The sequence below is a fragment of the Hyalella azteca genome, unplaced genomic scaffold, assembly GCF_000764305.2.
Source record: "Hyalella azteca isolate HAZT.00-mixed unplaced genomic scaffold, Hazt_2.0.2 contig16876, whole genome shotgun sequence".
Classification (NCBI taxonomy): Eukaryota; Metazoa; Arthropoda; class Malacostraca; order Amphipoda; family Hyalellidae; genus Hyalella; species Hyalella azteca.
This window is the reverse complement of record NW_025946683.1, coordinates 36,093-159,499: the sequence shown is the minus strand read 5'-3', so window position 1 is coordinate 159,499 and position 123,407 is coordinate 36,093. Positions and strand designations below refer to the sequence as shown.

At 39.0% G+C, this 123,407-nt stretch overlaps 3 protein-coding genes across 4 annotated transcripts; 2 read left to right on the top strand and 1 right to left on the bottom strand.

The window, feature by feature from the left end:
• Nucleotides 1-6,768: 6,768 nt before the first annotated feature.
• Nucleotides 6,769-46,858, top strand: LOC108681986 (the record flags this gene model as incomplete). The annotated part of the gene is made up of 34 exons (XM_018171073.1): nucleotides 6,769-6,954; nucleotides 18,787-18,930; nucleotides 21,420-21,749; nucleotides 25,999-26,211; nucleotides 28,064-28,258; nucleotides 28,522-28,830; nucleotides 29,202-29,408; nucleotides 29,675-29,834; nucleotides 30,932-31,079; nucleotides 31,291-31,555; nucleotides 31,825-31,983; nucleotides 32,253-32,461; nucleotides 32,952-33,174; nucleotides 33,389-33,511; nucleotides 34,527-34,753; nucleotides 34,901-35,111; nucleotides 35,223-35,450; nucleotides 35,827-36,173; nucleotides 36,448-36,559; nucleotides 37,103-37,261; nucleotides 37,674-37,841; nucleotides 38,112-38,274; nucleotides 38,586-38,782; nucleotides 39,501-39,665; nucleotides 40,486-40,550; nucleotides 40,625-40,783; nucleotides 41,163-41,364; nucleotides 41,909-41,975; nucleotides 42,525-42,592; nucleotides 43,042-43,145; nucleotides 43,359-43,499; nucleotides 44,099-44,278; nucleotides 44,557-44,688; nucleotides 45,010-46,858. Coding segments are annotated over 34 exons (6,134 nt in total), but the record flags the coding sequence as incomplete, so codon positions are not given.
• Nucleotides 46,859-47,912: 1,054 nt separating this feature from the next.
• On the bottom strand, nucleotides 47,913-64,123 carry LOC108681988 (probable ATP-dependent RNA helicase vasa-like). Of its 2 annotated transcripts, XM_018171075.2 has the most exons (19): nucleotides 64,009-64,123; nucleotides 58,865-58,949; nucleotides 58,586-58,616; nucleotides 58,035-58,135; nucleotides 57,128-57,188; nucleotides 56,530-56,607; nucleotides 55,427-55,519; nucleotides 54,532-54,612; nucleotides 53,393-53,476; nucleotides 52,313-52,512; nucleotides 51,746-51,934; nucleotides 51,324-51,545; nucleotides 50,648-50,869; nucleotides 50,247-50,412; nucleotides 49,920-50,022; nucleotides 49,574-49,665; nucleotides 49,035-49,207; nucleotides 48,749-48,856; nucleotides 47,913-48,535 (listed from the first exon to the last, which is right to left on the bottom strand). In XM_018171075.2, the coding sequence occupies exons 2-19, from the start codon at nucleotides 58,895-58,897 to the stop codon at nucleotides 48,467-48,469; spliced, it is 2,106 nt and encodes a 701-aa protein (XP_018026564.1). In that variant the 5' UTR covers nucleotides 58,898-58,949; nucleotides 64,009-64,123; the 3' UTR covers nucleotides 47,913-48,466. The 2 variants fall into 2 exon arrangements, with proteins under 2 accessions (XP_018026564.1, XP_018026565.1); XM_018171076.2 differs by lacking the exon at nucleotides 54,532-54,612.
• A 12,945-nt stretch (nucleotides 64,124-77,068) lies between these two features.
• Nucleotides 77,069-90,109, top strand: LOC108681987 (transmembrane 9 superfamily member 1-like). Its single transcript, XM_018171074.2, has 12 exons — nucleotides 77,069-77,572; nucleotides 77,781-77,870; nucleotides 79,184-79,265; nucleotides 79,947-80,170; nucleotides 80,476-80,582; nucleotides 81,207-81,342; nucleotides 81,709-81,882; nucleotides 83,158-83,353; nucleotides 83,993-84,103; nucleotides 84,597-84,759; nucleotides 87,233-87,424; nucleotides 88,612-90,109. Exons 1-12 carry the CDS (start codon nucleotides 77,495-77,497, stop codon nucleotides 88,811-88,813), a joined length of 1,755 nt encoding a protein of 584 aa, XP_018026563.1. The 5' UTR covers nucleotides 77,069-77,494; the 3' UTR covers nucleotides 88,814-90,109.
• Nucleotides 90,110-123,407: the final 33,298 nt, after the last annotated feature.

Here is a 123,407-nt window from a genome sequence, read left to right as displayed (position 1 = left end):
ATCGAAAGTGGGGAAGGGGCTAGGCTGCATGGAATAGAAATATTTTGGGGTTTAGCGTGTGGGTTACGACCATTGTTTTGGCGGCCTGCAGCTCACTGGCTTGCTGGTTTACATCCATGAAGGGGTTTGGTCCCTGTGGCTTTCAGCAAGTAATCATGTTGGCTAATTTGCTCTGCAGCATGCTTGCGCACGGGGAGAAGTATGAAAATTATGCTGGTATTGGGCAATGCTGGTCTATTTCAGTCGTCCCCCACCTGAAACCTGCCGATGGCCACCCTACCCGAAAAACTCTTAAACTCTTCTCCTACCATGCAATAACTACCGATTGACAAAGGTGGCGCATAGATGAGCCACCGATGGTCGGAATGAAGTCGATCAAAATTTTTCCTTTAGTTTCACATCTGATGCATTTAAATTTACTGCTATTGCGTCATACGATCCCACATTCTGAGTACTACGTATGCAAATCCACCATGGCAGTACAAGTAACAATGTCAGACACGTAGCATGAACAAATTATCAGTGTACCATAAACAGACCTCATGATAAATCGACTTGAAGAAAAGCCCATGCCTGCAGGATTCAAACTCCGATCTTTCTCACGCGAAGCCAAGCTTCTACCGGTGAGCCATCGTAAAGGACTTGTCACTCGAGCCATTTTAAAAGATTCAATCGAGGTATTGCAAGTGTTGATTTCATCGAATGACAGAAGTTGTGATACCACCGTAATGATTAGATGGTTCCATCAACAATTTTATTTGAACATGCTGCTATATTCTAGTAAACAGCCGCTGAAATGAACTTTGTTTTATTCATAAAGAACAATGGTTCAGCCCAGAGTAAAGGCTACGGGAAAAAGCTTGATAAGTATCGAAGTTACAAAATGTGAACATTACACCAATTTGACAGCGGTTCGTTTGGAAATAATTTCACTAAGAATATTCTTGCGCGAAAGAATTAATTCACTATAGATGATATAGAAATGTTTGGCGTGAACTACCTTCATTTCTTCGTGGTGCTATTTTTCTCTAGCCTAATCTTTAATCTTTTGCGTAGAAAAGAAAACGATACCCCTTTATTATAGAAACGCAGACTTAAACTCAAAATAATTATCTGACGGTATAAGAAAATTTTCCATAAATAAATAAATTTCACTATCAAAGTCAGCGATAGAAAACCAAATTTTTACTCGTATCCCTTTGCGTAAAGAGGATACTTTTTGACATATAAATACAAGGAAAGTACATATTTGATGCAGGACATTAGTAGGAAAGAAGCTCAACGCCGACGCGCGCCAACCCAACATGAATGTGTACTTACTCGACTCGCTCGCTGTGCTTTAGAGACGTCAAGCCCCTATAGAATACGTCAACGTGGCTTTAGATAGATATATACTTAGATACTTTAGATAAATGAGGCAACTTAAGAATATTATCAATGTTTTTAAACACACTTAATCGATCCCTACCATTTATACCTAATGATACAATACATTAGTCTCAATTGATGGCAATATTTCCAACGCAGCAAGTTGGCGCGTACGCAAAATTCGTAAGGAATTTACGCAATATATCAGGTGAACTTGAGAAATTCAATTTGCCATCATATTTTGAAAAACTAATTTTTTGCAACAAAATTTTTCACTGTTATTCGGACAATTCATATCAAGAGCAGTCTGATACATGCAAAGTGGCTTCACTTTGGCTTGAAAGATTTGTGAACACCTTGCTTCTGTCTTTCAGTATTTTTCGTACCTACCGAATTCACGCTAAATTTACTTGACTTAAAATCCTACAAGCCAAGCACACAGAACGAAGCCACGATTTCGTCTTCATCTCGAATGAACCGCAACCCCATAACTCCTTTCTACGTTATAGAAATTACAGTGGCAAATTCCATCGCGCACTGCGCAGTTTGGGCAAACTGTTATTATCGGTGGCTTAGAAGAGATTTGTCTGCAATGCGCCTTCGACGATTCAGACCCTATAAATCATCGATGATTCATCGATGACTGCCACCTATACTCGCCACTCTTTTATTGCCGATTTTTGGCAGATCTGGCCACCTATAATATACCGTAAAGCCACCTATAATCTACCATCGCCACCTATAATCATCGAAGCGCCAGCCGTAATTTTTATTTCGGTTAGCTGCCTTGATTTAGTTTTTCGGAGTGTTTCCTATGCGCCTAGTAGCTGCCACAATTTCTCGATATCTGCGCCTCTCATCTTTGATTAATGCGCTATTCTTTTATGGATGATGCCTGCCCCCAGCCTTCCATTGGTCGATCGATCGGTTTCCTTTTGAAGTTACCTGCTTCGTATCGCACCGAGCCTTTTCAAAAATGCTTCCATTTTGTTGGAAAACATTATTGGTTTTTCTGCGTTTACGGAGTTTATGCTGATTTTATTCAATCTGATCCCGGTTGATACCCAAAAAGTAAATCATGATTTTGAAAATTTCATTTTATAGCTGTGTGTTTTGGCTTTTCGGTATTTTACGGCTTGTTATGTAAATTTTACTTGATGTCTCAATTTTCAACTATCAACTGTGACTGAAGTTAACCATCTTATTCAACTTTTCTATCGAGTTGATAGCTGCTTAATTGCCTAATTAAACATCTGACTAGAAGTTCTCGTAATTGAAATACCTAACTGCTCTTCAGGTGCGTTACTTTCAAAACTCGCTAAGTGAACGTAAGTACTTACGCTCTATTTTCTTGTCTATGATTGGTGGATTTTGCTTGAAAGGCCGTCAATAATTGGCTGATGAACTTTCGATCTCTTAACTTTTTTTGAAAATACAGGCCCAGCTGGGCGCTATGCTCTTCGCGGGAGGCGTGCGAGCGCGCATGTGCGATAGGTTCCCGTGTCTTGTAAATCTCGAGGCTCCCTGCGCTGACCTTCTACACGCGCCCTTTTTGCTTTGAACGTCCAAAATTGCTCTATAATTTGCTCCGACGTGTCTTATCAATCATTCAGTAAATTGTCATTCCAGGCAAAAAAATTTTAGTTTCCCTGAAGGTTATGTTTAATGCCTTTTTCTCTATCATTTACATGCTCCGTATTTTCGATTATTTAAATACATTAATCTAAAATAAATTATTTTTCGCATGTCGATACTCCCGGCGAAAAATAAATTATTTTTTCGCATATTGATACTCCCGGCGAATTCTATTCAATGCTTTCGAACCTTATTTTATTGTCACCTGAAAAATCACATTCTCTCCCTGCGTGTCGTTCTTGGGTAGTAATAAAGCGTGGGTTTGATGCTTGGCGCAATCTGTACTTCCGCTCGGACGCGTACACGATCAGCCCTTTAGAGGGGCCGGGCAAGAAAAATAGCGGTTATCACTTTTAGCCGTCACGCGCCCGCGGTTGTCGCTGTCTCGAAAAATTCCGTGCACATTTCGGGCAGCGGTGCTCGAACATCAGTTAAAGTGTCGCAAAAATGCCTTGTAGTTCTTCCGTCGCTGTATTTTTTTAATAAAAAATCGCTGCGTTATGAGAAATGGGCCAGCATCATTATTGGCTTAAATATTTCTCCGTTATCCTGAATTATTCTGTAATTTGAAAATATAAATAATATAGAGTGTTTCGTAGTACAAAATTAAAATAATAATAATAAAGATGATTATTACGATCACAAGTTTATTCGAATATTTTCAGTAAGCATTTACATAAAAAGATTATACCACTAAAATTCACTCTATCTTAATGGAATACATTGCAGAGTTTTGTTTTATCATCAATTCGAAAAACCTAGAATACAAGTACAATCAATTTTCGCATCCAAAGTAAAAAAAACATGTATTCAGGCTCAAATTTTGAAGTGGAAACAACAACAACAGAATCAGAAAAACAGGAATTGATCGCAAGCAGACCTAACTAAATATTTATAATTTCGTGAGAATGAGAACTAATTAATGCCATCCACTCATTATTAGGGGGTATATGGATCGGGTAGGAGGATGAGGAAGAATGAATGCGAGGGCTGCGCTCTAAAATAAAACTTGACTGAATTCGCACTGTGCACAAATCTATTTATGAACTAAAGCCAGTCTTTTTAGACAGGAAGAAAATCTTTTTACATGAAGAAGGAACAGATTTTACAATTGTTCAATAAAAAGAAAGGTAATCAAAAAGTAATAAAACTTTCAATTTAAGCGTAGTTGTTTCAGATAAAGGGACGAATTATGAAAGTGAGACATAGACATTACCTACTATTATCGTACGGTAGCGATCTTCTTTGCCAAGGTATAATCTATTAATACTTACCCTTTTAATACAAATATAATCAAGAATGTTAAACAACTAGAATGTTTATCAACATTAATCTGAAACTATTAAATAAAACAAATCTGAACAGAGGTAAAACGGAACACAGCATCGGTAAACCGGTACTAATCCGACACACTCAGGAACACCTGGTGTGATGGAAACCCATGTAAATGAGAAATTATTGCGCAAAAATTAAAATGCAGCTAGAGAGCATAGCGTAGAAAGTGAAGCACATACATAAGAAACCTCTTGACTGTTTCACTTCTTTCATGGCATATTGTAGCTGCCATAAAACAAATTTCTCTACGCATTGTAAATACGAATTATTATTATAGTTATTTAAATTGTTATTAATATTTACAAAGTTGTTTAACTACGCTGGTTAAATCGTTATTTTTGAACGGTTTGACCCTGCAACATCAAGTTTTGATACAAGTTCTTTCACCTTCTGCTTTTTTGAGAATAAAGTGGCATTTTCTGGAATTTTGCGCTATTATTCGCCTGTTGGCACATTCTTAATTAACGCTTTTCATTGCCCAGTGTAACGGTAGCATCGAATTTTGATGCTCATTCTTAAATTTTGGTCTCGGGAGCATCAAGTGGTCTAAAATCTGGCGCTTAATGCTGGTAATTCACGCTAATGGACGTCTGTGGGAACATTATTCTCCTGAACTAATTACATGGCCGCTGCGTTACCACTCTGCTCGCCCCAAACGGCGGCCAAATTTCCTACACTTTTTACCGACGTCGAAGCTCATTTTGCCCAAATATATTTCTTCTGAAGCCCAATATTTATGGTCATGCTACAAAAGCTGCCAAGAACACTTGAAATATTGTGGGAAATTTTAAAGTATCTGTTTTGTATTGTTTCAAACGACAGTTTGGTCGATGAGGAAAACTCAAAATATTTTTTTATGCGTTGTTAAATTTTACTTGTTGAAAACCAAATTACTAACTCGTTCTACAATCGAAATTGCTGTGAAGAATAACATTGGCTACGGAAATTTACGATCACCACGTTCAAGAAACATTTCTTTGATACGTCTAAATTAAATTTAATGTTCGGAGTAGAATCCGTGGCTTTACTTGAGTTACTCTTCCAGTCTAATTAGCTTCAATCCGAACAATATCTATAAATGTTTGGTATACACCAGGGCGATTATAATGATTAGAAAATGTATTCTTGTTTATTTAAATGTATTTAATATTTAAATGTATTAATATTTTTAATATTTAATATTGAAATGTATTTAAATATTCTTGTAGCCGATCATTTCTTCAGATGATCAAAATGTTTGTTGATCAAAGGGCAGGTTTAAGGAAGTAATTTTAGTTTATTACCCCGCATCGTAGAATAGTAGTCGTCAATTAATTACATTCGTAAACCTGCCTTTCGATCAACAAACGTCATCTGAAGAATTCTTCTGCTACCGTAAAATTTAAAACAATACATTCTCTTGTTTTTAAACGCACATATGCGAACAAGCATATTCTACTATCTAATGCCAAATGATTTGCAATGTACTTTCATTTGCTTCCCAATAACTAAGTAATTATTCAAATATTTTTTCGCGTTTAATGATATCATAGATTTTATTTAATGCATATTGCATCCTAAGAAGCAATACTTATTTAGCGCATTTTCTCATTTGTGGAAAAATGCACTATTGTGCTTGCCACGTCCGTCCGTCCGTCCGTCTGTCTGTCCGTCCGTGACTTGACGTTTTCGTCGACGAGAAAATGCGCTCTCTGTCACTCACTGCAGTGAGAACTGAGTTATATATTTTTCTTGACTGTAATGACGTGTAGGAACACCTTGAAAATTATTATTATTGGTTTTCATAGTAAATTTGGCTTGAAATTTATGATGCACACAGAAATAAGCGTAGTGGTTGGAAATGGAAGAATTTTTACGTTTAACTAAGCTTCATTTATATATGTAATCTTTGTGGGGTATTTTTTAGTTGTATGCTTATGGAAACTATTATGTATGCAAAACTTGTTTTATGGAAGGATGGCTTCTTTCCATTGTTTAAGAGAAATTTCATATATTAGTTAAATTATTACTCATGTGTATATATTTGTTTTCGAAATTATCAACACCTTGGTTTGATTAAATTCATTTCGATTCTGCTCTTATGTTGATTTGATATATAATTCTTTGTGCTTAATGTCAGGGCTTGCTTCTAACCTTAAAATGTTAATCATAAATTTGACCCTAAAGTAAACAGACTCTCTACACAACGAAAGCTTCGTTTCGACCTGATTATATGGTTTCTCATTTCTTCTTGTTCTCCATTCCTAAGTTTAAATTCATCCACATCTCTATTTGTTGAATATTGCTCCCAACAGACCTGCTGCGATGCCAGTATTACTCTCCAGCTTCATGACCGCTTCGTTGCACAGTCTAGGCTATATTCTCAACGCTTTCTATCAATTAAAACAATATAATTTAATATATTTATCCTAAATTTTCTTTACTCATCAGATCCTCTGCCGTGCGCTGGCTACCAGTGCCGTATGCTGTGTCCCTACCAGTTCGCTCTAGACGACCAGGGATGCCCGCTGTGCAAGTGTAGGGATCCTTGCGAGGACTTGACGTGTCCTGAGGGACTGTCCTGCGTCCTGCAGGACACGACCTGCTCCGCTGCACCTTGCCCGCCCCTTCCTACCTGTGAGTCAGCATTTTAATCTTGTATTTTGTATTTCGTGACCGCTATTTGAGTATTTCTTTCAGTACTTTACATCTTCTACATGCTCTCGCTCCATTTTTAATTCGTTCACACAAATTGAACTGGTCTATCAAACATTGAATCCACGAATATATTCTAACGCTTTTGGTTTCTTGTGCCAAGATAGCACTGTGAAATTAAAATTTCGAAATTTGTCAAGATGTTTCGAACTTCATTCTTGAAACTTATCATCAATGCGTATATTATCTCAGAAATTTTTTACTGTGATGGTAAGTTCTACGAAGTTCCCTTGAGTCTGGGCAACAAAACAGTGTTCATCTGTTCACTGTGTCTTACAGCATTTATTTTCACCTTAATTTTGAAAAAATAAGCTCTCTCATACTGTTCACAGAGTCCTCCAAATGCAAAAGGAAATTTACTGAGCTCTGAGACCGACAGATCCATGTAAAATTGGAGCACACTTGTTAGTTCGGCCTGCATTGGCCCCTGCTATCATTATCACTTCAATGCTAAATTATCACTTTAAAAATATTTCTCTGCGGTAATTATTGTAAAAAATTCAATTGTAAGCAGTGCATTCTTCCGCTGGTCCGTCTCAATTCGAATGAACGCGTTACCGTATCAATATAAATTTTGTCACCCTCAACAGAAACTACATTTTCTGACATATCTCAGGTTTTATCATATGAAATTTGCACTATTGAATGAGCTCTCTTTTACTATTCTTAGAGGCCTCCAATTGAATGAGCTCTCTTTTACTATTCTTAGAGGCCTCCAATTGAATGAGCTCTCTTCTACTATTCTTAGAGGCCTGCAAATGAATGAGCTCTCTTCTACTATTCTTAGAGGCCTGCAAATGAATAAGCTCTCTCTTACTGGTCTTATAGAGGCTTTCAAATGCAAAGGGAAATTCACTGAGCTCAGGAAGGAAGTTCACCGACACCGACAGATCCATGTAAAATTAGAGCACACTCGTTAGTTCGGCCTGCATTGGCCCCTGCTATCATTATCACTTCAACGCTATACTCATATCTCTGACTACGTTGTTCTTTATTAAGGTGACGGGTGGTTTCCAGATCAACAGGCCGATGAACAGCCAGCGGTCGGCCGGAGCCAATGAGCTTTGGCCGACAGCTGGCCATCTCTTTTCCCTCACGCTTAGGCCAAGTCGGGAGACACTTGAAAGCTGACGAATTCACGATCTGTGGCTTCCTTAATTAATTACTTTGAGCACATGAAAGTGTGAAAAAATGCCAAGGGACTAGCCCTCCTCGTTGAGGATTATTATTTGTTTATCTTTCTTTACTTTTTCTTCGACAAGAAGGCTGATTATTAAAAAAACCTGATGCACCGACCATTTTGATAAAATCAATGCAACAAGTAGACTTGATCGACAATCGATGATTAGTCGATCGTTGCTTCAACAACAATTTCAAAAACTTTCCCCTGCGGTAATTATTGTAAAAATTAAATTGTAAACAGTGCATTCTGGCGCTGGTCCAACTCAATTCTAATGAACGCGTTACCGTATCAATATAAATTTTGTCATCTTCAACAGAAACTAAATTTTCTGCCACTCCACAAGTTTTATTACATGAAATTTGCACTGCATTCAATCGTGCACATAAGTAGCTAAGACTTATTTTTGTCAGCTTTTTCAAATGATATACATTACCATCGTCGACGATGCCATTAATTTTGAACAGCTTCTCGCAATCCCTGCAAACTTTATCATGAACAACATAATCAATTCCAGTTCATTGCAGAAGAAAATAAAGCCTCATAATAAAATCAATGCATATGAAGGAGCTAATATTTGTATTTCTCTAATCACGACAAATCCTTTCAGCGTTCCGAGCCAAATAATTGATTAGAGCTTATGAGCCCTCCGACCTTCTTGNTTTGGTGATGCGCCGTGGCTGAGACCAGATGTGCTGCTGTGGTGATGCGCCGTGGCTGAGACCAGATGTGCTGGTTTAGTGATGCGCCGTAGCTGAGACCAGATGTGCTGCTGTGGTGATGCGCCGTGGCTGAGACCAGATGTGCTGCTGTGGTGATGCGCCGTGGCTGAGACCAGATGTGCTGCTGTGGTGATGCGCCGTGGCTGAGACCAGATGTGCTGCTATGGTGATGCGCCGTGGCTGAGACCTGTCTCTTATACACATCTAGATGTGTATAAGAGAGCGACTGCATGTAGCTACAATATCAGGATACAAGTGTTAAATGATTATCACACGACTGCATGTAGCTACAATATCAGGATACAAGTGTTAAATGATTATCACATCAATGCTGTTGCTTGTAACTAGATGAGGACTGCCACCGAAATGTACAGCAGCCTCTACGGTGACGCGTCAGCTTTAGACGAATTTGCCCGAATAATCGAGCGTTTGCCTGAGCATTATTCCGCCCAATGTCACACATGAAGAGCAGTACTGACTAATGCGATGCCCGCGGGTTCGTAATTTGATTTACGCACCTTTGGGTGCTTTTGTCTCCTAGCGTCTAATTGTTTCATTTAATCTCAGTAAATGAGTTTTAAAATTGTGACTTTTTCTATGATTCAGTTACACAAATTCTTATTTTCAACATAATATCCATTTACACTTTTTTGCATTAATTTCTAAATTGTATGCCTGCAAGTTAGCCCTGCATGCCTGACCTCGATAATTCCTGTTATATTATAATCCTGTAGATATATGTAAAACTAACGTATTCCCAGTAAAGAAACATCTGTTCAAACCCACTTGTTAAATAGAACATATTTAACTTCATTTAACTCCCATTGCTCATTTAACTTCCATTATAAAAAGCGGAAAAAATATAACGCAGTACTCACTGCAGTAAGTGACAGAGAGCGCATTTTCTCGTCGACGAAAACTTGAGGTCACTGACGGACGGACAGACAGACAGACAGACAGACAGGCATGCATAGGCGAGCACAATAGTGCATTTTTTCCATAAATGAGAAAATGCGCTAAAAATATTTAAATTCTAAATAACGTTTATCTGTACTAATTTACATATGTAATTTGTATCCTTGTAATTTGTATCCAAATTACATATGTAATTTGTATCCAATCGATTTATGCTCTTTTTGCAAAGCTTTTCTATTTTGCAATGCCTACCGATAAGGTATCAATTTTCCGGTCCAGGTAATATTCCGACACTATATAGGTATCTTGGCTACGCGACCAAATATCCCCTCTGTGTACTTACGGTACCAGGCTTCAAAAAAATATAACTCAGTACTCACTGCAGTGAGTGAGAGAGAGCGCATTTTCTCGTCGACGAAAACTTGAGGTCACGGACAGACGGACGGACAGACAGACAGACAGACGGACGGACGGACATGGCGAGCACAATAGTGCATTTTTTCCATAAATGAGAAAATGCGCTAAAAATATAACTCACTGCAATGAGTGACAGAGAGCGCATTTTCTTGTCGACGAAACTTGAAGTCACGGACAGACTGACGGACATTACGAGCACAATTAATAGCGCCTTTTTTCCATAAGTGAGAAAATGCGCTATAAACATAAAACTTTCACACGTTTTCATAAGATAACACTAAATTTTTTTGCTACTTTCAAACATTCAATACAACAAATTTTATTTGCAACTGATATAGGAGACAGCCTTCAAAAGATCGAACTTCAATTGGCTGATTTTCATTTTCTGGCACCCGTGCAAAAACCGTTTAGCAGCTTTTAGAGCAATCAAGAAAATTAAAGTTCGTTTGTGTAATTGCCTCGCTTTCATCCCCACGCCAAACAGTCTTTGTAGGCCTTTCCCTGACTGGACAAACGGTCCGTTCTTGTGTCAATCAAGGCTGTATTCAATATTTCTTCCTAATTCTCAATTGTTTGGTCGTTTATTTACTGTTATTAAACTCTTACTTGTGATAACTTCCATTATAACCTCACTCAGGTCACAATGTTAATTCACGGATTTTTTTTACTTTTGTTGTGCTCTGTTTGAATTTCCTTTTAATTTGTAGAGGCGTTTACTGCATGACTGCGCCATTTATTCAGGTGTAAGGGCCATCCATATTCACATGCTCGGTCATTTTGACTGTTATCGCAACGAACAATTTTGTAGTTATTTACACATTTATTATTCTATATTTCTTTCTGATTTCATTTTAACGCGCCGTTGAGTGCTCCAGTCCCTGGCTGCTATACTCCCTCAAGTCGATATCTAGCTACGTTCCAAGGCTTATTGTTAGAGAGGCGCAATGTAAATTTCAGTTACACAGTTACCTACTACCGCAAGCCCGAGGGAAATATACCAGTGTAGCTCCTGCTGCTCTCACTCCTTAACTTAACTGCTGCTCTCTTAACTCCTGCACCTAAAACTGCATCTCGTGGGAAATTCTTATTCGACTCGTTCATCTTCTTGGCGCTTATTATTGCATTCACTGCATCTATGAATCAGCTGGCTATTCTGGATCGCCTAAGACAAGATAGACTGCCTGGATTAGAAAGACTGCTTACTTACGTCTGGGATAGAACTGCTTACTTACGTCGGAAAAATATAGCAAACTCCCGTCTTCCGTGGTCACACTTACTTCAGACGTTCGGTTGTGTGCCATATACACATGCTCGGTATAATAGTATTTCAAAGTAGAGCACTTTTCACCTCGCACTTTTCTATTATTTATGAAGAGAACTTCATCGCCGAAGGGTTTGTGTGGCCCCAAATGAGAGGCACGCTCCTGTGCGCTTCCCCTTTCACAAGTCACTAAAGTTCGGCCCGAGTTTTGGGAAGCGGTTCCAACTTTGTGCTGGTTTGGTGATGCGCTGTGGCTGAGACCAGGTGTGCTGGCTGTGGTGATGCGCTGTGGCTGAGACCAGATGTGCTGGCTGTGGTGATGCGCCGTGGCTGAGACCAGATGTGCTGGCTGTGGTGATGCGCCGTGGCTGAGACCAGATGTGGTGACTTTGCTGATACACTAAGTGGCTGAAAATATTTGAAAACAGAATAATATAAATAGACAAGGTAGTTCAGTTAAAACCAAAGAAGGCGTTTCATATTAGATTAAAATATTTGTATGAAAATTTGAATAATCGTCTAATTTTTCTCCGTACAACCATAATATACGTGCAGGTAAACAACTTCGTGTCGCATTTTGTATTCAATATTTTACTCTCCAAATAAGGTCTAACTAAACCTCAGGCCAAGAACTTTATAAAATAAAACAAAATATTTCACAGGTGCGCTCGTGTTTTTTTCGAAACATCAAAAAATATTTTGAATTTCTCCTCTGTCACTTTTTGAAGCCTGGAACTCGGAATGAAAAGAATCAGTAAAGTTGGCCCAAATTCCTTGCATGCCGAACTGCGTTACAAACAACGGCACAGCGAATGTGCGTCCTTCAAAATATGTCGGCTCGGTGATTGTCTTCCACTGAAGAATTCGTTTCCAAAATGAAACTTTTCATCGAGCCTGAGGCGAAACACAATTGATTTTCGAAACGCATTTTTACATCTTGGACGCATTTTTCCATCTTGCCATGAATTCTTATTTAAATCTCAGTAATAATATTTCTCCAATAATTTTGAGGTGCATGTTTTGACGCTAAAACCAGTGAACTTTCTAGCTCCTCTCGCTATTATTTTAAATTTAGGAGAATTAATCAACTTTAAACGAATACAGAATCAAATTGATCAATTATTGATCATATTGAGAGAGCATTTCCGAGATGATATTTTATTTATTTTTCTTACATTTTTCCCCCGAAATATTATATTTTATCTGCAAACTTTTTATCATCGAAGAGAGCATAAGCAACCTTGTGAATGCTCGCCACGATGTTAATGCAGAGAAAGGCAACCAACGACGGTTATTTGCTAATCTATACGCTAAAGATTGTATTTTATCAGCAAACTTTTCATCATCGAAGAGAGCATAAGCAACCTTGTGTATGCTCGCCACGATGTTAATGCAGAGAAAGGCAACCAACGACGGTTATTTGCTAATCTATACGCTAATTTTTAGCTATCTTTCTTTAAGTTTTCTAGCTGTTTATAATTATGATTGGTGACCCATCGCCGCAGAAACAAATCACTGAAATTCGAGTCGCTCGCCTCTATTTATTAATTTCATTAGTTAAGTTTCTAGAAGTACTCGTATCTTGCGACTAGCAAGTCTTCAAGCTCTAAGCTTCAGGCTCTAATGCCTCTTCCATACGATTGAACATGTAAGAATTACGATGATATAAAGCACCTTTAGTTTACGGAAAATTGTCTTTCGAACGAAGGAGTTTAAATCAAAATAATCGTTCTACCTGAAGTTCAACTGCAAACTATTTATATTTCAAGATAGAGTTCCGATGGAGTACTGCTATCTGATTTCAATAGAAAACTGCTCGACAGTCTTCTTCATGGATCAAATCATGTTGAGTTTTAGAAACGTACTGCAAAATTTATCATAGTATTAGTATTTTACCACGCATTCTGTGAAATTCGTATCAAATATTTCAATTCCTATTAACGCCGCAAGAAATTATAATTTTGTTCTCAACTTCCCTTCATTAAAATTCAAAGCTTTCTAGACCCACGTCTATAGAAGCGGAATATATTAATCCCGAACGATCTCGATATTTGGTCGATTGTTACAGTAAAAAGGCTTGTTAACTGTCATAGAAGACGATAGTTAATGTGTTCATGAAGTTTGTCAGAAGACGTCAACTTTACTTGACATTCTATAACAAATTTTTTGAAAGAGCTTCGAGATACTTTGACCACATCGGAAATAAGATTTCACCATTTATTCAAACGGTCTTTCGAACGTTTGAATGTTATTGTATAAAAATTGAAAAAAAAAGGATTTACAAAGTTAAAGAAAGTTACATTAAGTTAATCGTCAATGTTATTCGTACATGAAGGCCTGGAACCGTAAGGCGGGTTAAATCAACTACACAGTGCACATTCATTTATAATCACCATAATGAATGCTTATCATTTCTTGTCCAAAAACTCGCCATGCTTGATCGGTCTGTGACTGCGCCGTGAGTCCCCTTGTTTGATCGGTCTGTGACTGCGCCGTGAGTCCGCTTGTTTGATCGGCCCGTGGCTACGCCGTGAGTCCCCTTGTTTGATCGGTCTGTGACTGCGCCGTGAGTCCGCTTGTTTGATCGGCCCGTGGCTTCGCGATGTCCGTTTATCTTGTCGCTCCCCGACAAAGTTTCTCCTCTCATGTCCGTGCCCTGGAAAAAGTCCTTGGAATTTCTGCAAGTTTATGGCAGGGGCTGTTGACCAGCGGACAGTTTGCTGGGCTAGTGACTTTATTTTTTTCTAAGTTTCCTGAGATAGTTCTTCTCGGATTTTTGACTGCATTCTTTTCAAATACTTGGCCAGTCCTCTTGACTTAGTCTCTCTCGAGCCGTTGAATTGAGTTTTCCTTGACTATCGCCTTGATTCTCTCGTGAATACTTGCATGGGCGTATCTTGATTTGGTCTTCCTCTAGCCTTCTGCATTTGAGAATCTTTTATCTCAAACTCGCTGCCAGGTTTCCAGACTTGATTTTATCTTTCCTTCTGCTTTACGTTCATTGCGACTCCAATTATATTTTCACAACTCTTGGACTTGATTCTTTCTCGAATGACAAGCCCCAAGATACTTTCTTCCCGTAGCTGTAGCCGCGGCAAATGCTTTACGAGCTCAAGCCCTATACTGTGTAATATTTTATTTCCATGCCTTAAAAATTCATCTTTCCCGAGATTAGGACTTTTAAAAAGCTCGGCTTTCATTATTTCTTGGAATCTTCTTTAGGCCTATGGAGTAAATATTTTTCAAAACTTTGGTCTTACTTATTCTGAAGCCTCTTTCAAAAGTTGCCTTGAAGATAAAGCCGTCAGGAACATAGCTGGCCTTGAGGGAACAGTATATACCCAGTATAGATGCCGTAAATCTTGTATCATTTTACGTCAAGAGTCCCAAATAAGTCAGCGTTTTTGTTTATAAATTAATTTTGTCTTTTTTAATTAATTGTTTAATTCTTGTTCGTGTTTGATTTTAGAGTTTTGTTGAGAAATTGAAGTAATGAATACAAAAAAGCTTCATAAAACCGATAATGTTTCCGCTTATCCAAGATGTCGCTAAACATTTGTGATTCTATTCAGTCCAATTGTGAAACTGTTAAAATTATTAACTTCTTCCAATCTTGCTCGCAAAAAAGTAAAACCTGAAGAAACGGCAAATTTTGTTTGGAATCAAACTAATTGGAAAAGTTGGAGCATTCAGTCCCTCGCAAAAGTTTGTATTATCGTGAGAACTTCAAATAAGCCACCTGAGATCTATTCGCTCTTCCCGAATGGCGAATAATAATAATATTTCCCTATTTTATTCAGAAGCGTATTTTAATTATCATTTAAATGCTGAAATAACTTATAGAATTTTTTGCGTCAACTCAAAAGGTTAATCAAATATTAGCAGTAATATGTAACTATCGTCCATATCGTTTAATTGAATGTTTTTTGCGGATTAAATTTTATCTCCAGCGAGTTATTAGCCTAACTTATGCTTCTCGTCTTCGTTAATTACGTCCACATGACATTCTTCGTTGTTAATAAAAACTTTAGCGGTCACAGAAATCATATAACACGACAATTTTCTGTGCTCTAAATTCCCAAGAATTAATTGCGTTGAAGTTCCACGTTACCACCACAACATTTTTTACGAATTTCGTCCTCCTAATTTATTCAGCTAAAAACGCTCACTCGACAAATTAGCCGCAGCAGCCCTCTTGGTCTGAACGTTAAAATATGAGTTATTTTGCTTTATAAAGAAGTTGTAGACAGTGCGGCGTGCGTTTTGGATGGACGAAGACTCATTTCGTGGCCTCGCTGTCTTCCAAAGAGTCCCATTCTTGCTTGCGGCTTGCGTTTTGAACCGTCTTTTTCTGACGAGCGTCTGTCTTTTGTAGTTCCCAATTTGTTTTCCTAATGAGGAACTTAGGGAAAATGAGCAAGAGGCTCCCGAAATTCGTGTAATTCTTTGTCCAGTCCCCGCGGACGCATGCAATCTTACTGAGATGCGCCGCGTCGGCGTCCAGCTGCCGATAAAGCCAACGTTGTTCTCTGAGGCACCACTTCTGGACTCCCTGCTCAATTCCGAGTACTGTTTTTTTCTTAGTAACCGTACTTTGTATAATTTGAACAAGAGCTGACACTTTTCTGTGAATAAATTTGTTCAAGCGCGCGGTCCGTTCGGAATATTCTTCGACTTCCATTGCACCGTCGCGAATGCCTTTTTTTTTTTAAGAAAAAACGACTAAAAATTCACTTATGTCGCTTTCTTACTCACGTTATTGTTTATGGTTTTCCTCGTCGCTTAGAGCTTATTAACTTATGATGACAATTCGTTCATTTGAAACTTTTCTTCAGTTTTTTTCTGAAAATTACTCACGCAAACAAAAAATAGTTTATTTCAGTGCACGTGAGTTTTTAGTAGATTTTCCCGTGTTAGTAGGTTCTAAACGCCTGAGATGGAAAAAATATTTTTATTCCCGACTGCAATGTGTTTCTGGAGAACAAACATTGTTTCTGAAATCGCCTTACGCAAGAATCTTGCAATTTTCAAAGCAAGAATTTTACAGTCACAAACTTTTTCATAAATATTTGGAACGGAAACTTTCTCACACATTACTTACTTTTGCACTTTTCTTCTCGTTTAGTTTCAGATTTTAATATTTTTTTTATTTTTCGTGCTTTGGGATTCTCTCTTCCAAGCGCCGTTCTTTAGTCGATGTCGTTAAAAAGTTTCACACAATTTTCTTATAGTCCTTTTAATTTATAATAAGTTCAATAATGTGGTATGTTAGGTGATTTGGTCATTGCATTTTAGATGGAAATGTTTTGTTACTACTTTCAAGTTTATTTTAAAGGTGACTGTGTGTTGTTCGCTCTCAAAGAAAATAAGTTCAATATTTCAAGACATGTGTCAACCATTTTTATCAACTTATTACTACAAAAACGGTAAATTAATTTATACCTAATATGTTACGCAATGTCTTCTCTAGCTGAAGACATTTTACTCAACTCCCCCAATTGCATCCATTGTTCGATGGATGCAATCAATTTCTTACGCTGTTTCAATTAAATTATTTTTTGTCTATCGAGAAAACATTTCTCGCCAGAAATCCCGAGGAGATAACATTTGTCTTGAGTTCATTAGAGGCGAGCCATGTTCCCGAACTTGTTGCTCTCTCGAACCTAACATATTTCCGGAGATTTGGTCAGAAGAGAACAGTTACACGCCTATTCGAGGTCGTATTTTCTGTGATGATCAGGGAGCACCAATGATCTCTCATGTTTGTTTCTGGCTCCTGTGTACTCTATTATAACAACGGTTTCAGCCTTACATAGATCGACAAACATTACATTATTCTTTTTAGCGCATTTTTTCATTTATGGAAAAAATGCGCTATTGTGCTCGCCATGTCCGTCTGTCCGTCCCTCTGTCCGTCCGTGACTTCACGGTTTCGTCGACGAGAAAATGCGCTCTCTGTCACTCACTTCAGTGAGTACTGAGTTATATTTTTTTTCTTAAGTGCATATATTTCGCGTCTATAATCACCTTGAGAAATATTCGCTTCCCGTTCCGCTCATTAGCTTGCGCTGGCCGTAACGGAAAGCGACAATTTAATCAAAATAATGTTTTAATTTAGTTATCTTCAAGATAATTTAGTTATTTCCTAGAATCTTTTATCATGGGAGGTTCTTAACGTGAGTTGTGTGAGGATCATATGTGAAAAATCATCTATTGTTTAAGCGAACGTCCCATAAAACATTCATTAATTATATCGCAAATATCCTGGTTATCGCACAGTTTATGAGCTCTGATGCTTGTATGTCATTCATTGAGCACTAATTTAGAATGGAAGCACCAATTGAAAATCGTGCAATTGACTTTCATTTGTTGCTCATATCTGTTTAAAATTATTACTTCTATACCTCATCCACGACTGTTATTATTTTTTATGAGCCAAAAAATCAGTAATTAAATTAATTCAACTAAATTCCTTTAATTAAATTCAGTAATTTAAATATCTCCAGCGGCAGCATTGCCGTCACGCTCGTAGCGGCGACTGGTGGTCTCAAATGTCAATATTATTTTACAGCTTATAGAGAATAATATATACAAATCGCATTTATCGCAATTATCTCCATTAACAAGCATCAATAATAGCCATTTTAATATAATAATAATATTAAAATAATAATCCCCATTATATCGTTTGAGCGTAGCAAACAACGTGAGAATATTTGCAAATAGGCAAATAAATGAGCCTTGTGAATAAAATCATATAAACATACTATAATTAAAATAAACTATAATTATAATAAAAAATATTCAACCGTACAAAAATATAAACCGTATGCTTCCATTGCTCGTGTTTCAACTTTGGACTGCAATTTTGGAACCTTTGTGAAAATGCATAAATAAACAACATAAATAAAGCACAACACAAAATAAATAATCTACTAATATAAATAATATTCACATTCAAACCACTGAATCGACATCTAATTATCACGAAAACAAACAGACCCAATACTATCGTGTACCTCCGTGGGGGATCAAAGAACAATGAAAAGCACTTAGCATGTCTCCACGAGGTCACGTGAGAGGTGACTCAAAACTTAGATCATGAACACCCGTAACCAAACCATTAATCAAGACGGTGTTGCATTGATCAAGACGGTATTGCACGGTGTTCCCTTACATCTTTCCTCTTATTTCCTCCCAAAACATTTCCTCCCGCCCGAGTTAATTAGAGCTAACGACCTCCGCTCTGTTTGCTGCAGGCCAGAAGCCGCCCAGCCTGGAGTCTCTGTGTCCTCTTGGCGCCCCTCTCATGATTGACGACTCTGACGATCGCCCCTTCTTGTGTGGTGACGTGCCCAGCAAACCTGCCTGTCCTGCGCTCTACAGGTGCCACGTCACCCCAGGTTGGTACCTCGTCACCCGAGGCTGGTACCGCGTCGCGTCACCCAAGACTGGTACCGCGTCACCCAAGGTTGGTACCGCGTCACCCCAGGTTGGTACCGCGTCACCCCAGGTTGGTACCTCGTCACCCCAGGCTGGTACCGCGTCACCCAAGGCTGATACCGCGTCACCCAAGGCTGGTACCGCGTCACCCAAGGCTGGTACCGCGTTCGTCACCCCAGGTTGGTACCTCGTCACCCCAGGTTGGTACCGCGTCACCCCAGGTTGGTACCTCGTCACCCCAGGTTGGTACCTCGTCACCCCAGGTTGGTACCGCGTCACCCCAGGCTTGTACCGCGTCACCCCAGATTGGTACCTCTTCACCCAAGGCTGGTACCGCCTTGCCCCTGGTTGGTGCCACGACAATACAGGCTGGTGACTCATCACTTTAGGTTGATGCCTCGGCACTCAATTTTGGTGCGTCGTTACCTCCTGGAGGGGGCGAGGTAACAAAGTAGAATAATTGTAATCTGTCGAAATGTATTTTCTGGAAGTTATATACATTTGTCAACACATTGTTTCTGTTATTTAGTTCATTGTTGTATTGACCTATGCTATTTCCTGTCAAATCAATCTTAATGCCCACTAGTTACTAGCTAGTGCTAGTTTGTCCCTCATTAGTGACGTCATCGCGAAACAGCTTGTGCTTACGGTTAATTCATGGAATCTCGTGACACATTCCAGCTGGGTCGGGTTGTTAGGTAAACATTCTAGTTTGATTTTATTGTTTTCCCTCACATCGAGGAGCTCTGATACAAAAGATAAGTCGTTATTTTTTTAATCGATGGTGTAATGTATGACTAAGAGAGTGTTAATTAGGATCGTCATAAACACCGTAAACTTCATCTTATCATCCGTTTATAAATTAGTAACTCAAGCAAGTCGATCCGATCTTCTATTGCTACCAGAGGCGCCTCCCAATAAAATAGTTTTTGATCTCTAGGATTCATTCTGTATGCTCACTATATTTATTATGCTGCTCGTGCCTTCAATGAGGTTCCGTCTCCAGTGAATGACTGGAAAATACAAGCTAAATCATTGATGCATAGAATTAGACCTTCGACTAATCTTCGTTCGACTAGATTTTTCTGGTACCTCTTCACCCAAGGTTGATACCGCGTCACCCCAGGTTGGTACCTCGTCACCCCAGTTATGCCACGACAATACAGGCTGGTGACTCGTCACTTTAGGTTGATGCCTCGGCAGTCGGCACTCAATTTTGGTGCATCGTTACCTCCTGAAGGGGGCGAGGTAACATAGTAGAATTATAATCTGTCGAAACGTTTTCTCTGTTAGTTATGTACACTTGAAAACACATTGTTTCTGTTATTTAATTTATTGTTGTATTGACCTATACTATTTCCTGGCAAATCAATCTTAATGCCCACTAGTTACTAGCTAGTGCTAGTTTGTCCCTCGTTAGTGAAGTCATCGCGAAACAGTTTGTGCTTACGATTAATTATTTTTTGACCGTTCAAAAAAAAAAGTTTTAATTAGGATCGTCGTAAACCCCTTAAACTTCAGCTTAACATCCGTTCATAAATTTGAAACTGAAGCAAGTCGGCCCGATTGCTCCCTATAAAATAGTGTTTAATATATAGGATTTTTTCTGTATGCTTACTAAATTTCTTATGTTGCTCATGCCCTCATTGAGGTTCCGTCTCCAGTGAATGACTGGAAAATACAAGCTAAATCATTGATGCATAGAATTAGACCTTCGACTAATCTTCGTTCGACTAGATTTTAAAATGCGATTTGATGCATAACCACTTTATACCCGAGATTTATTACTATTCCCAGTCGTAACTGTACCCCGTTTGAGATTCGGAATCAATCCCAGTCAAGACCCTGTGCTGAATATCGTCCTCGCCCAGCATTAATCCCAGCCCAGATGCAGGATTGGGCCCAGTTTGTCAGCCGATGCTCTCCTCATCGCCAATTAGTGGCTTTACGACTAGAGTTAGTCCTCGGCGCTCCTGTAAATTGGCCAACACGGGCCAGACCTTTGCTGGCCCATCTTGGCCTGGTGGTTTAACTTGGCCTTTCGGCCCACCTCGGCCTCTTGGCCAACCTAAGCATTGAGGAAACTTTATTGGCTGGTCTATCTCGACAAATTCACCCACCCGATTTAGTGATTCGTGTCTAACTGGAACGATATTCTTGTTTCTAATTCTCAGTAATTGCGTGACTTTTATAGTATTATGCAAACGTTTAGCATTCTAATTCATTGTAAAAGTCATAAAACTTTGTTCTGAGAACTGAGGAGAAGAATTTTTAGAACAGAGAGCTCTGTCGGCACCACTAAAGGGAGGCGACTGCTACGATTGGTTCTTCCATTGCCCCTACAGATTCAGCGAAGCACTTCTAAAAGTTTTTTTTTCAGATCTCCCTTAAATGAAATTTATCATGTAATGTATTTTATATTGTGAACTAACAAGTTTGTTCACAACAGGTCACGACTACGGCGTTTGTTGCGCTGACGTCAACAGACTCATCAAGCCTGGCACATGTCCAAATGACACGCCGTCCAATCCTTCGTCGGAAACCTCTAAGCCCTCGGCAAGCCCGAAAAAATCGTCTTCGGCAGGCGTCCTGAAGATCACCAAAGACACAAATGTTGAAATCATCGATGACTTGACTGCGAGTGGCTTGGTGATGGAAGAAGCTGAAGAGCTGCGGTGCGGCGTGAGTTGCAGTCATGACTTGCAGTGTCCGTCCACGCAGAAGTGCTGCATGTCCGATATTTGCGGCCAACACTGCATACAGCCTGCCAACCTTACTGGTCAGTGCACCTATTTTCATTCAAACAGAATAAGAAAATAGAAGTGCCTTCTGACTCAAAACTGGTGCCGTTAATAGTTAATACTCCATCCAGCCTGACGACCCTAATGATCTCTCTCTATGTTTATAGTCGAATTAAACAACATATATATTATTACATATAAATGTTGATACATTTGAATTAGCGCTCCTTGAAGAGTAGAAAATTTTGCCTTTGATGGGAATTTTGTGCGTTCTATGCCAGTACTGCCGAGGCATCCGTTGGAGTATGTCTTAAGTTGTGATGAATACCTGTACATTGTTTCTTTTCCGTGCGCATTACTTATAACATAACTAATTTCTATTCTTTTATTTTTTTTTAATTTGACTCATCTCTAACGCCATGCAAGCCTTATTCTAAGGCTGTACGCTTCCACCATTAATGATAAAATTATCATCCCGACACGATATATATTGTGGTTGGTCATCTGACAAGCCCTTGTGTTTTCCACTGACTGACTTGAAGCGCTTAAGCAAACTCCTGAACTGTAGAATACATTAGCGAACGCTACATCGTGTAGGTCGCCTTAATAACTGCCTCACTCTTAGCTGCGTACATGGCCAGAGAAGATATAAGAGCCGTTGTTGCGCTGTCTTGTTTTAAAGTGCGTCACATTATGGTCCCGCACCTCGGCGAAGGAGCGATGTTTTTTCACTTAAATCTCCTCCCTGTGAAAGAAAGCATTTCTCCGCTAATCTCTAAATTACTCCTTGAATTACGCTCCCCTCAGATCACCCCCTAAATTAATCCTTAAATTACGTTCTCCTCAGATCACTCTACTCCCTAAATTACTCCTTGAATTACGCTCCCCTCAGATCACCCCCTAAATTAATCCTTAAATTACGTTCTCCTCAGATCACTCTACTCCCTAAATTACTCCTTGAATTACGCTCCCCTCAGATCACCCCCTAAATTAATCCTTAAATTACGTTCTCCTCAGATCACTCTACTCCCTAAATTACTCCTTGAATTACGCTCCCCTCAGATCACCCCCTAAATTAATCCTTAAATTACGTTCTCCTCAGATCACTCTACTCCCTAAATTACTCCTTGAATTACGCTCCCCTCAGATCACCCCCTAAATTAATCCTTAAATTACGTTCTCCTCAGATCACTCTACTCCCTAAATTACTCCTTGAATTACGCTCCCCTCAGATCACCCCCTAAATTAATCCTTAAATTACGTTCTCCTCAGATCACTCTACTCCCTAAATTACTCCTTGAATTACGCTCCCCTCAGATCACCCCCTAAATTAATCCTTAAATTACGTTCTCCTCAGATCACTCTACTCCCTAAATTACTCCTTGAATTACGCTCCCCTCAGATCACTGCCTAAATCAATCCTTAAATTACATTCTCCTCAGATCACTCCACTCCCTAAATTACTCCATGAATTATGTTCCCTTCTGACCAGTGACCACTCCTAAGTACGTTTCCTAACAGGTCACTCCGGTCCGCAAATTACGTTACCCTCGGATCAATCTAATCCGTAAATTATATATTACCTGCAAATTATTTCACTCTATTTTACTCGCCCAGCTTGACTAAGGAAGGGATCTGCGTTGATCCTGCAGGATTCTTGGGTTGCCATTGAGATAAGTTCTCCTCGTTGAGGAGATCAGGCTAGGGATCTACCGACTGCCTCTCTTTCTTCTCACTGTCGCCTCTCTCCGGACCCTGCCTTTGTTCTATTCTATCCGACGATGATTACAAATTCTTTTGTTTAACCTACGATTTTATCCTGTGTAATCTATTGAGAACTCGCTGTCCTCATCCCTTGAACATTCAGGTTAGAATCTGTTTCTTTCCTTTTCCGCACATTTTCCCCAATGTAGTTGTATAGAAAATGGTAGCGGTGATAATTTTTGTCAAAATATTTGAAATAAATGTCATTTACGGATGATCGTCATCGGAGCGTTAAGTCAGATTAAATTTTATGACGATAACTAATTTTTCGACTCGAAAACAACCGAATGTCATGAGAACGGCTTCCTCATATAGAATATTGCGCATCACATTTGTGAAGGCGGTTCCATTACAGTTCAATTTTTAAACAATTTGTCGGCGTGGATAATTTTTTAAACTACATACACACCAGCCGGCGGTCTCGGGTCGAGTCGGAGCGGAATGAGCGCCTACTATTTTTATGCCTTTTGTGCCCGCATTAGATTTCCTGTTATCTCTCCGAGCGCAAAAATATTGCCCTGCAGGTGGCACATTAGGTTCTTGGGACTTCTTCGCCGTAATATCCCGGGATTTCTCCTAAATTTTCAATTCATTCGCTTCCGGAAATCTGTGCAAATATTAATTTTGATGTGCCTTTAAAAATATTAAGATCGTCAGGGCGTTTTAATATCTGCCGAACTGTGTTCGTGACTCACAAATACTTTAAGATAAAGAACGTTGTGCCTGTTATAACCGAGTCGAAAAGTAACATTTTATCTTAGTGAATGCTTCAAGATCACTAAGCCTGTAAACCGGATCTGTGCTTGTTTTTGGAACATTCATTAAATAGCATTGTATGAAATACGTCGCTATTTCCTTGTTATATGCGCAACATTGACTATCCGCTCTATTAGGAAAGGAAATTGAAAATTCTCTTACGTGTTCCTGGAAGTAAAGTTATTTCTATGTAGCATGTAAGATAATTTTATTTAACTAATGTCAAATTTGAAGGACAAATCACAATGACTCTTCAAAAGGATTAACAGCACCGAGTGTTATTGCTGGAAGCATCATTCATAGAGACCTTAATCCAACTTGTCTCTCATCAGTAGTAAAAATGTTCAAAATTTAGGCTACTTTTACGTAAGAGCGACACAGAGGTCAATACTCCTTCGTATTAAACAGCGCCCGCTCAAAGTTTTGCCTCCAAGAGTCCGTAAATTCATCCCTGTTTCACAAAGTTAAGTCCAAAGCTTGCAATCTGGCGAGCGTCAGCCTAAGTTTAGCTGCAAGTTGCTTAGCGAAGGGCGGCAACTTTGCTGAGATCTTAGAAGGACTCCTAAAGAATCGTTACTCTGCGTCACCGCCGCTCCGGGACCCCAATAAATCTCAGACTTTGTACCTGTGTTGTCTTCCGCTTTTTTCCCCTACTGCTGCAGACGTTTGCGATTAAATTATTTGTTTTGCTGAATAATGGGTGCCTACAAGGTCTATGTGCAGAGTTTTGGGTAAGATTCTCCGGTCGTTATGATTTAATCTTCCTGCTTCTCTCTCGAGGCACTATTACGTAATTTTGAGAATGTGTACACTGTTCAAGGCTGTCTCCTTATTCACGGACAGGTTAATGCCAACTAAAGATATATTTGTGAGTTGTCTCGTTTGCTTTCTGGTGTCACTCTGTTGGTCAGAATTTGTTTAGTATTTAGTAGTCTTGAGTGGTCAGAGTTTGGATATTATTCAGTTGTCTTAAGTGGCCAGAGTTTAGATATTATAAGATATCTGAAGTGGTCAGAGCTTGCTTAATATTCAGATGTCTGAGTGGTCAGAGTTAGATTGTTATTCAGTTATCTGATAGGTCAGTTTTTGTGCATTAATAATACTTTTTTTTAGAATGCCAGCGCCTGAGCAGTATAGTTGTCTGAAGTTGAACGCATCTTGCGCCAGAAGTGTTAAGATGTGGTTGAACTGAGTATTTAAACTTGGATACATTTTTTGATCATTCACTAGCTTTTCACCATATTGCCAATGTTTAGTTCAACGCGAGAAAGATAGTCGCTGGATCTTATAATAATCTCAGGATCAGACGTACCGGCAAACAAGTAATTTTCCTCGGTGATGAGTCAATTTATCTAAACATGGACGCTGATTGGGTCCCGCAATTACGATGTTAGAATGATTTTATCGAATAATCTTCAACTCCGAACCACACCTCCTCCACTCATTTTCCAAGATCGTTTATCAAGGCATTATCGCTTGGCAACTGATCGTGTATTAACGCCATTTAAAATACTATGACTGCCTCATTTTAATGTTTTTTTTTTAAATTTTGTTTTAAGAGTTTTGTCCTGTGGCTTGATAACCCTCTCTTGATTTGCCTTGCTTCAGCGTGCATGCAGCAGCGCATGATCGCCGAGTTACTGATCGTGTTTTAGCGCCATTACAAATACTGAGACTGCCTCATTTTAATGTTTTCTCCTCATTTTTTCAATTTTGTTCCAACAGTTTAGTCCCATGATAACCCTCGCTTGATTTTCTTTTCTTCAGCGTGCATGCAGCAGCGCATGATCGCCGAGTTGCTGATCGTGTCAGAGCGCGAGGGTCGCGGCTACGTACCGCAGTGTCGTGATGATGATGGACTCTACGCTACCCGCCAGTGCTCCCGCAACGGTCTCGTGTGTTGGTGCGTTGACGGCTTGGGCAACAAGCAGCCGCGCAGCATTGGGCCTGCTGCTGAAGTCACCTGTGACGGCGACAAACGTGAGTTCTTTTCTTCATCTCGGGACGTTGTTGCTTCAAAATAATTGTTCGCGAGTGGAAGTTTATTAATTTCAAATATAGTTTAGCACAATTCACAATCTTATTTGATTCAGACGATCGGGAGATGCGCACATCAGCAATGACTACCAGCCAGGAAAATTACTGCTAGTGCAATTTATCCTTTCTCTGGAAGCTTATTAGGCGCGATTTTTATTTATTATTGGCGGCCACTTCCTGAATCCAGCAATAAAAGAATATTTTCTCTTTTAACCTCTTTCCCTCTCACCGAAGTGCATTTTCTGGCGCGTCTTAGCTCGTCATAAGCTTCTTGGGATTCGCGTGCCTCACTGCAGGGCTTGCAGTGGAGAGGGCAGGTCCCAGTTGTGGGGTTACTTTGATAGTAGTGGTTACATTGATGTTATTTTCGCAGTTTTTGATGTGTGGTTAAGTGGTTACGTAAGCAGCTTATTGTTGTGACCTTGTTACCTTGTAATGAGTTTAGGACTTCGTAGTCCACGGTCAAGCTGATGCGCCGCTTTCGTCGTCCTCCGTCTCCGAGTCGTCGCTAGGCAGGTCACCCCGCCCTCGGGTCCCGGATGTAACGTTGGACGTGTTCCGTATATTTGCCCTCCGTTGGGCCAGCTGATGCAAGATGCTGTTGCTTGTCACTTTGCAACAGCCGCTCATGTGGGACACTGTCAAATGCCTTGGCAAAATCGAGGTACACTGCATCTACTGGCTCCCTTTCGTCCAGCAGGCGGGTTCATCACCTTGGGTTCTTGAATAGTCTAAATATCATCGAAGATTCATTGAATAGTCTGAAGCAGTATTAAGCTCGTCAATCGACTATATATACCGCACGACCACCATGCTCTCGAAGCTCGTCTCCCCAGACCGGCCAGTTTCTTACTGAAAGGTTCCTCTATTATTATCATTATCTATGCGAGCAGCAATATTCAGTATGAAAGAATTAAGTTATTTAGCACTCATCCGCACTCTATCATCTTTTGTAGTTTCAGTCTCGATTTTCTGTGATTATCAAATTTTCAGTCTCCCTTCGGACCCTTCCCTTGCCCATTGCCGAATCTTGTGGAACTAATATTGTGAAATGTAATAAATTTCCTGATTGTCTGTAAATATCGTGATTTTGCTATAAACGACTAATGTAAACGATGAATATTTGAGCGGTGATAGTATGGCTTCCTTGGACAGACGACGCTTCCCCCAAGCCTGGGACGTGCCCTAATCCTGCCGCTGACGTGAGTCTGCTGACGTGCCAGCCTCGTCAGGAGTGTCTGGTGGACCACCACTGCAGATACAGCGTCCTCAGAAATGTGCATATGTATGTGTATATAGTGAAAGCAACGTCCGTCCATGTTCATGCATACTCATCTAATGAGAACAACGCCCGCAGCGATGTTCATGTATGTTCATTTAATGATAACGACACAAGTAGCGATGTTCATGTATGTTCATTTAATGATAATGACGCAAGTAGAGATGCGCATTTAAAGATCACGACGCAAGTAGTGATGTTCATGTATGTTCATTTAATGATAACGACACAAGTAACGATGTTCATGTATGTTCATTTAATGATAACGAAACAAGTAGAGATATGCATTTAAAGATCACGACACAAGTAACGATGTTCNACGCAAGTAGAGATGTTCATTTAATGATAACGACGCAAGTAGAGATGTTCATTTAATGATAACGACGCAAGTAGAGATATGCATTTAAAGATCACGACGCAAGTAGCGATGTTCATGTATGTTCATTTAATGAGAAAAACCCTCGTAGCAATGTGCACCCATGGTATGCACGTTTCTAGTGTAAACAACCCCCGCAGCAATAGCCACATCGCGCATGTCGTGCGCCCCGCTGCAGTGCGGCCTGGTATGCGACTACGGCTATCACGTGGACGAGGCGGGCTGTTCCGTGTGTCAGTGTGCGGAGCCGTGTCGCGAGGTGCTGTGTCCGCCTGGCGCTCGCTGTGTCATGCAGGAACGATGTGTCGCGAGCCAGTGTGCATACGCTCCTCTTTGTAAGTACTGATTTTTTTATTGCGTTGAAAAGTGTATTAATTGTTGGCGCATTTAATTGAAAGGGATCATATTTTTCGTTAACTTGTCCTTAGACATTTTGAATTTTTCAGTCCAAAAATTTAAACTATTGCGATAGGTTTGTTTTGCGGAAACTTTTTTATTGAATAAAATAAAGTTTCATAACCTATTTTATATCATTCATTAAAGTGGGATTCTAGGAAATCATTTCACGTGATTTTTATTCTCTCCTTGACATTTACAGGCAAATACGAATCCGAGAAGGAATTAGTTAAGCAAGATATTGCGAATGTAACGGATGAGCCGAGCGGACGCTCGGACTCAACAAGCCTTGCCTCTGGAGAGACGACCACGTCAGATTCTGATGATGAGACTCATGAACCCGACATTGCTTTGTCAATATGCCCTTTGGGATTAGCTCCTCTGTCTGTTGGGGGTATGATCCTACAATGTGATGAACACAACCCGTGCCCTCCCGAACACTTCTGCACCATGCCAGGGGGAGGCCAGGAGCACGTCAAACCCTTCTGCTGCCCCATGCCCAAGCAGATTGGTGAGATTCGATTCCTGCGTCTAACGAGGGCATAGTATACAACTAATGTCAAAAAAACTGTTCTAGGAGTGCAGCTCATTGACTTTAGTACTATTGTTCCCTACTCTTGATAATACATTTATCAAGATGAACACTATTCCTCCGATTAATTCAATTGGCTCCACCATGCTCGAACGAATCGGTGCCACTTGCTTATGAACTCCGTGTCTTGTGATCGCTTGGTTGGCGTATGTGAATACTCAATAATACCCACCTCGGTTAGTAAGTTCTTTAAGATGTTTAATTCTTACTCTTAAAAGTGGTATATGTCGATGTATTCTGTCATTTCATTGTGTCATGATTGAGTTTACGCGATATTTTTCCCGGTACAGAAAGCACCAAGCCCGGCAAGTGTCCGTTCCTGGGCGACGCTGACGAGACCCTGTGTTCGTTGTCGTCCGTGTGCTCCTCTGACGACCACTGCAGCGGGGGCGCCAAGTGCTGCGTGGTGCCCGTATGCGGGGGCCCTGTGTGTGTTGAGGACCTCCTCCACGACCTCAACTACAGCGCTCAGCAAGCTTTCCTTCAGGGCCCCACGAGTTAGTGGATATGCGTGCTCGGCAGGCTTCATCAGCTTGTGGACGCTTCTCTGCCGGTCCTAACCAGTCAATAGATCAGTGTGGACCTCTACTTGGCAGCCGGAATAATCAGCATTCATAATGATTTTATTTTAAATAGGGAGCATCTTCAATGTTCAGATAATAGTGACACTCGTTAATTTGTCTGATTGGATTATAATTACTGAAATTTTTCAAGTTACTGCTACGTATTTTTCACTTAGTGTATTGACATGAACGTTCGTCAGTGTGCGAGTACCTGCGCGATCTGGTGGAGCTTGAGGGCCTCGACCTGGCGATTGCGACACCGTCTTGTGCCAGCGACGGCGCCTACGAGCAGGTGCAATGCAACGAGCTCGACCAGTGCTGGTGCGTCGACGACTACGGCTCCTACATCCCCGGCACCAAGTGAGTCATGTTCCTGTGCCGTGAGCAACATCTCACTGCGCAATGCGATGCCATACTTTCATGCTGGACATTGTGTACGATAATTTATTGTGTTATTGCATTTTATTATCTGGTCGAGCAAGACTCTTTACTTGCTTCAGTCAAATCAATGCTCCAAACCACTATCAATCTGTTTCAATATGCACTAAAATTGAGGAAAATTTACAAGAGACGAGGTACTGAGTAAATTTAATCAACTACTCGACTATTCGGAAAACGACTTCCAAAACATCCAACCCAGACTCGTACCAGGCATCCAAGTTCCAGCGCAACTTAGAGTCTGTTGACATAAATGTATAAAAGTTTGATGCCAATACGGATAGGATATAGAGCAATCTATTTTTATAATATCTAATTAAATTAAAATTTCAAACTCGATAGTTTCAGATTATTCAAGACGTTGAAGCATTTTATATAGTAATTAGTCACGTGCTCAGATATCGGAAACTATTTCCATAATGAATGAGAACAAGTGCACTCTTAGAGTAGTACAGTGATCTCACCTTAAAGGCTTTCACTGCGAGGATCGTAGCTCTCTTCGAATCCACGGATCCCTCCAGGGCCAACCGCCAAATTAGGCAAGCTAGAATGCGCCACGAGGTGTTCGCAGAGTGCCGCTCGTCTCCTTTCCCCGTACGTGGGCAGATAACTCGGAGAAATAAAGCGAGCAAGGCGCGAAAAAGCGTGAATGAGCGAGTGCACGAATGAAAGTATGCCCACGACAACTGCTGTGCTGAAGTGCGATAAACTGATATTCGCTCAATATCAGATCGAGTGGTCATGTCTCCATAGTGTGGTGTCTAAAGATCTGGCCGACAGTTCGGCCTAGCCTTATAAAGAGAGTGACTACAACAGTCTGAAACATTCTGTAGTCACGGTACTGAAGTGCATTGAATTTGGAAATCTAATTTTTACTTCTAGATCTTAATTTAGAACAAATTCCTAAATTGCACAGCAGTTTTGTACACAACAGGTCGTGCAATCATCAGCATCATCGAAGTGCAATCACATTTAATTCCTTGATTCGCATTACAAATCACTCAATTTCTACCCGTCAGAGTCTCGTCGCGGTCGCTGGTGACGTGCGAGAAGCTGCGCGAATCTCTGACGTGCGGTGAGGTGCTGTGTCGTCTCGGCTGCGACTACGGCTTCGTGCTGGACCCCGACACGGCGTGCCCGCTCTGCATGTGCCGCGACCCCTGCGACGTGAGCCGCGGATGCCTACACATAATATAGCCACGCATGCCATTGTTTATTTTAACCATTGAATTTCTCAACGTTGAAATGAATTTACCCACTTCCGCTCAATATCAGTCTGGCTTAAAACCAAACCCAATGGGCATTATTGTTTCTCATTGATTGGTTTGTCTGTGTGAAATTATTTAGACTTCGCTATTTCGTCACGCCTGTTCCTTAGGACGTGGAATGCAGTTCCGGATTCACGTGCGAGTTGGTGGACATCCCGTGCGTGGACGGCGTGTGTCCCCCCATACCCCAGTGCGTCCCGCAACACCACCCGGGGGGACGGGCGCCGAGTTGTCCCACCGGGGTGCCCTACCTGGTGCCCGGGACCAACGATACCCTCTCGTGCAGCCCCAGGGCCCGGGCCCTCGAGTGTCCCAGGGGCTATTCCTGCGTCGCCCAGGAAAACGACGTAGAAGGCGTGTGTTGCTACTCGCAGGGTCAGTTTTTGTCGGATTTCTTGTCTTGTATATCAATTAAAGTTATATTTTAAGATGGAGTTGGCTATTGCTGAATTGAGTTTTTCTTTCAATTTCTTTAGTGACTTACTGATAATTTTGCATGATAGATATTTTTACTAATAATTTGTAAGTATTAAAGTATTTGTTACTATTGAAGTTTTTTTAGTATTATAGTATTTGTTAGTATTGAAGTATTTGTTAGTATTAAAATCTGTGATCATTTAATAACCGCCCTGGTGACCCCGCAGCTTCACCGTCCGGAAAGTTAGGTCAGTGTCCGTTCCTAGTGCCGGCGACGAGTCAGTCCTGCGACCTGGAGTGCTCGTCTGACGTGCACTGTCAGGGCGACGAGAAATGTTGCAGCAACGGATGCGGCATGCACTGCGTCCTGCCCATCATGAAGACTGGTCAGTGCAGGAGTCAATAATAGGAAACTTCAAAAGTGATTCAGCCATCGACGGCTGTTGTGAACGATTCATTATTTGTGATTGATTGAATGAAAAATATTTTATACGAGTAAATAAAAGTTTAGTAAGATAACCACCGACGCATTTCTGTGTATGTATTATTACTTCGTTCATTTGTGGTATTAAGTGGTCGAATATTATAAGCCTATGAAGATAGTTGCAAAAAGATAACTGAATCTCCATGACTTATTCCTGTTATTGTATACCAGCATGCCAGCACCAGCGCGCCCTGCTGGAGCACCGCGCGCGTGAGGCGGGGGTGCCTGCGCGCCACGTGTACCTGCCTGAGTGCGACGCGGCGGGCAACTTCGAGGTAGTGCAGTGCCACCCCGCCACCACCACCTGCTGGTGTGTCGACACCCATGGTCTCGAGACACCCGGCACCCGCGTCAGCCAGCCCGCCACGCCCAACTGCAGGGTGAGCGACGATGGAAAACACTTGTGTCGGATCAATCAATCAAAAATCACCTTGTGTCGAAGATGGAAATGGATGTGGTCGGTTCATTGTCGGAGCAAAGTGACGTGTAGTTCGGGCTTTAACTTTTTCAATCATTCGGAATGAATCGAGTTGTAGAGTTTTTGCTGAATTCTTATTTTGACAGAAATAAGTGGATTTGAGGAGGTAGAACCTGATTATTAATGAGATATGACTGGTTGACTGCCAAAAGTGAACGAGAAGCTAAGCATTTGAACCTCATATTTGTTCGATGTCCACTCTTGCTTGATCACGAATTCATTCATCTAAAATTCTAAGTACCAACGTTACTTGCGACGTTAACTCTCCTGTTTACTTCGCGTTCATACTTACTTTCTTCACATAAATCCTAATTGGCTTCACCTAAATCCTGGTCAGTTTTCACTCTATTTTATTTTTTTCTAAATCCCAAATCCCTGACGTGACCACACAGGTGCCAGCCACGTGCCCTGAGACGCCGTGTGACCTCACGTGCCTCCACGGCCGTGCTCTGGACTCGCGTGGCTGCCCCACGTGCTCGTGCCGGGACCCTTGTGAGGAAGTGTTTTGTGACTCGCCCTACGAGAGCTGCCGCATCGTGCACGTGGCCTGCGTGGGCGAGCCTTGCCCTCCTTTGCCTGTCTGCCTGCCCAAGATTGACAACCCTTGTCCAACAGGTGAATTATTTCGGGCCCCTTTAAGTGCATCAATGATAATTAATTACTATAATTTTAATTGTTTCATTCTTATCATTTAGGTCAATAGTTTACATGTATTTAGGTCAATAATTTACATGTAGACCAGTTGTATTCTGCAACATTAATATAGATGCTGTATCAAAGGAAGACACATTTCGATTATCGTGCTGTTTATACCCAATGTGTTCATCAGGCTCCCCTTTGACCGTGAACAACACGTTGCTGCAGTGTGGCCCTCAGGGCACAGTGTGTCCTTCCAGCCACAAATGTCATCTCTCGCCGCTTGGAGAGTACGCCGTCTGCTGCAGGAAGCCAAGTGAGTCGTAACCGAGTTTTTATGATAGGATACAAACTTTATATTGTTAACTAACTGTTCAAGTCATTTAATATCTGCTTTTGGATCTTTTGAACTGTTGTCAGAAAGCCACCGGTCTCCAAACACTGGCTTTCTCAACGTCATGCTGACGCACTAGTAGCTTATACACGGGGCGACTGATCGCGTCGATTACTCGAGTCGACTGCTCAAATATTTGTGATGATTAACGTCTTCAGAGGCGACTAGCTGGTGCATTGCACCCAAAGCAACTCGGGAGCGCAGCCCTACACCACAAATTTAGCTCGTAAACAAGCCCTGGCGCCAACGCCTACCCTATAATGCAATAACTAAACTCAGCTCACACCCAAGAAGCTGTAAGTAACTGAGTCATCTCCCCACACCAACTTTAAGCAACACCTACCTCACTCCACATCCTGCTGAATCAAATAGTCAATTGTCAACAGGTCCTACTCCACAGAATTTTACCCCATACTATCACTTCTTACACACGCCGTAAGCCTTACTGGTCGCAGGCCAAGCCGGATCATCGTAAACCTGCTCTGCTATTTGCAGGACTGGCGTAATCCCGCTGCACTCCACGTGCGACTGATCGCGTCGATTACTCGAGTCGACTGCTCAAATATTTGTGATGATTAACGTCTTCAGAGGCGACTAGCTGGTGCATTGCACCCAAAGCCACTCAAGTTGGTCTGAGCCAGTCGAGTGAGCCCAGTACCTCCGTGGCCTCTGTAGATGCACAACTGCGTCGCTTTCTCTCTTGTTTGTGTCTTTGTCGATGTGTTGCGCACAACTGTGTCCCTCTCGCTTGCTTCCACCATGCATCCATCTTACTCGACAACTCCCAACGTTTCACTGGCACCGGCGGACTGTACCGAAAACACTCTCCTCGTGTATGGGCTCTCAGCCGGCAAAACTGTAGTCGACTCTTCTAATCGACGCGACTATTCGCCTCGTGTATGTGTATAAGAAACCTTATGCTCTGTTTTGTCATCAGGGGAAGTTTGCTACGAACCTCGCGACTCCGGGTTCTGCGAAGGCTCTATCCGCCGCTGGCATTTTGATCCGGAAAGCAACGAATGCAAAAGCTTCCGTTTCGGCGGATGCGGTGGGAACCTCAACAACTTTGAATCCGAGGTCGAGTGTCGCAATGCGTGCCCCGTCCTCAGCTCCTGTGAGAAGCTCAGAGCCAAAAACATCCAGAAGGCGCAAAAGAACAAGAGAGTGAGTTTTCTCTCCTCTACATTTAAGCATTTATTTGCCATACTCTTCCAGTAATTATTGTTTTAAGTATCAGGGTATCATCTCATCCTGTCCCGCATTGTATTTGGGGCAGTGAGGCTTACATCGAACTCGTTACTTTTTTCGCAGATGACGTTCATCCCGAAGTGTGAGAAGGGCACAGGTGCGTGGCTGCCCCAGCAGTGTCTCGAGGAGCTCGGCGTTTGCTGGTGCGTCACTCCTGAAGGCGATCAAGTCGAAGGCTCCCTCACCCGAGGAACTCCGGAATGTTCGGGCTCTGCTAGGCAGGGGCGACGCCTCGACATCTCGAAGACTGACTTGCTTGGTCCTACCAATGCCAGTAAGAATTTTATATTATTTTTTAATGGAAATACTCTTTTAAATTTTGTTGTGAATCAATTTTTCATAATGATTCTGTATTCTCGTTCCTGAGCGTTTCCTCTGCTTCCAGTCTGCGACCAAGAACAAACGGTGCACGTTTGCGACAAGTCGCTCTGCGAGAATAAGATTTGCCTCTCGCAACCGAACGCTCTGTGCCGCATCAACCCCTGCAACGGCTGTTCCATTGAGTTCGTCGACGATTTCAACAAAGTATTGTCGTGTCGCGAGGACCTCACGCCCTGTCAGAGAGACTTGCAGGAGGCTCTCAACTCTCCGGCTTCGCAAAGAACATTCCAGGGTAAACTATAGAAAGAGTTTCGATGTTTTTAAAACTGGGCTTTTAATCAGAGTCAGAGACGTCATGAATTAACTATATTATCGTGGTGTCGAAATGGTACTTTTTCTGGCAAAATACAGGACTTGCGCGTGGATTTTCTTCGCTTTAAAAATATTAGAAGTTGTTAAGGCCCTCTTGATGTTTCCTCGCAACGAACGAGTATAGTTACTGTAATAGTTCAAAATACTGTACGTTCTTTATAATAATCATTTCTATTTATTAATGTGCATTCTGTGGCGGTTCTGAATTCGGAGTTTCTCTCATTCACGTATTGTCGATCTTCATTGAAGTAGTCAAACGAAATTTTTGTCAATCTTTGGTGTCTCTTGTGTTACAGCATCTTCAGATGATGGGCGTTCCTACAAAGACAACGCAGTTTTCGATCGCCTCCATAACGCGGATGTTTACATTTCTCCTGCATCTCCGAACTCGGAGCCCAGTCCACCAGCGATTTCTTTCGACTCGAGCTTTTCTCAACCGACTGCTAGAGTTGCTGACCCTACGAAGCCCTCAGAGTTTCTTGATCCTGATGAGACTGAGGCTTCTGAAATCTTCACGACTCATTTTGCGTTGCATTTTGACGAGCCGACATCTTCAATGGATTCAAACGATGGCTCAGGACGGCCGACGGATCAGAGTATACCTTCCGGCCGACTCTTCCGCAGCCGCAGATCTCCGACACAAGTACGTTTGTGTTGAAGTTTTTAGGCTTTACCTGAACTCTCAAATTTGTAGCTTCATGTCTATATAACCTTAAAGTACTTAACTGATGATCATCCTCTTAAGTGCAAGCGGTTGGTTATAAATGTAAACACCTTATGGTGTTTCCCTGAGCTGTCAAGTGAAAATTGAGACTCCCTTGCCTTTATATATGTGCCTAGCTGCAACTATCACATTGTTAAGGTGGAGTTAGCTGACGTGCTGACGTGACAATCGACCTCATATTTTTTATGTGCAGCTGTCGTCATTGAATGACGATGACTTGGTGATGCCAGCTAGTGTACCAAGCTCCCGACGTCTCGATGAAGATGATGAGAGCAGCCTGACATCAGCGGACTACGATTTTACTGGTTAGTCAAGAAAATGTACTATTAGGCATTTTTTTTTTTCTTAAGATACTTTGCTGAGATATTGAAAGTTCGTATGACGTCCATGATTTTCCCTGGTAGATAGTTGAGCATCTTATGGAATTCAATTTTATCGCACAATCAATGCGGACATGAAGGGATCAAAGAAGCTCAAGGAAAGATCCTTATCAGTCAATTGGAAGAAGTTAAGAAACAGGAACCAGATCCGCCAACATTGTTCTGGTAATGCACCGGTTCACGAAGGGCAGTATTCATTCTATTCGAAGGGCAGTATTCAGCATGAAAGAATTTGAGTTATTTAGCACTCATCCGAACTCTATCATGTTTTGTAGTTTGTCTCGATTTTCCGCGATTTTCAAATTTTCAGTCTCCATTCCCTTGCCATTGCTGAATCTTGTTTGAATAATATTGTGAATTGTAATAAATTTCCAGATTGTTCGTAAATACCGTGATTTAGCTTGAAACTACTAATTTTAATTTAAAAGATGAATATTTGAGCGGTGATAATTAGGTTTCCTTGGACAGACGACGCAACCCCCAAGCCTGGGACGTGCCCTAATCCTGCCGCTGACGTGAGTCTGCTGACGTGCCAGCCTCGTCAGGAGTGTCTGGTGGACCACCACTGCAGAGGGTCTGCCAAGTGCTGCTTTACCGGCTGCGGCTCAGCTTGTCTACAGCCGCTGGGTGAGACCGTTGATGACCAAGACCTCTGGAAACATTATTTTGTTTACAATTTAAAAGAGACTTTGGCTGATAAGCAGCAGATTTCCTCGGTAACTAAACCATGCCATGGGGACTAAACTAAACTATGCCTGGAACTTCCACTCAGCGTTATCCCTGGAGAAGTTTTTCAATGTTCTGTCATAAATTTCTATAAATTCTATGCCTGTGAAATTACAAGTTCAATTCTGCACGTACAATTTCTTTAATTGCCGTATTGCATACGGTATTTTTTTCAAAAATGGCTAACAACCATGAATGACACGTAGTATTGTGAGCATCACTTACAAATTCCATTCAATTATATAATTAACCTCGTGTTTGAAAAAAGCCAGATGAGTTCTTAATCTCGGTTATTACGCCTGCCCGTACGCAGAGATCCCTTTCTCAAGCTCGGGGATGCTGGCGTCGGTGCCGCTGTGTGAGCGGGACGGTTCGTATGCCAGGACTCAGTCGTCTCGCGGCTGGTCCTGGTGCGTCGACTCCAAAGGCGCGCCCTTCCATCACACCCTCACCCTCGGCCACGTCCGATGCGGACCTCGAGGTCAGTACCTTATGTCCTGATGAGTTCGGGACTTCCTAGTCCCCGGTCACGCTGATGCGCCGTCCTCCGTCTCCGAGTCGTCGCTAGGCAGGTCACCCCGCCCTCGGGTCCCGGATGTAACGTTGGACGTGTTCCGTATATTTGCCCTTACAAGTCATTTTCCCGTGCATAATTAGGTGCCGTCGGTCTTTGAGAGAATAATATCAACTTTGCAACTATATGTGAAATAAAGATTATGTTAGAATCGTTTTAAGATTATTATTTCGCCAGGTCAAATCCTGGAACGCGTGTCACAGTCGCCGGTATGTCCTTCACTTCCTGGAGTGACGCCACGAGTGTGCGATCACGAGTGTCGCAGTGCATCCTGCCCTGCGCATCCTGATGCTATCTGTGTTGCTGACCCCTGCAACAGCTGCCGCATCGCCTTCTTCAGGTACAGTTGCCTGCAACAACTGCCGCATCGCCTTCTTCAGGTACAGTTGCCTGCAACAACTGCCGCATCGCCAACTTTTTTTATTAGTTGGGCATATGCCAATGCAGAACGTGAATTCCCTTTTATTTAAACTCATTTGAAGTTTATTCGTTATGGCCAAGATTGAGTGAAGATTGCTACACCATTGCTACGTCGTAAAATAACGAAAATACTTTATTTAATCTCAACTTAAAGTTTAATTAATATACCTTGAGTAGGTAAAATGACATCATTTAATCATTTTAAAATTATTCATCCTGCTGACATTGCAGTGCGAGCGGCGAACAGGTTCACTGTGAAGAGCAATGCTCGCAGCCTCTGGCCAAGGGCATGTGCAGAGCCTCGTTCAGGAGGTTCTTCCACAACTCCAGCAGCGGCGTTTGTGAAGAGTTCGACTACGGGGGATGTCAGGGCAACGATAACAACTTTGCCACTATCGAGGAGTGTCAGCAGCGCTGCGAAGAAACGGGTGAGCATCTTGGAACTTGGAAATTTCTGGCTTTAATTGCGTTGAAATATCTTCGCAACCTTTGAAGTTAATATTGTAAAACGCCAGAAACTAAATTCGTGCCTTTATGCATATGAAACCTGAAGAGAGGGAGTATAAAACGAAAAATCTATATGATCTCGTGCAAGTTCCGCTCCTTAATTTACATCTGTTCAGTTGTATTTTCATCTATCCTGCATTTCAACTAAAAACGATTGAACTAGAAACTGAAATCTTGAAACTATTTTAAACCTACCGTCTGTTGAAAAGATTTGATCAAAAGGCCAGTATAGTCAAGAAAAATACAAGAATCGGCGACAGGCCTATCCAGGCCTATTCTTCAGTGCCGAGAAAGGTACTATACTAACTCTCGTTGTGTCCATATTATTACTGCCCGAAGACTATAAATAATATCGTAGTGTATAGGGTCAGTTCTTTGCATCGTTAGCAGCAAGATCCGTATCCAAATCCAGTAAAGTGTGAAAGCTTAGCTGTGCCCAAGTAAAGAATTTTCCATACTGTTAAACGAAATAAAATTATCGTAAATGTTCACTTTCAAAGGAGCTATCACCATGACAATTCAAAAATAATTTTGTCCTAATAAATATATTCAATAAAGCTTTTTTACTAGGTACCATATTTATTACTTGTCTAAAATATACACGGTTTGGAGAGAAATTAACTGTTTTTTTTTTTCTAGTGAACGCATGCGAACTGCCGGTACGGCCAGGCGCATGTCACGGCAGCACAACGCGTTGGTACTACAGCAGCGCGACGCAGGCGTGCCAACCTTTCCTCTACACTGGATGTGATGGCAACGCTAACAACTTCCCCACCAAGCTTCACTGTCAGGCAGCTTGCCCAGGTTGATATTGCTATAACTCTGAATTGATATTTTTTGGTCAATCTCTTAGTCTTGTAATACAATTAATTATGATACACATTGTATGAACACATTTATAATATTATGCAAGCTCAATAATTATTCGTACTTAATTTGAACATTTTTAATATCTTAGAAAGAATACACTAGCGACGCAACTTATAAACGTCTGTTCAAACTTAGCCCTGGAATAAGAATCTTTTTTCTAGGGATCGTTTTTATAGCCTCCAGCAATTTTTTATCTCTTTCTCTCCCTCTCTCTAGTCATACAATTTTTTTCTAAATCTCGCTGCTGAGGCATCTCAACTTTTTAGCGTGTACGTTGTGTGTTAGTGTTTTATCTTTATTCAATTTATTGTAATTTATTATTTGCTAGGTCAATATGTTCGATAACTTTCTAAAATTTGTTTGGGGACTTAGTCAATATGCACTTTCTCGATAATAACCGCCTTCGTGGCTCAATTTCTTTATTCGCCAACTTGTTATTTTGTCCACTATTTGCTGTCGTTTACCATGTGTANAACCGCTTTCGTGGCTCAATTTTTTATTCACCAAATTGTTATTTTGTCCACTATTTGCTGTCGTTTACCATGCGTATCACTGCAAATGACAGCTCATTACCCCCAACATGGGGGTAATTTGTCCACTATTTGCCGTAGTTTACCATGTGTATCACTGTAAATGACAGCTCATTACCCGAACATGGGGGTAATTTGTCCACTATTTGCCGTAGTTCACCATGTGTATCACTGTAAATGACTTCATTACCCCCAACATGTTCGTAATTCCCCATGTTACGCAGACATGGTGCTGTGTCCGTTCTGGTCATCGTCGAACATGGAGCCGAGGCCGTGTTCTCGCTCCGAGGCGTGCCNGACATGGTGCTGTGTCCGTTCTGGTCATCGTCGAACATGGAGCCAAGGCCGTGTTCTCGCTCCGAGGCGTGCCGTAACCAGACGTGCTACGGCTACCCTGAGGCCGTGTGTGCCGTCGAGCCGTGCACGTGTCTGCCGTACTTCACAGACCAGCGCGGACAGAACGTGCAGTGCCAGACACCCACTCTGCCTCCTAAAACTATACTAGCTTTTTCATATGAACAGGTAAGAATTTAGGCATTTATCAACATGTTTTCACTCGAATGAATTGAAAAATAAGGATGTCATTTTCAACTTTATTCTCACATGTTGAAAATTTTATACCTGCGAGTATTGTATAATAATTAAGCTAACTATTTTAGAGCTCGTCTAAGGCATTGTAAACATATCCAGGACTCTTTTTAGCGCATTTTCTCATCTATGGAAAAAGACGCTATTGTGCTCGTCATGTCCGTCCGTGATTCATGTCTGTCCGTCCGTGACTTCCACGTCACGGACGGACCGGAAAATTCGCTCTCTGTCACTCACTGCAGTGAGTACTGATCATATTTTTTATTTGTATTAGAAGCATCACTTTTCATTATGTCTTTGATCTTATGCGCAGGACCTACCAGACAAATTATCCGAGGAGGAGCTTGACGGCAGCCGAGGCCCCATGACGCTTTACCTCGAAGGTGAGCCGTCGGTGGGCAGGTGTGAGCTGCTACGACGACACCTGCTACAGCAGCAGCACCACGCCCCTCACCGCCACTACCTGCCGCAGTGTGATGAACGCGGCGGCTTCCTGCCCACACAGTGCTTCACGGGTGCGTATGTAGCTAGGGCAGCTGATGATTACTGTGTGAACATCACCTGTCTCATTGCAGCGGTTAATTACTGTGAGAACATCAGGACCTGCCGCAGTGCAGCTGATGATTACTGTGTGAACATCAGCACCTGCCGCAGTGCAGCTGATAATTACTGTGTGAACATCAGCACCTGCCGTAGTGTAACGAATGCGGTAGCTTATTGTCTGTCCTATAATGCGGGTGTTGGATTAGTCTAGTGTTTTTGACTTACTAATTTTTCACAGTTTTTAAATTGGAAATAACCAATTCGCATGTCCTACATCCGACAACTTTTGCTGCATTATTTCTATTGTAGCATTCGTGACTAGTGCTTTTTATTTTTGACGAAGAAACCGACAGAACATTTTTTACTTTGTACATAATTTCATATACCGTAATATTACGCAAAGGAAAACTCGGTAAAATATATCTTAAAATAGTTATTTGTCGTTGTTTTTTCCCTGAAGATAATTCTTATTCATATCCGTAAAGCTCTACTACTGTACAACTTACATTCTGGTAGGCGTCTACGTACACGACTGGGCCACCCCGGACCTGCTGGCCCCTGAAGAGTCTCAGCCCCGCTGCTGGTGCGTGGACGAGACCGGCAAGAAGACGCACCCGTCAGCGTACTTCATCAAAGGACAACGCGTGTGTGGTGAGTGCCAACAGATCATCTAACAAGCTCATCTATTGTAAAGTTCAGTTGTTGTCATCTATTGTAAAGTTCAGTTGTTGTTGTCATCTATTGTAAAGTTCAGTTGTTGTTGTCATCTATTGTAAAGTTCAGTTGTTGTTGTCATCTATTGTAAAGTTCAGTTGTTGTCGTCATCTATCGTAAAGTTGTATTGTTCAGTCTTAAAATGCCTAGCAACTTACGGACCAGGCAATAAGTCCAGCAGCTATCTCAATCAAACGCCATATATGGAAAGAGCAGGTTCCAAAGGCCGGATCCCTTGTGAATCAAGTTACGAAAGGTCCAAGAATCGGCAACAGACCATGGGCCTATTTCTTCAGTGCCGACACTTCTATTCTATTCTAAATAGTGTGGTCTTGGCTAGAGTTTGTCAGCTTCTATGGCTGATTTGTATTAATAAATCGGACCTGCTGGCCCCTGAAGAGTCTCAGCCCCGCTGCTGGTGCGTGGACGAGACCGGCAAGAAGACGCACCCGTCAGCATACTTCATCAAAGGACAACGCGTGTGTGGTGAGTGCACACAGATCATCTAACAAGCTCATCTATTGTTTATAGTGTGGCCTCGGCTAGAGTTTGTCAGCTTCTATGGCTGATTTGTATTAATAAACATGATTTACCTCTTCTTTTCTCTTGTACCAAATGACTTCGCCGATGAGTTGTTGGTTTTCCATTCGAAGTCTAACTCCGTACTTTCAAATACCTGCGTTGCTTTGGCATGTAAATGTGACATGGCACGTAACTTGAGTGTTAAACGCAATTATAAGGCCCGCATTGTTCATCGCACTTAATCTCTTCACCGGAGCAAGTTTTGTGCGAATGAGAAGTAACATCGTGCAAGTGTGTGCCGAATAAGGCCTAAAATGCCATAATTTGAATCCAGAAGGATGACGACTGAGGTCAAATTCATGCAAATATTGTGTCTCAATAGAAAACTGGTTGTTCATTTTAACCGCTTGCAGAGCCTGTCATGGTTGAGTCTGTGGTTGTGACGCTCGGCTTCCATGGCCACAAAGTTGGACTCGACCATCTGGGCAGGCGACACGAGAAAGAAATTCGCGAACAGGTTGGTTTCCTCCCATCTATGTTACATTGCCTGTGCTTTCTCTATGTTCATTTCATTTAGTTATGTAAATATTTTAGTCAATATCCAGTTGTAAACACGGATCCATTGCAGTGTACGTTGTGTTTGATTAATTAAATTCACTCTAATGTAAAATTGTTTTCGTAATTCAATCCACGCTTGAATGCTTCACTGAACTCCTATCAAAATGTGCAGATGACTGACCTGTTGTCTTCGCTGCTGCCCAGCGGTGTTGATGGTCAGGTGTCCATCGTGGACCTGCCCGACGTGACGCAGGTCAAGTTCACCTTGCGCGGACCTGGCAAGATTGACGCTGCCTACAAACTGGAGGACCAAGTCAGTTTATGCTTACAATTTAACAAATACTGTACAAAATAATAAAAATGCACTTAAGAAAAAGTATAACTTTTGCAAAAGTGAATCATCCATTTCCAATTAGGATTAAAATAATTCTCTGCATTTCAATGATGTTTAAGAATTCGTGCTATGGGCAAAAAATCTATCTTTCTGATTTGTTTATCTTACAACTGAATGATACAAAATTAATGCACGAACAATGCTCGAACATTTTTATAAAAATGAGATTTTACAGAAGTTAAACTGCCAGCATAATTTTGTCATGAGCTTTCATTGTCATTTGAATAAAATATAACAAATTTTTTACATTCTAAAATGGAATGCTCTATAAAAGAGTGCTGATATAAATTATAGGGAAGTTGTTCTTAATGCTCGAACAGTTGAGTATAACTCAACTGAGAAATAATATAAATAGTTTCTATTTGTTTGAATTTTCTATCAAAAGTTATTTAATTTGAATCTCAAATTTGTATCCAGAGTTAGTCGCCCTTTTTGTCTTTGCCTAACTTTACTGGCACCGAAGTCTAATTCTCTGACTATCTGGGTTAATTATATCGATTGTTTATGCATCAATTCAGGTACGACGAGGTGAGCTCGCCCTGTCGCTGTCAAATGACCAGCGTCGAGTTCCCGCCGACATGCGCGCTTCGTGGTTCCACCACCAGGTGGCGCCGCCAGTGTGGCAACACTCGAACAGCATTCGAGTTGCTGGTCTTGGGGCTGACGGTGCTCTGGCTCGGGAGGTTGTCGTGACGCAGGTGTGTTCATGCCAGTGTTTTCATTCAATAGTGAGTCATTGCGTTCTTTTAATAACATGAGGAATGCGTAGTTGTACGAGTAAGTTTAAATGGAATTTTCTTTCGATAACCTGCATTTAGCTCGAGTATCTAATATTAATTTCAGAATAATTATTTCTCAATATACACAATCGTTGTAGAAATATTTTTGGCCTAATAAACTCTGAAACCGCTATTATTATTATTATTAAAACTGTTGCAATTTCACAAGACATTAAAATCGCGGTCGTTTCTTTCAGATGAAGCGGCGCGAGCCAGCGTTCCTGAACGCGTCGGTGCTGATCACAGTTGTCTGCGTGGCGCTGCTCTGCGCCGTCGTCGTGGCAGTCGTACTCTACAGGCGCCATCTGGCGGGACGTTCTCACGCCAAGGTACTGTATTCTAAAGAGCTAATAATTTACTGGCACAAATGCTAATCGAATTGATCAATAAAATTACAATGGTATTTCTATCTTTTCAACGCTCGCGTCCAACGAGCCAACATGAACTCATATATTATGTTATATCAAGTCGACTTTGATCAAAAGTTTTTTATTAGCGTAATGTCAATGGAATCGTTCTCACGTACATATTTTATTATAATTCTACTTTGATCATACTGCTATACGTTACTAGCAAGTAACGTGAATTGTATCATAGTAAATGTTACTTGTAGTTTTGGCACCAACTAAAAATTTCTCTTATGCCCTCAGTCAAGCCACGGGTCAACGCAGTCGTTGGCATTCAGCGACTCTTCGCTTGACCGCCGCAGCGTCTCGTCGGGGAAGTTCTGTGCTCAGCTGGAGCACCCAAAATTAGACGGCAAAATTCCTTCTGTAACCACAATAGAAAATGAGTTCCGAGCTGTAACTCGTCACTAATTGCTTCATATCCTGTTGCTTTTTTTCCTAAGCATTTTTACTGCTCTTGAAGCGCCAGTTAGTTTTATTGAATTGGTTACTCCGTAGAAAATGCTCAAACTAATTTCAGTTCTTAAGACGTTTCAAATACTCGAAAAAAGTGCGTTTAATCGATGCATTCTGATAAGAACTAACGTCACTCACACGATTTTGTTGATATCCGGAATTGAATTTTCCACAGATACTTTACACCAATTGTAGCTTGCGCTGAAGGTTACAAACATCTTATTCCTGCTATGACATCATAGGTTTAGAACATCGGACTCCCGTGAGTGTAATCTGCATAACGTTGAATTACTTAGTGTATCAATTACCTCGAAAGCTGTGCTGATGCCATTTACGATATTTATTTTATTGCACACACTGAGGCAGTAGTCAAGATTGTTATCGTGTACTATTGTTTCGAGGGCATCTATATGATACATTTTTATTTATTTAAGACTTCTTACGATTCTGTCAGCAAAGCAATTTTTTAAGCGATACCTTGCCAGGATGGTTCAGGTGTCGAGGGAGAAATAATTCTCGATTATCCCAAGAATTCATATTCTAGCGTGAAAAAAGGAAGTCGGGAATTGGAAACCAGATTATGAATTTTGTACATTGTCGTGACTTCTGGCTGTCAAGAGTGAAATTGGCTCATGTTTATAAATATTAAATGGTACTAAGTGTTAGTTGTGTAATTTTTAGATATATTTCTTTGTAGTTAACTTCAATTACTCAGATGTTTCTTATTATTATTGTGAAGAGTAGAAACGGAAATTGTTCGTTCGGCAGCGATATGTTGGCGTGTTCCTACGATTCTCTAAAGTGGTGCGCCGGAGGGAATAAACTTATCCAGTATTTCAGACAGGCCGAACTTGCAATTTTGTATCAACTTAATGAATCTCGCTTGTTCAGGGAAACCAAACGAACATTTGCCTAATGACTCAATCCGGAACGCCCGATTTCATTCAAGTATTTTCCTCGTTTTGTTAGTTCAAAAATTTCAATACCATTGAATTGCTATACCGCTCGCCTGTTATTTGAACCAATCAACCTTTATTTGAACAATTTCCAGATAGCTGACACGGAGCCACGAACATTTTACCACGAGCAGGGCTAGTAAAAAGCAATCGTTCCTAATAAAAATGATATTAACTTTGTATAATCCCGTCTCAAAATAAATAGGCCGCCCAACGTTTTTTTTTACCTAACGCCACTCACTGGTCCGATTAATGTAGTACATGAAAAAATTGACTTTAGAATAAATCTTCCATGCCATTGGGTGATGTTCTCCTGCTTTAATTCTAATCGATACCACGAAAGTTCATGAAAAATTTCCTTATGCATATTGTCGTCGCGCGTGACGTTTTTGTCCAGCTGACGAATTTGCCCGCTTGTATTGTGTGCTCCATCTGTACGTCCTTTCCCCAGTAGACAATTTTATTTGTTCTGTAGCAACGAGCTTCTTATCGCTTTATCCGTCCCTTTAGAATAACTTAGGACGTAGCGTGTTCACAGCACGGTTTGACATTTCTCTCGGCTAGTTCAGACCCATACCTTTCATCAAGACCCTCCTCTTCCCTTAACTTTAATTACAGCATTATCGATAATGAGGAAAAATAGTTCAGAGTCCGTCGGTGAGCATCAATACCTGAACAATAGAGGAAAGTACTCAATACTGAACTATTAATTCCTGTGTGCTGAAAATTTTCAACGAGAATAGTTTATCTGTGTAAATTCAACTTCCAGAAGTCAAGCGAAAACGCGATTGCAATTTTTCACAATTAATCCAAGAAAGATACGATAAGCTACAGCTCCTGCAAATTGTCGTCAGAGAAATCCGTTGCATTACAATTTGAATCATACGCCAGAACAAATTGAAAATTCAACTGTCGACTCAAGTTTCTAGTTATTCGCGTTCGCTAATAGGTATCGCTTCACTAAAAAATAGCATTGGTTATGTGCTTAGCTCACCAGATGGTGAATGAACCGTGATTTCAGACCCTGCGTCCACGCTCCAGGTTTATTGGTCCGTTCTTATATAATCACCATACACCTGATGAAACACTCTTGTAAATTTGTACATAACGATATTTGAGAAGATTGTGATGAACGAGTACTGTGGTCATATATGGATTCACCTGCGTATTTTACCTCTAATAATTTAATACTGGACTGAATTTTGAGTTTTTTTTTACCCTATGTACATGTTAGAATGCAGCGCTTCTGATAGAAGCCGTGTGAGCCTCGCCATTCAAGCACGGTTGCTCTGTCTACCCGGATCTTTGCCTAGCATTCTGTCAAGTTGAGGTTAGGTTAACTTAGAGCCATCAGACGTCGCTTGATCGGTGCTTCACGATCTTTCTTAACTAGGGGAACTATGGCATCCGCGTCAATGCGCGGGTAGCAGCCCTCCCAATCTAGTTTGAAACTGAATTACAACAGGGTAAAATTGTGGCAGTTTTCAGTCTCACCTTCATGCAAGAACTGCGCCCGGAATACTACAGCAAAACCAGAATTGGCTGGAAGTATCCTTTCGCTGTCGCCAACTAAAACACTTAAATTAAAAATTAATGGATGCCAACACGTGATATCGATTCACTTTAGAAATGTAACGCTTGGTGCAGTAGAGCCTAATCTTGCATCGAAGATGCTACTAAAGATGCAAGAACGAAGATGCTACTAAACACAAGGGATGGAAGTGAAAGACGATAATCTTTCTACTGAATATACTCTCCATAAAAAGGCTTGCTGTGGCGTTGACTGACTAGACTAGGCGGTATCACATATGACGGTAGCCAGTTCAACTTGCTATAGGTAGCGCAAAAATTGCACGATCCAGCACTAGCTTCGTTATTAAAGCTTCAGTTTTATATCTTATCTTGGGCTAAACGCGAACTATAATAGCCCATCTCGCAGCACAATAAGCAAGCATACCATTCTCCAGGAAAGCTTTCAGTTGACAAGATTCCGGTACTTAAATTTCTATTCAAAAACAGTTAACTTACCGGCCCTTTTTTTAGGACAAACATTTCAATCGTAAGTAACCCACAACTTGTTAGTTTTTATATCCGTATAAAAGAAACAAAGTATAACTTGAGTCAAAATGGCAAAAATGGAGCCAAGGCAACAAAGCGCCATCGGTGAACGAGTTTTAAAGCGTTCGTTAACAGAACTTCCGTTATAACTGCGAAATAACTTCCGTCAGATGACGGAGAAATCAAATTTAAAACTAAAGTCGTGGACGATCAAATCGAAACTAAGACGGTCACCATTCTTCCTCCTCGGCTGGAGCAGGACCGCCAAATGCTTGAGCAGATCCCTCCTGGTATAGGCCCTTTTACAAGGAAATCAAATTTGTTTGATCTCGAGAGATAGTTAGATCCTTGGACAAGTGAAAAATACGTCGCAAAAATAGACAGAAATAAGAGATTTCTTCGATAACTCGTTATTAGGCCCATTCCAAGTTATAGTAATAACAGACACATTGCATTATATTTACACCAGCAATGAATAGCAAAACGTGAAACTCATAACCTGAAATTTGTACCTGTCCTCTGATGTCGGTGGAAGCGAAATCACCGGTGCCGTAGTAGGTCTGAGCATGACCACTCAAGGCAGCCGTGTCTTTCAACCAGCCAGGAATTTCTTGTTCCGCCTGAAGAGAAAATCACAACAACATGAGCTATCAAGCGTTCAAGAACCAAAGGGCTAGCAAATAAAAAGTAAAACATTTGTCCCAACTACCAGGTTAGGGTGTCAGGAATGGTGTCAGCGCTAGTAATTGTAATGAGATATAAAGCAAATCAAAGCTCCGAAATTTCTATTCGACTCACGTCAGACAAAATTTTCACTAGATTTTTAGCAAGAGGTCCATCCTGTGTTTCATCGTAGAAGCTGATGGCCATGCCTTTATTTCCTACTCGTCCCGTCCGTCCTATGCGGTGAACGTACTCGTCCACTTCCTTCGGAAGGTCGTAGTTTATCACGTGCGACACGCCTCTTATATCTGCAAAGATTATGGAGCCAAATCATTCGAAAAGTAGAATATTTCGACTTATGAAAACGTGAACGCATCCCGACCAAGGACGAAGTACCAAATTAACAATTTTCTTTCACGTTCAGCTAATCTATTCAATGATCATTAGTGCGATATTACTTGGCTGCTAAATTCCTCTTGAGTATCGCAATGCAAAATGACAATCTAGACTCTAGAGCAAAGACCTAATCACGAACAAAATCAAATAAATTAAAAGTGTCTACGTTAATGAACTAGAGTAGTCAGTGCAGCTTTAAACTGAAAAAAATTTGTTATGGCACTTCAAGGATCAAACATGCCCTAGTAAGTACATTGCCACGCAAAAATGAGCCTCACCCAGCCCGCGAGCTGCCACAGCTGTAGCCACCAGGATAGATCGGACGCCTGCCCTGAACTGAGCGAGGGCTTCTTCTCGCTGCGATTGAAACCTGGAATAGGCAATCAAACGTGTTTTATAGATATATATATGCCTGCTTAATAAAAACTGAAAATAGGCGAAAACGTTGCGTTTAGACCGCAATTTTGTTGAATGCCTAACAATTATGTATAAATCCAACCGTGAATCTTTCTTCGCCTATATGCGACAAGAACTAATATCCGTCAAGCAAGTCAAATAGTCCTTACCCCTCGATTAGTGAAAATTCTACAATATTTCAAGTATTATTATTATTATTATTGCTACCTGTCCCCGTGGATGCTTGTGCTGCTAAACTTTTGCGTGCACAGGTAGGAAGCGATGAAGTCCGCAGTGCGCTTAGTCTCCACGAACACCAGGATCTTGTTTTCTGAAAAGAAATGCCAAGTCAGCATACCGCGAAATACAGTTTGAACTATATCATAAGATGAAACTGAACTACGGCACAAACAATTCTCACTTAGACTAGAGGCACCTTTATGTTACATATTCTCAATGTCATTATAACAATTGTTCAAGCGCTTTTGATAGCCCAAGTCAAGATTACTAAAAAGTAGCCCTTAGTCAAGATAACTCTAAAACTAAAAATATTACCGGTGCTCGCGTCCATGATTTCCTTCAATTTTGTGATCAACATGTCCCTTTTTTGGAATTTAGGAACATTCAGGATTTCTTGGCCAACATCAGTATTGGCGGCGCCAACCACACCGACCACGTAGAAAACGTAATCGTTCAGGTACTTCCCTGCCATAGCCTGAATCTGTAAGGGGAAAGAATCAATGAACGTCAGAAAAGTTTCAGGGTAAAACGAGAACTTCCTAAACGTTTCAATATTAATATAATGATATGTAACATTATAAATTACAATATTACATTTAATATAATAACATAATATATATCACACAATTTAATAATATCATAACGCTATCAAACAATGTTCTGTAATAATTAACCAATAAAAAGGTTATTTCACTTTCAAGCTATAATAAGAAAACCTCTTCAGGGAATGTGGCACTGAAGAGAAGCGTCTGACGATCGGACAGAGGCGGCATCGTGGGGTGGTTCATGATCTTCTCGATGTCCCCAACAAAGCCCATGTCCAACATGCGGTCGGCCTCGTCCAGTACCACGTATTTGACGGATGAGAAGCTCACGCGCCCGCGATCAATAAAATCCATCAGACGTCCTGGAGTGGCCACTAAAATGGCGCAGCCGTTCTGTCGTAAAAATATTCGTTCAATTCTGATATCTTCACACAAGCTCTAGAACACGAAAATATTTTCTAAAACCGAGGAGGAAAAGTTATACAATGTAATGTGGTATAATATCATTAATGGGATGAAGCTTTAGGACAAAATATTTCTTAGATGACTGGTTAAGTATCAACTTGGTATTGTGACCTTGCCAGGTGTCTTCTAATGCCGGTGCCATGGGATTAAAAAACTGTACATAAATAGACTGATCAATACAGCAATCCAACTACTTCAAAAACGAAAATCGCCCATCTTGCCACCAACTCAATTCACAGAAGATAACTAGAATTTTACATCCTATCCGTGTCGGACATGACAAATGTTGTATGAGCGCAGTGCAACGGATAATCTACTTAATTCATGCAAGCGAAAAACAATCTCCGAAAGCTCATCTTCGCAGTTGAACGAGGTAGATTACCTGTAATTGACGATACTGGCTGTTGGTTGCAGCACCGCCGTAACAAACGACGGTGCGCACGATGCTTTTGAGCGCGAACTTGCGGGCCTCGTTGTGGATTTGAATGGCTAGTTCACGTGTAGGGGCCACGATAACAGCCGCAGGCTCAGCCACCGTTGACATGCTGCTGCCAACTTCTCCACTCGCAAGAATACCGTTCAAAATTGGTAGCAAGAATGCCGCCTGTAGACAAGGTTTCATTTAGATCAAAATTTCTCTCATACATTTAAAAAAATGCCGTGTGTAAAAACAAAAAACACCAAGTGGGATCATTAACATCACACAACTGCTTGAACTTTTCCTGAATGTCACTTTCTTCCTCATGCGAGGGTTACGATGATCGTATCAAAGGTTCAACAAACGATAGCCTGTGCACAACGTACCGTCTTGCCGGAGCCGGTTTGAGCGCAGCCCATGAGGTCCCGTCCCGCCATGATGGTAGGGATGCAGTAACGCTGGATGGGTGTCGGCTTCCTGTAGCCGGCAAGCTCAACATTCTTCAGTAGCAGTTCACGAAGTCCACTCTCATTGAAGCTTGCTAATGGCGGTGGGACCTCCCCACTGCCCGAGACCTGCATTAAGGTGCATCACAACAATCATTACAGAAATGAATTACGCGAGCTTAGCCTTTTTATTTGGTGACCGCCTTTTTATTGACTAGACATTCATCGAACATTTCATATGGGGAAGATACCTAATAAAAGTGCTCTAGAAATGTCGATCAATTAAATGGCATAACGATTGAACAAGCAAGCAACCGATAAAGCTTCATATACAGGACTTCGTTGAAGGAAAAAAATTTAATCTTTCCCAACAACGAGCTTCGGTATAATTGAACAAGCAACAGTTAAACTATTCTTGTGCCGTGACCCCAATACCAGCTCTAATTGCGTGCGAGAGTCAACTTTCACTTAAACCGACTTTCAATCCCGAGATATTACGCCACTAACCGACACGGGAATGTTTTCATAAGCATCAAAGTTGACGCCCTGAGTGACGCCATCGAGGAAGAGTTGCTCGTCGGTTATGTGCTCAGGAACGTACAACGGAGGACGTGGCTTGCCGTCCGGACCAAGCTCTTCCTCTCGCGGCTTGGCAGGATTGGGACAATCAGCCTTGTTGTGCCCCTCTTCTCCGCAGTTGAAACATCCTATTGGAAACCGTTGATATAGCGATACAAGGATGTTAAAAAACTATACGAATAAGATGGTTTGTTTTTGCAGCAGAAGCGTTATTGGAGCATGCTGACCAAATGAAACTTTCACGGGCCAAATTTGAAGAGAGATAAAGAACTTCTTAATCAAGAGGATCCATTCGAGAAAACTCGTTTATAGGCTAGCTCGTCAAGAGTGTTTAGTTCCTAGCACTTGAAATTGGGCACAAATGCCTGATTTCATGCAGTTTCGACAATTTGAAAAAAAAAAAATTGAAAAATGCAATGCAGAAAGTTTATTGTTCTTCAACTGTATGGTGTTTTGTATCCCTATTAGCCCATGTTAGCAGGCCATCAGACTAACTTCTTCAGTTTCTCAGAATGTTCGGCACTGTCAGGGACCAATCCTAATTTTTGAGCCCACTGCCAAGTTAAGTTATGTAATGATGTTGCTTTGATTAAGCATGCGCACGATCAAAACTTATCAAGTGGCATGGCAAAAGGAAACGCTATATTTGTGACCTCGTCAATATTTCTAACTCTTTGAAACCAGAGCAAGAAAATCGTGTAAGCCCATTGCTAGCATAAAACAGAGGCTAAAATTGGGGTTAGCCAAACGCCCATCATTCCATTACCTCACAATCGTGATATTTCACAATCAGGAATTTCGCGAATTAGAAGACAAATCATCACATGATCAGCAGCCTTAAAAAATACTGTCAGGAATAGAAAATCTTATAAATTTACCAAAGCATAATTAGGTACCTGAAATCTTCAATATAAAAATGATTCTATTCCGACAGAACGGGTGTGAAACTAGAAATCGACGTCTCAATTCTTGCTTAATTCAGACACGATACAGAATAAATTTGCTCACCACGAGGCCTCTCCGGTCTGCCGTTGGACGCCTCGCTGGTACAGTCCCTGGAGAGGTGGCCTTCCTCCCCGCACTTGAAGCAACCTGCCACGGCAATTTTGCTCCACGTTACTTGCATTTCAGCTCATTTAACCCTAAAGTGATCGCGTAGATTACATGTGTAATCCACACCTAGTAAAATCAACCTCAATGAAACCGAAAAGCGAAAATAAATGTGACCAGTTTGGTCAGTTTTAGCACGCGACCGCTGCTAAGTTACCACTGCAGGGTAAAAATCACAAGACAACATGTAAACAAAAATTTGTGTAATAATTAGCTTTGGTCGCCAATAGCCACTCATAAGCTCCCAGGAGCACACGGCTCAAGTCAAACCAATAAACTTACTAACTGAAAGCGCTTATGTAAGCCTATGGGGCAAGCTAAAATGCTGCTAATATCCCATACTGAGTCGTCAACTGATACGCTGCCGTTTCCTGGCGTTCCGTGCTGACATTCACATCTACCAATGTTCCAAGAAGTACGCGATCTCAAATGTTATGTATCCATTCAGATTACTTCCTTCACTTAGAGGTATGATACGCATTTGCTGACTCTACCAAGGAAGCAAGATCAATTACCTGCCATTATCGTAATAAATGTGACCAGTTTGGTCAGTTTTAGCACGCGACCACTGCTAAGTTACCACTGCAGGGTAAAAATCACAAGACAACAATCACAAAAATTTGTGTAATAATTAGCTTTGGTGGCCAATAGCCATTCCTAAGCTATTAGTCATAAGCTCCCAGGAGCACACGGCTCAAATTAAACCAATAAACTTGCTAACTGAAAGCGCTTATGTAAGCGGATGGGGCGAGATAAAATGCAACTGATTTCCCATACTGCGTTGTCAAGTGATACGCTGCCGTTTCCAGGCGTTCCGCGCTCACCTTCACATCTACCAATGTTCCAAGAAGTACGCGATCTCAAATGTGTATCCATTCAGATTACTTCCTTCACTTAGAGGTATGATACGCATTTGCTGACTCTACCAAGGAAGCAAGATCAATTACCTGCCAGTGCAATAGTTGTAAAGCATGCTTTGAATGTATAACTCCTTTCGTCACTAAATTTGAGAATGGAAGCAATGTAACAGAACTTACCTTTGTTGCCGCCACCGCCACCGCCGCCGCCGTTGGGACAGTCTCGTGACATGTGGCCTTCTTCGCCGCATTTGAAACATCCTAAAAAATTGAAGCAATAAACATAGGTCAAATTTGAATACAATTCTTGAAGAACCATTAGAAGGTTCGACAATTTTATGAAAATTTTTTATACATATTAACGGTTTCAACATGTCCACGAGGTCTTTCCTAGAATAAATCCATCTTTATTGGTTCAAATCACGACAGAAAATTTGCTTCACAAATATAGACCAAAACGAATCCCTGGTTTACAGTTGTAAGATTATTATCCGCCCCTACTGCGTGGAATAATACTTTTAAGGCCTAGTCAGTCAAGTTAGAGCACTTAATTGTCTCTGGTGTCCCTGCGAGGCTGGCTGAGCTATTATAGGCTGCAGTACGCCAGTTTCGGGTACCAGTGCATTTAACATAACATAACATAGTGATGTCGACGCTGAAGTGTAGGCCTGATGTGGCCTGTCGCCGATTCTTTTCCTTTTCGTGCCTTGTTCATAGATCTTACACGGCTCAAATTAAACCAATAAACTTGCTAACTGAAAGCGCTTATGTAAGCGGATGGGGCGAGATAAAATGCAACTTATTTCCCATACTGCGTCGTCAAGTGATACGCTGCCGTTTCCAGGCGTTCCACGCTCACCTTCACGTCTACCTATGCTCAAAAAAGTACGCTATCTGAAAAGTTACGTTTTCATTTAGATTACTTCCTTCACTTGAAGGTATGATACGTATTTGCTGACTCGACCAAGGAAGCAAGATCAATTACCTGCCAGTGCAATAGTTGTAAAGCATGCTTTGAATGTATAACTTCTTTCTTCACTAAATTTGAGAATGGAAGCAATGTAACAGAACTCACCTTTGTTGCCGCCGCCGCCGCCACCGCCACCGCCGCCGCCGCCGTTGGGACAGTCTCGTGACATGTGGCCTTCTTCGCCGCATTTGAAACATCCTGAAAAATTGAAGCAATAAACATAGGTCAAATTTGAATACAATTCTTGGAGAACGATCATAAGGACCGACAATTTTATGAAAATTTTTTATGAATATTGACGGTTTCAAAGTGTCCATGAGGTCTTTTTAAGAACAAATCCATAGGATATTAATGTCTCTAATCACGACAGGAAATTTGCTCAACAAATATAGACCAAAAATAGTTGGTTAGTTTACTTTCACGGTAGAAATCCGCGGAGAAAGAAAAACTCAAGTCAAAGAACTGATTAGAAATGCCCTCCAAATTAAAAAAAAACTGTTCTTAAAACATTTTCCAGGTTCTTGTATGGAATTACGAACCGATTTGCCTAAAATCGTTAAAAATCAGTACGGCAATCAACACTAAGCGCTGGTCAACAAAGCGCCAACAGTGCCTTCGTGGACTATGAGAGCGAGATTTCTCACCAACTCTTATAAATACTGGTACTTCAGGAAAGCATTCTAAAGATTGACATTCAAGAGAAACTCTGGATGGCTTAGACCACAATCCAATAATTAACAGTACACTAACTCAATTTCAATGTGATTAAAAATCGAGCGTTCATTCGACCCAACTTCAAAGAAACGTAAAATTGCAATTCTGTATCTAATCGTACGTAAGGAGATAGTTCAAGATCTACTCCCAGCTGATCAGAAGCTCTCGAATATGACTGCCGTTTAATTTCAGCGATATTACACATTACATTAAAAGTTAACGATGAACATAGCTCTCGTGGTAACCTACCAAGCTTAGCTTACATCAGCACAAATTGGTGAATTTGAACACAGGGTGAGGTTTCTCTTTGCTCCAGGTGATTGGACCTTAGAAATGTCCAAGTAATTCAATACTCACAACTTCACAGCAGCTTGGAAATTTCATAAACTGTCTTTTTCATACCGTTAGCATGTCTCAACGAAATGTTTGGAAATACCGTTTGCAAATTAATTACCAGAAAAAGTGTTTAGCATACAATTATAAGCAAAGTTTACCTTTGTTTCCACTTCCACCGCCACCTCCAGAGGGGCATTCACGTGACATGTGGCCTTCCTCGCCACATTTGAAGCAACCTAGACAAAAAAAATAATTAGCTTGCTGCTCCACACAAGGTAACACCAAGGAAACTAGGTTATAATAGTTAATAAATTCCACCCTCGTGGATCAATTACGTCAACACGTACAACAGTATCATTTACACAGCAGTCAACAAATGAAGAATAAGCTTTAGATTTAAGAAATGCGAAAAACTAAATTAAATAATAGTTATCATGATGAGTCATCTCGTCATCCCAATTTGAATATAAATATAAAATGACATTCACGTTCATTGGGCACTGACCGAAATCTTTTGAATCTCTTGCCCAACCTCAAGTCCCATACGGAAAGTTCAAGAATTTAATTTATCTACACCTGCCACAAGAAAACAGTGTTGCTAAACAGAAGACTTCGCTCGTACAAAATTTGCTAGAGGCACCTTAGAATAGGAAGAGGTGCGTTAACGGTGACGTATTATACCTTAATGTACCTTAAATTAGATGTACTAGATAAGATTTACCTTGAAATTATTGAACTTTCTACAATCAAACTGACCTCTGTTGCTGCTTCCACCACCTGAGGGACAATCCCTCGCCATATGACCGTCTTCACCGCACTGCAAATGTCATTAATCGCTTTATAATTCCGACAAAGATGTGTTATTATAGAAGCATATAACGAGCTTTACTTGGAAACTACTTCGGTCTTTAAAATACTAGATAATAATAAAAAACTACTTCAGTTTTGAAAATAATGCAATGGACATAAAAACATCATGGGACCATAATTCAATAATTATTTTTCTTCTCTTCTTAAAATGCAAACAATCATAAAGACAATTTTGTATAGACACAAAGAAAAACATAAAAGGCTATTCAAACTGCTGCATAAGCAAGCACAATCGGGAGTTCATGCCTGACTTAATAACAAACAAGTTGTACAAGGAAGAAAAGGACACTGAAGTTGCTGACGGGCAAACAGCAGACTGTGTTGATTCATCATACTATTTAAATTAGCACAATATCCCGATACAACAATTCATTTATTTGTAGTCTCTGGCAGAGATGTCACTGGTTTTTTTATACATCAAGTTAACGATGCATCACTGACTCGCTATATAAAAAATTGACGATTATTGGATTAAAATTCATGGCAAATGCAATTATAGAAGTCGTTACTCCAGCATCAAATTTTTCAACGGTCAACAAATGAGAAAGCCTTTGAAGCTAATAAATAATATATACACAAGAAATACACAAATATATATGCACACACACAAATACACATTTATTAAAAAATAACATTTAATAAATAAATGAAAGCAAAAATAGTAATTTTACCCATTTAGCCTGGAGTTTTTCCAAATAAAACCCTAGGTTAAAAAAAAAAAAAAATGGGCTGAGCAATTTGTAAATAAACCCAGGGTTTTTTGCAGCCCTGATCAAGTGTCAAATGAACTTGCCTTTCTGCAAGCAAAATTGCTGCCGCTGGCACCACCACCACCACCACCACCACCACGTCCTCCACGGCTGCCACCACCTCCCCACCCTCCACTCCCGGAGCCTGGTGGAGGTATCATGTATACCAGCTCATGATAGCTAGCACACGCACGTTAACATCAACAATAATCACGCAGAGTTTAATGCAACTTTGGGGAACATGGAACTTCATTTTTAAGATCACAATATTGTAAACATGCACTCCAGTAAATTTCATGTTCATTAACAATCTAGTGCATCAATTCTGAGCTAAATTAATACAAACAAATATTTGAGCCTTAATTTATCCACTCAGAATCAAGAAAGTATATATAATGCATGAAGTCAATTCAGGATTGTTGAGACACTTTCGACTCTTCAAATAATTAGACCAAAAAAATTACAATTTAAAACTAAATATCCATAATTAACATCATGCGAGGCTATTCAGCATTGCTTGCTTGCAAGCTAAATAAGCTTAATACATAGCGAGAATCTGATTATTCCACAACATAGTCATTCTACATCTACTCACCAAAACCGTTGGTCTCAGCTCCTCCTCCGGACTGGAAAATAGAAATAGTTAAGCTAAAATTTTATATATACCACTATGCATCCAAAAACTATCAAATTTGCATGTAATCAACAAAGTTTACAGTAAATGCCTTTATTTTTTCTGCAAATATTTTTATCAAATAGCAATTCAATTGACTGACCAATGGATTCTATACCATGAAATTTCTATATACGAAGGGAAATAATCATGAGAGACTAACACTAAATCCAAGAACTTCTACCAAGGTTCTCCACTCACCACTGGCGTAGGATCATCTTCCCAGTCAGACATGATTATTTAATTGCGTTGTGCAAAAAGAAAAGCCTTCAGAAGGGTGGGCAATCTGTCGAGATAAAATTTCAAAATTACATACCAACCAATTAGAAGAAAAACAAGAATATTCTTATATCCTCCACCTTAAGAGATTTCCAAGAGATACATTAACAACATTACAATACTCGTGATGAAGAACAGACATGAATTCAGTACAAATTGGCTCCCTGTGCTAACTTTTGTTGCATTCAACATTCACTCAGTGCCTCAAAAATTTAAAATAAAACTTTGGGAAACATTTTTTGTCTATCCTACCACAGCTGGAATAAACTTTTTAATGAATTTCTTCCTAATTAAGGGGCAATATGATAAGCCTGGTGGCAAACACAAGTGCATGGGTCATCAGCTACAAATTTAGAATTCATGTGCACAATTTCAATGCATACCACCTATCAGAGACGAACATTTTATAAAATCTGGAGGCAGCACATATTAGTAGAAAACCTTAATAAAATCAGCCTTCAAAATTATGATTGATGCCAAAATTCTTTGACCAATTTGAATCAGTCATGGCAATAGCATGTGTTGTGTGTTATTGGATACAACATGTCTACATATTTGAAAAATGTACCTACACCAAAGTTGAAAATTCTGTTTAAGATACAGTTTAGGTAGGGGCAACATTGCAAAAACCACAAAATGAACTTTAAAATGAAAGAGAAATCTGGTGGTCACTTATGTGAGTGGTCATTGTAACATGTTCTGAATACCTATAAAGCAATTTAGAGGACCTAGTGATATTTGAGAAACTTTATAATGTGTGGCCGTTTTTAGGCCTCAAATCAATGCAAGTTTTTTGTAGAGGTTAGTAATATGTATCATTTCATAGAATCATTACCTACCATTGGCCCTTACAACCCCAAGTTTGTGTTTGAGGTCACATACCTTAGTCATCTTATACACCACATCATACCTCAGTTAATCACCCATCATTCTGTGCATAGCATCAGCCCTAAACCTTTTCAATAATTTATATAGGAACCGTTTGTTGATCAAACAATTCTGCTTTTTAATATGCAAAATTATGATTAGTAACTTTGCAGGTTATCTCATCTATGAGGAGTTTCTTTTGCTTTTACTCTGCAGAAGCTGCCAAGCATGTTGTAATATTATCCAAGCAAGAAACCCACTTCAATTTGGGTTACAAAAATACATAAATTTCAACTCTATGCTCTTCCTACATCACTAGTCAACTGTACAAGACATCACCATGATGTGAACTAGGGAAGTGGCCACATACCCAATACCAAAGTCATCTCAATACACCAAACATTATTAGGTAGGGATAATGGAAAAGCAATTATCCATCCATTATTATTTCTACAAGTTAACACGTTGACTACGTATTGGTACATATGCGTACCACAAAATGTATTTCTCCAAGAGGTAGTGGTACATAATTCAGGTTGCCTAAAATCGGCCGAATCCGGGAACAAAAAAGGCCAATAATTCAATGTATACTAGTCTATTTGTAGGTTCCGCTATAAAAATTCAATTTATTTTCTTTTTGCAGTATTCAAAATTTAATTAGGAAGTACCACTATCATAAATTTTAGCCAGCCAAGGCAATTGAGAAAAACTAAATCACGGAATTTGTCCGGAAAAAATGACCGTCTGGCAACCCTGCTTAAAAACAGCACAAAAAATGAAATAATAGTACAAGATGAAGCAATCTTAGTCAACAAGTTAATCTAAACTTTTTTGACAAATGACTATTCATTCATCATTATGGCACCATTGTTCAAGAAATAAGCTTTATGCTGGTCTGAAGCAACCACTTTACACAAGACCTATGTAAACTGAATGTTCAAAACAATTACCAAGAGTTTTGATAAAACTTGCACACTGAAGATTCTTGCTGCAGAATATAAAAACTAATGGTTCCTAATAAAACCAAGCATTTTCCAAGCAACATTCACATGCACTATGCTTTTCTGTAACTATTACTTCAATTTCAACACATTGTGAAAACCATGTAAAATTTTAAAGAAGACGTTTTAAAATCAAAGTCACAAAAATGTTAAATAATGGCCTGAAATGAGGAGACAAGTGCTTAGACCTTGAAATATTTAATTTAGGTGCACGAAATAAATTGAAAACCAATCTTGCACAACACAATCTAGTGATTGAAGAGTCATTAATCCTAGCAGATTTACAAGAGTAAATACATAGTAAACTTTAAGATATTACCATGTTTTTTACCATGTTTTTCTTGACTTCGTTTCATGTCAGTCTGTCATCAAAAATTCAAACCTTAATTTAGAGCACTTCTAAACATCCTAGTAAGTTGAAATTTGGCATGCATGCTTATGCTGCCTAACAATACAAGATTTGATCATCAGAAATAATAATTTTGAAAAAAAATGTAAAAAAATTTTCAATAAAAAACACAAAAAATTCATGGTTTGAAATCGAGTTTTTTCTCGAACATCCACACTTGCCAACCCTGGAAATTGATTTGAATTGCTAAAATTGCTAACTAAAAAGTAGAAAATAAATAAATATAAAAATATTTCTAAAAACCACTTTCTTCTGGTTTTTACAAAACTAAAAATAGGGAAATGAAACAAAGAAACCTAAAAACCATGTTTTCTTAACAGACAAAAAAGAAAAACCATTTACTCCTACATAACATTACATAACATTTTACATAACTTAAATGTTATGTACGAGTAAATGTTTTTTTTAGTCTGTTAAGAAAACATGGTTTTTAAAAGTTTTTTTATTTGTTCCATTTTTAGAGCAGGTTTTATTTAAAACCAAATTGTTTGATCTTGGAAAAATGTTAGGTTTGACTCATTACTTTGCTTCCTACTTCAAAAAATATAGCTCAGTAGTCACTGCAGTGAGTGACAGAGCACATTTTCTTGTAACAAAAACGTGAAGTTGCGGATGGATAGATGGACAGACAGACAGATGGAGATGGCGAGGACAATAGTGCATTTTTTTCATCAATGAGAAAATGCGCTAAAAACACAATCTTTGAACTAATAGAGCTTTTGAATTAGTAAATAGTTGTTTAAATGTTTCAGTAAAATTTTTCATGTTCCTAGTGTAGTGCTAGTAGTGTTTATATATGCATTTCTATCAATACAAGATAGAAACCAATATTTTTTATAGCACAATATTCAATCAGTTTACCAATTATGATCTGCCTAGAATACACAAAATATTCCAAGTGAGAATTTTAAATAAATTGTCACTGCCTCTTTGCCCCATAATGTTTTATTTCTGAATCTTTCTGCATCTGTTGGCCTGTTGCTGAAGAGGTAATACTAAACTTTAATAAGCATAATAGTAATACAACTTATCAGAAGATCCATCTTCATTCTTCAATGCTCCTTTTAAGACATCATCACTTTTATATGCCAACCACTTAACATCAGCCATGGAAGAGACTCTAGTTTGGGTTCATTTTCAAATAACTAAAAGACTGCAAGTTTTTTTTTTTTTGTTATCTTGTGCTGCAAAAATACTGCATTGCTGATACTTACACATAGGACTCACAATAGGGGCAACTAAGGTTTCTTGTCTGCCACAAATGAAGGTGACAAATTGACAATGGCAAGTGCTGAAGTGGCAACAATGTGTGAGAAATAAGTTACATTCCAATTAGATTGAATTGCATGCTGGCTACACCCTTATCAGATAAGCTGATACAAGATGGGATATTTTTTACACATTGCTGAAATTTTGTGACATTTCAAATTGATTTTGAATCTCACAGCCCTCTTATGTCTTATGTACCTTATTACTACTAACAAGTAATGAAATTAGCATTAGTCCATCAAACAGGAATCTTGCAAGTTGCAGCACCAAAAATAGTGAGAAAGCTCCAGTCACAGCTCATAAGGCAGATATATTCCATACCTGATCTAATCTATATACCAAGAACCAAGTATCATATCTTCATATGAAAAAATGATTATAAATTGAAAATATGTCAAAACCAGATTTTCTCAAACCTGTCAGTCAGGGAAAGTCAATTATAAATCCCAGTTTCAGGAAAACAGCCAATACTGTATAGCAGTAAGGCATTTGAAACAAGTGTCTTTGCATTTTTGCTGGCCAATTACTCAAAATGTCAATACCTACAAATCATCCTACATATGATCAGATACCTACACTTCAATTAGCAACTGATTAGCTTAGCAGCTACTACATATGAATTATGATACACTTCAATTAGAAATTAGCCTAGCACCAAAGCTTTCTAAGAAAAAATTACAATTTTTTGCAGTCTTGTGATAATTGAATCATGCAAATCATAATTCAAATATTACCTACTACAGGAACAGGTATAAAACGTCTTCACTTCACTGATGCTTCAATCTTAGTTGTTATGCCCCAGCATTACTATAATAAGTATAATTTATTTGGTTTTATGAATGAAATAGCCTACATCAATAAATGGCAAGTTACAGGCAGTACCTAGCCTAACTGCTTGTGAAGACATAGGCATGGCCAGGATGGCTAACAGACAGTGACGTCACTTCAACGAGACGCGGAGACGGAGCAACCCCACAACTTGAACTTAGGTCAGCAAACGAAGCTACTTCATATAATCATTCTAGCTTGAGTCATCAATTTCAGTATAAGGTGAAGTGAACCATCCAGATATTTGTTCTTGCTAGTACTACTACTTCCTTCCTAGGTTATTAGTGAACTTGTGAAGACTAAAGAGAGGAAAGTAAAGTGCACTAGTGCAGTTTCTGACAACTGTCTACTCGTACTTCGTTAACAGCGAGTTTTTCTAGTCTAGATATAATGGCAATCCATAAATTTTATAGAATCTATTCATTATTAGAATCCTCGTCAATCAATTACTAGAAGGTCTCAAAAATGAAATGGACGAGTCTTAAGTCCCGCTATGCCACTACGCCGGTTCTAGAACAATCATTACAACGGCTTCCTCAAGGCAGCCGGCAGGCAGGTATCCTCGAACTCAAGTTCTCAACTCGACCACGAAAATTTTACATAAATAATTAATTTTACTGTATAAATACTAAATCATATTGATGAAAAGCGATAACCTATAAGAGTTACAACTTGAAATTAATTGAACTTACTCCAAAAATAGCGAAGAGCAGCAACTAAAAATACGACGTGCGTGCAGACCAAAGTGCACCGCGATCCGATTGCCCAAAGCGCCCGAATGTCGTGCCGAACGATGATTCGCTTGACGAGGCAGTCTGAAACGCCGGTTATTTAAGTTCCAGCAATGCAAATATATGAGTTTATAATACAGACATTACCAAGATGCTAATAAAAATCAAAATAGCAGAATAAAAATTAATTTTAATTTTTTCCTGAATAATTCAGAATTTAAATTTGCTCATACAGCCTATATTATTCATTTTGAACGTTTACAAAGACTTTCGGGACGATTTTGATTATGAATATAGCCAAATGGGTAGATGTTTCATGGAAATGAAAAAAATGATTGAGGTTTATTCAACTAAACAATTATTCACACCAGGGCAGGATGATGACACATTCTTTTATGAATTCTAACCAACTTAATTGTAATTAACGAATAAACGACGCTTTTTTCTCTTGCTGTTTTTTTTCACAACGCACCTTTGAACGTTGCCGTAATTTTTGACTGTACCCAGTTTATAAAGCTTTAGAGCCGTCACTATTACTTAATATAGTTTTGGTTGCTAAAATTGGTTCCTTTAAGCAAGGTTCAATAAAGATCAGAGAATTTATTTTATTGTGAATTTTTTATTAATTCTTTTTTCAATTAATCGAACAAAATTTTTCGTTTGCAATGGTAAATCGAAAATCAGGGTACCGATGGACATTTTTATTTCGTAAAACAACGTTTCGAATGCATCAATCATTCAATACCAATCATTATGGTGCTGTGGTGAGGCAGGATTGTCTGGCAATCATGAGAACGGCGTGTTGTGGTGTAATGGTGAGGCAGGATTGTCTGGCAATCGTGAGGACGGCGTGTGGTGGTGTAGTGGCGAGGCAGGATTGTCTGGCAATCATGAGGCCGGCGTGTGGTGGTGTTGTGGTGAGGCAGGATTGTCTGGCAATCGTGAGGACGGCGTGTGGTGGTGTAGTGGTGAAGCAGGATTAAATCAGCGAGTCGTGAGTTCGTGTCCAGAAAGCAGCAAAAAATTTGAAGATGTAGCTTATAGGCAAGATAAGCGGTTAATGAAATGGTGTGTTTAAATCGTCACTGCGGCGAGCCCTGACCTTACCAATCCGGATGATAAACAATCATTGTAGCATGCATTAAAATACGCTCAGTGTCGCTCGAATAATATGGTTCTCGTTAATTTGTTGCATTATAGGCTTCGTTGTGCGAGTCTTTTTTGGCGAAGAAAGTTACAGTTCGGCAAAATTTTTGCTAGAACGCGGTTTATGAAATGTAAAATATTATGAAATAAACTGGAAATATTTATTGAATTATACAGTTGCTGCATGTGTCACTGATGTTATAAACTTTACTACATTCGGAATAAGTTCATCATAAGACATCACTGACTTAAAAAAATAGTGGAACTTAGTTCGGTAGCTTACACTTCATTTTGTACTATCTTGAAACTCAAGGCAAGGAGTTCAATTTTATAATAAAATTACTAAGCATGAAGATCAAACAATGGTGACGAAATACTGGAACGTAATAAAGAGAGGCGTGATGCTGAGATGTAAAAGAGAGGCGTGATGCTGAGATGTAACAGAGAGGCGTGATGCGGAGACGTAATAAATAGGTGTGATGCTGAAATGTAATAGAGAGGCGTGATGCGGAGACGTAATAAATAGGCGTGATGCTGAAATGTAATAGAGAGGCGTGATGCTGAAATGATGCGGAGACGTAATAGAGAGGCGTGATGCTGAGACGTAATAAATAGGCGTGATGCGGAGACGTAATAGAGAGGCGTGATGCTGAGACGTAATAGAGAGGCGTGATGCTGAGATGTAATAGAGAGGCGTGATGCTGAAATGTAATAGAGAGGTGTGATCTAAGATGTAATAGAGAGGCGTGATGCTGAGATGTAACAGAGAGGCGTAATGCTGAGACGTTATGAAGAGGCGTAATGCTGACGTACAGCATTTGATTGTCAGCTCGCAGCATCTGTTGACCAGCATAAGGTATGCTGACTGTGCAGGGTCGCCACGATGGCTTCATCAGTCGCACGTAAGCGGCCACGCCTGAGCTTAATTTCTGTTGGGTCATCACGCGGTCTCAATACAGCAAACGGGATGTATTTGTGTGCTTATTATCCTATATTATCCTATTATCCTTAGTAGGATAATAAGGATAATAAGGATAATAAGTGTACTGTGTGTTTCGGACGGACCTTAGTTTCCTGTATTGTTTCGGGCGTGGCAGACGTAAAAAAATATAACTCAGTAGTCAGTACCCACTGCAGTGAGTGACAGAAAACGCATTTTCTTGTCGACGAAAACGTAGTCGCGGACGGACGGACNACTTTTTTTCCTCTGCTGTTTACAGATAGATCACTTTGAAACTTGGTACACCATTGTAAAACCGAAAAATAGACAGCTTTTATTCGGGTTCATTTTTCGAAAAAAATGAAAGAAAACGTGAAATTCTTAGAGAACGACCAAAAAAGGGGGTACTGTACAAATCTATCTCCTCCTAGGATTTTCAAGCTACAACATTGAGACGCATATCATTCGATGCGTGAAGACCATATCTATCGATTTGTAGTAGCGTTTTTTGAAATTCGAATTTTTGCGGATGGGGGAGCATTTTTTGCAAAATGTTCGAAATTTTTTCGATTTTCCCCTATTCCCCCCCCCCTTTTCAAATATTTTCAAACTATAACGAAATTGAAAAAAGCTACCATAAATTGATAGATATTTTAATTGCGAATCGAATGGTATATGTCCCGTCGCTGTAGCTTTAAAACTGTAGGAGGAGATAGGTTTGCAGTGACAATAAGTTAATTAATTGTTCAGTAGAGCCCGACAAAGTCCCGGGCGCCTCGAAATAAGCGTTCAAGGTGGCAAGAATGCAAGATAAGGCGATACTGGAGCTCAATTCCTGTCAAGGATGGTGTGAACGACGACACGCAAACCCTCCCGTACAACTGTAGGCGGATAACTGAAGCACATCGTATGTATGTGGACTAGCTATTTAAGTATGATAGGGAATTTCCGCCTATCTGTGAAAGAACTCCACCACCCCCACCCTTTCGCGATCTGTCGTGAACGCATAAATCAACGTACAGAGATGATTTTGGTACCGTTGGATAGAGCAGAACGTCAGCTTTAAGATGAGACTAAAAACCGGAATAGCAAAATTAAAAAATTTTGGCCGGACGCTGCCCTTAAAACCCTTCTCATTAACTTCACTTCCTGTCTATCCGTCTGTCTGCTACAAATCTTAAAATCAGAATTTAACGCACTTCTACTTATCCTATCGCTAAGAAATTTTGCACACTTGCGTAAAGTTGGAGATAGTGCATGAATCAAATGACAAAATAAATGATTTTATGAATTAACTTTTTTTTCAATATTAAAAAAACTGAAAAAATAACTTTGTCAGCTACAATCTTATAACTGATATTTGACACACTTTTACCTGTCCAATTGATCTGAAAATTTGCATACGTGTGTGAAGTCAGAGGCAATGCATGAATCAATTGAGAGAATAAATAATTTTTAAAATATTTTATATAATAAAAATTTGAAAAATTATTTTTTTTTAATATTCGCAAATAAAATGAGAAATTCATTGTACATCTTTAACATTGGCGACATTGGATTCTTTAGAAGTGTTGTCTTTAAAAAGTGATTTTTAAACGTATATTTATAAAGCCCTTCTCTTTAACTTCACTTCTTGTTGTTTGTTTGTTTGTCTGCTCCAAATCTTATAATCAATATTTAACACACTTCTACCTCTCCAATCGATGTGAAATTTTACACACGTGCGTAAAGTTGGACAGAATGCATGAATCAACTGACAGAATAAATAATGTGAAAATTTAAAGTTTTTATATATTAAAAAATTAATAAATATTTTTTTATATATGAAAATAAAATTTTAAATTTATTGTACATGTGTAACATCGGAGACACTGGATTCTTTAGAAGTGTTGTCTTTAAAAGGTAAATTTTAAACGCATATTATTAAAACCCTTCTCTTAACTTCGCTTCTTGTTGTTTGTTTGTTTGTTTGTTTCTGTTATATACTATATTATCATGGCGGGCCTCAGCAGTATAGAGAGCTGGGAAGCGCTACTTTGAAATGTAGCGGCCGCTATCGCTTCCGCTACATGCTCTAAATGTAGCAAGCGCTACCGCTACCGCTACAATTGCTTAACTGTAGCGCCGCTACCGCTACTGAAAATGCAGCGCCGCTACCGCTAATGAAAATGTATATAGTGGCCGCTATAGCAGCGGCCGCTACATGTAGCGCGCTATTGCCCACCTCTGCTAGCATAGTTATTAGGCCAGAAGCATATCGCTCAATTGCTCACTGCTCAATGCTCACATCTTCTCCAAAATTATTATTGTACTGTTTTTATTAGAGGATGCACGGCAGTAAATCAATAATATTTGAGCAAGCATATAGTGGCACAGTTCTTTGCGCAGTATAAATTAAGAAATACATAGCTAATTAGGTCGAAATTACATGTAAATATAAGGAGTTGGGATCATCACTTGTTAAAATTCTTGGGTCTATTACTTTATTTTATACCAGCAGTGGATGAAGATTTTATCATCTGATGATGTGCGGCTAATTACGTTTAAATCGAACAAATGTGCAAAAATCAGCAGGAAGGTTTTTGTTAAAATTGGCTTCGTATTTGGTCGCTCAAATTTCAGTGTGCATCAATCTGATAAAAATTAGCATTCAATGTACACACAAATACTGTTCATATGTGGCTGTTTTAGAAACATTTTTAAATGATTATTTACACCTTGGGACGAATTTTTGGTACAATTTTTTGGGTGGAATTATCATCGCTCGTATACACTCTTAAATTTTTCCAATCGAAATCAATCTTAATACAATTAGTCAAAAATGATTATATTTATTCATAAAAAAATTCTGCGAGCGTTGCTTGTCACAATTTTTTGCCCGCTTCGATCTTAATCAGTGCGTTAAACGTCAAGTTTTATCCTGTTTTCCATGCATGATTTTGTCAGGTAGAAAATTATATATTGAAAAAGTATATCGATAAAAATCGAAAGTTTTACTTATTAATGAAGAGGTTATTACAAAGAAAATTTATGGTTCTTTGATAATATTAGCTTGGATGCATCGAAATTTCTTTCGGTTTTTAAAGAAACGAGTAACGGGATGCACTTATATCCAAAATAAGACGCCTATAGTGAACAAAACACGCCTTCACGCCTATAGTACAGGGTGGAGCGCGGTAATTTGCTTTTTTTGCACTGCATTCGTGGCTTACAGTGGATGGCGGGAAATTTGTATTCGTCTGGCTCTCAGTTGCCATCATGCAGTGGACACGTGAAGAGAAGTCATTTTGTGTAGAATCATATTTTTTAAATGCCCACTCGATCATTGCAGTGCAGAGTGCTTTTCGTTCACGATGCGCTGTTCCTTCACGCGGACGTGTTCCTGGACGGCAATCAATTGTAAATTGGGTGAATGCATTCAGAACAGCAGGGAATGTGTCATGTCTACGAAGGGGACCTGAGAGAATATCACGCATGCAGAGAGACCTCTGCATTCGGACCGCGTCACTGTGTGGTGCGCCATATCGCGAGTAGGCATCATTGGGCCTTACTTTTTTCAGGATAGCGGTCGTGCCATAACTGTGAACTCCGAACGGTACTTATCTATGCTACAGGATTATTTTCAGCCAGCTCTTAAGGCAATGGAATTAGAGGATACATGGTTCCAACAGGATGGTGCCACTGCACACACAGCAAGGGTTACCATGAATTGTTTGAGGCAAATGTTTCCTGTTTGGGCAAATGTTTCCTGTTTGGGCAAATGTTTCCTTATCTCTTTGAGGGGTGATGTGACCTGGCCAGCACGCTCACCAGATTTTTTTGGGGCAGATGCCCCATGCGATTTTTTTCTTTGGGGTTACCTCAAGTCTAAGGTGTATATCAACCGCCCCAACACCTTGGAAGACCTAAGGAACAATATTGATGATGAAATTGGCTGAATACCAGTGGGCATGCTTGTTAGAGTTCATGAAAACTTCAGAAAACGTATGCAGCAGTGTGTGGAATGCGAAGGTCGACATTTGCCAGCTACACTAATTAAAACCATGTAATTTATAAATTCCATTACCGTTCAGTATAATTCAAATATCAAATAAATTTTTCTAGTCATCATAATTTTTTTGATTTCATTCCCAAATCAGCAAATTACCGCGCGCCACCCTGTATAACACGTACGCCTATCAAAACACGCCTATAGTATAACACGCCTTCTCAGTCGGTCATAAGCAGTCAAATCCGGGAGCAACATTTTTTAAGGTCAAATGCTAGAGCGCAAACCTGAACTTGATTGAAAAAAAAAATCATAAGACTAAATCAACGTTCTATTAACATAATTTTACTTACTCACTTACTAAAACATTATAAATATTAGTTCAGCAAGGTTCACTGGAGAAAATGTCGAACTTAGAGATGGTTGAACTAATCTTGTTTATTTTTGTTAAAGTTTCTTTGGCGAGACAACTTTATCAGACGATTTTAGCTTCAATTAATTTATCGCCGTGTGAGAAACAAGTCTGATGTGTTTTTTCGTCAATTGAAATGACTTTCGTTTGAGAAAAATAATAAAAGTTTTTTTACCGTAATAGAAATTGTTCCTTATCCGATGTACCTTACATTGCCCACAATGTTGTGTGCTGTTTTGTGATACCAAATAGATTTCTTTCATTCATATTTCCTTTCCTCGTCGAATGAATTGATCATGGAATGAACTGATCATGGAATGAACTGATCATGGAATGAACTGATCATCGAATGAACTGTTCATTGAATGAACTGATCATCGAATGGACTGATCGTTGAATGAACTGATCATCGAATGAACTGATCATTGAATGAACTGATGATCGAATGAACTGTTTTTAGAAGGCTCATGGAATACTCTTCTCGGTCGGTCTAATACACTTTAGACTTGCGAGCTTATACGACCCAAGAAGCTGGGATGGGAGATTTCCTCAGTGGTGGTCCGGCGTGAGCCCCAAGAGCGGAGCAGAAGTGCGCTCCCAACCCTCAAGAAGGGGATAACACACACCTCGTTTTTGCGACGACTCTTTGGCTGCTGTTGCCGCACTTTGAATTGTTCATTGAATGATACATGCTTAATTTCATCTCGATAGGTCAAGGCGAAAATTAGGCGTGCTTGAATGAAAAATAAATAACATATACACTTATACAGTGAACGCAGTCCCAAAGCAGGCAGAGCGCCGGTAATCGCCCACGCTAACACCTATGCACTTATGATGTCGATTAGGTGACGACACCGGCAGCGATGACGGCTGGTGAACAGAGGCATCTAAGTCTTCTTGTTCTGTCATGTACAGATTGAAATTCTATCATACGGGTTCATATGATAATATCATGTAGAATGGAAGACCGATAAACTGATACGTTACACATTTTTTCACCAGTTGAATCAAAGCTTATGAATGAACCTAACTTGCATTTATGTAGATTCCTTTCATCAGACACAAAGAGGGAAAAAAGTTGTTCGTTGTCTGTAAGTTACAATTTACTAAAGGCACTTATCTACTTCTAAGCCTATATATATATATTATGACGTGTTTGATATCACTTTCCACACCAGTACGAACACATCACCAGCTTACTGATAGTGATTCATTCTATAATAAATAGTCAATATATTTTACGCAGCATTGATATTTATATTAAAAATGAAACATGACATGTTATTAGAGCCAATTTTTTTTTTGTACTCAAATATACCTTCAAATCCTTCTTCATTTTTCCAGTGACGAAACTGTTTATAGATTTAAATGCTTTATCTATTGTTGTGAAAATCACCTTTGAAGAGTTTATGATGGAGCCACGAAGTCAAAACACAAACATTGAAGTGGTCGGAACTCGGGAACTGGAAGAAGTCAGTTGGGTTTACGATAAAACGTTGTAGTATGTGTGTCATTTGAGCTCTCTAAGAATCGATGAATTTGTTTTCGAAGGGTTTGCATTTACTTATAATATTTTTTTATTAGGCCTCATTCTTTATAAACACTACTGGCTTGTGGCTTTCTCCCCCAGAAGTTTGACAGTCTGCTTTGCTGAAGTTATTTTATTATTTTTTGTGGTTATTTATTTTTATTAATACTTCTATAGACTATAAGTTCTATTCATTTCCGTTTTATTACTTTTGATTTGTTACATTTTTTATGTCTTTATTTCTATAAAGAGCTGAAGTTGGTTCAACATGGGAGATTCTGGCTGCCTTGCAGGCTTGCTGCAGAAGCAGATGCCATACAGCGTACAACACCAGAACCAGAGAATTTTTTAGACTCATCCTCAAGTTCATATTCAAGTCCTCCAAGTAGTAATCAGGATGGAATTATAAAAATTAAGGTTCTTATGTTATTTTCAATCCACCTCCACCATTTTTGTTATCCAAAAATTTTAGTTAAGATAGAAAAGGATAATAATTGGAGCAAGCTATGAAAACATCTCCCTCTAAGACCGTGACTAGAGCTTTCCCGCCATTTCCAGAACCACGAGATTCCTGCCAAGTGACTGAAGTGAGTTACCTCCTATCTAATTGTTGACACTTGACAAAGTGCACAATCGGGCCGCAAGTTTCCAAATGTATTAAAAATTTGTCACGGCTGATGGCTCAGCTGCAAGGTTTCAGAAACAAGTAGGAAAATTCCAATCATGAATAGGAGGGATTTAAGTTACAGTTTAACTGTTTAACCCTTTTGTGACTGATGGGACTGTGACATCCCACTCAATGTTTTACTCCATAACTTGCATACAGCGTACCATTCAAGGCATAGCTAACTACAGGGACACATGAGTTATGATGAGTAACACTCCTGCGCCTATGTCAACTCAAAAGTACCGGTAATTGACTGAAGTGACTGTGACGTCCCGCTCAACGATTTACTCTATAACTTGCATGTAGCGCTAAATTCAAGGCATAGCTAACTACAGGGACATATTAGAAACACTCCTGCGTCTACATATGTCCAATCTAAGGGAATATTAATATTTGTTCTTTTTGGGATATGTTATTATATAAGATATTACACACGTTTGCCAAAGGATGTTTGTGATATTATTCAACTACTAACAAAAAATATTACGAAAATATTTTTTTATCAAAATCAGTGATGTCGCAAATTGTGTCACCTCAGTTGGAACCATATTCTACCAGGATTTTCTAGTCCCAAAAACTCCCAATTATATACTTTTTTCCATTAACATATATTTAATTATTTTTACGGAGATGCAATATTTGGTCCAAGTTCATGATGATTCTGTAAAAAAATACGAATAAAAAGTTGTAGAACACATTGCCGTCACAAAAGAGTTAAGTTAAGTCAAACATAACAAATTAACATTTATGAATTAATAACCAATCCCACCACTAATAAGAGTTGAACATGATGCACTGCATCTCAGTGCATCATGTTCAACTCTGCGAAATAGCTTTGCACTGACTGCGAAGCTATTTTGCAGGAGCAAAATGTCATACACATGCACACAGGGATAGCAAACGAGCAACTGCCTTTTTTTCAAATTACAGTTGACAATGGCAATGCCGAAAGGTGCAGCAAGTACAACATTGCAACCGCAATATTACGGTATGTAAGAACTAGTTTTACAGTAGTTTTACAAGTGTATTCAAGAACAGATTCTGAAATAGAAGCAACATTTCCATTCATACATAAAAATGGGATTAATAAAATACCTACCAAATCCATTCATTGTCATTCAATTTGGATTGTATGGATGGCAATTTTACCTTTGTTTCTATGATGCTTATTTTTATGGGCGGCAGCTGAATTAAAATTGAATTGAATTAAAAAAAAATTAAAATTATATTATATTAAATTTTTATTTAATTATTTAGTACACCACATGGTACATGCTGTTAAGTTAAAATAAATCAAAAACATTTTTAATTTAAAATAATAATTAGAAATTTTATATTAAAAATCAAATATTATTAAATTAAATTTAATTATATACCTAATACACCTCATGGTACATGCATAAGCGCTGGATGATTTATTTAATGCCATAATTACCACTTCTAAACAACAAATGTTTTATAAAAAACAAGAGTTGTTCAAAAAACTTGCTATGGGAGACAAAATCATTCAGAATATTAAGTTAAGTTAATTAGACAATATCCATAAAAATGGGCAAAAACATGAAAAAATTCATATCTGGACACATATCAATAGGTGTTTAAATTTTGAAACAACTTTTCATCATTTAAATCTCAGTGTAGAATGTGAATCAAATTTATTTATTGTGAAATCAAACTTGACATTACCAAAACAAGGTCTTGGCAATGACGTCCTGTCATATGTTTACATCACAGCACAATGTTGCCATACCCCATGAAAGATTTGCAGTTTATCCCATCATTTTCTAATGTTTTGAAAACTTTGTTAGTATTGGTGAAATTGTGAGAATTTTCTACAAGAGTTGATATAATTTTTTTATTTTAGAATTTATTCATTGCAAAAAATTGTCAGATACCAATAAACAGCAGTTTCTGTTTCTGTCTGTTTCTGTTCTGTGTCTTAATTGTCACCGGAAGGTGTAACGTGGTAGGCTTCTCGATCCTTTTTCTTATATAAACGTCAGAATATGTTACCTATCTAGAATTCCACACTGAGTAGACCAGCAAGGGATCATAGTAACCAGCATTATCATAAATATCTTCTTTTAATATTGAGTATATAAGGAAATTAAACATCAATTGATTCTAAAAAATTTCTTTGCCACTATGCCTAGAAGGTATCTTTTATAAAGAATGGCTCCTGGTTAGGTTGTGGCAAGCACGCATCATCCCCATTCTTCTATTGTGGCAGACTTGAACCTTCCTTGTCCTTCAGTGTTAACTCTTACCAATGTGACAAATACTGACACTTCCAGTAGATGTTCATCAATCTCAGGGTAGTTGCTCAGGTGTTAGTTTCGTCCAGTCTCTGCCTCTTGTGAGTCTATAAGATAAATCTGGTTCTTCAGTTGTTGCTGCAGTAGGGCAAATGAGTGAGAGCTCCTTTGCAGACTTAAGAGTGATTATGAAGGAGAAGCTGGCTACCAGCAAGAAACAACCAGATATTATTTGTTTATCACTTACCGGATTTTCTATTACATTGGATCAATTCTTGAATGAAGTGTTGAAAGCTGAATCTACTGAGTGAAGGTACAAAGAGATCCGTGCTTCTCATTATTCTCCAGAGAAATGTTTTTGGACAGGAAGTTAGTAATGTTCTGCAGGAGTGGTTACCTGCCAAGAAAGATTTGTATCCAAATCGTTGGCTTGACTTGTGTTGTATCCAAACCAGGTGGATAGGCTAAATGGAGGGCAGGGGCAAGATTAGAAGTAGTTGAGCACAATCACAATGAGCTCAATGCTCCCAGCAGTTAACTCACTTGGCATTGCAGAAGAGAATTGGGTGTGGGAATAGTGCAATGAAATTGTCATGGATTACATGGAAAACTCATAAAAATCAAACTTTATCTGTAGAAAGAAAAACCTAATGTTGTCTGTCTCTGTGAAAAATGGCTGAGAATGCATGAACGCTCTGTTATAGGGTACCTACCGGTATTACTGGAGTCTGGAGGTACTAATCTTGAATTTTAATCAGCAAAAATTGCTACTCCTCTTGGCTGGATGTACCCCAACTCTGGCAAGAATATACCCCAAGTTTTGATGAAATTAACAATTACCATCAAATGGGGTAATAAGAGATGGTTTTGAGCATTTTTTTTGTTAATAACTGCTTACCATTAAACAACCCTCCACCTAACTTCTTACCATTTCATAAACAAGTTTCTTCTCATTTTAAAGCTCTTTGTGAGCGCTATCGAATGACATATCCAAAAAAAGTCCATATGCTATTCATAAGGTGCCTGATGCAAAATAAAAGCTTCCCAAATTACCCCCTGGGAATGGGGTGATCTGGGACATTTGAAATAAAACTCAATTTTGAAACGTTTGAAGCATGCAAAGTGTACTCATCCATTACTAACAGTACTCTGAAGTCCTCCTCTTCCTGTGTAGATGATGTAGAAGTAGAATAAATAACATTTTCAGTGTTTTTTTACTTGTTTTTCCATTACTGATATGATATTACCATACCGTATCCATACATTATTGTATTGTTGATGTGATATTACCGTATCTATGGACATGCCACTGTGCATTTACAATGACCTTAGCTACTGCAAGCTTCATATTAGCAGCCATGTAGCATTTTTTCTGCATCTGTTAGCTTACAGGATGGCTTGTAATTTCTCACCATTTTAATTGGGTCAAGTGAATTCACTATAAGAATAAATGATCATAATATAATGTATATATCATTCTCCAACCATAATATTTTTTGGAGAAATAAATCATAGTTTAGATTAATTACTTTACATTCTATGTTGCCCAGTGCACAATTCTATCTATGGCATTCTATGCACAATTTTTTGATGACCGATGATACATTAATTTTTTGTTAAAAAAATTTTTTTTTGCTGAGCGTGGTAAATGTAGGTAATCCAAATTTTTGTTGATAATTGATTTTTTGGTTAACTGAAGCCTTTGCTAGCTGAGGTTCTACTGTAAATGCAGTTTTAGGGGTGTCCCTTCTTATCCCGTTGTGCGGAAATGGCCGCCAAATTTTTTTGGAATGAGATATGAAAATTCCGTCAATCACGTTTTTAAGCCAACACCAGTGTGCACCTTCTATGTAAGTAAAATTTGTTAATACGGCAATTTTTTTTTTACTACCGGTACAGACTTAAGCAGACTTGCTTTTCCAAAATCTCACTTCTCACCCTTTTTTTCAGGGTTTTTTTAGAGGAAGTAAATGTATGATTTCTTAATTTGCTTTATGCTACATAGATAGTAAAAATGTTGAACTTTACACCACTATTTTTAGTTTTGCAATATTTTGAGTAGTTTAGCTGCTGCAACATTTCTATGAAATGTGGGACAACTGTCCCGATTTACACTGCCTGTCGCTAATTACCCAATTTGACAGTATGCCCCATGTGCAAACAGAGGATACAATTAATCACTTCATCCGGCACTGCTTGCTCAGAGGGAGTTTGGCTCACTGCTTGCTCAAAGGAGAGAGTTTATCTCAGAATTGGATGATCTTTCATTCCTTGGAACACTGTATCAACTCTTGATGGAGGAGATATTCCTCAGAGAAGACGTACAGCAGTAATACCTTGTTGGGAAAACACCTGCTGATCTGCAGCATGGTGAACACCCTATGAAGATGTCCACTAATTAATTCTTCTCTTATTTGAAGGGGTCTCTGTCTGAACCTTAGCAATGAGTTAGTGCAACAAAATGCACACCATCAGATAGAAGAGTTGAATCAGACTAGCAATCCATTAAGAATGGCTTCAAGAATTGTGAGGTCTATTTTTATTTTTTGCGTTTTGTGTTATTCTGACGCTTATCAGAATGCAGAAAAGGTATGGACAAATGAGTATACCGAGTTACTACTTAGTTGACCAAATTGACTTGGAGTCTTGTACTAAGTTATGATGAGTTATACGTAAGTCATTGACATAATTGAATTCAAGTGTAAATGAGTTAGGGAATTATAATTCTGTTGATTCATTTTTAAATTATCACAAAATTTTTTTAATTACTCAAGGTTAATTACTGACTTATTTTCAGGTTGAAGTGTATGTCAACAAAGTGGGACCATACTTCAATCCTCATGAGACCTATCACTTCTATTCTATGCCTGTCTGCCGACCAAAAATAGTAAGTCAAGTATTAAGGTTACTTATACTAAGAACACTGAGAGTTTTAAGATGAATGGCTCATACATCAAGCCCATCTTTAATACCAATGTGAAAGATTGGGCAGAATTTTCCTAAAATTGCACATAAAAACAAGCATTTCATTGGTGATTTTCAAAATATGCAGATAAAAATAGTCTGATTTTCTTATTTTTACTGAATAAATTGGGTAAAGGCTGTTGGAATAAATTTATTTGGCCAAATTCATCATTTACAGGCCCTTTTGTCTGATTCATGGGTAGTTTCTGTCAAATTTTCCAGTTATGCTCTACTATTGGGCAGATTTTTCCAAAATTATTTTGTAAAACCATCATTTCACCAGCAATTTTGCTTTGCAAACATGCCCTTTTTTATATCTAATTCAAGAATTTAATCAAGGGCCATGGGAATATGTAAATTTGACCACTAGCACAGATGCTTTCATTCAATTTATATACCTATAGGAGGCTTATGATCAGTTAATGTCTTAATGACTTCTCTGTCCCACGGTCATGGTGATGCGCTAGGTACTTTTGTCAGCACTCATCTCCAAGTTGTCAATAGGCAGGTAGCTCCACCCTAGGGTTGTGGATGTTGCATTGGATGTGTTCTGTGTATCTACCCTTCTTTGGGCCAGCTGATGCAAGATGCTGTTGCTTGTCACTTGCTGAGGGTTGCTTCCCATAACTGGACGATCCAAATTCTTGCAAACACTTGTCCAGTGGTCTCTTGAATGAACTCCCCTCCTGTAGACACCTTTGTCAATCCATTAAACAGCCACTGACCATGGCTTCATTATTAACGAGAGCATGTTGGTCAAGTCAGAAGTCCATTGCCATTGTCTTTAAAAGAGCTGGAGGGAGTTTTAACTAAAGAATAGGTTAAAATTCCTTTGGAAAAAATCACAATTTGTATGAATCAATACTTCAGATAATTGAGGCTCTAATTGCTGCTGAAGGTGTACTTACCTACACCATACTAAATTATATTGTGTGGATTTCTCAGGTGTTTCCCTTATTTTGTCTATCCCCTGTATATACATGAAGAAATCCATATTTAGCCTGTATTCTTATAAAACTTGTTTTTTTTTTATTGATGATGCTAATTTGAAATGCTTTATTCCTCTTTAATTCTAATAAAGATTGTTCCTTTGTTACATGATTACTTAAATGATTGTGAATTTTTGTTTGTTTTATTATTTATGTTTAAATTCCTTTGAAGTATAGTTGCATTTTAACTGCCTATGTTTGCTAAAGTGGCTTTTGTTTATTGGTCTAATTAAATCTGATTTTCCAGATAGAGCACAAGGCCCTGACTCTAGGGGAAGTTCTCGATGGCGACCGCATGGCACAGTCTTTGTATAACTTCAAGTTCAATGGTAGGATCCCTGGGAAGCTATTATTAAGGCTGTGAATATTATCAAAATATTTCATTTATTTTGCAACTATTACTTACTTTTGATTCAACTAGATAAACAAAAAATTCATGAAAAAATTTGTTCACCTTTTCATCCAGTAATTGTCGAATCAGTCAACTAAAAATAATCTGTTTTGAGTATGAAAATAAGGTAATGTAACCTCTAATACGGTATTGTAAATTATTTCTATTTTAGGCATTACTTCAAGTTTTAAAACTAGTTTTATTTATATGTCACTGGATAAAATTACTCTTGAAAATTTTTCAGAATTATAAGTGCCAATCTATGTTGAATTTTACAACACCTATGATCTTGATGCAAATTATTTTGTATATATGTCCTATTTACATGTGATTATTACCTACTGATTAAGTGAACAAAACACCTGCTCCTCCATTTATCCTGACAACAATTGAGTTGAGCATTTGCTTATGTTATTTGTTTTTGCTAGAATTATTTAAAGTACTACATTTCTTCTTTATTACTATTTTAAATAACTAACGGTATAAGGTTTTTGGCCCCAACTTGGATGAAAAATTAACTGTTCACTCGTGGATCTTTCATTGGCTTCAAGTTTCAGGCAAGTGAAATTTCACTGGCATAATTTTCATTGATCAGTTCTGTGTTTTTCTTTTTGTGCAGTTCCTGTTACAGACGCAGTTTTGTGCAGTCTCGTACTATCAGAAGATGAGGTGTCGCAACTGCTTGAAGCCATTGAAGAGAATTATTATTACGAATTTGTCGTAGATGACATCCCCGTCCGGGAATTTCTTGGCCACGTGGAAGAGACTGGCTTTGTGCCACACTCCCATAAAGTCTACCTCTGGACACATCAACATTTCATGATCTATTACAATGAAGATAAGGTACATCACTGCTTTTTTTGTTTCTTCGAGATCTAAAACTTCCTACTGTCTTTTTGTTCAAAAATCCATTTTCTAATGCAATCTAATTTTCTGTTATTTCAAATCACACACATAGGTCAGTATCATCATGAAAGTGTTTTTAACGCATTTTCTCATATATGGAAAAATAAGTGGCTATTGTGCTCGTCATGTCTGTCTGTTTGTCCGTCTGTCCGTGACTTCACATTTTCGTTGACGAGAAAATGCGCTCTCTGTCACTCACTGCAGTGAGTACTGAGTTATATTTTTCCTTGATTTTTAATTAGATCATCATGGTGAACACAACTCGGGACCACAACCCTGTGAACCTTGCAGAGCTAAAGCCTCCTGTTGCCATCAAACCCACATACTCCGTCACCTGGGTGCCCACCAAGTCAGTTTATGCCAGTCATTGTTTAATTAGTAACTCTTTTATTTGTGTACATAGTAAGTGGTCATTAGCTTACGCCAACAGATTGTCCTCAATAACAGCTACTTTGAATTTTACCAGTTTTTGATGCATTACATTCATCGTATCTCATCAAATGTCACTTTATTGCCATTAATACATGTGCCAATATTTACCTGTTTACTGTTTGCGTCATACTATGAAGATTAATTTGTATGGAAAACTGAATTTGTGCAAGTAAATTTTAAGTTGAAGTCCGACACCCTTATTAAGTGTTCACCTTAATTCCTAATGATTATTACCGCCTCTTAAAATATTTCTCATAGAATGTTGCTAACCTCTCAATCTTATATATCATTGTCTTGGCATTTGTGTTAGTTGTGTGTAGACTTTATTGACTTGGTAAAGGAATATCACTTCAATTGAGTGCTATTCCATACACCATTTCTTGCTCTGTATAGGATTTTATCAATTTCAAACTTATGGATCCCATCTGGTTCTTGAGATCCTTCAACTCTCAGTCCATTGTGTATTCGTTAATAATTCATCAAGTAATTGGTGGGATTTATTGGTTGGATTGCATGAAAAACATTTCTTTGTTGTGTGCAGTGTCAAGTTTAGCGACAGGAACAGGCTGCTTGAAGACAACAGCTTCTTCCCGAGATCCTTTGAAATCCACTGGCTCTCCATCATCAACTCTTCTGTGTTGGTCTTTCTCCTCATTGGATTTGTGGCCGTCATTTTGGTTTGTATCTGACCCTCAATATTCTGGTTCCTGCTCGTTTGGAAAGATAGAACCGATGTACACTACATAATACTTCATCGTCAGCTGTGCATCATTTTTAAAGTATCAGTAATTATGATACTTTCATTACGTTTTTTAACCTGTGGTAGCTGCTTCCAGCAATGACGTGCATGCTGGCTATTGTGGATATATTGCTATGAATTTTGTGTTTCGAATTTGTAAAGTTTCCATTTCACGATAATTCAGAGGTCTTCTTGTCATTTAGACCAAACTTTCTAACGAATTGAGTTCCTTTATTAACAGAATCTCCTTTTATTTCGACTGAATCACCTTTTTATTTTGACTGAATCTCATTTGTGTTGTCAGTTGCGGATCTTACGCCGGGACTTCGCTCGCTACAACAGTCTGGAAGACGAGGCTAGTGGCGACCTGGACACTGAGTATGGCTGGAAAATCATCCACACGGACGTGTTCCGTATTCCGCCTCGTGCTACGCTGTTCTGCTCCATACTTGGTTTGTTTCCAAATACCTTGACTCTTGTTTACCTCACCATCAGCTGCCATACACCACACTCTTGTTTACCTCAGAGTCAGCTGCCACACACCACACTCTTGTTTACCTCAGCATCAGCTGCCACACATCACACTCTTGTTTACCTCACAGTCAGCTGCCACACACCACACTCTTGTTTACCTCAGCATCAGCTGCCACACACCACACTCTTGTTTACCTCAGCATCAGCTGCCACACACCACACTCTTGTTTACCTCAGCATCAGCTGCCACACACCACACTCTTGTTTACCTCAGCATCAGCTGCCACACACCACACTCTTGTTTACCTCAGCATCAGCTGCCACACACCACACTCTTGTTTACCTCAGCATCAGCTGCCACACACCACACTCTTGTTTACCTCAGCATCAGCTGCCACACACCACACTCTTGTTTACCTCAGCATCAGCTGCCACACACCACACTCTTGTTTACCTCAGCATCAGCTGCCACACACCACACTCTTGTTTACCTCAGCATCAGCTGCCACACACCACACTCTTGTTTACCTCAGCATCAGCTGCCACACACCACACTCTTGTTTACCTCAGCATCAGCTGCCACACACCACACTCTTGTTTACCTCAGCATCAGCTGCCACACACCACACTCTTGTTTACCTCAGCATCAGCTGCCACACACCACACTCTTGTTTACCTCAGCATCAGCTGCCACACACCACACTCTTGTTTACCTCAGCATCAGCTGCCACACACCACACTCTTGTTTACCTCAGCATCAGCTGCCACACACCACACTCTTGTTTACCTCAGCATCAGCTGCCACACACCACACTCTTGTTTACCTCAGCATCAGCTGCCACACACCACACTCTTGTTTACCTCAGCATCAGCTGCCACACACCACACTCTTGTTTACCTCAGCATCAGCTGCCACACACCACACTCTTGTTTACCTCAGCATCAGCTGCCACACACCACACTCTTGTTTACCTCAGCATCAGCTGCCACACACCACACTCTTGTTTACCTCAGCATCAGCTGCCACACACCACACTCTTGTTTACCTCAGCATCAGCTGCCACACACCACACTCTTGTTTACCTCAGCATCAGCTGCCACACACCACACTCTTGTTTACCTCAGCATCAGCTGCCACACACCACACTCTTGTTTACCTCAGCATCAGCTGCCACACACCACACTCTTGTTTACCTCAGCATCAGCTGCCACACACCACACTCTTGTTTACCTCAGCATCAGCTGCCACACACCACACTCTTGTTTACCTCAGCATCAGCTGCCACACNGCATCCTTGCGCTGGCTCTGCTGGGGCTGTTCAGCGTCCACCGCCACGGCTCCGTGAACGCCGCCGGCGTCATCCTGTACGCCCTCACGTCCTTCGTGGCGGGCCTCGTCTCGTCCACCCTCTACAGGAAGATGGACGGCCAGAGATGGGTCGCCAATATAAACCTCACTACGGTCCTCTTCACTGGTTGGTTTAGTGCATGGCCTTACAGATTTGCACTATCTTGTTTTTACTCATTTCAAAAGTAAGGTTTGTTCACTGGTTGGTTTTACGCATAGCCTTGCCTGGGATATTTGCTCTTGTTTTTACTCATTTCAAATGTACAGTTTGTACTTCAAATGAGTTATTCTCTGAATACATCTTGTAATTTGCTGCTATGTAGAGTTAGTCGCACTCCACTGCATTGTGACAGAAATTAGATGTGCCTTATTCCTTTTCAGCCGCAATCCTTCATTGCTGTGAATTTTAATACTATTGGCCAGGTATTAGCCAGATATTAGCCAGGTATTGGCCAGATATTGGTCAGGTATTGGCCAGATATTGGTCAGGTATTGGCCAGATATTGATCAGGTGGCCAGATATTGGCCAGGTATTGGCCAGGTATTGGTCAGGTATTGTCAGGTATTGGTCAGGTCTTGGCCAGATGTGGGTCAGGTATTGGCCAGGCATTAGCCAGATATCAGCCAGGTATTGACCAGATGTCAGCCAGGTATTGGCCAGATACTGGCCAGGTATTGACCAGATGTCAGCCAGGTATTGGCCAGATATGGGCCAGATACTGGCCAGATATTGGCCAGGTATTACTCATCTCTCCTTACCGCTCAGGTCCTTTGTTCCTGGTGTGGACCGTCCAGAACACCATCGCCTGGTGCTACGGCTCAACGCAGGCTCTGCCCGTCAACACCGTCGTGCTGCTGCTGCTCCTGTGGCTCATTGGTGAGTCTTGAGTGCTGCCTCTTGCTTGTGTCTCTGTTAGGTCTGTTACTTGTGTCTCTGTTAGGTCTGTTACTTGTGTCTCTTGTAGGTCTGTTACTTGTGTCTCTGTTAGGTCTGTTACTTGTGTCTCTTGTAGGTCTGTTACTTGTGTCTCTGTTAGGTCTGTTGCTTCTGTCTCTATTGGGGCTGTTGCCTGTGTCTCTGTAGGCCTGTTGCCTGTACTTCTGTTAGGTCTGTTGCCTATACGGTACCTCTGTAGGCACGTTGCTGTTGCTTGTGTCGTAGTGCTGCCTGTTGCCTGTGTCGTAGTGCTGCCTGTTGTTTGTGTTGTAGTGCTGCCTGTTGCCTGTGTCGTAGTGCTGCCTGTTGCCTGTGTTGTAGTGCTGCCCCTGTCTCTTATACACATCTAGATGTGTATAAGAGACAGGGCCTATAATATATGGCTCGCGTGCATCTCCGTAGTGAGCGTTACTGATGTTGTTCTCGACAACAGTTGGCTACCCTCTGACGGTGTTGGGCGGGGTCCTGGGCCACCGTCACTCGCACGCCTTCCAGTTCCCTTGCCGCAGCAAAAACTTCCCTCGGGAAATACCTGACATTCCCTGGTACAAGAGGATGCCTGCTCACTGCTTCATTGGAGGCTTCCTTCCCTTCAGGTGGCGTAACTTCCCCTTTCTTATTTATTTATGTGCTATCTCTATCCTACAGCTAAGTATGACTTTAGGTATTTATTCTAAGTCTATCCTACAGCTGAGTATTACTTTAGGTATTAATAATTTAAACTTCTTATTTGTTTGAGTGTCATTCTTGTCTATTACAATGCTTCCTGTAGTATATGAAGTTTTGAAGTTTCGCCTATTTTACCTGTGAAGAATTTAAGCACAGTAATGATTTAATAGACCGTCTTGATATATTATTTAAAGATGGATACTGTATAATAATTAGTGTATTTAAGCTTTCAAACCATGCAGCTGCAAGGGATTATGAAACCATTGTGGAAGAGGAGCTAGAAGCTAAACGCTTCCAGCCTAATATGTTATCTTTACATTAGGACACAAATACTGATAAGAGCTTCAAGTTTATGTTAGCGCCTTAAAACGTTGACATCGAAGTGGTACATATGCGTACCACGAAATGCATTTCTCCAGGACGTAGTGGTAAATAATTCAGGTTGCCTAAAATCGGCCAAATCCGAGAACAAAAAAGGCCAAAAAGGCCGATAACTCATTAATTGGGTTATCTAGTATTTATTTGTATTTGTCAATAGTATTTGTCAATGTTTGTTTAATAATAAACTGGTATTTGTCAATACTAGTTTATTTGTAGGTTCCGCTATGAAAATTCCATTTATTTTCTTATTGCTGTATTTAAAATTTGATTGGGAAGTACCCCTATCATAAATTTTAGCCGGCCAACGCAATTGAAAAAACTAAATCGCGGAATTTGTCCGTAAAAAATGACCGCCTGGCAACCCTGTTTAAAAACAGTACAAGAAAATGAAATAACAGTACAAGATGAAGCAATCGGAGTCAAAGTGTTAAGCGAGGGGCTGTACTCTTCGACACTTTATTACCGTAGCCCAAAACAGCGAAACCAATCTACACTCTTTCTCATCCAGCGGCTGGATTCAGAAAAATCAAGTTACCCTAGATACTATTTCTACGGTGACTAGAAGTTACCATATAAATTATTACTGCAGTACAGTAGTTAGAATTAGAAAACTACTGTTAGAAGTTATTACAGTAGTAGTTAGAATTACAGTAGTTATAATCTTTATTCGCCGTTGTGAATATTTTCCTCGTGACTAGTGTTCTGTTGCACACACTTGTGCTTCAAGGCAAGTTTGCCTTGATTTTGATCAACAATTTCCTTCAACTGCCGTTGAGGCTTCTTACGGTGTCTCATTTATGTGAACATATTATTTATTTAATTTCTATAAAATTGATTTTGTTAATGATGATTATGTATTAAAATGCCTTTGTTTGATCAGTTTTTGTCATGAATATTGTTGTTAATTTAAACCTCTCAATTGTGTGCGTGTAACTATGGTCGAGTGTGCAAGTTACGACGCTAGGTCTGAAGAATTATAGCCTAGGCCCATACTTAAAAAAAAAAACTTGAGAGATTGTAAATTCATTAGCCAATCATTGACGGCCTTTCAAACAAAATCCACCAATCAAAGACAAGAAAATAAAGCGTAAGTACTTACGTTAATTCGGCGAATTTTGAAAGTATGGCCCTTGGCCTATAATATATGCCTCGCCTGCATCTCCGTAGTGAGCGTTACTAACTTCCAAAACTCGCTAAGTGAACGTAAGTACTTACGCTCTATTTTCTTGTCTATGATTGGTGGATTTTACTTGAAAGGCCGTCAATGATTTGCTTATGAACTTACGATCTCTTAACTTTTTTATTGGTGGATTTTACTTGAAAGGCCGTCAATGATTGGCTGATGAACTTACGATCTCTTATCTTTTTTTGAAAGTGTTGGCCCTGATGTTGTTCTCGTCAACAGTTGGCTACCCTCTGACGGTGCTGGGCGGGGTCCTGGGCCACCGTCACTCGCACGCCTTCCAGTTCCCTTGCCGCAGCAAAAACTTCCCTCGGGAAATACCTGACATTCCCTGGTACAAGAGGATGCCTGCTCACTGCTTCATTGGAGGCTTCCTTCCCTTCAGGTGGCGCAACTTTCTCTTCTTATTTATTTATGTGCTAACTCTTCCTACAGCTGAGTGTTGCTTTAGGTATTTATTCTAAATATATCCTACAGCTGAGTATTGCTTTAGGTATTTATTCTAAATATATCCTACAGCTGAGTATTGCTATAGGTATTTACTCTAACTCTATCCTACCGCTGAGTATTACTTTAGGTATTAATGATTGAAGCTTCTTATTTGTTTGAGTGTCATTCTTGTTTATTACAATCGTTACTGTAGCGTGGAGTTGTAAAATCTTTTTGACACTTTCTTATTGCAGCCTCAAATAATAAAATTAAATGAAGATTTTGAGTCAAGTGTTGCCCTGGTAGTGTCATAAGCGTGGACCTGTAAAGTTTCTTCGACACTTGATTCCCGTAGCCTCAAATAATAGAATTAAATAAGGATTTCAAGTCAAGTGTTGCCCCGACAGCGCCATAAGCGTGGAGCTGTACTACATCTTCTCGACGCTGTGGGGGCGCGAGTCGTACACCCTGTACGGTATTCTGGCGCTGGTGCTGCTGCTGGTGCTCAGTGTGACGGCGTGTGTGTCTGTGGGACTCACTTACTTCCTGCTCGCTAGTGAAGACTATCGCTGGTGGTGGCGATCCATTCTAAATGCTGGGTAAGATTTAGCCTATAAAGTTTAAGTGCTGGGTAAAACTTAGACTATAAAGTTTAAATGCTGGGTAAGACTTAGACTATAAAGTTTAAATGCTGGGTAAGACTTAGCCTATAAAGTTTAAATGCTGGGTAAGACTTAGACTATAAAGTTTAAATGCTGGTAAGACTTAGCCTATAAAGTTTAAATGCTGGGTAAGACTTAGCCTATAAAGTTTAAATGCTGGGTAAGTCTTAGCCTATAAAGTTTAAATGCTGGGTAAGTCTTAGCCTATAAAGTTTAAGTGCTGGGTAAGTCTTAGCCTATAAAGTTTAAATGCTGGGTAAGTCTTAGCCTATAAAGTTTAAATGCTAGGTAAGACTTGGACTATAAAGTTTGAAGAACTCAACCCTACAGCCTTCTACCATGGTTGAACTATATAAGGTTAACCCACGAGAATTTCCGCCTTTCACTTCATCTTTGTTGTTAGATCGAGTGTCACTGAGAACGAGAAACGTAAACAATCCCGTTGTCCCTATGACGGATTGGTTGACTGGTTAGATCCAATTTCGGTGATTGGTTAATGCCCGTGACGTCACTGAGATCAGTGACGTCACAGGCGAACAACGAACTACATCCGTAAAAATGGGCTTCTCATGGGTCAATCTTATACTAGTTCAACCATGGCCTTCTACAGCTCGTGTAGGTTTTCACTTGCGGCAGCGTCATCAATTTGAAGCAAAAAATTTCTTTCGAATTGAACATCAGTGAATCAGTTTCGTTTTACAAGAATAAAATTAATATTAGGAATAAATCATTCATAATCTAGATAGGTACTATACTAATGCCAAATTTTGGTGCCAACTTAATTTAGTTAAATGTGGCTTTTGATTTATTTATGTTTTATTACACACGTAAAATAAGAATTGAATGTCTGCTTAAACAGCTTCCTCTCTGTGCTACAGTGAAACTAGTGCCTAGTCGCTTCATGAACATTGTAGAATTTTCTTTGCAATATGTGATGAGCAAACACATAACAAAACAGTTTGACTATAGAGCATAAGCATTGCTTCATAACCTTGTTTTTGTAAAAGTGAGATATCTTCTCGCGGGATTATGCGATATATATTCTTGTCTTCGGTACCTATTCATTGCAAAATTGACAATGTGTAACAAGTTGAGAAGTTGTAATGTGCGCAATCCATTTGCAGGTCGACGGGTTTATTTGTGCTGTGCTACAGCGCCTTCTACTATATATACAAGTCAAACATGTCCGGGCTGCTGCAGACCGTAGAGTTCGTGGGCTGGTCTGTTCTCTCAGCCTACGTCATCTTCCTCACCCTTGGCACCATCTCTTTCTTCGCCTCCTTCACTTTCGTGTCTTACATTTACACCAACGTTAAGATGGATTGAGGTTATGGCTTTCTTCTTATGACAACAATATAAGCGGCTCGTGTCTTACATTTATACCAACGTTAAGATGGATTAAGATTGTGTCCTTCTTATGAGTGCAATACAAGCGGCTGGTGTCTTACATTTACACCAACGTTAAAATGGATTGAGGTTATGGCCTTCTCCTGACTGCAATATAAGCGGCAGGTGTCTTGCATTTAGACCAACGTCAACAAGGATTTAGCTTATTACGTTCTCCCAATTAATGCATTATTAGCCACTCGTATAACGTTAGTTCTGTGTAATCAATGAACGCGCTAAAAAAGCTACAATTAAATAATATTGTTGCTCATACTGAGGTATGCTATAATGCGCGTCAGTCCGCACAGTATGTGATGTCCGAATTGTGTCATGAATCTTACGTAAGAACCTCATCAGCGCTATGTTTTGCCATTTTCTCTCAAACTATCGAGGGAGTGTGTCCAGTGAGAAATGGTCGTGCTGAACTAAATCGGTTTGTCCGTATCAGTTGATGAACCATTCTTACTGAATGGTTTATCCAGTTTTTTTTTTGACCAGTTCCTTTGTTTTCGACTATCAATTTCTCGCAGAATCTTTATTCGAGGTCCGCATGTAATAGTTTGTTTGCCTAGCGTCAGATTTACAAGGCTCTTAGGAAGAATGCTGATGATTCCTTAAGAACTATGAATATTCTTTAGTTTCCAAACTCAACATCAACTTAGGCGTGTAATGAATAATTTTAATTATATGCTGGACTTTTGGAAATTTCAAACCTTCAATTTAGGTTATGCGTAATTCTGCTCCGGCAGTGAGAATGCTGAGCGAGTGCTTACTAACCACATTCAAACTGCTATTTTATTTATAAAAAAATTATTTTATACAACATAAAATATGTATGGATAAAACAATTGCGGCTAAGAGTTTGATTGCTTGTTGATGACTTGCATGGTCTCAGATAAACTTGTAATTTGAAATTATTTTGTCTAAGAAATAACACGAATAAAGTATCAGTTTGTCTGAAAGAATATGGTGAATTTTAGAGGACATAATTACAGTGGAACATGTTGATTTTCCTATTGGAATAAGTTAATGTGACGTTATTGCGTCTGTATTTCGTACGTTTCAAATGTGTATGCTGGAATTATCCTGCGATGACACGTGTGCAGTTTGCACTCGGCATTCCCTTAATAATAAAACCACTTCTAGATTAGAACTGATCTTCTGGGTCCTACCTGATCTTTCTTCTGGATTAGATCTGATCTCTCTTCTGGATTAGAGGTGATATTTTTTCTGGATTAGAACTGTTCACCTCTTCTGGATTAGAGGTGATCTTTCTTCTGGATTAGAACTGATCCTTTTCCTGGATTAGAACTGATCTCTCTACTGGATTACAGGTGATATTTTTTCTGGATTAGAACTGATCTTCCTTCTGGATTAGAACTGATCTTCTGGGTCCTAACTGATCTTTCTTTTGGATTAGAACTGATCTTCTTGATGAGCCTCGTGCGACTTACGAGTCGACGGTGAGTGTCATGGCACAGAATAGAACCAATTTATTGAAGTGATTGTCGCTAACAGCGGAAACTTCAAATCCTGTGGCAATTATATTATACGCTAATACTTTGTTCTGGATTGTTGTTGCCTCCTTTCTTTAATGTATTTTTTGATAAATTTTCTTCAAAAATAATTGCGTGTCGTATCAGCTTGTAATAATTACTTAAATTATTCATATTAATAAGGACTGATTATCTAATATTAATTAAATTTATTTATTTTCTTGGTGGCTGAATTTTCTTGCGTTTAGCTGACTGCTTTACTCTGGAGCGGTGCCGGTGACCAATAATTGTTATTGGACTATTGTTTAAATGATGAATTTCTATGAATTGTAATTCTAATTTCTTAGTGATATATATTCGCAGTCGTCTTTTTTAACTAAACTGTTGCACCCTCTTGTTACTTAAAGTTTTTAAATCGTTTTGATTTTTAATGTAAATGGACACTTGCTTGCACCGTTGTGCTAGAGATAAAGATAACCTCGATCACCTTAATTATGTGATGATTGTGACGCGCCTGTGGTATAATGGAAGTATCACAGAGTTGATGTACGAATCCAGCTAACAGTTTAATTAACTACGGTTTGTAATTCTGACTTATAATCACTTGGTCCTGAAATTAGACTTCAACTAGAGATAAGCGGTTAAAATAAGATAGCTGTTTTCCTTGTGCCTTCACTTTACATTTATTTTTTCTACCAAGTATTGTAGGAATTCTATTTGAAAACAAAAGTTTCTTGGTATGTTATGGTGAGTTCATTTATTCGTGGTAAGCATTCACAACTGCTGACATAAAACAACTTGTAGCCTCGGATGAGCCAGCTTAATCTTCTGTACATCACTTCTCTGAAACTTCTCAGTCGTTAGGACGAGTGAAAATGTTTGAAAGCCATTGTATTAAATTTATGATGTTTGGAGCTATTTTATTAAATTTATGATGTTTGAAATCTATTTTATTAAATTTATGATGTTTGAAAGCCATTGTGTTAAATTTATGATGTTTAAAACCATTGTGTTAAATTTATGATGTTTGAAAGCCATTGTGTTGAATTAGTTTACCGTTACAGAATCAATTTTAAAATACAATTTTAAAATAAAATGTTAATTTTAATAACTATTTGGTTATGAGATAAAAATTTCGGTTAATTAACTTCATTCATTATGTCGGCGAACTATCACGTTTGTAACTTCAATATTTAAATCCTCCCGTGTTCTCGCCTGCGTTGCAAGACGTATTCACTTAAATAAATAGCGTATTTCCTTCTGACGCAAAAATTTGACCTGGCGAGTCTGGCTGTCCAATCTTGGGCAACTCGCTCCCGACAGACTGCCGGCACGACCAAGATTAGCTTGATCATTGATCTGTTTCTATTATTGATTAGTTCTATGCTGTCATGGGGTTGATCATTGATCTGTTCTATTATTGATCAGTTCTATGCTTTCATGGGCTTGATCATTGATCAGTTCTATTCTGTCATGCGGTTGATTTATGTTTAGTTCTATGCTTTCAAGGGCTTGATCATTGATCAGTTCTATTCTGTCACCGAGCGACTCGTAAATTTTATCTTCTCGTGAATTCTTTATCCGAAAGAAATGAAATTTCCTCGATTTCTACTTGGTTGTTGACTTCCGTCAAGATCACGACTATTCTAGTTGAATCAAATTGTTATCGAATTTTATTTATTTATTGTGGAAGCTTCGTTTACCTAATTTCGCTCTTTAATTCATTTTCCTTCTATTATGCTTCATTCGTTTCCGTCTCACGTGACCATTAGTTATCTTGCTGCTCAATGTGCAATGCTTTTGAATTATTTTTTTTGTAATAATTAATGTTCGTCATGAGTTCTTTTGTAATAATTCATGTTTTCTTGTATATTTTTTTGCATTGGGTCAAGTCTTGATTAATTTTATTACAGAATTACAAATAACATTACATTATTTCTGATTAATTACAGAATTACAGAATTACTAGACAGAATTATTATGGACTGAGAAAGTTTCGTGTCGAGATTTTATCGTGTCGAGATTTTAATAGAACAAGAGTTTGTGATATGGACTGCCAGCAATATTAGGCTTAGTTCTGCCAGCTTAGTTCGGTCACGGGCCGGTCCTGCCACGTGCATCCACATGTTCAGTCCGGTCACGGGCCGGTCCTGCCACGTGCATCCACATGTTCAGTCCGGTCACGGGCCGGTCCTNTTGAGAAACTTTTGATAATTGAGACCTTCCACCTCTTTGGTGATGTTCAACATGACTTTTGGTGCGAGATAGCTAAATAGCTGAAGCGCTAGTAAACATGTGGCCTCTAAACTAACTCTACGTATTATTATTATCATCATCGTTTTAGCTCATTGATTATTAGTTTTTTCTGCGAAAAGTTTTGTGCTTTTACTTCACTTCGGTGCGCATTTTTTGCCTGTGGTTCTCTAGACTCTGTTGATATAAGCTCGTAATTGCTCATAATTGATATTCCACCACTGTTGACTTGAATTGTATATTTAATGATTGAAGTTTATGTTATGAGCCGCGCTTGTAAAGTAAATGCCTTGTATTTGATGAAATAAATTCTGCGGTTTACTGATCTTACTTTATTTTGCTTGTTCTTCTAGATTAAACTTAGCACAACGCAATGAGTTGAGAGCCAGCGGAATGCTGATGTTGTGTTCTACTTGGAATTTTTACTAACGACTTGAAAGTAAAATAACAGAGAAGAACCGAATTAGACGTACAGTTGCAAAAGTTCGCAATAAATGAGAATAAACAAGTGCTAAGAAGAATGTTTACCGAAAGTTAATGTATGACGTTGGCTGAAATGAGAAATGCGTTTGATCAAACAGACATCAAAGGCCGTGAATACCGAGCTCTTTGGTCTTTTAAGTTCCTTGTTGGCAGGGTTGCCAGATGGTCCTTTTTTCCGGACAAATTCCGCGATTTAATTTTTGTTAAATTGCGGTGGTAGGCTAAAATTTATGATAGTTACACTTCCTTATTAATTTAAAAAAGTGCGAAAAAAGGGAAAATGGAATTTTTATACCGAAACCTATATACATATACTGGTATATATTTAGTTGAAGGCCTTTTTTGGTCATTTTTGTCCGCGGTCAAAAGGCCATCTGGCCACCTTGCTCGTTGCTACGAAGTCCTACCGACACGGCAGGCCAAGCCCTCTGATTTTCCAGTGGCCTCGCTCCCCACTGAGTTCCCTCGGGTAAGAGGGAGCGAGTTGAACTATTGCCCACTGGATGCACTGGGGCTCAGCATTGCTGTGCTGTGCCAGGCGCTGCCGGAGTGACCGTGTTACAGACTCGGTGACTAGTCTGTACGCTTGGATTCACCGAGTTACAGACTAGGAGTGAAGTCTGCAAGCTAGTATTCATCGAGTTACAGACTCGGTGAGTAGTCTGCACGCTGGCAATTTTTATTCGCTGTTGGTCGAGCGATCGGCTACGTGTGTTAAGTCTACCGAGACATTTGGTCGGAGTCATTCCGAATACCGTGCAGAGGCTCAATATTTACTCCAGGTATTTCAACGTCAAGAACAATTTTTCATTCTGTAAAAAAAACTATTTTCATTCGTCCATATTAACGCTGCGGCACAACGTTTTTTGCAGCTACTGTATTGTGCAAACAATTCATTCATTTATATAATATTTACCAAATTATTACTTTTCATTCATAAATAGTATCTAACAGAACTGCATATTACAGGAGTAACTACATCCAGTTTGAAAACGGTTGCCGTTGGCTATTCATGAATTGCGTTCGTATTTCTATGAAGTACTGCTAAAATTTGTAAAAAGTTCACTGTTTAACTGATAGGTTTCGTTCAACAGTTCTTCTACCGTTGCTCATGTTGAATATCTGAGAGTTTTATGGCTGCTGGTGGATGCGCACTTTATTACAAAACGAGTTCATGGGATGAAGAGGCCTAGCTTGCACATGCTCCGCACGATATATGGCATTAAAAATACCCTCTGGTATTAAAGCGGTGCACACGTTAATTTCGCGTTACCCGCGCCGCTCAGGTAACGTTTATTCAAGCAGTACAGGCTCGGTTACCAGCGCTGCTGCTTTTAATCCCATCCAAATTGGAGCTTGCGATATCCGAGCTCCTAATTTCCCATGTAAATTCATTGCAAGTGAGGAGATTGTAATTAAGCTTTGTTCTGGAACTGATTGAAGGCAGCATTAGTCGGACGAGTCCGCCGGGAGTTTATCAGGATCGCTTTGCCCGCCGCGCCATGTTCTCACGATCAGACCGCTGCGCGAGTAGGTGCGACCTGCAGGTATGGTAGATGAGATGCTTCTGGCCCCGTGTAAATTGTAATATTTTATATAGTACTTCTGAGAGCAGTATTTATCTGTGAAAAAATGAGGTAATTTTGCTGGACATTGGTAAAAATTTTTTTTTAAGGGTATTGGTATCGTTGTTCCTTCAAATACTCTTATCTTTATCGCGCGTGCTGATAAGTTACAATCTTCCTGTACGAGGTGTTAGTATCGTGCGCTTTTGTAATATTGTAAATTCTACATTTGTGTGCCTAGAACATTTTGGCAAGACCCTCGGCCAAAAAACAGTGATGAATCGATCTACTTTACAACAACAGATTTTGAATAACATGCCTTGTAAGCAACTAAATGGAATATCAGGCATTACGAATATAAGGCTTTATGAATTTATTTTCAATATAATATATTGAAAAAAGTTACGCCTATAATTTACATTTACAGTTGAGACTGACGCGCATATCGTTTGAGTAACTCGTTAGGATTCAAACACTCGCTTTAGCAGCTCAAAAAATTGCTATTCCAAGTTAAATCCCAAACATAGGCCAACTTCTTGCGCAAGCAGTTATGGCTTCTGACGTTATTGACACAATTGATTCCTACGGAGAAATGCCCGCACGTCAGCCATCGAAAAATGATGATCATGGAGACCTCACGAAAAAATAGCTTAACAGCCACGCTTCTGGTCGTAAATTTTATCTCTGTGAAATGGGTTTCAATTTCGCCTGAACAGTTGAGATTCTTCTGCGGGAACGCGACACATTGAATATTCTTTTACAAAGAGATAGGAAGCATAATATGCCTTGAGTTAATTTTATCGGAATTAGTTAATTAATTTAATCGGAAAACCTGCGGTAGAATTGAACATTTGAAAGCGCAAAATATACTTATTTCAATAAGAAGATCGAGTGACGTGGAAAAATCTGGAAGTGTAGCGAAACCATATCTGGTAAACATTTTTTAAAAGAAGAAAGAGTATAACTTAGTTATCGTAAACAAGAACTGGCTTTCCACCTCACTGCGTCTATCATCTATGATATGAATTGTTTGGTTTAAATGATGAGACTAAAGTGAATATTGCATGGGTACTGTGTAATGGAGCTGTTGATAAATCCGGCAGTAAAATTAGTTGATGGTATAATATAATTGCTATAATTTGTGGTATGATAAAACTACTGATATAATAATTTAGACTTGCACGATCTTTGCGATCACTAAAATGTCGTTCAATTTGCAGCAATTATAATTGAAATAAAATAGCCTGTACACTTCTTTGGCGTTCTCACTGATTTCTTCATCAAAACACAGTCTCTATTTTCTGGGGGCGACACTTGTCGGTGATAGCACGGAATGTTAAAATTCGAGTATATTACAGCGTATATTAATAGTATGGAATGTTTTTTTTATTTTCTATTTCTCGAAATTATTCCCTATTGCTCGTAATGGAATCATTTTGTTTAAGAATTACATCAATGCTTTCTACGGCCCCTTTAGTATACTGGAGTGCCGCCATGGCGCATCTCTTCGATGTAAGGAAGGCAAGACCCGAGGTATTATTTGTGCCAGGTTCTACCTCTTTGCTTTTACTTTTTGGTATTTCATTTCACATGATAACATTAAATAGCAGAAATAAATAATAAACTTCAATTACAGTGGTTTGGTTTACAGTGGTAGTTAATTGTATTATGAATAAAGGAAGCCCAAATTTAATTACAAAACTATACATACGTCATCTTCAGCCTGCTGAATGAAAGCTGAGAGATGAATAAATATGTGACATATGTTAATGTTCAGTTCATCTTGTGTCACGGAGATAAAAAACACAAAACTTACGAAAGTTTATTGGGCGAAGCCAACGAAGACAGCGACCCAAGTCTGGCCAGTCAGTTTGTCCCTTAAATTAAGAACCTTTGCGCGTCACAAACACGCAAGAAAAACACTGAAAACTCGAGCAAAATAAAAATAAAGTGTGGTCCTTGCCACCGACCGCGCCAGCGATAAAGACCACTTTATGGCCGAACTTGGTCCCGGCCAGCGCAATGCAGCATCAAGCGCAGGTCAAAAGACTAATTCGCAGCCAAAAACTCTGCCCAGATTCAAAATACCTCACCCATAAAAGTTTAATCTAGAAAACTTGCTGGGCCAACAGTGAAGAATTCCAGTGAATTAAACGGAAATTTATGCGTAATCGAGGCGAGTCTTCATCCGGACGCCGTCAGTCAAATTGGCGAGTGGTATTGAGGAAGAGCTATGAATAAAAATCTTATTGATAACCGGCATTTTTAGAATTCGTGAGTGATTGAAGTTTATGAGATGTGAAGATTAGTTTATGAGATGCGAAGAAAAGTTTATAAGATGTGGAGATAAGTTTATAAGATGATATGTCTGTTTATTGTGAACGAGTGGTGACGTATTACAATAGATTCTTGAGGACAATACTTTTGATAGTGTTATTTCAGGTGCCAATTGAAATACTTCGCAGAAGTATTTCAGAGTTTATTTAATCAGAGAACTTCGCAGTTTATGCACCGGATTAAAACTGAAAACACTTTCCTACGAAAGAATACTCAGATATTGTTTTAAATCTTGAAAAACTGAATTATTATTATAAAGCTCTCCTCAAAATTTTATTAGCTGAGCATATATATATTTTCACGCATTCATCGCTCATGTACGATTATATAGTCCCGTTCATAAAGTAACTTGAATATACGTTTCAAAATCCGTAGACTTCCAATTATTTTACTACTATGCCAATATTGTGGACTAAATGTACGTAAAATCAATAATATGCGTTTAAAATGTGTTTTTTTTTTCAAATACCACACTTCTAAAGAGTCTCGTATCTCCGATGTTACTCATGTATAATTAATTTCTTATATTATTTATATATATTGAATTTTTTTCCAATTTTGTAAATTATTTATTTTTATTCCGTCAATTGATTCAAGCATTGTCTCCGACTTTACGCAAGTGTTCAAAGTTTTAGTTCGATTGGACATAAAGAAGTGTGTTAAATATCAATTGTAAGTACAAAGTACTGCACTAAGTAGGATTAATACAAATCAATAATTAGTGATGGGATCAGGTTTGAATGTATAGATGGCATTTAGAACTTGTTCAACAATGCATTCGTGTCTCACGAACGTACGAATGAAATGTCAACTCGAACAAATTGTTTTTTAGAGTGTACCAAAGACCATAAATTGAAATTTATACGTAATACATTAAAATGAAGTATAACTGAAATGTTTCATGCTTCTCGACAATGTTTCTCATCCTCTCTTTGTAACATAACAAAGTAACACGCAACTAACGCCACCTAGAAGCATTAAAAAGGAAAAACGCCGCCAAAAAGAAAAAAAAAACGATGTAATCTGAAAAAAGAAGCATGAAAAGTGAGGAGCAAAAATCACATATTATTTATTTGCGTTGCGATTAATTTCGCGACTGTTTTTTTTAAATTCAATTTGTAGTTTGATTAATTTCTGGAAATTCAACTTGTTTTCCTGCTGCAATAAGCAATATGTTCGTGACACTTCATGTATTACGCTTTGCCCTTCATAACAACTGCTGCAGATAATTTCAAATAATTTGAATTTGAAATTCAATATACAATACAATACGTTTTTAGAGCATTTTCTCATTTATGGAAAAAATGCACTATTGTGCTCGTCATGTCCGTCTGTCCGTCCGTCTGTCCATCAGTCTGTCTGTCCGTCCGTGACTTTACGTTTTCATCGACGAGAAAATGCGCTCTCTGTCACTCACTGCAGTGAGTACTGAGTTATATTTTTTACAAATATTCATTTAAATTTGAAATTCTCGGTGTTCGGATTATTTTTCCGTCACATTTCAATCTCTTTAGATGGATTAAATTTATCAGATTTACAATACGTAATTTTTTATATTCTCAGAAGTTAGAGTTTCAGTAGGGTCTTCTTTACAAAGAATTCTCAAATATACGCAATAATTATATACGAGTGCATTTCTTCAGTATTTGAGGATTATTCAGAATACTCGCAATTCTTAATATTCAATCTCCCATAATTCTGAGAAATTAACTAGGCCGCTGAGTACGCACGTGTATCAATAAGTATCTGAGTACTTTATTTTTAAATTTAAATTTAAATTTAATTAAATAATTTAATTATAATTTAATTTAATTAAACAATTTAATTAAATTTAATTTAAATTTAAATAAAATTTAAATTTAATTCGTTTCACTCATGCCGTGTGCCGCGGGCTAGTCTGCTGCTCATGCCGTGTGCCGTAGGCTAGGCTGCTGCTCATGCCGTGTGCCGCGGGCTAGTCTGCTGCTCATGCCGTGTGCCGCAGGCTAGACTGCTGCTCATGCCGTGTGCCGCGGGCTAGGCTGCTGCTCATGCCGTGTGCCGCAGGCTAGGCTGCTGCTCATGCCGTGTNCAACACTGTATCCTGTTACTGGGACATTGCAGGACGCTGGAGGCGCAACACTGTATCCTGTTACTGGGACATTGCAGGACGCTGGAGGCGCAACACTGTATCCTGTTACTGGGACATTGCAGGACGCTGGAGGCGCAACACTGTATCCTGTTACTGGGACATTGCAGGACGCTGGAGGCGCAACACTGTATCCTGTTACTGGGACATTGCAGGACGCTGGAGGCGCAACACTGTATCCTGTTACTGGGACATTGCAGGACGCTGGAGGCGCAACACTGTATCCTGTTACTGGGACATTGCAGGACGCTGGAGGCGCAACACTGTATCCTGTTACTGGGACATTGCAGGACGCTGGAGGCGCAACACTGTATCCTGTTACTGGGACATTGCAGGACGCTGGAGGCGCAACACTGTATCCTGTTACTGGGACATTGCAGGACGCTGGAGGCGCAACACTGTATCCTGTTACTGGGACATTGCAGGACGCTGGAGGCGCAACACTGTATCCTGTTACTGGGACATTGCAGGACGCTGGAGGCGCAACACTGTATCCTGTTACTGGGACATTGCAGGACGCTGGAGGCGCAACACTGTATCCTGTTACTGGGACATTGCAGGACGCTGGAGGCGCAACACTGTATCCTGTTACTGGGACATTGCAGGACGCTGGAGGCGCAACACTGTATCCTGTTACTGGGACATTGCAGGACGCTGGAGGCGCAACACTGTATCCTGTTACTGGGACATTGCAGGACGCTGGAGGCGCAACACTGTATCCTGTTACTGGGACATTGCAGGACGCTGGAGGCGCAACACTGTATCCTGTTACTGGGGCATTTCAGGACGCTGGAGGCGCAACACTGTATCCTGTTACTGGGACATTGCAGGGCGCTGTAGCCTGTTAATTTAAAGGCATTCTAGCGTCAAGCAAAGTCTCATTTGTTTAAGGCTTGGCATTGCACCCAAAGAAACAGTTCTTTTAATTAACTGGCCTATCCATAACCTTGAAGTGTAGAAGGGAATTTTTTTAATATTTGAGAATAAACTATTGGCTTAGTTGGCGAGGTCATCACAAAAAATCTAGTTATAGTGATGTCAGTCAGAATATTTTTCCTTATATTAACTACCTTTTTTGACTAATCACTGTAGATAGCCATAAATATTTGGGTTGTGTTTTGGTTTTAAGTTTTAAAGCAGCTTGAGTATTTTCGCAGTTGATAAGCGACCAAACGAAGATCTGAGTAAGCAGAATTTATGCTAAGCACATGAATGTTGAATCGCGGGAGTAGGACACTTAAATGGTGATAGGGAATTTTGAGATGAAAAGTACAACTGTTCCAATGTAACAAGAGAAGAAAATTATAAAGACTAACACAGCTAATACAAATATCTTGCTTGCAGCTCCTTCGAAATACATGAAATGTATATCAAGCCTTTAAAGAAGAGAGTTTCTTTCCTGCAGTGGTTCGCATAACACATTGCTGATGTCGGCCGCATTTTGAACGTATGCTTTAAAGATACTAATTTATCAAAGCGAACGGCGCTTTGCATAAACACATTCGTCTACGACGCCTGCCGTCTAGCTGAGAAGAATAAAGGTTTCGTTCCTCAATACAAATCTGAGTAAACTTTCAATCGTATTAAAGAATGGATGTCACTTGGTCGTTTAAATTGCAAGTTAACTAAAAATTTAAAAGCAAGGAATATTCTACAAATATTCATATCTTTATAGAGAACGTTTTCTACAAAGACATGAATTTGTGTGGACTATTCTTTGCTTTTAAATTTCGAGTAAACTTTATGAAAGGTCACTCGTTAAGTTTCTATTTGTTGGGTGAAAATTCTTTGGAAAACTCTGGAAAAGTTTAGATTACAAATGGTTGCACGTAAGTTTTATAATTTCATTCAATACGTCAAGAAATAGTTATGAACTAGGTATTTAATTCATCTACTCAGAGTTTCAGCATTTATTCGTCAATTAAAGTGTCTTGGTGGAGACCTTGCCGCGCGTCGTGGGAGGTTGCGAGGAATATCTTACTTTAGTGCAGAAAAATGTTCAGGGATTAATCTAAAAATAATCCAGTCTGACGTAAATCTCGTAGAAAATAACAAGTAATTTTTTTCGGATGTGAAGGAGAGAGAACTTTCTGATCAGATATTTTGATGAGTTATAGAGATTAAGCACATAAAAATGACTTGTTATTTTAATAACATCAATTTTATTAAATTCACATAACGATGGTAACTCGGTGTTGTAATCATCCTCATATTGTAAACTTAATTTAAAAGCAGTAATTCTCACACTATAATTTATATTTCTCTTTTTATCATCAGGTCTATTCGCTGCGACAAAATTCTACCCTGGAAATGGCTCGCCGTGCGTATTCTACGCTGTACCAAATTAGAATTCTTTCTGCCTGCGCCCTGAGAATATATACAGACTTGCAGTCGTCCCTTGAATCGAAACGAGGCTTTGTGCCGGCTTGCTGTTGAGATTCTGCCAGCACATCAGCTGGAATCATGTGCCAATAAGCAGAAGTGGTTTGCCGAGCTCAGGGTAGCATCTAAAGCGACTGCGGTTAAACGGACTTGCGTTGCGGCCCAACCGCATATATAAATCTTCTCGGCTATTCCATGGTATTAATGCAATCGCCACCAGTGCCAACACAGTATGAACTTTTGTTATTTATAATTTCCGAAAAAATGGGATTCAGCTATTCCATGGTATTAATGCAATCGGCACCACAGTATGAACTTTTGTTCTTTATAATATTCGAAAAAAACTGGAATAGATATTGTACAACATGTTCTAATATCTTGCTCATATTTAACGATACAATTTTTCATCTTCAATCTTATTTCCTTAACTTTTACTGAAAAAATAATACCTATGTACTTTTTTCTATCAAAGATTTCGAATATGATGTTCAATCTAAAATGAATCTTCTTTGAAACGTTCAATTAATATTTGGCGTACAATAATCAAAATGGTAAAATACGGTTTGGTTATTTGCAAGCTTCGTATTCTATGTCAATCAGACGACAATGCAAACTACCCTGCATGGCTGAAATCCAACCTGTTTCGATAAACAGAATCCGCAGCGAAACTGAATTTATGCATAAAATTCCTCCCGTGTTTGAAGTTAACAAATTATCTCATGATAATTAGAGGCAAACTAATTAGTGTATCGGAATGGAAAGCTGACAGCTTTTTGAACAAAGCAGAAATCATATCGATGAGGATTTTGTATTCGAGCCCGAGTTATGCCTCGGCGTATTTTGATTGTATATTGAATTTCAAATTCAGACAAGTTATTTCTTTGACATCACTGATGTAATGAGTCTGGAATATTATCTATAGATTATAAATAATGTCACACGAACTTAGATGTCGATGTGATTTACTGAACTAGAAGATCAGCGGATGTGTTCGCTGACGGGGAATTGTAAGCGCACGCTGTCACGCATTCATTAAAAGTTTAAAACATTGTTTATACTGGGTAAAATTTACTTACAATTTTATTAGTCGCTCTCATTCACTATAGAAATTTAAGAATAATACCGAGAACAAAATTTGAAATTAAATTGAATCCTTAAGCAGTTGCATTTAATTCGTTTAGAACTGGAGTCATTCATACATGAATGACTCCATTAATCATGAGATTAATGCTGCGATGAATGAACTAAACGATCAAGTTTTGATTACAAAATTTGATAAATTTGTGTACATAGGCCTAATTGTAGAGCCCAAGCCATGCCTCATAATGTTTAATGAGACTATAAAATCTAAATAAAACAGAATAATATAAAGACATCCACTGACATAACTGCAAAGAATGGAATTAAACATATTTCCCGTTTCTAAATAATAAATTTTTTTCTCAACCGTTCTGTAACAATTGAATTATTTGTGATAATATGTTGAGTTATCTCGAAATTGTCGTTAAATGACTATTTCTACCTGACCATTGCACCTCTTATTGCATTCTTTAACCTTTAACTTCGCATGCATTTTCTCTACTCGTGGTAATGAGATTTCGCATATACGAGCGAAATTTTATTATTTTTTTGGAGACACGAAAACGATCGGGTAACAATCAGACCGCATAAATCAGCTCGAAACTTTCCATTAATCACGTTCAACAATAACTCGACATTCATAAATCTCAAACATTGCCGCCATATCGTTTGCGGAAAGCATTCAGCACTTGTCAAGGAATTGTAGAAGTTTGGGAGCAACGTACGGCCGCTGCAAGCCCTCAGCCCGTATTTCTTGCACCTTGCAAATAATCCCAGCGAGAAAGAAAATGCAAAAATTCCCGCAAATTTTACGATTAGAATTTGCAAAACTTGCATTCTTGAACAATTATTAAGTTTTACGTTTCGGTTATTATTGCTAAACACAACGGATGTTGAGCATCGGAAGTGGCTAGGTGGGAATGCTCTTCAGAGAAATTATAGTAATTCCTAGTAAAATTACTTGTGCAACACGTGAGTCCGCAACTCGGTTTATGTGTTGCGAATTATAAATTATTAAATAAATAAATAAAATAATTATATAAATTAATTATTATATGAAATACATTTATAATTTATAATTATTATAAATTGAATGTATATTATTACGGATTATAAATTAATGCAAATAATTACGAATACGTGTAATCATTCCGGCATAGTTTTGAAAAAGAATCTTTTTTGCAAGTTGTGATTTCCCAACTTAATTTTTAGCTAGTTTCATCTCAATATTGCCAAAATAAAATAATTTAGATGCAAAGTGAAGTTTAAGTTAATATGCTTCATATGAAATAAATTATTATGAAACAATCAAATGTAACTTTCAGTTATAGTTCATAATTATTCACCTCAATTCTGGCTCCAAGAGCCGTGTGAATATTCACCATTAGGTCATTCATTACCCACAAAAGCTATTGATAATGAACCCAAATTATTGATAATAGCCTGAGCAATGATACAACCGAACTGGGGATATCTACTAGCGTAGTTTCAATAATGAATGAACGTTAGTGTTGCATGGTCCTTAGAATATTACTGGTCATAATTACAAAAATGAATTAACGTCACTATAGCATTTTTGGTAGAATAGTACAGTAGTGTGGGCATTGAAGAGTAGACCAAGTCTTACGTTTCACAGATTCTTGTAATGTTTTTGAACTGCTTCTGGGAAATCTGAGAACTGGTAATTTAAATAAATTTCGTTCAGCAGACCGTCAAGCTAAATAATGAACTCAACAATCCCTTTGAGAGGTCGGGGATGTATATAGTGTACACATAATACGCTCCGGAACTTTGTCAAATCTTTCTCGAACGTGTTCAAAATTAAATTTATTCTAATACTTTCACAACGCCAGGAGGCAGTCTGTTCCTCATGTCGGTGACACGAAACAAGGGCAACGCAGTTCATTCAGTTCATGACTTCTAGTTCCATTTAATGTGCCAGATATCTTTCTTTTATATCATGTAAACCATGAGTGCACTAGTTTACTAGTATCACAGCTAAGGCGTTGAAAACTCAGTTTAGGGAGATGCATTAAATCTAACCTGATTTAAAAGTACGACTCTGCCTTTAAACCAAGAATACTCTAGACTAATTCTGGTCTTTTCCATGTTTCGGTGACCACACAGCGTTTCCAGATAAGTTCGCACTGCTGCTTAAAACATCTTCATTGATTCAGAATTTAGATATGCTTAAGAACTTCTGCTCGGACTTGAGAGTTAATTCGCTATATTAACTTGTGATTCAATATTCTTTTTACAACACTTCTCTTTAACTTCACTCCTTGTTGTTTGTTTGTTTGTCTGCTGCAAATCTTATAATCGATATTTAACACACTTATACCTCTCCAATCGATCTGAAATTTTGCACACTTGCGTAAAGTCGGAGACAATGCATGAATAAATTTACAGAATAATGAATTTTAAAAATAATTTTTTTTTTCAATTTTAAGAGGAAAATTTTAAAATAATTTTGTCTTCTACTAATCTTATTATCAATATTTAACACACTTCTACCTGTCCAATCGATATGAAATTTTGTACACCTGCGTAAAGTTGGAGACAATGCCTGAACCAAGTGACACAATAAATAATTTTAAAAGTTATTTTTTTTTTAATATTCAGAAAAAATTAAAAAATAATCTTGTTTGGTACAAATCTTATAATCCATATTTAACACATTTCTACCTATCCAATCGATCTGAAATTCTGCAAACTTGCATAAGTCAGAGACAATGTATGATTCAGTTGACAGAATAAATAAATTTGAAAATCTTTATATATTAAAAAATTTTGAACACTACTTTTGTAATATTCGAAAACAAAAATTAGAAATTATTGTACATGTGTAACATCAGAGATACTGGATTCTTTAGAAGTGTTGTCTTTAAAAAGCTATTTTTAAACGTATATTATTTGAAATTAAAGTCTTATTAAACATGAACTCCAAATCTTTTTCCTCTGTGTACTTTTCAAGCAGTGATCAGACGGGCAACCGAGTCTTCTCAAATTGTTAGATTGCTGTCCATTTTTCTCTTTAACACTTCTCTTTAACTTCACTTCTTGTTTGTTTGTCTCTCTGTCTGTCTGTCTGCTTGTCTGCTACAAATCTCATAACCGATATTTAACACACTTCTACTTATCCTATCGATCTGCAATTTTGCACACTTGCGTAAAGTTGGAGACAATACATGAACCAAATGACAAAATAAATGATTTTATAAATTAAATTTTTTTATAATAATAAAAAAAATTTAAAAATAATTTTGTCAGCTACAAATCTTATAACTGGTATTTGACACACTTATACCTGTAAAATTGATCTGAAATTTTGCACACTTGTGTGAAGTCGGCGGCAATGCATGAATCAATTGACAGAATAAATAATTTTATAAAAATTTTATTTATGTTAAAAAAAATTGAAAAATTAATTTTTTTAAAATTCGAAAATAAAATGAGAAATTCATTGTACATCTGTAACATTAGAGACACTGGATTCCTTAGAAGTGTTTTCTTTAAAAAGTAATTATTAAACGTTTATTCTTACCGATGTAAAGTAATTTACAGCTGTCAGTACTAAAAATCAGCTGCGGCTTATCAGCCCAGGAAACTAAATTATCAGGATCATCTTGTAGCTGCATTATTTGCCGTATCCTTAATGCAGCTGCATTATTTGCCGTATCCTAAAATACGATATAAATTTTATTGTATTGTCACTACATACATGAAGTACAGGATTGACGCTGCTGCAATGATCGCTACGAAAGAAACTGGCACAGAAACCACAGCGGTAATCGCATTGCAATTGAATTACATTATTATATGTGCCTGAAACATTCGATTGCTAGCATTAGCACTGCACGACTTCCAATGTATGGGATGTAGTGTCACTGCAATGAGTCTTCAATAAGGACGTGTTCCTTGTAGGAGAAACAGTCGCAGAGTGCACGGGCAACACACGCTGAATAATTCCAGTCCCGTCATCAGAGGAGAAAATGTAAGGCTTGTCTATAACTGCCTGAAATAATTTCCTTGTAATTATTTAAGCTGAGCCAGCACTACAGCTCAAATAAGCGTATACTCCTCATTAGCAAACGTGCACATGTCTATCAGAACCATTGTAGTAATTTAATTTACTAATGGTTATATTTTATAATATTTTAAGATCCACACTCCAAAAAACTGATCGTTATTTTACTCTAATATTTTATTGTATACATAATTTCATGATTGTTCTAACTCTAAATAAGATTTTTTTGGGGCTTGAATTAAGATGAAAAACACAATTACGTCAATTGCGAGCGAGTATATAGAGTTCAATTAAATGATGGACTTCTCTCCACATCAATAAATAACATGGACTAATAATAATTTTTGTCACTTGCATAAGACGTAAATTTATTTGTTTTCAATTTGGCACGTTTCTTTGTATTTTTCAAGCCTTCAAAAATTCATGTCAGATAGAAGTGGCACTTATATCGCCGGCTCCAGTTCGGTATGATCTATATTCGAACAGGAAGCCGAATTCTGATTAAAATTTGGATACTGAATTTTAAACTGAAATAGGTCGTTGCTTGTCATTGCAGGTAACCGAGAATACTGCCGATTAAGGCAAAATCTTAAATTAAAATTTTATACGGAGGAAAATGAAGCAAATGAAAAACAAGCTCATTCGCTAAGTCAAGTCGCCGATGAAGAATCGATAGATGGTCAAAAAATCGCAGTCAACGGTTACAATATTTCCTTCCAGTTCTAGTTATATTGTGAAAAATATATTCATAATTATTAAATTTTCACAAGGGTTTTAAAAGCTCATTGATTTCACTCAAGTCTTCATGGACTAGGTAATTAGGATTGCGGCTTATTTTTATCATTACTTTTAAATCTGAAATACCTCCTCTGAACATAGTAGGAAGAAGTGTTCGAGAGATTGTAATGATATCGGTATATTTCTATTAAATGAAGTCAGGTTTGACCAGGAAGCGCCTAATGTAAGAGGGCTGAAAGAACATTATTTGTTTTATGTTCCTTTTTATCCCAAATTCTGTCTATTAATTAAGAATTAAAAAAGATTGAAATCTTATGCATAATTAATATCCGAGGATATAAAAAGCTTCGTATATAATCGAAACGAATTTGTTATCCGCGGAACGGTATCATCTTATGACCTTGTTCGCTGTACAAGAAACAGAGCTTAGACTCTTATAAAACGCAGCTCAGCATACAACCTACAATATTAAGACTAAATACAAAGCTTGGCAACACCCGCAGCCTCGGCGACTTCCTTGTCCCCAATCAAGTAGAGTTGCAGAGGCTCGCTGCAGTGCCAAACTCCGGCCATTGCGGGAATGACATCCCTGGCAAGTGTTGCGATCTGATGCGCACTGCGCACAGCTATATCTGTAAACTAGTGACGATCGCATAAGAATAAGTAGAGTATCCTTAAACCTGAAAAACGAGCCGATTATAAAATTATTAAGTAGCAACACATGAAGATTTACACCCGGAAGATATTTAGCAAATAAAGCTTTTAATTCCTATGACATTGTCTCTGACGCGAGGCCAAAGTAGGGAAAAGAGCAGTAAACAACTTTCTTATTGTCACACTTCGGAACAACTGTAGCATATTGCTTGGACATCAACTTTTTAATTTGGGTAAACACCAGATGCGATGGAAAGCCATTTTGTGAAAAGATATTGTGCTACAATTCAAATTCAGAGTGTGTCTTTTTTGGGTGAATTTTTGTGGTATTGTCTTTGCTTTTAAATTCCTTGTTTCCACGATATTCAGGTGTAAAAAGCCTACCAAGCCACGATTAATGGTTTTTAGAGAAATTCCAAAGTGCTTCTAGTTATGAACATTTCAATTTACAAATCATAACTCCCAAGCATGTACTGTATTTTCAGGAAATTAACTACTTCATTTCTAAAAGCAAACTGTAATCTCTGAACAGATGCAGCTTCAGCTGAATTCAATGCATCATTGTTCTTAAATCTAGCGAAAGAAGAGCCAGAAATTAATGCAGTAAGCTTCAAGTCATGCGGTTTTGTAAACAAACATGGCTGTATTCATAGCGTTCGCAGACCCAGGGCAGGATGAAACCATCGAGCATAAAAGCTCGGAGCGTTCGGACACATGTCGGTAGCAGTTCTTGTTGTTGAGAGCCTAGCGCTGGTAATCTGGGTTGGGTAAACCGTAAATGTAATGCTTCATCGCATGCCCTTAAACTAACAGCCTGAATAAATAATCGGGAAAGTTTGAGTGTTTCTTGCGTTGAGTTTATGGCAATTAATTAATGAGTTAATAATAAGTAAGATAGTAAACCAGTGGTAATAAATCCTTAACGTTTGAATGCTATTGAAACAAAATTGTTATTGTTATTGAAAGCAAATGCTTTCAATAACTGGAGTAAATTAATTTATAAGGATGAACAAGCATAGATGTACAGGGTACGAATCTTGACAATGTGAGGTGCTGTGAGTTGCAGTTACTTCAACCGAAAACACAAAAAATACTCAACGCAGTCTATATATGATGATGAGATTGATTGGGCAATATTGAGCCGCTTAAGAGAAAAGTGAGTGACTACTGAACAATCTCTCTTAACTTCAAATTAGTGAGACACGAGAAGATATAATTTAATTATTGAGCACTGTGAAGCACGGTAGCTTGTGTTTGCTCATGACGATGTGTTACGAACGTATGAAACACTTGTTACTGAAATAATAGTTTAGTCTGGCAAATGTGGGATAGACGCTTACATGTCCTTGCAAACGCAATCATATCTGCTTCTGAGTTACTTTTATCGGCATGACCAGTGGCCCAGTGGTTACAGTTCAGAGTACCAAGATTGGCGCAGAGAGGCGCGGGTTCGATCCCAGCTCTGTGCGCCAGTTTCTGGTCCGTATCGGCGAGGAGGCCGAGCGGTTAAGCACAAAGGAATTGGAGCAGCGAGTTGCGTGTTTGAGACCGCAACAAGCTGTGAATGTTCTGCGATGTCAAGAATCGTCGACAGGCCTACGGTCTAATAAAAGCTGAAACAGCTATTATAATTATTATTATTATGACTGTCTTGCTGTTTATAGTATTTATTGGTTGCCTAGATTGTGTCAGTTGCATTAGGAATGGTAAAAAATAAAAATTATAGTTAGAATTCTGTCATAAAATAAATCAAAATGAAACATTTTTTACCGTATTAGCTTGAAATAATATTGATAATAATAAATAGTGGCACGAGGAGCGTGCCACTGCTGCTTGCCTTGGCACGAGGAGCGACGAACTTAATATAAATCTCGCTCATCTTCATAGTGATGACGTTTATCACAGTACGGCGTTCGTAGCCAGCGATCTCTCGATCGTCTTGTATATTCTTTATGGGCTTGTAACGATGGTAGCTCGAATGCACTACGGCAATCAGACCAGGTGATGGTAAAGGTCCAAAATATTTGCAGATATTTTGAGTCACTCAGTGGCTCCCCCTGACTGAAAATCCCTAACAAAATTCGGAGATCGTTTATATAGGCTTCGACCGAATAGTCACTACACTCGGCGCAAAGTTATTCAGGGTCTACTTGGCGATCGAGACTAGTTTCTGGTCAGAATCCCCTTTACGAATTCACAGTCACCTGTGAGAATGAGAGAGAGTGGCCGAGCTGAGTTTCACCGAGCCAGCAAGCTGCTCAGAGGCTGCCATTCAAACTCTGAGCCGAAGCGGAAATAGAGAAGCTGCATGATTTACGTTCTCCCCGAGTCATAGGCGTTCCTAATGCAGGGTCGCGCACGCCTCTAAATTTTGCTAGGGATGAAAGTTTTCATGTTTTTGACTCATGATTCAAAATTCAACAATAAAGTGTGCTGTAATTTTATGCTGGTGTTGCATTCAATGCAATATTTCCGACAACATTATATACTGTCGTTATATGTTGCCACGTGAATAAATACTGGCACGTGAATTGCAATTATCCTTGCAATTATCCGAGCCTGATTTTTTAATTTGACTGTGTTCCCTTAGAGAAATTCTCAGAAATATTGAAACTTCTTGTGCTTTCCCGCAAGAACGAACCATCTCTGAGAACTGCGACAAACATGCAACACAGCAAAGTTATTAAACTGACGGAGGCGACGAGCAGAACGTAAACAATTCAATGTCGGGCGATCTTGATTATTTATTTGTTTCAGGATTATATGTCCGTTACATAGTAAATCAAGTGTTAAATTGATTAGATTGTAAAAATAGAAACAAAAGTCTTTGTGTTGATCCTCGATAGCAAGCAGTCTAAACAATTGTACGTTTGAGCATTCATAGCCTTTGTGTTGGGGCCCATAGTTTTATTGTCGTTCCTAGTGTGATGAAACGCTTGGTTTTGAGTCACCTTTTACATAGTTTCGTTTAGACACGCTCAAGGATTCTTCAGATGATTTGGCTAGGCGAACGCACTGTTTGTTTTTGAATATGAAGTTCAATAATAATTGTTTTTATTTCTTTACCTTTTTCATCATTACTTTCAGTAGTTGAATGGTTGGTCGTATACTTTCATTGTTTGTAGTCTGGGCCTCTGGGGTCACCGAAAGCTTAATTTTCATATCTATTTATTTAACGGACCGGGGCAATAACAAAAGTTAACTGTCCATAATACAAACTGGACGAGCACAAAGATAAGAATGGAGTATGTTCTTATGTGTCAACATCTTTTCCAAATTTTATTTGCGCTAAAAAACCTGAGTTGGAGAGGAGACCTTAAGATTGCTGCCAGTGACTATTGATGTGAGACTGAGGTGAAATATTTGACAAGAAACCTCCAAGATTCGACGAGAAATCTTCAAGGACAAGTTCACATGTCAAGTTCGTAGCGTCTGTGTGTGCGAGGCTACCAAAAAATTCTGCGATAGAAGGATAATTCATAAGTACATCAATTAAATGGGATTGAATTCAAATTTAACGTTTGTATTTAAAATAAACATGATAAATTTTTGCATTCAGAACTAGGCTTCAAGCGACGGAAAACTTAGCAGTGCATTATTGTATTGGAACGACAACAGACAACAACGTCATGACGTGATATTTGACCGCTTCAATAGTGCTTTTCTTTATTTTTAGTGACATTCATGGAGCTGCAGAAAACGCCATACGCCACTATGGTCTGTAGTGACATTCATGGAGCTGCAGAAAACGCCATACGCCACTATGGTCTGTAGTGAAATTCATGGAGCTGCAGAAAACGCCATACGCCACTATGGTCTGTAGTGACATTCATGAAACTGCAGAAAACGCCATACGCCACTATGGTCTGTAGTGACATTCATGGAGCTGCAGAAAACGCCATACGCCACTATGGTCTGTAGTGACATTCATGAAACTGTAGACAACGCCATACGCCACTATGGTCTGTAGTGACATTCATGAAGCTGCAGACAACGAAATACACCACTATTGTCTGTATTGACATTCATGGAGCTGCAGACAACGCCATACGGCACTATGGTCTGTAGTGACATTCATGGAGCTGCTGCCTGTGCCATATGGCGTCCAGAAAAGAAATCAAGAGCCATATCTTGACAAGGACTGCAAAGAAATACTGCTTATGGGCATTCGAGCTAAATTTGCTTCGCGGAACTGCGACGCTGCATTTATATGTTGGAAGAAGCATCAATGCGTCTACATAAAGTACGAAAAACACTTTCTGTTACCGAATTTATTGTAAAAGAAATGAATATTTGATGCGCTTTATTTCTATCATTGAAGTGGGTTCTTCTACAACCAGTGAGTTAAGAGTAAAAAGTCGCAAATGGAATTATCACTGAGCAGGCAGGAGTGTGTATCAGAATACTAAAAAAATTATTTCAAGCTCAGAACGCATAAAATCGCGCGTTTATTTTAGGAAAAGTGTGGGAAAGTAACTTCTTGTACCGTGCACTGCATTCTGCAAATTTAAAAACTATTTTTTTTTTCAGACTAAAAACCTGAAGCAAGTGCATACATTGTACATCGCATCCGCCTACGCGCGGAGCAAATGTCATAACTGCTGGTTTTAAATTGAGAAATATTATGTTGAAATTGTATTAAAATAAAATTTGTTTTCAGGAAAAACTTACATGAATTCTGTAGAGAAATCGTGACAAATTAAATGATTAGATGGCTCGTTAGTTAACGTGGTACATCAGCCTATGCGGTACCATGAGCCTATATGTACTATTTACCGGAAGCTTTGAAGTGAGAATTCCGAGATCAGAAATGAACTGAGGCTGAATTGAATGGAAAATTGAATGAATAATAATGAAATGAATAATAATGGGTAAATGAAATGCACGCGAGGATGAACACCGCAATGTACCGGAGAGTTTGTTGTCCTAGGACTTTCGATTGTACGGTTTTGAAATGCATTTGACTCCAGAGCATTAATGTACAAAAACACATATAATCAAATCCGGCTACAAAACTATCTGGCTTCTAAACTGTTTAATACAGGGCTTTATTAAATATCTTAGTCAATGCTTTATTGGTATGAGCGAAACCAGCTTTATCATTTCTGATAGTTGTTATATAGAATAATCGAATGCCCGTCGATTTATGAACTGTTTATAATTAACTGTCTACTCGAAAGCACAAAAATGTTAAATTGGATAGGCGAGAACTTCTAAAATTTTACTAAATTGTGTAATGCTACAAATCATAAAGCGCTTTGAACAAATGAGAATGTGGAATGGAGCGGTAGAATAGAAAAAATACATGAATGCTTGGAGTAAACCTCTATAGGTCCAATATTTCAGCGAATGACATCCCGATTTCATTATTTAATTTAATTTCAAGTTTCTATGCCTTCCATAGCAGTCTTTTGAATTATTCTTATATACAACTTATATGTAGAATGCAGTTGTTTTCATCGCTTACCACATCACTAAATGTTTTTCTTTCAATCAAAAGCACAAGAATTATTAATCCTAAAGTCACTGCATTCAGTTATGCCAATAAAATTGTCCACCGCATAAGCCGTTTAGAAGACCTCGAATTCCGGAAATGGAATTATCGTAAGCAGAAATATCTCGCCATCCAACAAGTTGCTATCCGAACGGAAATTGATTTCTCGGAGCTCTGGAAACGGCGTGATAACCGGCCGTGCAATTGTGATCCACGCGACGCTATTGCGAAGCGTCGATTGCGCGCTCTTCTTCTTCTTATTTGTTCTTAGAGGAGCACTGGAAACTAGTCCATAAAGCCCCTCGCCTAAACTGGGTTTAATTGGTACCTAACAGTCTAACAGATCTGAAAGTGAAAATCTGAAACAAAAAGAGAGATTGTGCGCTCGAATGATGCATTCCCCGCAGCTTATCTGGCGCGTCGTCGTCACGCTGCCATCCGGTCCGCGCAGACGGAAAATACCTATTTATTGAGGAAAAAGTCTAGGGATCGGAAGGAAGTCTGCCTGATACATGGGCTGCTTTAAGGGCATAAATAGGACTTCTTAGGTGACTTGGGCATCCTCATGATGACTGCTTTCTTTTTAGCATCCATAAGCAGGTATCTCAATCAATCGTCAGTTATGGAAAGATCGGGTTCCAAAAGCCGGATCCCTTGTGAATCAAGTCACGAAAAATTCAAGAATCGGCAACAGGCCATGGGCCTATTTCTTTAGTGCCGACACTTCTATTCTATTCTATAAGCTTACTCATTGCATGGGCTGCTTTCTTTTGTGCGCCGTAAATCGGTAAGCTGCGTGATACCACTTCGATTTTTCAGATATTCATTCTAAGAGCACGCATTCACTATATCGATGGAAAGAGTTGTACTTTAGTCCAACATAATCTTTCAACGTTGCCCAATGCATGACGCTCTGGTCGTCCCTGTAACACCATCAGTTGCTCCGAAGGCTTTAAACCATACCAGATTCAGCAGCTTTTACTCTATAAATATTGTAGCCATTTAAGTATTTTTCTTCAACCAATTATTTTAAATTCTTATATCCGATACGATAACATTTTTGATCCTAGAGGAATTTTCGCGTCAATATAGTAGCTGAAAGGACAAAGAATTAAGGGAGGCATTATGATTTTCTGGCCTCTTATTGCGACTATATAGAATCACAGCATGCGACACAAATTCACGCTGTTAAAATGCGCCAAAATAACACTGAAATTAGTCTATTATATATCATTGCGTTGTTCATGTGTATTATCTCGCAAAGTTGACATAAGAAACAAAGACAGATACACAGCACACGCTGCCATATATAGTTCAATCGTTTATGGCTTGGGATTCAGACAGAGTTCAGCTCAAACTGAACCCACAGCGCATTGATTACAGGCCCGCTCTTATCTGCCATAGAATGAAAAAAATCCATAATAAAAAATACGTTTGACAGTTAACGCTGCTGAGATACCTGCGCGTATAATAAACTAATTTAATTTAAATAACTTATTTAAAATATAATGTCTAATGTAAAAGAAAAAAAATTAATGCCCAATTGAATAGTGTGAAATGGAAGATACAAAATCATAGATATATCGTTCACACGGTAATTGTCTTCACTAATGGAAGAAACATAGCTGTCAATTCTTTTAAATGTATTCTTCCGAGTTGAGAAAAATTTAGTCACATTAATGGGAAATACTGGCAGTACGTAGACAGAATCAACTAGACGAATTTTCCATGTAACTGGCCCTCCTTCTCCTAGTCATTACAAACATTATAATAATTCTTTTCTACATTCATTGGATTGAAAGGTACATTCGAACATTTCGTGTTTGAATGAGTGATATGTTTGGTATGCATTATTAAGCATTTACTGGCTTACATTCTTTAAATGCCAGCCCAACTTACAATTTTCTTGCTTAAATTGCAGCCATGCAGCCAAAAATGCTCCACACCAATGTTGCTGGAAAATTCAGGAGGAAGGCATCCTCAATATTCAGTTTTCGAAGAAGTGGTCACAGTTAAAAATTAAGTAATACCATGCATTTTTGTTTACCGACAGATAGATGAACGTTCTGCATTAAATTTATCGGCAAAAAGTCCTATTTTTCATGTGAAAAAGCTGTGAAAAACCTAGTTTACTAGAAAAATGTTGTGTAACACGTTCCAATTAATGGTTATTTCATTATTCGAATTTCAACATTTATCAGGCATCAAATAACGCGTATCTGCAATGACATAAGGTTCTATTCACAGCCTAACATACGGTTTCCCTTAAAATAAGTTAGCTATTCCGGCTCTAGCTCTATCCTCATTTAGCTTTCCATAGCCGCAGGCTTGGACAAACTCCGCATTTCAGGTTTCCCATTAGAGCCAAAAAGGATGAAAAGAAAATGATATTAAAGGATGGTGTTCAGGTACAAAGAGAATACTTAAACTGTGTTTCATGATCGGATCCTGTTCAAAATACTATGATTAATGGGTGTTTGAATATCACACATTTCACTCCTGTCATATCGTAATAAATGTTGAAGGTTAACAAAGTATACATGTATGCAAAAGTATACAAAGTATGCAAAAGTATACAGTTCAAATAATTCTGGCTTGCAGATTGTAATTTAAGATTGATGTTCAGAATTCTATACTCGTGTTTCAATTTGTTCACTCAAAGTCCCAGAGCAAATAACAAAATGACAGTTGCTTTGAGCTCATCATTATGAAACAAGCAGAAATAATCACAGTCGCGTATGATGTCTTCTTTAACCCCACTAATAAAAAATACGAGGTATATTAACTGACACCGTACCCTATCACTGGATACTGTTTCTCTTGTTCCACTAACAAATGAGTTCGTGTCTTCATCCGCACTTCTACTGAAGTACATTTTCGACTAAAATTACAATGCAAATATACTATGAGCGTCACACACAAATATTCATAACCGAAGTTATCATTCATGAATTCCTACCATAACTTGTAACATGAAAATAAGTCACTATCTTCTTCAACTCAATAAGGCAAATTTCTTTTTTTTTTAGTTTTGTCCTTTTCGATATTTAAATGACAGGGAGACTTCGGTAAAGCCATGTCAATGTTCAGTGAGATAAGTATAGCGGTAGAAAATATACGTCATATACCTGCATGTACATCGCGAGTATTGGTTACGCGTTGAAGGATTGAGTGAATGTATTAAATAATTACAAATGAATATGTAAATTACAGGAAAACCTTCAGAAATCACCAGCTATGCTACGCATCACATTTGGCACCATCCTCTTTTTCGATACTTCTTCTAATCAATTATCAAGAATCACAATCCAAAGTGTTACCCCACTTGTACCCATGCACCAAGCGATATAAAACCTTATTTATACTCGTACAGCAAACCAATTAGATTATAAATAATTTTCTTAACACCTAATTTTTATAATTAACACCTAATTATATTACCTAATTAACACCTAATTATATGTTTAAACAGTGCACCACTCATGGTCAATCGAAGCCACGTATGAACACCTAATACTTTGCCCAATGCGCCCTGGTTTACATGGTCCCAATATCAGAGCGGAATCACAGCCTCGTCTCGTCGCTCTGAACTGCTCCTTATGCCGAGGTGGCCTGACTCTGGCATACATTTCAGTGTGTTTTTACATCATGAGATTCCTGAATGAAATTTCAGAAAAAAAACATTTTCTAGAGACGTGGAAGGCAGGAAAAGTGGCTGTGCTGCCAACAACCCTTAATCCTGAGCCACTAAAGTGGTAACATTAACACAATTGTTAACTCATAGAGTCTTTACGATCAGAATTATAGCACAATACAGACCACGTGTGAACGTGGCCAACAAAGCGGGGATACAACAGATTGCGACTTAATGAATAGCTTCTAATGAGCCGACCAAGCGTGCTGAGCTCACTCATTGTCAGAGCCTCCCTTAATTAGCGCTTAGAGACTCGCTTTGAAGTGCGTCTGTCAAGGCCGTTCATGAGTACTGAACTGATCGCTTAGCTGCTATTTAATTTACAATAACATCGTGACAGTTACTGAGCTGTACGCATGATTGCTATAGTTAATTTGGAACAACATCGTGCCTGTTACTGAGCTGTACGCATGATTGCTATTTAATTTGGAACAACATCGTGCCAGTTACTGAGCTGTACGCATGATTGCTATTTAATTTGGAACAACGTCTTGCCTGTTACTGAGCTGTACGCATGATTGCTATTTAATTTGGAACAACGTCTTGCCTGTTACTGAGCTGTACGCATGATTGCTATTTAATTTGGAACAACGTCTTGCCTGTTACTGAGCTGTACGCATGATTGCTATTTAATTTGGAACAACGTCTTGCCTGTTACTGAGCTGTNTTTGTAGAGTGAACTTGTGAGAACTTATTTCGAAACAAATTAAAAATTAGACTGCTCGCACAACAATTCATGCGTGCAAAAGATAAAAGGTATTCCAGGAATTTAGAGTCTATCTGATAATGTTCATATTTAAAAGGCAATATCGTCGATTATATTATTAATGTATTGAATAGCGCCCTGGGATATTGCGCCTCGCTGATTACCGGCAGCTACAGTAATTACGGATCATTCAATGCCGATCATTCATTTCAAGGTTTAATCTTGAATGTCGATCTTGAATGGAAGCTGACGTCATATATTAAATGACCGTCTTTCCTGCGATGAATGCCTATCTATAAATTATAATAATCATTCAAGTGTTAATCTAATTTGATTATAACGGCCCTAATTCACCAGTTCCAGATAAGTCATCAATAACTCCAGTGCTGGGTATTTGAAAGCCCAACAGCCAGCCTATAAGCGGATTGGCTGAAGCTGAGCATTGACTTGCCGTCTATGATCTCTGTGAGAATTAAATGAAAGGTGGACTGAGAATTGCATTGTTTAGTTGGGAGGCGAGCTGGTCTTATGAACACCTCCTGTACAGGCCGTGTGATTGGCTCTGGTCTCGTGATTGCCGGAGCTGGTGATTGTCGACATGGGGCAATTTACTGAAGCAATCGTGAAGCTCACATAAACTGCACACATCGATACGCTGCTATTATGACAGTTACGGTCACTTAAACGTCATTACACAGTTATTATCACCCCCTTATCGTGACAGTTCATATCACACGACCTTTATTACCTAGATATTGTCGGAAGTAAATAATGATTATTTAAATCTTTGATGATCATTATTGTCCATGCATATGTTCAGAACGAATGTACATACGGGACAAATGTTATCACTCACAGTTTTATGCGACAGTTTATGAAGCGCAATCACTTCTACTATAATATGAAACAAAAAATTACCATTCAATCTTCGTTATCTAGTTGTTGATTGCAAATGATTAATTAATCAATAGTATTATCATTAAAATTTTGATAAAAAAAGATTTATTACGCAGCAATCATTCACCAGTCATTACCTACCGATTAATTGATGAAAATCGACTAGTAACGCCAACTTTTTTTTTTTCTAGCATTATTTACATATTATCACTATGAATTATCACTATAATTGTTATTATATTCAATCTATTATTAACTTACCAGCGCACTCAACTCGAATTGAGATTCAGCAGTTACTATTACATAATGGATACGAAAATTCTTAATTTTTTTATCAAAAATCAACTATTAGAACATCATTATAGACACAGGAACTAGAAATTTCTCTCTTCTGAGAGAAATTTGTATAAATTTATGTGTGAGTTAAATATTATTTCGACGTGATTGGGTGATAGTGGGAGCCTAGCCTTAAAATGCCTAGCAAATTACGGACCAGGCAATAAGTCCAGCAGCTATCTCAATCAATCGCCAGTTATGGAAAAATCTAAAGGCCGGATCCCTCCTGAATCAAGTCACGAAAAATTCAAGAATCGGCAGCAGGCCATGGGCCTATTTCTTCAATGCCGACACTTCTATTCTATTCTACTCAAGGCGGCCCAGGGTTTGTTTTGGTAAGAAATTAGTTTCTTTACACGCTGCGACCACAGACCTTATAATAAAGCCTATATACCTTGCGAAACTTCTAATATTTATTGTCATTATAATCATGCAGTGTCAGAATGAAGATAGAGCTTGGTTGACAACTGACGCACATTAGATGAACGAGTTCGACTGTGTATTTTTCTCTTATTTAATTAATTGTTCTGTCTCGCGGTCTATGAAATGATATAATCTTCGGTGTTTGGGTTCAGTATTAGTTTTGGCGAGCCACTTCATAATGATCTACAGGGATATTTCGGGTTGCAAGTCTCAAATCATTACCTAGCAAGAGAGACAGCCTGAAGAAAGGTAAATTACTACATTACGTCAACTGACGTGACATCATTAACAACTTGACCGTAGATTTATCGAAAATTAGGCTTAAAAAATGAATTGTATTCATTAACATTTATTTATACATAATTAATGCAAATTGAAATAATATATCATATAATTTAGGTTTATTTTTGATATTTTTATTATTGAGTCCGGGAAAATTTTGATCTCGCTCAAAAAGTATCCTGGCTTAACGACCTTCACCGGGAAACACGAAAGAAAATTGCAAGTCTTGAGTAATATTTGTAAAATTCCTTCACTGTACACAGCTTCAGCGTGCCGAGAAGCATGAGTGGTCATCATTAAACAGCGTTAGCGTGCTGAGGGGCATGAGTGGCCACCATTAAACAGCGTTAGCGTGCTGAGGGGCATGAGTGGTCACCATTAAACAGCGTTAGCGTGCTGAGGGGCATGAGTGGTCACCATTAAACAGCGTTAGCGTGCTGAGGGGCATGAGTGGTCACCATTAAACAGCGTTAGCGTGCTGAGGGGCATGAGTGGTCACCATTAAACAGCGTTAGCGTGCTGAGGGGCATGAGTGGTCACCATTGACTGAGATGCGCTAACGAGACCATCGCAGCAGTTAGCCCCTCTTTCATTTATCGTTTATTTCTAGGTTTAATCTTTCTTTTCATTTCCAAGTTTAATCTTTCTTTTCACTTCTAAGTTTAATTTTTCATTCTTTCGGTTTAATTTCTTTCGCATATAGATAATTTTTCTATTAATTATACTTGTATTCATGCAGTTTTCCCGTTGATGATGGAGTTCGTCTTCGTCAGGACTCCGCTAACAATTAAAGTTCAAGTTTTTTTTGTATATTATCTTCAGTGTCGAAAGAGAACGTCCAAAAGACGTGTGAAGGGACTTCAGCTTCAAACAAACCCACCAAAGAAAACAGGAGAACGCAAATCGAAATGACAACTTAGGACAACACGGCTGAACTTGATAGCCTTGCACAGTCCAGCTATAAAATGAAGCACCTAGAAAAATTCTTTACCGGCATGCAGTAGAAGATTTTGAGCTTGTGCCTTCACTAACTGAAGTCGCAGATAACATGAGCACGGTCCTGGGGGAACATGACCCCGTCCGAGCTTTTCAAATCCGCAAGTCTGATAGTGCGTCATAAAAACACATCACTCCGCATAGAAGAAACTGTAGAACAAACCAGCTGAGTTATGGAACATCTGTAAAGCTACGGAAAAAAGTAAAGCGGCGTTTGAAGACTCTTGTAAAACGTAAATAACATTGTGCTCTATCAAATGACATCCCGAACAGAAGAAAAGTCTGAAAGGAAAAGATCGAAATGCTGGAACAATTGAATGACATCCCGAACAATTGCATGACATCCCGAGCTGCTCACTCCGATGTAATCCTCGAACTTAGGTTCATAGATTCGAGATATGCATGGCTGAGAAACGCTTTCCTGATACATGGTTCTTCCTATGGTTGAATTAATACAGTGTATTAATTCAACCATGGTTCTTCCTACCTCATCCTGTGACAACGATAATTCGAGGATAATAACTGTGTAATGGCATTCAACTAGCCGTAACTGTCATACCGTAATTAATAGCTGCGTATCAATGTGTGCAGTTTATGTGAGCCTCACAATTACTTCATCATTATTTGGATAAGATAATATCTAAGTAATAAAGGTATTGTGACATAACTGTCACGATAATGGGGTGATAATAACTGTGTAATGACGTTCAACTGATCGTAACTGACATATTAGCTGCTTATCGATGTGTGTTCAGTTTATTTGAGCCTCGCGATTACTTCATTAAATGGCCCCCATGCCGACAATCAACAGCTCATTCCTCGACAATCACGAGACCAGAGCCAATCACTAGACCTGTACAGGAGGTGTTCATAAGACCAGCTCACCTCATGACTAAACAATGCAATTCTCAGTCCATCTTTCATTTAATACTCACAGAGATCATCAGCGATCGGCTTCACCCAATCCGCTTAGGTTTGCGATAGGGCGTTCAAAAACTAGAAGCTGAAGTTACCGATGAGTTATCCACGCCATCCAACTGCTGGGTTTGGGCCGGTTTTGATCTATTTAGATTAATACTGTATTGACCGGTGTAAAAAATAGTTGGCCACTCATCATATGAATATCATCAAATAGAAAGCGATCACCCAATATGACGATCATCCAATAAACGGCGTTATCTTCCAGCACCAGCGCCGTCTTGTCCGTAATTACCGGAGCTGCCGGTAATCACTACGGTGCAATATTCAATGACGCCATTTATCACATTCTGTGCTCATGGACTCGCTTTCTATACTACTGACAAGGCCTAACCACAAGTCTTAACTGGGAAAGGGTTCTTAATTTATACGACATGGAACGGGTGACTCAAGCGCAATTAAAAAAAATTGTCGAACTACTTGCGTTGCATGAAGAACCTTCGGGCCGTAGGTTGAGGACTCTTGTTTTAGACCTGAACCGTATGGAGTGCAACCTTTAGCCAGTTCTAAAGCAGACAGTCAAAAATAATTTATTTTACCACTCTAAGTTACCAGCTTCATGGAGGCCTCAATAGAAATGACTTGTTTTCGTACATGTATTTGTGCGACTAATTCCTTGTATTTGTGCAACTCCTAACTATATGGAAGTGAGTGCAGTAAAATGTCGGCGAAGTTACCCGCCGTTCGTCATCGCCAGATTGAAGAGCAGATTTCTCAATTTGCGCGTCCCAGGAATTCGTCTAAAAATGCGTTGTTTGCGCAACATCTCATCACAACTCCAAAACAAACTCNCTAAAAATGCGTTGTTTGCGCAACATCTCATCACAACTCCAATACAAACTCTGCAGAAAATTATAAGTAGCAACCACCTCAACGTTACACAGATGACTGATCCTCGTGAAGATGGCAGTACGAATGGCAGGACGCACACGTTATAGGCTGACATTGTAGGCTGACGCTGCCCACATGTGAGCCTGCATGGGTTTGATGTGCATGTCACAGCTCGTGTTTTGACTACAAACTATGCTATCAGTTCATTGGTTGAGGGTTCTTAGAAGTGGTCTAGTCTTAGACAGTCAAGGGGACTCAAAGACAGAGTTGACTTTAAGTGAACTATATTTATATTACGGAACGCGTGACAAAGCGGGGTGACTATATTAGCAAGGCTTTAGCTTCAGCCAGCAAACGTGTTGCTAGAGTGGCTGGCGAGTGACTGACTATCGGTGCTGAAGGCACAGTAGAGAACCGCAAGTGTGATGTTACTGAAGGTGGCACACACAATCAATGAACAGCTGAGGATGTCGGTCAATACCGGACATGCCATTTGTTTTATGGTTCGTAACTAAGAAAAATTTTTTGGAGATGCTGCATATACTTAAGTTCATTTCGATCCTAGAGTGATCTTTATTAAAAATTTAAATAATGCACATTAACGCAAAATGTAATATAAAGAAAAAAAAATAACAGAAAGAATCCTCGTATATTGATGCAAAACGTATTCATGTGCCATATCAGACCGCCTACTGAAGCGGATTTTATTTGCAGTAATTCATTTTAAAGATGTTTTGAGCATCACGTTTGAATT

Bases quoted from the DNA above. Each gene is read 5' to 3' on its own strand.
- LOC108681988 (XM_018171075.2), bottom strand. From the start codon at position 58,897: ATGTCTGACTGGGAAGATGATCCTACGCCAGTG. The intron at 50,413-50,647 runs GTTTTCTTATTA...TTCCCCTTACAG, and splicing joins GTGCCACATTCCCTGAAGAG to ATTCAGGCTATGGCAGGGAA. The intron at 48,857-49,034 runs GTGAGTCGAATA...TTTTCTCTTCAG, and splicing joins TAGTGAAAATTTTGTCTGAC to GCGGAACAAGAAATTCCTGG.